At 40.4% G+C, this 144,179-nt stretch overlaps 1 protein-coding gene across 1 annotated transcript; it reads right to left on the reverse strand.

The window, feature by feature from the left end:
• Positions 1–11,328: 11,328 nt before the first annotated feature.
• On the reverse strand, positions 11,329–98,412 carry NCK2 (NCK adaptor protein 2). Its single transcript, XM_051641328.1, has 5 exons — positions 98,247–98,412; positions 67,838–67,909; positions 44,482–44,723; positions 22,237–22,958; positions 11,329–12,706 (listed from the first exon to the last, which is right to left on the reverse strand). The coding sequence occupies exons 3-5, from the start codon at positions 44,705–44,707 to the stop codon at positions 12,512–12,514; spliced, it is 1,143 nt and encodes a 380-aa protein (XP_051497288.1). The 5' UTR covers positions 44,708–44,723; positions 67,838–67,909; positions 98,247–98,412; the 3' UTR covers positions 11,329–12,511.
• Between the last annotated feature and the right edge of the window lie 45,767 nt (positions 98,413–144,179).

Raw genomic sequence — 144,179 nt, forward strand, 5'->3', positions numbered from 1 at the left:
ACCCTTTGAACTCATTCACATATTGATGAAGTTTTCATACAATGAGATGAGTGACTAGATCAAAAACAAGTCCTGAAACTGGGAATAGGCTGGGGGACTCTGCTCTGTTATTCTAGAAGACTGAGGTGAAGTATGTTTCTATATCCAAAGTTTATTTTTTAGTGCTGGCTTATTATTGTTGAACAAAATGTGCAAAATCCCTATGGGATGGGAATGTAAGGTTCAAGAGCACAGACACAGCAATACCACAGAATTCCCTGGAGAGCTGCAGCATTATTTGAAAGGTGAAATAAAACAAATAAAACTAGAAAGCAACGGCATCCTTTTCTTCTCCAACCTGAGGTTTGTAAGTCTGGAAGAAGTATATTATTATTTATATTCTTAATAGGATGAAGGTTTTGTCCATTAAAAATATACCTATCACTTAAACCACTTTCCTCTAGTTAGGATAAAATAACATTAGGAAAGGGAGCTCTGGATTTGGAGGGCTGAATTTTAATAACCAGAAAATCTAGGAAAAGCCATATCAATTCTCTAGCAGAAAACCTAGGAAGTGAGGTTCAGTTAAAGAGCAGTGCAATAGTTGATACCAAAGTAAGCATGAAATCCTCTTTCATATGATATTTTCTTTGTAGATTTGGCACCATCTCCACTTCTTATCCTTTTTGCAAGATTGGTAAAGTAAATATGCTTTGCCTATGATAGCTTAGAAAACACAGATGTATAGTTCAGTCAGCTGCTCTGGAACAGAAGTTAACAATTCTCATCCCCTCTATCCTCTAAAATTAGGCCTCTTAAAATCATAAGAGTAAGTGCCTTAATACTTTCTGATATCAAACAAAAGTCACGAAGAAATGAATTGCATTCGAGTTTGATCCAAAGCCAAGTCTAGTCACTTTGATCTTTCCATTAAATTTGTCTGCCCTGGTATAAGCCCTTAGAAAACATGCAAAGTAAAGTTGATACTCTTCGTGGTTATAGCTTAACGTTGCAAGGCTCTTTGCATATTATTTTCTCTTTCTGCCTCTCAGCTCATGGCCGCTGCCCATTAGAAACTGAAGCATGACCAAAGTGACAACCAGGGTGCCAGATAAAGGATATGAATCTGCATGTCCTATCTAGTTATGGAAAGCAGCCATGTACACAAAGGACCAGCTAGAAGTCTACAAAAGTATGTAAAAAATTAAGTAAACCTATCATGTTCTAATACCTAAATGAAAAATGTTTTTTTTAAAAAAAACAAAAACAAACAAACAAACAAAAACAGAGGTGCATGTGTACTTAACAGTACAGGCAGCATCACTGAGGGTCAGCAATTTTGAATCTGTGCTTACATAACTACACAAGAATCTTGCTGAAGAGCATTACCAAGTCTGTATATTCAACACATGTGGGGAGTGTGAGCATTTACCAGAAGACAGTACCAAGACTGGCCAGTTTTCTGAGTTCTAGGGCAAGAAGTTAGGAGGGAAGGGCACACTGTCAAATTCCCCTATGGGCTGGAAAGGCCAAGATTTACAGGAAGGGTGAATGACATTTCAAGAAAGAATCATCTTTATTAACTCTTCCAATTTTTACAGGACCTGGCTATCTGTCATCTTAGACAAGCATGAAAATCTCTAGCTGTCTAGATCACAATTTATCATAGCTTAATTTCAAAAGACTGTTCTTCCTAATTGCTGCTGACACAGATCCAAGCTTTCCGGAAAACATCTCTGCTTTCTTTTTCAGGCCAGTAAATGATGGATGTGGTTTTCATCACTGGGAAGCACAGCAGTCCAAAGCCCAGGGAAGGATTAGTTCAGAAATACATAACTCACTTCTGACCACGCTGCCTGGGAGGAGATGGGTCCCATCAAGAAGTCAGAAGGTCCCACAAGAATTGATAGGGAACCAGTAAAGAGACTGGATCACTCAATACCACTAACATGAAAGGTGTATTTTAGCCCAGATTCACTGCTTTTGCAAGAATTACATTCTTCCACTTTAGAAATAGAAGCACCACAGTGAATTTTAGTGCTCTTCAGGGCTTGCATCACCCTAACATATGTATACTGATAAGTCTACTATTACAACTGTACAGTTATAGGAGGGCCAGTTCAGCCAGTAAGGTATCTGCATTGAAAAGAGCCAATTCTGAACTAACACGTACCCTATTTTACCTCTCCTCATGACGTTTTACACGTCATCAGCTCCCAATCCAACTTGTATCCACGTGGATGTTGGATGACATAGGTTCAAGAGAGCCTCATACTGCTCTTTCACTGGTGATGGAGCAATCCTTCATTTTCTGGGTGCTGATGGCAGGTAACATGTGCCAGGGGAGGTTCAGATTGGATATTTCGAAGAATTGCTTCACTGAAAGGCTTGTCAAGCACTGGAACAGGCTGCCCAGGCAAGTGATGAAGTCACCATCCCTGGAGGTATTTAAAGGATGTGTAGATGTGGTGCTTAGGGACATGGCTTAGTGGTGGACTTGGCAGTGCTAGGTTAACAGTTGGACTCGATGGTCATACAGGTCTTTTCCAACCAAAACAATTTTATGATTTTATGTTCATCTGGTTATAGCATTGGACAGCCAGGTTCCGTGGCTGGCATCTGTACAACTACACAACTGTTCATATTCAATGAGCAAGGCTAGTGATGAGAAGCAAGATCCAGGGTTTTTTTACAAGTATCAGACTTCAAATTGGAATAAATTTGAAAAAGTATCAGGGCTGCAAAATAGATCACAGTAGCCAAAGGGATATGTGTCCCCAGGTAATCAGTGTGATGTGGAAGGTGGAAGAGTAGAGGACTTTTAATGCAATCATGGGCACAACTAAAATTATTCAAACATTGGCTCTCCCTTCAGAGAGTACTGAGCTCATCAAGGATTAGTCACTCATGTGCAGTCTAGGACAAGTTTGCACTCATGTTCAATGTAATCAAAACTTTCCCAAACATCAGTCTGCTACGGAAAGGCATCCATCGATTCTGAAAGGATGAGTTCGTTCTGGAACAAATACAATTTGAAGAAATCTTTTTAAATTAAGGGAAAGCGAACATGTGCACACACATCTATTTGGGACAAAGGGAATTTCTTGGATGTCTTCATTTCCTGCTGCAGAAGCAGGGGCTGACCGCTTTTTCAAGCCTACTGCTATTTATACCCTGCCTCTGTATCTCAAGAGAAAAAGCAAGAACTGCTTCAGAATGAAACTGAAGTTCTTCCAGCACGGCCCTGCCAGGTTCAGTCCCTCAGCAAATGCCTTGTGCAATCATTCTGAACTTCCCTCCTGCTCTCTGGTGCCAACATATGTATCATTGCATTCACGTGGGTGAGCGTGCTCCTAATAGTGTCATCTGTCACCAGCCCTTTTATGATGCTTCATTTCCATGGCTCCTCGTGTATGCTCTTTGTCTGTTCTCCATCATCACTGTATGGTACAGAGTGATTATTTTGGCTGCTGTCTTCAGTTTGAGCTGTTCCTTCCTTTTGTACATGGACTGGAGGGTATTTTTTTTTTTTTTTTCAGTTTTTAATTAAAGGGTTTTATTTACAGCATAAGGTTTTTGAATGAAGATTTATAGCAGACGCCATAACAGTTCCAATGAACAGTACAAACTACAGCAAACTTTACAGCTGTTATAGTTGATTATAGTTAAAAATAGTTAAACATAGTGTTATAGTTAATTGCCAGCATAACATCTCCACTATGTCAGCCTAACTATGCATTGATGTACTCCAAGCAAATCAGATCTCACAAAAACGGCTACTGCTGAACTGCAACTCTCTTGGAGGAATCCTTGGTATTTTCTCTCTTCAGTACAGGAAAATACCATCCAGTAGGTCAGGCAAAAGAAACTCAAGCAAGCAGGAAAGGAGGAGTAGGCACTAAATTGCCTTCTCCACAACAAAGCCATGTATAGTTGCACTCCCTCAGCCCTAAAATATCAGCATAATGTAAGAAGTTCACTGCCCCTATTTTGCAACATTTAGTGTAAATGTGCAGAACTACTGACCATGTCATTTCCCCTCCCTGTTTCAGAGTTTCAGCTGTGGCCTGTTTGAGCACCAAGACTTCAACACTGAGAATACACACCCTGAAATCCAAAAGTCAAGCTGCTTATTTCAGCTGGGATTACATCATCCAACAAATCACCTCTGTGAATGGTAAGAATAGGTTTGCTCAAGCAATACAGTCGATTGACAGCCTGTTCATTGTCCCCTCAGCACAATACAGCTCTACCTGGGGAAGTGGGCCTGCTTCTCTGCAACCTGGATATGTAAGGGAGAAGTGGGGCATACAGGTATTTTTTCCTGTCCATTAGGTAGGCTCTAAATATTAAAGGCTGAAAATGGAGGGAGTAGAAACAACTGAAGAAAGGAAGAAGGAGATGAAAAACTGCAGAAGCTTTAGAGCACAAGAGACAGAAGAGAGGAAGAAAGAAGAAAAGGTGGAGTGGGAGAGCAAGTGCAAACAGGACAGGAAGGAGTGCAGAATAACAAAGCACAGGACGAGCAGGATTCCTGGAAACTCAACCAGCTCAAATGGAAGCAATGTCAACCCCACATGCAACTGCACTAGAAAACACACAAAAATTGTATTTATCTGAGTCATCATAAAAATACAACCATTACAGTTAACAGAAAAAGTACAAAAAATGAAGCTGGATGACTGGATGGTGCCCTATCCTAAAAGGTTCCAAACTGTACTAAGTATGCACAGCTTGGTTTTGAATATGTTTCTGAAAGTGGTGGGGTTTGTTTTCCAAAAACTCTGAGACTATTACAGAATGAATGTTCTCATAACGCTGAGGAAGAGTCTCTTCCTTCCATCAGTAACTGAAGTAGATTGCATTATGTAATGAACTTCTCCGTTCTCACAGTTGTAAAATTATTTGCAAGCACTTACAGAGTGATTTGATTTAAACTAGAACTGTAACCTTTTTTTGTTTCTTTTATGAAGAACGGCCAGAACTCATTCCATTAGCACTAAGTGCTTACAAGAACCAGCTTGAAGAAGGACAATACCTTTGGTTATTACTTCCCCCACCACAGGATAATGCAATCAATAAGAAGGGTATTCTTTCCCATTAAACCAACACTGGAAAGAAATACTGTTGCTCCAAAGGGTCCACAAACGGTCCATAAAGTTTCAAAATGGTGGCCAAGTAGGCTTTCCAGGAAGTAAAAGAATTGTCACAGACAGATGCATGTGCATTTTTGAGGACAAAGTGTCTGGGGGGTGGGGGGGAAGAGAAAGAAAAGAAAGCAAGAAAGCAAGAAAAAGGGGAAGGGAGGAAAGAAAAGGAACGGAGGAGACAAATCTGATGTTAGCTTAGGGAGAAGTCTCAAAGATCACTGTTAAAAAAGATGAGATATTGCCAGCAAGGGGCCCATGACTGGAGATCTAACACTCACCTCATGGCAAGAGACTGAGCTGAGACTGCTTACTTTTGAAACATGCTCAGACTTCTAATTTTTGCAGACGAGGTTACACCGAAGAGCATCAGAAAGCTGACAATTTAGGTGTGCTACTTACAGCATTAGAAATGCCAGCTAACAAGAAATGACAGTTTCTCTTATATGATCTTTAATTTCATCACACAATGATTTCACACAGACAAGACAGAGAAGTTGCACATCTGATCAAAGTTACCCGTTAGCACAAGCAACACGTCAGTGCCTTACTAACACACAGCATCAAACACTGATACTGTCAAGACCCATTGCTGAATTACTAAGGGCAAAGGACAAAAATAACTGGATTAAAAGAGTTCTCTTATGGTAACCATCCATTACTAGCGAACACTCATTCAACAACTGGCTCTTCTCTTCACCTTGAACCCTGTGCTTAGCCCAAGCCAGCTGACAAAAAGCCTTGACAAAAAGCCTTGTCTACGTTATGGAACTCTAATGTAATCACAGTTCTCTGTCTTCAGTGCAGACAGGTTATGCCCACATGAAGTCGGGCTAATGCCAGTAGCCAAGTAACACAGGGGAGTGTCCCACCTTTGACTGGATGAATTTTCAGTAGGAAAGCTGCTGCAAACACCAGTATCCTTCACTTTTCTTAGGGCCTCAACATCCACTTTTCCTCCTGCAGTGCTAATTCCTGAAATCTACTGTTGAATAAACTGTCTGTACACCAAAAAAAGGGTTAAGTTTGACTTTTACAACTTAGCTATGCATATTCAAATGAAAACAAACATCGTAATTCCCCAAAGAGAAACCATCAGATACTTGCTGCATGATCCTAGGAGTCTGTTCGCTCTGCCTTCTGCTGGTGCTCTTACCCACCATTCTTTCTGGCTGTATTATCACCACCATCATCTATTGACTTAGTATTCCAAGCATACCAGCCACCCACAACTGAAGGGCTTCTTTGCATTACAAATTATAATTGCACTGAATGCACTACTGGTTCTGTGACATAAAAAGGAACAAAAAAAAAATCATTAAGCTTATTTTAAGTTGATAGAGTTGAACCCAGGTGAAAAGCTAAGTCAGTAACCCATGGAACCCACTAATTAATTACCATATAGATGTATGTATCCAATCTAATGGAGATCAAAATTAACAAAAAAGTAAGTAACCCATTATTCACCACCACAGTTTCAATTATAGCTGGGAGAACAATTCCATTTAACATATTCTCTGTGGCCTGGCTCACACCCAAAGAGATGCTTCTTGGGATGAAGCTCAGAAGCAAACTTTGGCTTGAAAACTGGAGCAAAACACCTTTTGAAGTCTTCCCTCAAAAATCAAAATAAAAAAAAGTCCATAACCAACAAACACGTCCCTTAGATTCACAGCTCTCCCTTTTTCAAGATTATTACTGTTTTCTAGAGAAGGACATTAACAGTTTTATCCATCCATTCCTTCATTAAGATGGTCCAAGTCAGCATTTATTTGTTAACCTTTTTAATACTTCATGCACTAGTGGCACATTATGTCAAGCTAAATCCCAAACTAAATTCACTTAAGAAAACAGAAAAAGAGATTTCTTACCGGTTACTTTTTCCTCATAACTGTGGACTCCCACTGCTGAAGATAATCTGTCAAGTTAAGAGAGTTTTCTTTTTTTCTTTTCTTTTCTTTTTTTTTCTGTTTAATTAACCTCCCACTCCTAAAACATCTAATATTACCACATATGAAAGAAAATGCAAGGAAAAACTTGTTTAATCTGCCAATGGTTACATGCCACTTCTGTTAGTCAGCTTCCATATGAGCTTGTGTAGGTATTTCAAGTAAGAGCCAGGGAGACAATCTCTTTTATAACAAGAAAAGAAGCACCAAGAATATGCCAGGAAAACTTGCATTTTAAAATACAAAAGTGATATAGGACTCCAGAGGCATGCAAGGGGCCAGAAAATATTAATAGTTTTAAGAATATTATATATAGGTTATATTTCACATTAAGTCAATTTATGTCATTCTGCGCTGGGTTTTCCAAAAAAGCGGTAACTATATCGAACAGCTATAGATATGAATATCCACCTGAAATAGCAAAAAAGACAATAAATATTGCTTTTGCAAGACATCAGCACAGGAACATACACAAATTCAGGCACTGTTGACATATACTAAAACTGGTGAATGTTTCAATTGCAGTATACTTTCTAGAATAGTATTGCACAATGGGTCGACTTGTTACTTAAAAGCCTATTCCACCTAGGAGGAACTGGCGAATGAACAGTGGCATTTAGCTGCATCCTCCTTTTACTCTGGCACTTTTCATTCACATGGTCCAGGTGATCTAGAACACCATTCAGGACTGGGCAACTTGCACCCTTGCTGGTTTACACTTTTCCACTTCTTAAAAAAGGCACTGAATTTTGTATGGACTGAAGAGAAAGGAATAGAAAGGTTCACAGTTCCTAGTGCATTTTGAGAGCTGAGAGGTACTTTAGCAACACACCTTTCACAACTTATCAGTGTAAATATGTTAACAAGTTTCCATTTAAAAATGAGTCACCCCGTCCCACTAGAGTAGGAAAACATAACTCATCAGATGCAGATTCTGGAGATTGCACGGGTTTCATTTAACTCTAAATCACTGTATTACTAGTTTAAGAACAAGAAGGAACAAAAGCCCTCACAGTTATTTAGTAGCTTTTGCAAAGTAAATTGCCAGACTTAATACAAAAAGAAGCGTGATCCCTTTTCTAGCTTTCGATTTATAATTTAGGTAAGATGACTCATTTTTACAAGTAAGACTGTGTAGCGGTATTTTAAAAGTACTTCAACTTGATAAGAACAGTTAGCATTTTAAGTGTGGAAGATCTCTGTTTCCCCATCGTGAAACCATTAAACCAGGCAGCAAACTTTACAGTTTAGAAAAGCCACAATAAAGGCTTGGAAGAACCGCTGTAAACTTTAAGGATTTCATATGAATTTGTAACAGAAAAATATCTGAATTGACAACATTAAACAGAATCATTCAAGAGTGGGACTTTACAGTCCATAATCATATTAATTACCCAACTGCACATCTTTGTTGCCTTTTCTCTCCTCTCCTCAAAAGCAAAGACTAAGCAAGCCCTTCAATTTTATAATACAGTAGATCCATGCCTGTTTAGCTGGCATGCCCTCTGTTCACTCTTGGATTAATTCTTAATAATTTGTCCCCACCTAATCCATGACTACCCTCAATACTACATCAGGCCAGCCCTGGCTACTTGGTACCCAACTGTGCATTATTTTGCTATTAGACACTCCAAGCCAGCTGAGCCCTGCACAGCTGGACGGAATGCTTCTGCCGTACTTCTCTGCAACACTCCCTGCCGAGACTGAGCACCATGCCATGGGTTCCTGCTTCTTCCAATTTGGATCTGCCGAGCAGCTGCCTGGCTTGGGGCCCGTGCCAAAGCTTGTGTGCACATTTATCTGCCAACCAGTGTAAACCCTGAAGCGCTCCAATGTTTTTGGCCAAATGTCACCACCAGTACCAGCAGAGTGGCAGTGCAGGCACTTGTGCAAAAAGCAGCAGCTCCCAGTAGGCGCAGGGCTACACACCAGTTGAGTGGCTGGCCTAACACGAGTCTCCTCACCTTTTGGAACATGTCTCATACACACATACTTCCATAAGACTGAATAACATAAAAGCTGGGACCAAGTTCTACACCATAGGTATTTATGAAGAACAGCTACCACAGCATCCTTTAAATAAAGCATCCTCAGAAGAGGAGCACTACAGAATAGATGGGCTATAATGTGTAAGTTCAGAAGTGACAGAATTTTTACCATCTTTTTGTGCCTACTCAAGATAGGACTATTCAGTGGCACCACAAACAGTTGAGATAACTGGAAGAGGGAACTTACCAACAAGCTCCCAGAGCTAAAAGTGAAAACATGGATCTCAAATTTTTGCCATCAAATAGTAACTGCTATGGATTTAGACAACTCATTCACATTCATAGGTAAACACCAGTAAAGCAAGAAAACATTAACATCTGTGCAGGAATAATACTTCAAAATACAACTTACACACCTATACCAACCAAGTATGATAAGAAAACTGAATACCAACCATAAAGAAAAATCACCACTTCTACTCCATCAGAAATTATTTGAGCCTTTAATGAAAACTGCAGGTGAAGCAACTTTGGTCACCACATTTCCCCTCATCTTAAAAAACCACACACACCCTCAGTTCCAAGCTTTGACAAGGAAGCTTTGAGTAGTAAAAAAAAAGGATGAGGTTTTGCCAAATTATAGAAAGGTAAATATAAAATAGGAAAATAAAAATTAAATCTGTGTCTATTCCCCCGTTATTAAGCAGTTGGTACTGAAGAATATTAATGCTTAGGCCGAATCCAGCAAATGAGATCAAAAAGGCAAAAAAACTTGCAGAAAATTATCTCAATTAGTGGAAACGGGAAAAACTGAACTATTAATGAGGCTGTTGAATGGAGAGCATGTTGATTAAATACAGTGTGGGCAAAAACAAGATCAGGTTTGTTTCAAAAAAAAGAAACTCAAGACAGTCATTCACACTGCTGGGTTGTAAATTAACAAACTGCTTCCAAAACAAAATACTTTAACAATTCACACCTCAACACACAGAAGCTGTTCACACAGGTTGAGGTAACAAAAAAATATTTGAGAATTCCATTAAAATATGAAGTGTATGGTAAAAACTTCACTTATATGCCATTTGACTTACTTCTAAGCTACTAAGACAAGAAAGGGGTTAGGAACTAACAGAGCTTGTAAAAGGAGAATATTTTAAACAAGTGGAAAAAAAGGATTTTAAGAGGCATATGAAAGCTCCTGGAACAGGAAACATGGGGAATATTTCAGAAAAATGAACAAGGGGCATGAAAGAGTAATTGCAGTAATCAGTTTACTGAAAAGGAAAACCATTCCCATATATCATTTTTCCAAATGGTACAAAGAGTCAATGAGACTGAAAATCAATTCACTCAAACCTGAAAATGCTCATACAATATATAGTTGACTTTCTTAACATCATTTCCGTACTTGGTACATGCTTAGATTCACCTAAAGAAAGAACTGGGTATTAGAAGGCAAAAACCTACATTCTCTGCAGAATTTACTTATGAAGTTTCAGAAGCAGCCCACTGTGGAGTCCTTCTGTAGGTAAACTGCAAATAACTGGCACTTTTCACCAGCTTTCTAAGGAAAGCTTCCATGTTCTTAGAAGAAAGTCATGCGTAGGTGCTTTTCAGGATAAAGCATGGCCATTCTGGATTGCTCAGGATCACTGCTTTCCTTCATTAAGCTGGACCAAGAAGTGCCACTGCCCAATTTTTAGTTAATGCATGTACAGAAAAATACAGTTGTCAATTCAAATACAGCTGTCAATTCAGATCACTATAGAAAAAAGATTTCAAGAGTGGTAAGAAAAATAGTATGTGTGAAGAACTTTAAAAATTGTACTTGCCTCTCAGGTCTGAGCAAGACTGCAATTCATTTGCAGACATACCAGTGCAGTCTCCTGGCAGTGGCATGATTTCAACTGAAGACAGTGCTGGTGTCTGCTTAACCTACACTGGAGTTCTGCACAGAGGTAGCTGTACTACCACTTGCTGAAACACAGAATAGGTAAGAAATCTGTTTTAAAGGCAAAAAGGTACCAAGGAAACAGCTCCATATCGCAGTTTTCCTTGAAGCTATGAATGGACTTACTTATCACCGAAACAAGTAACATGGAGTTCATTAGACATTGCCTCATATCAAACTGTCCTCTGCAGTCACAGAAGTTTCCTTTTAGGTCACACAAATTCGAAGACAAAATAAATTCATTATTCGCTCTATTTCACCTTGCTAAAGCAACACCAGGACTACCACCCAAGGATAAATCCAGTACTCCATCATGACATAATACCTTTTTTATTACAATATCCAAAAAACTGAGTATGCAAGATTTTGAGATCTCACGATCCCTTCTTCAATCTCAGGAATGTGCCATCTAAAGACTGTATATTTAAACCATAAAGGAGTTTAAATGTAAAGAAAAGAGAAAAAATGCATTTTCTTCATTAACATTCTGTGTGTCTCTTCCTACCAACCACGCCATCCTCTGTAAAACCTGAAGATTTCTTTCCTTAAAGCAAATATATATATAGTGTTGGTAGCCCACCCCACCCCGTCCCAAGATCAGTTTTTATTAATCTTTTGTATTAGTGTCAACAATCAGCTACAGATACATATTACTTTGAGAATTAAATACATAATCATTTAATTCAAACAAGCAGAAGGGCAAGAGGAAAAAGCATTATGTGGATGGCACATTTGGTTGTAGATTACCAAAACATTCAGCCTTTACAATTCAATGATTCTTTCTCTAGTAATCAACTTTCAAATAAATTTTCTCTTTGTTGCAATTACAGACCAAAATACACTAGATAGTTTTCTTTTACTACAATCTTACCATAGTAGTTTAAGAAGTACTATTACAAAATGCTTTTTAATTAGTGTACTCTTTACAAAGAGTCAGAGAGGCAATGTAATAGCAGAGTACAGTGTAAAGAGTGCTTCTAGGAACTAGGAGTTTTTGTAATATACTACCTCGGTAAGCGATATAGCTACAGAACTCACAGCCACAACTGTCACGTCTACTCTCTCACTTCAGTAGCTGCAGCTTCAGTGCATTCAACTTGTGCCCGATGTCTCTGAACAGAGAGTTCTGCCTGTGTGAGCAATCTGAACAGATTAACACTGGTTTGAATTGAAAACGCCCCTCCTTGATCTGAGCGAACTATGTAAACGTACACAGGAGAGGGGAGTTTTGAACTCAGCTGGGAAGGTGAGTGCTTGCCATGGCCACCCAAGGGAAGCTCTCAACCTGAAGAGAGGTGGTCTGAGATTAACAGAACTGGAACACAAAAAGAGGCAAACAAAAAAAGAAAGGACAAACAGCAACCGACAGAGCAAACACTTTAGAAAGAGCCTATTCCTTAAGCCTGCTTCAGATATTGCTCTGCTCTATAAAAGTGAATTTAGGACCTAAGGCTTGTAAGTTATAAGAGGCCCAGGTGGCCAAGTCCATCTTCAATGTCACTGAAGTGCTTTCACAAGATATAGCTTTTCCCCGTGTTCACTGGTGAAGATGGGAGCCTTTTTGTAGTGTTCCACCAACTCATCCATAGTATTAAAGCGACGCTGCCCAATACAATAGACATTGTCCACGAGCTGCACCTTGAAATGTTTGTTCTTCCCCGATGCCTTTAGAGATACTGAGAAGTCACTTGGCTGTTGAGAAGAATTCAAAAAAAAAAAAAAAAAAAAAAGAATTACATAAAAGTGAACAAAATGAAGGCATAATTTTGTGGTTTCAGGAACAAACTATGGCATACAGTTGATGGTAATTTATGCTAGTCTTTGTTGCACAGCTCAGTGCTTTAGCTATTTAAGAAACCCAATAGTCTATTATTCAATAAATAATTGCCATCATTATTAGAGTGCACAGTTAAGTCAGCTTAGTGAAAGCTCCCCAAATGAACAGTCTGAAGTTGCCAATTACATGACTAAATTGCAAATATTATCTTAGTTACTCAATCTAGAAGCATAAGAACGTCAAGGAGATGGGAAAAAATTTCATCCTGTATGGTTTCCTTGCTAGAGAGTCCTGGAGAAAGCAATTACTGTAATATGCCTTGGGTAAGATGAAGAAAATTCCCCATGTTGTTTTTTTTAGAGCCATGACCACTAGAGGGCCATTCTTTGCACTGCAAAAGAAAAACATTCACCTTTTATCTTCATTACCACATGTATGAGGAATAATTTCTCCTATTGAGTACACCTTTTTTGTAAAAAAAAGGATGAAGCTATAGAATAAAGACACAGTACAAATCTCACCATCAAGCCAACACCCACAAAAGACAAAATGTAAGCACTAATTAAGTTATTCAGGTTAGATCAATTTCACATGATAAATCTCTTCGTCTTGGCAGTTGGTTGCTTTAACAAAGAGAGCACTCTCATCCCAACAGCCAGGATGAGACCATTCTGCTCTCTGCACCCCATGTTGCTGTAGGATGGTAGAAAGGACACACTGTCCCTTGCTGCCAGCCGGACTCCCATCTCTAGCCATCGACTGCAGCTGGCTGGCCATAGAAACAGGAGCACAGGCTTTGTCCCAGGAGAGCTGGCTGGAGGTGGGTGTCACTAGCTAGCAGAAAAACAGAAAAACAAAAAATAAAAAGTACACACCAGAGTTTGTAGCAAGCACTTAAAGGCCATATGCAATGCCTGAAGAGACTACAGAGGTGCAGCTGCAGGGTCTCTGCCTGCTGAAGACGGCTTCAGTCAGAAACTGCTGAAGGCACGTGCCAGACATGAGATGCAGCCTTCCTGCCCTCCCTTGGTCCTCCTCCCCACCATGATGCTGCTTTCACTGGGCCAGTGCTGCGAACCTGAACTAGTCCAGGCTAAACAAAACCTAGAAGGGACTATCTGGTTCATGGCAGCGCTTTATGGACAACCCTGAGTGCAGCTGCAGCACAGCACAGGATCGGGCTGAGGGGAATTACTGCTGTCACCAGACTCTAGTTCATGAAACCACAACCTCCAGACTTCTCTACACTGCATCTGGGGGGTCAGATGCACACTGACTACCAGCCCAAGTAAGAAGGACAGCACTTTCTGCTGTCTTTTGTTCCTGCAATGATGCAGGTCTCTGCCCCACACATGTTCTGCCTATCCCAAAATCTTGTCCCTTGCATCTCCGTTGTTTTAGCACTGATGCCTTCTCTGCCTTCCCTTCTGACTCCACCTGCCCTGCCCAAAGCAAACAATGCTCCTGCCATGGCTATTGATCTGGCCCAGCTCCCCAGGCCAGCACCTCAGCTTCAGGCAGCAGCTCCTCCCCTCCCACACAGCTCAAGCCAGCAGCTGGCTCTCCTCTGGTCTCCTCTGTCTCCTCTGGACTAACCCTCTTCTACCACTACATTTCAGATCCGCAAGCGACACTTCTTTGAAAATTTTACATAACACTTACAGGATAATTACTTCTTCCATTTATAACCCAGTGTCACTAGGCCTTGCCCAGGTCAGCGCAGGCTCCATCAGGAAGTCTGCCTTGGGCATCAAGCAGCTCCAGCTGAGTGCTTGAGCCACCAGCTCAAAATACATGTAACATCCCTGTGACTGTCAAGAAGAGAGGACTGGGAAGGATAGGGAAAAGGGATGGAAAGAAATGTGCATAAGAGTGCATCTTTGGTGTTTCCAATGCTCCACACAAGATACGTTCCATGGCCTGTCTGTCATTCATCCCTAGCTCCAAGTTTAAGCCAGCTAGCTCTGATACTAAACTTCTTGCCTCGGGAAATTTAGGGCATGGGCTCTGGGCAGCGTGCTGACTGCTGTGTTACAAACACAGGCTACCAGGCAGGTGCACAGGGTCTCTCCAAGGACAACACTGAAGACAGCACTTACAGACTAGCTGCTTGTGACTCAAAAAAACAAGATGAAGTTTTCCTGACTAAGTTCTGCTGCTTCCATGGGCGATGCTCACACCAAACAAAAAGCAGTAACCAAGAAGCCCTAATTTAGAAGAACTTACAAAAGGGAAGTTCATAATCTGAACAAAACACATTTTTTTTTTATTAGGAACAGGAAAAGAAGTTACGACAAAGGTTTAAAAGTGAAATAATCATTTTGTGCTCAACAACGTTTTAGTATTTTCTGACAAAGCACAGTTGTTTTTAGCATGACAAAACTGAAAGTTTTCAAAGCTCCCTGTATCTGCTAAGGCCCATTATCTATAGACCAGAAAGGATGTGCTAATGACACACTCAGAGGTGCTGGAACATATCTTAGAGCTCTGGTCTACTGTCCAATGCCTCAGGCACTGGCCAGAATTAGAACTTTGTGAGGTGATCCTACACAATACCTTAAAATACTTTTCCTGCTATTTTACTTATAACTTTAATGAATTAACATGCTCTTGAACTACTATCCATTCTTTCCAGCCTCAGACCTGCTAATAAGATTAATGCATAACTATAAGACATTATGATAACTTATTTTCTCTTAAAATATGTTACAAAGATTATTCTTTTCATGATCTAATTAAAAAAAAAAAAAAGAAAGAAAAAAACTGAAAGACTGATCTCACTCTTTCAAAAGCCATCATCCCGTGCAAAGAGATGGAAGAGCTCAAACAGCTGTTGCAAAAATCCTGAAACCCTTTATTGGCCTCAGCGTAACAACTTCTACAGGATTCAAGAACAAATAGCAAAAGCAACTGGACTTGCATTTGTTTTTATTTTGGTTCCTTCCCTCTCTAACAAACATGCATCACGGTTAAAAAGACTATTTAAAAATATCTCTAGATGAACTACTGCTCTTAACATTACCAATTCAAAGTATGATGGTTCAATGCATCTTGAATTGGTTCCCTGCTGTCCTCCCTGGATTTGCTCCAATTCTGTTTATTTTATTTACTGTTTAAGCTACTCTGTTTCAACTGCTGGCCAATTTTTCTCTCTTCTCCCTCTTAAATTATTTGCTACATTTGGATGCTTGCACACCAACTTTTTCAGGAATACAGGCCTCACATTCACCACATAAAGGCACATCAGAAGGCAGCTTCTATCACTGAAATCTAAAGAGGAGTTGATTTTGTAACAGAATTACAGAGCATAGCTTCATGGCAGGGAACCTGTGAATATTTCTGTACTGTCATAACTCGGAAGACCTAGACCTGCAGTTAAGCAAGTTCCTAAAACAGAAAATGGAAATTAGCTGTTATGTATCTGCAGCTTTTCAGTCCAGGTGTAGTACTTTTGAATTGTTTCAGATTCCTTAACTCTTGCTTATGACTAAGATGACCATAGGCTAGCTGGTGCCTACAGTATGTGGAGGACGAGATAGAAAAACGTTCCTTTATTTTTACTATTACGTCAGGAACTTTACTGTCATTTCATGAAGACAAGTTACAAATCAATTTAAGGGAAAACAAGTGAAACCAGGGAAGAAGGTTTTTGAGAATGAAACTAGACAATTTTATCATGAATGGTAATGCTGGGAAAAATAACTCCCTCTGAAAGCCTTTTTCTGATCCTGTAACTTCTTTTTCCCTTCAATCCAGTTCCACTTGGCAATGACCTTCCTCCATAGAAGATATTCTCATGTACTCCTTCTTTAGACTATTCTAGAGCCTTCGAATTCCCACCTGTGAGTCTGCCCTGGAGCTCTCAAACTCCTTCCACTTCCATAACCAGGTTTTCCCTCACTCTTCCTGCCACTCAGTCAGGCAGACAAAAAACCCACGTCTTAGCTCAAAGATCCAAGGTCAGGCTGGACAGAACCATCTGGGAGGGTTAAAAATTCCTTTCCCTACTCCTTCCACCTCATTTAGATATATAAACAAATACCCCTTCTCTCTACATAATATTCAACATGTTCTGAAATCAGTTACACAGGTCACAAACTAGAAATGGTTCCATTGATCTTCAAATACATCTCTAATAATATTTCGATTCTTCCATTTAAAATACACCACTAGGATATTTCCTTAAGCATGTTTTTGAAGATAAACTTTCTCCTCCTCTCCACTGTACTACTCATCAATCACAGCATGTCACAGAACATGAGAAATACTTCAGTTTTTGAACAGTTGCCATATTTTCTTGATTCTATCCAACATTTTGCATTATTTAAACCCCAGGAAAATATGTAACACCCTTAATAAGACAGAATTAGCATCTCAAAAAGCACAGAAACCCTCAACCTGTACTTTCTCCCCTCTGCTACCAGTATTGCTGGACAATGAGCACAGAAGCTAAATGCTATCTCAAAGGACTGACACAAATCCAGTTGCACCTACAATCCTCAGTATTATCTTAAGATGTCTATAATAATCAGTGTAATCTTCAACTATATTCTGCAACCTGATTTAGGATTGGTTACTGTAATTTGATAACTGTGACACTATTGGCAGAAGGTAGACAGTACTTCCTACAGAATAATTGCTCCTGAAATTGTCAAAAAAAATTGCATAGCTCATTCAAGCTAATAAACAGAACTGGTCTGAGAAAAACAGTCTTCTCTGCTTCATGGGAAGACATCAGAGGGCTATGAAGCAGTGGTGTTTGTCTAACCACCAGTTTTGCAGCCACTCACAGCAGAGTGCAAGGGGACTGCAAGTCCTGACAGAAGCTCCCTTTGAAGTCTAAAGATGTCTGCAGCAGAGGACCTGCTCAGAAGCTAGAGGTGTGGTGCGGTTGCCCGCCCTCTCTCCCTCATCACCCCAGCCACCACCTATTACTGCTTCCTGTTAGCTACAGCACTAGCAAGCACATTTGTTTTCCAGGGTGAATCTGAACAAAAAAAGCCCTCTTCCTTCCAAATTTGCTTCTTTCTCCAGTGGAATCTTAGATCTTCAAAGCTTAACAATCACCTACCCAACCCAGGCCAACGGTGTCAGCCAAGACTTGTTTGTCTTGTGGTAAGTACTACACAGAAAGAACAAAAATCTGACTGCTGAAGAGCCTGCAGTTCAAAAAAAGGGTAAGAAGTGGCTGTACAGAGGCTGCATAGATTAAATCTGCATTATTTGTTCCGGAGCGCTACTTATATGAGACAACAAACTTCTGTTTTTATCAACCAAGCAGCCACCAGAAAAAACAAATTAAGCATTATTGTTAACTAGCTATTTTCCACTCTTCCTTTACATGTCCAAAACTAAGGTGACATTACCTAAGTAAAGCAGAGTTGGTAAAATGTTACCAGTAGGTAACTGTCCTGTTACATAAACTGTGGGCTTAAATGGTTCAAACAAGTTTATGGTTCTAATAATAGTATTATGTAATTAATGAAGATAATCAGGCTCCTAGCTACCTGACAGAGTTAATCTCAGGATATTCTTCATTAAGGCAGCATCCCTTCGATCTAAGTGTAACTGAGGAGAACATTTTTGGCTAAAGGAATCTAGCTGTAAGACAAACATTTGGTAAATTAAGTCTAAAAAAACCCACTGTAAAATCTTTCAACTACTAACATTTGAAATGGAAAAGAATGACAGCCTGATCAAGTGAACACAGAATAACACAAACCTCTATCTACACAAGGAGAGCTCTTCATAGCTCAGTAACAAGACCAAAACTCAAAGAAATCTAAGAAAAACTTTTATACAGAGGACTCTTCATAACTATGGTGATGGAAGGCTATAGAAAACCCTAAAACAGGCCAAAAATCAGGCACAGGATTAGCAGAGTGACTCACATTCACCAATGGGCTTTTTTACAAAGGAATAACCCCTGCATTCACAGCTTTAATACGTGGGTTCAAGACACAATGTAATGGGAAGTGTTGGTCTTGTGGAAAGATGAGCCAACTAGAGATATGACAACGGCTCTGTTCAGTCTGGTCCCTCTAAAAAGATCTTTCGTTCTGATCATGCAGGTGCTACTCGTGATTTTTAGCCACAACATAAACAACCTCTGTAGTCACACGTGAAATATGGCAACCATCAAGAATTTAAGAGTTATTTCTAAAAATGTTCCATACATAACAAGCTTGAAATAGATCTTCTATGATCTCTTTCAAAATGCTATCAAGTATGCACGTTCACTTTTTATGTCACTTCTGGCATTTCAGGGGGAAAAAAGCAACAACAAAACAACACAAAAAAACCAGCAATCCTCAATGCTTTTATGAATCATATACATAAACAAATTATATGATGGTATGATACATAAAGATTAGGGCAGACAAAAGTCTGAGATGTAGTAAAATATTTCTCTAAACCTAATAAAAACTAAAAAACTCTCAAGTAGTACTAAGACAAAGGAGGCATTCACATGCATCATTACAGCTTTTCTCATTGCTCAAAAAAAACCCCAAATTCAGGATCATCAAGACCAGATCAAGATCAAAAAAAAAAAAAAAAAAAAAAAAAGGGTAAGTTCCCATATTCAGCATATTTTATTTGCACATGTGCAAAAAAGTTACTGTAATATGCACTGAGTAAACTTTCTGGGATTCCAGTATGTATTAGATGCTGGAAAAACCTAAAGTCCACATTCTGAATTATTTTTTTTGTGCTCCAGCTCCACAATTTCTCCAGCAATGATGCAGGCAGCAAATTTTAAACTGCTCTGAATACAAGTGTGTTTAATGTTATGAAGTCCCATTAAATTAAAAGTTTATGGTGTTCTTTCAAGGAAATTTATTTATTGTAGAGGTAGACTCTTAAAAGCAAATAAATGAGCCATATACCACAGTGGTCACTGTGACATGGCTGCACATTTCTGGGTTTTAAGTAATACACTAATTTTCATACTGTCCTCTGGCACTTTCCCAAAAGACAGAAGAAAATTGATAGCTACAGTCTCAGGATAACCCAAAATGGCAGCATCCAGATCTGAAAGTGAGGTTGCTGGATGGACACATCAAGGGTACACCACCCCCAGTACACCTGCCTGTCCCTGTCAGACAGGACGTTACCTTGAAGAGACAGCTGAAATACTGTAATTTAATTATTACCATAATCCTCCAGTGGCTTTCTACATTTTAGAAGACTGTTTACCTCATCCCTCAGTCTTTTCTTCTGTTGACTAAACAAACTTGATTCCTCTCAGCCTCTGTAAGTCAGTCATGTTTCCCAAATTTCTATTTTTCTTCCTGTTCTCCTCTGGTTTCTTTTTATTTAGTCTCTTACATTTCTTCCTGTTCTCTTTTTGTTTGCGTTTGCCTTTTTTTACGGATTGCAGTTAACTAAGAGGACCTCAATGACACAGAGCTTCAAAGAAAGGGTAGTTTAACAGCTATCATGTCCTTTGCAAGGCAAATTCATCAAGAAAGATGCCTGAAATTTAACAGAACAACCCTCTACCCAGAAAAAAAATACTGAAACTATTACAGAATTGTGTTTTGTCAATACCGTTACACATGATGCAAAAAATAATAATTAATAGTTATAATAATAATAATCTACTATTTTCTAAATAATAATTTTCCTAAAAAATCTATTTCTTCCCCAAAAATTAGAATACATAGTTTTCTTTGGATTTAGAAAATCCTACTGAAGTAACAACTTCCTTGTTTTTCAGATGTTTTTCTGCTGTCACCAGAAGCTTCTGTTGACCTCTGTGGCCAAGAGCTAATATGGCAGCCAATCCCAAACTTCAGTCTCACATATGAAGAACACAGGAGAATTCAAACTGAAGCCTGAAATACTTCACTGCTTGTCCCCTGAAGAGTACCCTTTAGTATATACTACCTAATATGAATGTGCCTCAATACTACTTCAGATTTTTACTTCATTCTGGGACTTCTGAAGAGCTGAAATTGTAATTTAGGAAGAACAGAATCAGCAAACTAAATGTGAAACATGCTTCTAAAAAACTATCAGGAGCTAAAAGGATCTTCACTTCCAGATTTGAGCTCAAACTTAATTTTACCCCTTACTTAAAGCAAATTCTTTGTTTTACAGCATGCAGTCATGCCAACACCTACTTCTGACTAGTTACTGAAATAATTTACATGAGTAATAGTATATGTGAACAGTTTTCCGCCAATTTATAGACAATGATGATAACTAATATTACAGGTTCTAACCAGAAGTGATATATGCCATTGATACAGCCTTTGAATACATTAGTTAACAGTAGAGATTTCTTTAAAAAACTGTATTATTATGCTCAAACTATATGCTGTTGACACTGCTTGAGTCAACTTGCAACCTACATTATCATCTAAATAGCCCACAACATAGGCACAGTGAAACTTGATATATATATGGCACAGAGATAGATGTCCTTAGCTGTATAAGTTGGACTAATTTTAGTAATACCATATGCTCAAATTAGAAGACTGAACTAATATGTCGATTTTGAATTTTTGTATATGAAGCAACAAAATATTTAGATAGAGACATCTACTAAACAACAACTTATTTCAATGGAATAGTCCTACAATTGAAACAATAAATACAGAAAAGCCCTAATCACAAATTCATATCGTGGGGAGGTTTTTGGTAGCTTTTGAAAGATTCATTTGGGAATTATTAAAATCTGTCACCTTTTCAAAATCACAGTCAAGGGATAATTAAATGTTGAGTGCTTTACCTAAGAATTCTTTGGCGTTAGTATACATGAAAGGCCTTTCAGCAGAATCTTAAATTTGAACTTTCAGAATTACCATGATCCCTAATCAGCATTACTCATATTCCTCTAATGTCATCAAGGCTCAATTTACAAGGCATACAAGCTGCTGACTTGACCCTCACTGTTGTATATCATAATCTTAACACTCAGATACAATAATAACTTTACCTTATTACAACCTAAATAATCTAAGTAGAGCAGAAATGTATTAAAATGGGATTAAGCAATAAAGAATTGGGATTAACCTATGTTACTACTCAATTAAAATCAGAACAGAACGCATCAATGCAAGGATCCCATTTCAAATTAGCTTTAAAATCCAATTAATGACGAAATTTGCAATTCACAGGAATTATTTTATCTTGTAGCCCTGTAAACTGGAGGAGCACTTCATATAAGAAACTCAGGAAAAGTTAAACTGAAACCTGAAACTTTTACTTGCTTGTCCACTAATTAAACCCACGGATAACACAGACCACAGCTGCTAAGTTTCAGTGTAAATGTCACTGCATTTCAGCAATGACCGACTCGCAGAAGCAGCAAGCCTATTTGCTGCTTGCTTCTTGAAGGGTGAAAAGCCCTTTACTACAGATAGAGCAGCTATTAACTGTCATGCTGGCTAACCCAAGCACCAGGTGCAACAAACCTGCTGGGCACAGTCCCACTTACCGAAGATTCACTGTCTCTAACAAGGAAGTCTCCTTCCACTCCCCTTTCGTTCAGGGCACATTCTGCTTGGTGTCGGGTAACATTCCCATAATACCACTCTCTTCCAGCAAACCGTCCGGTAGAAGATGGTCCCGTGTAGCTTATCTGAGGTGGATGGGAAGTGTTAATGGTAGGACCATCGCTAATGATTACTACATAGTTTTTAGGAACAAGACCAATTTGCCCTCTGGAATTTTTACATTTCCACCATTCTGGGTCATTCTCTGGCTTTTCAATGACTTCCATCGTTTCCCCTTTTTCAAAATTGAGCTCTTCTTCTGTGACTGAGCTGAATGGATACAGTGTCTGAACAATGTGGAGTACTTTGGTGCCCTGGCCGTTACTCATGGAAGCGCCTTTCCTTAAGCTGAGAAAGCTGGGTGAATCAGCAGTTGCCTCCTCAACCTCCTCTACCACATAGTTCGAAGGAAACCAGCCAATCTGTCCATTGAAGCTACCTCTCCACCAGCCGTCGCTGCATTTCTCCATGACAATCACTCGGGAACCTTTAACAAGGGACAGTTCATCCTCCCTCTCAGCGACATAGGCAAATTTCACGTAGGCTGGAATGTTAAGATCGTAAATCCGGTCGGCGCTGCTGCCGTTGGATGGGTATTCTGCGTCTGTGCTAGGAGTCGGCGAGGCGTCTCTTGTGCTCGTCTTTCTCTTGGTTTTTCCCAAACCTGTTAAAGAGAGAAACACAAAGCGGTCACTTGGAATGCTTGTCCCCTGACTGCAAGCGCTGGATTTAGCGACATGCTCCTCTGTCACTTCAACAACATTGCTAAATGGAGATCTCTTCTGTAACACTACACAGTCAGGAAACAGTAACACCTTCAAGAGCTTATCTTTAACATCCAGCTGATGCATCACTAGGTAAGGAGTAATCTGCATTATAATGGCTCTCTTCCCAGGAGTACCAAAGTTTTAACACACTTAAAAACAGGTTTCTTCACTACAGGAACAGCTCATCACTGGAACAGCTGCACAGCTTTCTGTTACGTGTCTTAAAAATCCAGCCAAATGATCATGGCTTTTAATTTTAGTGATGAATTTAATTTGGCTCAAACAACATATGAAAGAAAAATCTCCAAAAATAAACTAGCACAGCAATAAAAGCTTAAGTTTCTCTGCAGTTTACGTTTTATTCTCTTCATTCTTCGTCAGTCCCCAGGCAGCTACAGCTGCAACTCCTTCCAACTTCAAGCCCCCTATTGAAATCCACACCTCTTTCATCAACATTTCGTCACGTACTATAAAAGCATAAACCTGACAGTGAGGAGGATAATTTGCATACGGTCCCCTGTAATCTGTAAATTCTGACATACTGTCGTACTTTAATTATAGCATGAAATATAAAGTACAGAAGAAACAATAACAACATTAAATACTCTTTTTTCTCCCCCTAAATTACAGGAATCATGCTAATGTCTTTAAATACAGAAGAAAAAACTGCACAACACACTTGGATGTACTTTTCAAACTTGAGCAGCAAGGTCATCTTAAGCTTACATATAAACAAAAAGATAAAGTGAGCAAGTATTCCTCTCATGAAATTCACTTCTAAAAGTTCTGAAGAGAAAACAAAAGACGAAGTCTCGATATAGCCCAAACCAAGCCACACACAAAATGTCATGCTGGGGACAGAAAGCAAAAACAAATATGGAAATAGGAGCTTCCAAGCTTCCATGCTTCTAGATCCCTGCTGGCAGGTGAGATTCACGTGAGACACATTGAGTACACATCAATTATGGCAGATTGAAGGGAAAAAAAGTAAATAAAAAGGACTTTGCTTTTTATTTCTTCAAAAATCTGATAGAGGCTCCTTTTAACAATTCAGGACGATTTAACCTGGCCACTCCACCACTGAAAAGCGTGTTCATATTTAAAAGATATACACACACACGTACATGCATATACAATGAAAATCTTCAGCAAAGCTGTTTGTTCAGTGCAAAACTACCTGGTATATTTCAGAGGGTTAGCGGTACAGCACAAACAAACAGCACACATGCAACCACACAAGGACTGCCAACTACAAGGGTTAAATACATTAATTAATACAGTCTGAAAGTCTCAGAAGACGGCAGAAAACTCCAGTGATTCTAAAGTGTTTCCTGACCTTTCCCAGCAGCTCCTTGCTTCCTGCTGGAGCCTGCTTACATCCTAATTTCATTCTAACTACATCATTTCAGCCGAGAGCCGGCGGCTGCATTTCGAGGCAAAACGAGGGAGAGCAGCTTATTGTACTAGGGGAGACAATTGCAGGAAAAGAGTGTCCAAGCAAGCACTAATTGGAAGCTTGCCAGGCTCTGATCTCTGCCAAGACTGGAAATTTTCATCAGTTTAGAGATCAGTTTCAACCAAAAGACAAGGGTGTATCAGATCTAAGGAGCATTAAATTAGAGTGATATAAACAAACACAGCTTAAGGGTCAATTTGTTAGGGAAGGGGGGAAATTAATTGTTATAACTTCATGAAAAACAAGCACCTGTATTTCAATAGAATCACTCTACATAAAGCCCTACACTAAGACCGAACCTTCCAGATTAAAAGCTTAAGTTTTTATGTGCTCTGTATATGCAGCACTGCTTCTTAGAATTATAGTAGAAGAACTAATAAAATGAAAAAAAGAAAAAAAAACAGCAGATGATTAAGTAGGTGGCCAGGAGAAACCTAGCCGAAAATCAGAGCACAGAGATAACCGTGAAATACGGGGATGCAGTGTGACAGGAGAATGCCACAAACTGAAGTATCTAGAGACAAAAAACAGGAGAAATAAATACATTTCTCAAAAAAAACCCCAACACCGCAAACAAGAAAAAACACCCACTCTGATGTCTGATAAAGGTGTCTAAACCTTTAGCAAAAAGGTTATAATCCAGGAATTTTCTTTCACCTGGAGTTTCATAAATTGCATATTTTCCTGAAAAACCTTCCAGTGCCGCTTCTGATGTTTTCCTTCACTTTTTTTTTTTTCCTTTATCAATAAAGGCAGTAGGAGCTCTTCACGTTAAGCTTAAACACTTAATGTAATCAAACTTTTTAAGGCTGATAGCATGTTAATGATTAGCCTTGAGCAACAGCAGTGATGTGCATCAAAGATTGTGTTTCCAGCAGGTTTGACCACAGTAAGTAACTATGCAGAGACCCATCTGCAGCCAAGCACTGCGAAGGGCACGCACAACATTAGCTAACACTCATTTTATTCTGTGAGGTTGCAACATTCATAACTGCATTTATGACAGAAGAGGAAACAAGTTGTTCCACGAACAGAATGAAGGAAATCTGTTCCTGTTTTTCTCCTTACACCTCCTGCTGCAGTGTTCCTGCTGCAGTATTCCTATGCCTCTCTCATCTCCTGCAGGATCCACAATAAGCCCCCTTACCATCTGACTGCCTTCACATCCCCAGGTCCTTCTCATACTTCCAACTCCCCACTGCAGTCTCCAAACTGCCCTCAAAACACACTCCATCTTTCCTGCTGTTGCCCTCCCTACCTTTTTTCTTGGGCTGGCCAGCCAAGCACGGTGCCCGGTGCCCCACTGCCTTTCAGCCCTGCCTGGACTGAGGAAAGAGCTGGGACTGCTCTGGCTTCTCCAGTGAGGGACACCAGCAATGACCCTCCAAAGCACCGAGTTGGATTAAGCCAGTTACTTCATCTCTGCCAGTCTGTCAAGTTTGTTTAAAATTGGCTGAGTTATCAGGGGTGGACAGATGGACGGACAATGACAGCTGACTGTGACAGCATGACTAGGGAAAGCTTCATTTCCTTAGGAAACAAGTCTAAAAATATATTTTAGTAGGATGGCTCATCATAGCTAAGCAAGAATAAAGTTAGAAGGATTATAAACTTTGTATACATTTGCAACAAAAATCACAATTAAAAGTACAATTGACATGAGCCATCTCTGGAAGAGTAAATACTGCCATGGCTCACTACTAACATAAATGTTCACTTACTACTATTTGTAAGGGTATCCCTGTTATGTTCAAATTAAATTAAACCCATTCAAACCCAATGTACAAACGAAGGAATTTAATGGAAAATAAAACATTCAAGCACTTTGGTAGTCATATTTGGAAAAGTCAAATATACTTGAGATCTCAGTAATAATTTTGGCATTTTTACTGTCTTTGTTTTAATTAACACTTATCTACCATTGAAATGCAAGCCTATTTTCCCATTCTGACTCATTGGTTACAGTTGACCTGAAGCCTTAATCCTTTGTAATGCAACTAGTTGTCCTAAGGAGAAACATAAAGCAATAGATTAGCTTTCAAGTGAGGGGAAAAGTGGGAGGAGAAGTGTTGCGAAGCAGTAGAAAGCCTGTTTTATGTTATGGCGTCTCATAGGAAATAACGCTGTTCAGAATCCGCAGCTGACACAAAACTAGTTTGTTTTCAATCTTACAAACAAGTCGCCAAGTGATGTAAGTATGCTTAATTCGTAGGTGTATATATCGCTGAGATTAAAAATAAATGGTTCGTATCATTTCCAAAAGAAGGGATCCACTGCAAATCCTCCTTCTCCCGGCAGTGACAGAAATCCTGTAGCCCTGAAGTTAATCCTAGGGAGACTCAGAAACGTGCCTCCCACATTAGTTCATGCCCTCTTCCTTTCCTCACTCAGTTGCAGCTTTAAATAATAGCTTGTTTTGCAAGCAGCAGGCTGAAGGAAGACCAGCTTCCTATGAATTTGCATCCTGTCTCATAAGTCGCCATTGTGCAAACCCCAGCTTTGCACCCTTTCATTATCAGCTCGTCTGTGTGATGGCCTTCCCATCACACCCACAGGTCTACCACCTTGCACCTCCAACACCCTCTCCCTGCAGCACTTGCAGCCTTCCCACCTCGTGCTCCTTAAGCTCCCCCAGGAAATCTCTTGAGCTTCCCCCAAACCTCAAAGTGGTGGAATTTCCTTCTGATCAGTGCCTTTCACTTGACGCTGTGGGAGCGCTGGTCCCCCTACTCTGACCTGTGCCTTCTGCCATGCTGGACACGCTCCAGACTCAAAGCTTGGCTGCCTCTCAGACAGCACAGATGCCCCAACTGCCCAGCCTTCAGGCTAAAAGGACTTCTCTCTCCTTCTGCCTTTAGCAAAGGCACTGAAACAAGGCTGTGAGCTACAAACTTTATGAAAACTGGTGCTTAAAATAAACAAGTTTAACTATCTTTTAAACTTTATCCTGACACACACTTTATCAAATGGAACATTACTGCAAGTCAAAATTCATATCCCCTTTGCCAATTACAGTTTATAATACATACTACCTTTACCAGAAAAAGCCCATTTACAAAAGAGGTATTTTTTCCTATCTTTAGGAAGACTTAATTGATGAGTCTTTCCATGCTCCTGCCAGCTGGTGTCCTTGCCTGAAACTGATGAGCGACCACATTTTGTATTTTAACTGCTTTTGCTAACACCCAGAGGTGACAGAACAGATTCTGACATGGCTGCACAATGCATCTCCACAGGATTATTCATATTCATATTTATTTTATTAAGATCTATTTAAGAATAACATGCATTAAATACTGAAGATGTTTGCAGTCAAATCGCCTAGCATCCCCTTCCGAAGACTGCTCCCTAAATTTTTTACATCTCCTGTTGCTTAACTTTAAATAGAATAAATACAGCTGCATTTCTTTTCCAAAGGAATTTTAAGTTTATTTGATACCTCAAATTACTGACTTTTCTAGTCTCTCATATTTTGTATATAAAAAATAGGTTAGTTGATATCTAAAGCCAATTTCTGAAAAACAGCTGGCAAGTGGAACTAGTGTCATCTTAAGTCTCCAAGCCTGTTTTTTCTAAAATCTTCTCTGATTTTAATATATAAATCACAAGCAAAAATATTTTCTGTAGCTTATCTGCACATCAAATCAAATACACAGGACAAAAAAAAAAAGAGGCCCTTCAGAAAAAAGGTGCAATACAAGAAAACTGTATTGCTTTCAGAAATCATAAAGACAACATTACAGAATTTACAAAACAGAATTTCTCAATCCAGAACTCAATGAAGGAGACTGGATCACTAAATATGCCAGATACAAATGCTTAAGAAGCCTCCAACAACTTTTAAAAATCAAGAGCAATAAGGGAAGGACATGCCCTGTCTTCCCAACTTCCCCCCCCCCCCAAGTAGGCGACTATGAAAACTACTGCAAAACCAACGAAAAAAGTGTCTCAATACAATTGAGTTCTTGGAAACGACTTCCTCTTTAAGGGACTAGATTTCTACTAAACAGTGTCAAACACCCTGTACCACTACTGGGGTAGCTAGTTTTAAGTCTAAATGCACAGCTAAAATATAACAACATATGCTGCTGAGTAAAGCTGCTACCTTCCCTCTTTCTGTGGTAATTAGAAAATCAACTTTTTATGTATCTTCTTTTATTGCTATGTTTACATATCTTAATAGATTCATTTTAATAACAAGTCAGAACTGATTTTTGTATCATGTATTAAACCTTTTATGTTTTAAATTAGTTTTCCAGTAGTTATTACATACTATTACAAAGCTGTAGATCAGAAAAAAATAACTTAAGTATGATAAGGGTCATAAAATATATATCTTGAATTAACAGTGCAACAAATACTGCCAGATACTTTATTTCATAGTCTGCTTACAAATACAATAAGCTTTTTCTTAATTAAAAACCTAAATTATGCTCTATCACCTTGTCAAAACACAGAAACTGATACTAGAGCTGCATGAAAAGCACACTTATGTACAGAAAAAAAAAAAAGAAGGTATATTTCAATGTTATGCCTCAAATTTTGTAGCTATTTTTATTTTCTAATTTCTCTAGAAACAGAAACGTGATGCTCTGCCCACTTGGAAAGACAGGAAGGGCTAGCTAGCGTCCTTGCCTTCCCAGCTCCTGGCTCCCCACCAGACCCCAAGTTGCCCAAACCAGCTGAAAGAACCACCAGCCTGTGAAGTGACTCTAAACCCCAACCCTTGTCCCCCTGTGCCGCTGGGAGGAAGGAGGGAGAGAAACTGGGAACAAAGAGATTTGGGCCAGGGGAGAACGGAGGGGTGGGGTAACATATGCAAGCCCTGCTCTGTGTGTTGTCTGTGTCCTGTGTCCCTCTGACTGGTGTGAAATTACATTATTATTTTTCCCCAAGTTGAGTGTGTTTTGCCAGTGACCTTAATTGGTGAAGAACCCTCCTTGTCCTTTGTCTCGCCTCTGTCCTCCCCATCCCAGTGTGTGTAGGGGGGGGAACTGAATGAGTGGCCACATGGCTGGTTCTTTGTTGTCATCTTAGGCCCAAACCACGACAAAAATTCTGGGACACAGTTCCTTCAACTTCTGCCTTAAATCCTATCCATTCTGCCACAACTCTGCACAGGCTGTGCAAGCATGGGTTTTAGGCATAACATGAATGAGTGCTTGAAAATTTGCTTATGGGAAAAAATATTTCTGAAAAGGATCTTTCATTTACAAATTGCCCAGTAACTAAAATTTCTTAACATTACTGGCCATTCTTCCCTGATTTTTTTTAAAAAGTAGTTAACTGTAAATTTAATGCATCTCAATTTCTGTACCCTTTTTCTAGAGTAAAACAGTTTTAAACAGTATTATTTGCTTTATGGTTAAAAATCTTAAAGAAGCCACCACAAATAGAATAAGTATAGCATGTTTTTAATGAAAATATTTTCATTTTAATCAGATCTTTAAAATCTTGTTTTTCTTCCTTAAAAATAAACCATTATACTTTAAATTGAAAGAAGACATTCCAGAGCTGAAAAACTTATTATTATAATCTATTAAGACAATTTCCATTAAACCACTAAAACATTCAAGTAAAACAAATTGGAGGCTGATGAATTTAAGGAAGTCAAACAAATGAGCTAGGAGAACTCCCAGCATAAATACTAAGAGCAAAAGCTTGTTCAAATACTGAATAATAATAATAATAATAATAGTAAGCTCTGAAAGAATTTAAAAAATAATTTTTCTAGCAATTTCTGTTAAGTTTAGTGACTTACAGAAAACGTTAAGAAATCAATTTCAGCTGAGACTGAAATAGGTTTTATTTCCCCAAATATATACCCAAAATTTAAAGAACTCCCATATTTCTAAAAAAATTCAAAAATAACATAACCAGAAATTCTTGTTGAATTTACTAATAAAGTGTTTTGTGTTACAAAAGTTGAGCAAAACCCAAATTTTATTTATAGGTAAAATTTATTCAACATTTTATCCAATTTTTATTTAAAATACTAAAATAATTTAATAAATAATTTAATAAAATAATTTAAAATACTAAAAATAATTATTCTTGTGCATTTTAATAGAATTGCAGTTCCATTTGGCTTCACAAATATGCAGTTAAAAATATCCTTTTCTATTTACCAAATAAGGCATTTATCTCCTAATACTAAGGCTCTGAACTGCAACGAATGTATACAGTTCTTAAGTATACAAAGTGTACAGTGTTTCTTAAAACAAAAGTATATATTAAAGAAATTCATTCACTCAATACAGAGATAAACACGTAACTTCTTTATAGTTCGAATGTCCAGATCAGATATTCATTTAGCTTTACAGTTTTTTAAATTATTATTATTATTTTAAATTAACTTGCCTTCACTTCTTTATTATAAAGGAATTCAGCAGAGTGAACTTCCTTCTGCTACACAAAAAGAAAACCCAAACATCTCTGCATGTTTCCAGTTTTCAACCTCTCACCTCTTCTTCTCCCCCTCCATCTACACGTCCAGTTTCTGAGCAGACCTCCAAAAGCCAAGATTGATATGGGATCGTCAGTATTTCAGAAGCAATGTCTGCATCAATAGCAGTCTTTAAAGTACACTGATACAAATTCCAGAAATTTTCAACTGCATTTGTGATACAGAAATGAAGCCTTACAGCTCTATTAATGACTTTTTTTATTTTCTTCAAGAAGCTCAGTATCAAGAGAAGCTACACTAGAACAAATCAGAAAATGGAAACTCTTCTTTAAATGTTAAAGTGAAATTCTGACATTTCAACAACCTATCTGCTTTATCACTGTATTTTTCAAATACAGCAAAACTCAAAGTTTTCCACACACATTTAGCATGGAGGCTTGCATAAAGAAATCAACTCGACCATATTAAAAACTACTGCATTAACTCTTGTAATTTAGACTGTGTTAAACATGCCTGTCTGTTATCAGGAAAGGTACATTCAAATTCCAGTGTGACACAAGTTTCCTGTACCCAGAGCATGTTAGAGCAAGAGGTAAAAACAAAAGATGTACTACAGGGAAACATGTGGACTGAGTTTTCAAAAGGCAGAACAAACACATAATCTGAAGGCTGGATCTGAAGGCTTCCACCAGCCACCTCATAGATGTTTTTACCCCAATGGAAAAAAGGAAGTGGATTAAGTCTTACTAGGCAAATTTAAAATGGCCTTTGGGCTTTAAGTCCTAGGTGGAATAGGAAAACAGCTGTTTCAGTCTCAAATAGAAAGCATATAAAATGAACAGGATTTCTCAAGATCTATGATTCCAATTTTTGTCTACAAATTTAAATTGAAGACAGCCTGCTTTAAATACACAGCCTTTGCTTTCAAACAGAGATATTTTAAGGATATTTCTACCTCCTTTGTAATTTTATCAGTGATGCTTTCTTTATTTTATAGGACGCCCCAGTAGGAAAAAAAAAACAACAGGACTACCTTAAACCTAAGGCAGCCCTACCAATTTAAGAAAAGACAAGGTATGGGAAAGAAAGCACAATAGCCCTGTAGGACTTCCAGTTCTTTCTGTTCCCTTGATGCAGAGAAGGAAAACTACACTGTTACCCTTCCTTCACTAACAGAAAATTAACAAAGAGACCCCACCTGGAGTACCGTGTACAGTTCTGGTGCCCTCAGCACAAGAAAGATAAAGACCTCTTGGAAAGGGTCCAGAGCACGGCCACCAAGATGATCAAAGGCCTGGAGCATCTCTGCTGTGAAGACAGGCTGAGAGAATTGGGGCTGTTCAGCCTAGAGAAGAGAAGGCTCCAAGGAGACCTTATAGCAGCCTTCCACTACTTGAAAGGGGCCTACAGGAAAGCTGGGGAGGGGCTCTTCATCAGGGTGTGTAGTGGTAGGATGAGGGGTAATGGTTTTAAACTGAGAGGGGAGATTTAGGTTAGATATTAGGAAGAAATCCTTCACTATAAGGGTGGTGAGGAACTGGAATGGGTTGCCCAGGGAGGTGGTTGACGCCCCATCCCTGGAGGTTTTTAAGGCCAGGTTGGACGAGGTTTTGTGCAACCTGGTCTAGTGGTAGGGTTCCCTGCTCATGGCAGGGATGGAACTTGGTGATCTTTAAGGTTCCTTCCAACCTTAATGATTCTATGATTCTAAATCCCTACTATGCATGTGGTGCTCCAAGCTGCCTATCCCAATACATACCCCTGTCTCTCCATAAGCATACAACAGCTTATGTTCCCCCCTTCCCTTCCAGCATTTGATGGAAAGATGATTAATATTTAGCTATCTCGCATTTATACAAAGTGAAAGAGGTGCACAAGGCAGCTTGGGATACAAATCCTACTTGCTTACATGAACCGACTCAAGTTTTTATTTTTTAAAAAGAGAAATAATACAGCAAGTTCTAAACACTACCCTGAATATAAGATAAGTTTAAAGACTCTTCCAGATAACAGAGACAGAATATTTATATTTTGAATATGGGCAATTATAGTACTAACTTGGGTCTTCTCACTTCTTGTTTGCTCAAATTTGCTCCCAGTTCTGTACATGACAATGAAAGGCTTAATAGGAGTTACAAATATAGACTCAACTCAAAGAAATGCATTAAAAGAAAAGGACGCAAATAGTGACTAAGGGCAATCTCAACACCATCAAAAAGCTCAAGGCAGTCCCTCCTGAATGTAACATGGTCAGCTATTCTTTGAGGTTATAATGCTCTATTCCAGTTGGCCCATACAAACACTCAGCATTATGTAAAGCTTTAGTAATTCTACTCTAAGGTCAGAATGACAATGCTATACTATACTCATGTTTTCTAACATTAAATACCACATTACAAGAAAACCCAAGGTGTTTATTACCTTTTTCTCTGGAAACCTCAGAACAACTCAAAAGTCTGTTGTAGATACTGCAATTTTATTCCTAGGCCCTTTCAGGAAAGGAAAGCAAAGTAAATACCACATTTTCTTTACCACCTTCCTCTCTGATTTGCAAAGCCCATAGTTTCATTAATCCAGGGCTCTAAGGTTATTTGCAACTATATATGCAAAACCAGATCTCCCCATCACTGAAGGGGAAGTAACAGGGGAAAAGGGCTCACTTAAATCAGCCAATCTCCTCTGAGGCTTGGCTCTCACAGCCAGAACACAAAACCTCATGACTCACACAAAACCATTTCTTCTGTAGGTTACAAGTCAATAATGAATTAGTAAGTAATATCGCAATGAATTTAGCTCCTGTTCTGGAGAACAACCTCCTGAATTAACATTTTGAAAGTTTCTCAAGGTTTGTAAATTGCTAGGGCCCACGTACAAGAACAATGGCATTTTCACTATATCCAAATATATTTTCCCATGCTTTCTTTCACTTTCCATTTTCTTTCATTTACAAGGTTCCAAAGTCTGCTAAACAGGAAAGAGGGCAACGACTGTGTACAGTTCAGACAGTCTACAGCCAAAGCCCTAAATCAGATTTCTGGTGCAAAATACAGCCACAAACAGTGAACCAGTAGAAACAGTACCCCTGAATGTCCACCTGGCCAACCTCATCACCCATTCTCATCAAGAGCGGTGGCTGTCCAAATCTGTTTTCTGAGACCACAGAAACTAATTGACTCTCAGAGAAAGCCACTTCTGCCAATGGAATGCTCCCCTCCTTAAACACAACTTAGGTGGGCATTTTCTCTTACACAGCAGATTTATGCAAACATTGCATGCATCTCAGTTCAGTTCCTGCTTTACAAATACACTCCACAAAAAAAAAAAAAAAAAAAATTTAAGACACAGAAAAAGGAAGGAAATCTCTTGGACATTCTAAGACAAAGCTCTTTTTTTTCATGAATGCTAATTTAGAAATTTTGTTTCCATGGTATGAAAACATGTCACAGAATAGCCACCTATTGTTCAGGTCTTCAAAAATCCTGAGAAACTGAAAGCAATGGAACATGGGTGGGACTACTGACAGTAAAAGAAATAAATTAATACTCCAAAAGACTCTGGAAGATTAATATTATGATAGCCCAAGGCCTCAAAAAAAGATCCAGTAATACTGAAATAAATATTTAGGAATGCATATTGGAGCAAATACCCACATCTAAATAAGAAGAATTCCCCAATGATGCTGAGACAGTGGAAAGAGCAGTCACTGTTACTTCAATATAGAAAAATAGCTCATTCTTTGAGTCACTGGAATTCTCTGGAAAATAGTGTCCCTGAGAGTACATAAATGAGCTATTGATTTTTGCTGGCCTTCTTGTTTTGGTCTTCAGAAGGGTGACCCAGCTATACATACCAAACAAGGTATGTGCAAGACCTTAAAATCAGCTGCTGTTGACTGCTTCTTCTCTGCTACCACCTTCATGTACCAGGAAGTGAAGCTAAAGGAGAGGACAGTACACAGAGCACACAGGGATCACATTTTCTGAAAAGCTGTTGGTCACTGCATCCCCTTGTAAGCACATGATTATGGGAAGGGTCCAACCCAGGCACCAGGGTGCATTGTGGTGACCCACACAGTGACTCTTGTTCTGCTGCTTCAGCAGACTTTGATCCTCCCAGGAACCTGAGGGAAAGGAGGACATAAGGGAACACAACACAAGAAATCAAGTACAAGGCACTACTTGGAAAAAAGTATTCTATTTTCAATGCCTCAAAAGACGAGGCATAACTAGTAGATTGCTTAAAGGATTTTATTCTATGGAAAAAATGAAGAGTCGAGTTAAGATACAAACTTTTAATGCTAAGAGAGCAAAACTGTCTCTACAGCTGGATCAGGGTGTAGAAGGAACTACCAGCAATGGGGTGACTCTCTTTAATAGGGAATAATGAAACTACTTTGGGAGATAATTTTTGGGCTTACTCTAAGGCCAAACACAAGTACATATTGAAACTAAATGGGTCAGAGGGCCAAAGCCAAGAGTCCTCAAAGGTGACAGTTCGGGGAGTAATACCACCCAAGACAACAGCACATGCAGCAACACTGAGTTACGATGATCCATATATCTTTTAAAAACAGAATTATGACTAAAGTAAAGGCTCATTCTGCTATCTGTAAACATCAAATTGTACCTACAGGCACACACACACACTCTGCAAGGAAGGGGGGGGGGGTAGTACTTATTACACAAAACTTCTAATACAATACAAATTAAAATTTATTCATTCAATGTAGACTTAAACCAGCAAAATTTCTTTGTGCCATCAGCCTTGCAACATTTTACCGCAACCACCATCTTAGAAAAATCTGCTGAAAGTTATGACACATCATGGTTTCCATTATGTGTTTCAAACTCCTAAAGCAGCAAATCCTTTAAATAATCCACCCCAATAAATAATTCACAGAAGACAAACTTTCAGCAGCCTGTAGTACACGCAATTGTAAAGTGAAAAAAAGAGTGAACCACTTCTCCCAACCATAGCTAGCATTGGAGCTTGGGGCACTGCAACAAGCTGCAGGTTCTCTTTTTGCTGCAGGTTCTCTTTTTGCTGCTGCTTCTGGCTTTTCACCTTAGATCAGATAAAGGGCCTAATGCACACATCCAGCAGATAAAGTCTTTTTAGCACATGGTAAAAGAAGCATTACTCTGTACCTTGGGTTCTCCAGAGTATTTATCCATTTCATTTGCTTTCAAGTCTTTTTGCTGCAGGTAACAAAGCATGGAATTTGTGGTTTGTTCGGGGTGTTTTATTTCACATGGTTTGCTCCGTAATTTTAGACTTGTTTTCCTTCTTAAGCACATGTTCTTTTAGAAATTATAACATTATATTTTTTTATAAAGTCTGATTTTAGTTCTCCAAAGCAGACTTCAATTCCTTTAATGCTACTTTCACTGGACATAAAGTTACTTACATTTTTACAGGTGTACAGTAGATCCATAACCATAAATTTGTGAGGGTTTTTTTGCATCCTGGGTAACTATTTTAACATGCATAATAGTAATGCTAATTCAAAATTAATACATTCTTCTACCGTTATGTATATATAAAATTGTTTGCGAAATAGCAGACTCTAATGTGTGAACACTGTAAAATTTTCCATATGCAGAACTACTGCTATTGAACATGTCTCTAGATGTCCAAAGATCATCAATGAACTGTAAACAGCTGCCTAAGTTACGCCTAGGTTTTGATGATGGTGATCATGAGGCAGATATGGTTCCACAAAGTAGCAAAACATTTTAATTACTTATCACACAAATCACCTGCTACCACTCCATTAGTATCAGCCCTGCCAGCTCCTAACTCCACAGGCTGTTGATGGGAATGGAAGAAATGTCTTCCCTGTGTTTGAAAATAATGGAGAGCATCTCCCATTTCTCCTTTCTCAGCATCTAATGACAGTAATCCATGTAATCAGACTGATCCATTATTACTCTGAAGATAGAAGAAACACAATTGTCCCAACTTTTCCCCCCTCCCCCAAACCAGCAGACACCACACCCGAAGAGAGGTTCCCTCAGCTTCTCTCACTACCACAAAACCATGTTCCTCAATTTCATCCCTGGTGAAGTCACCACTGTTGCCACCCCACAACAAACATGCTTACTTTAAGCAACGCAACTGAAAAGCAGGATGAAGTGCAGCAGAGCAAGTGCTTTTGGCAGAACAAATTTCATCAACAAATAAGCTATTTTAATACACAGGTTCTAAGAAACGGAACAAAAGCTTGTGCTGTGTATAAAAACTTCAACTGCTTTCCCTCTGTGCAGAGGATCTTAAATTCCTCTATATTGACTGCTTAAAAGTGCCAATACAGATGACTTAGCTTCATCCAGCCCTCCAAGAGACATGACAGACATGCCACTACTGTCATGCTCACATTTTCTGACAAGCTAGAAAGCTTCAAAACAGTGACACAGGAAAAAAACTTTTGTGTTGAATTCCTACTAGGAGATTTTACTGCTAATTTCAACCAGAGGTGTTTGGCTAGACAAAAGACTTCCTATCATTCCTTCTTAGATACCTTTACTTATGATAATTTGACATATGCCTACATACTGTAGAAAGTTCTGAAGGTTCTTTATTTATTTTTTAAAAAAAGAATATTGCTCGAGTGGAAAGACTATCACTTCCTACAGGTCTCTTGACAAGGAAGCCAAACAACATGGGGAACTTGAAGTTCCAAAGAGATTAAATAACTTGTTTGTTAAGGCAGTTCTGTTTTTATTAATGAGCTCTACAAGGCTTAAGAGGATGTGTCATAAATGGTGTATTTGTTATACAGTGATACCGTATTTGTTTTGAACACCATTCTTGCATTCTGTAGTAAACTTTACACCCACATGGTGTCCAGAAAATGCTAAAATTGAAAACAAGTAGTTAAGAGCTAATACAAATATTTTCAAACCAGTATTTGGTCATATTACTGACTTAATGTGTTTTCTGTGATCTTCCAGCTAATATGGCTAAGGTAGCTTGCTGATAAACAAACACAAATTCATCGAGCAAAGAGTAGGGAAAACTCAGTTTATAGTTACAACTGTGCTAGAAATACTGGGTATGCTTCTCATGATTACACTTATAAAAACCAGTGCTAAAGAACCAGAAAAAGTTCAGTTAAAAACCACAACAATTAGAATCACAGTGGAAGACTTAAGTAGTAACCGAATTTCAGTACTCAAAACAAGGTTTAGAAACTATTTGATGAATGTCAAAATACTACTTTGTAAAATTAAATCTACTAGACACACCATGTCAGAACTGCTGAAATTGGGACAGTAAGATATCTTTCAAAAGAGAAATAACTCAAAGCCAAAATAAAAATTAAAGACCACTAACCCACACACAAGAAGTTAAAGGTTGATAACTTATTTGGAGAACGATATTTTGTGACCATGTTGTGAAGAACTATGATGGTAATCATTTAAAATTGCATTGAAATGATTGTATCAAAAAAGGAAGTACATCCAACCTCTTAATCAACAGTGTTTCCCAATCTTACAGAAAACATGGCATAAAAAAATGACCTGTTTCGTATTTCTGCTTGTTACTATGTGCTGTCTAAAGAAAAAAAAAAAAAAAGCTAACTTCTCCAGCAATTTCCAGAAAGCTCTCAAATGGGAAATATGAAAAAAAAACCACCTTTTCATATAAATAAATAATTAGAAAAATAACCAGGGGAGAAGGGGAAAGGTGTAAAACTGTTGACTCCTGGAAGGGACATTAAATGTAGCACTCAGGAACTCAGATTGACCCAGGTAGACACTGTGGAAGCTGACGAACACAGGAGAAACTCCCGGGCACTCACAACACTTCTGAAATAACATACTAAGAACAGCAATGCAAGTTAGGACTGGTTTCTCTACTTTACATCTCACTTGGCAATTCTTACTTTCCACAGGAAAATCTGACACACTAAATGTTACAGAATTTTTTTACTGACTTAGAGAAGCATAATAAAGAAATCATTTGAAGAGTCACTCATGCAACTTAAACATCTTTGCAGTGTTAGCGAGATTACTGTTACTTGCCACCATTGCCAACACTCATCTCTAGTGTTTCTATTGTTCCTACGCATTTTGCAAACACATCTCCTGTATTCTTGGTGTCCAATCTCTTTCAGTACCTTGTAATAAAAACTTCATTTCTTTTGCTGGGCATCTGTTCCAAAAAAACACACCAAGAACCAAGTGGAAGTGTTTCCAAGATTTCTTATGTGGTTGTTCACTAAAGGCAGCAAGACACCTTTAAGATAACTCTACTAAGCAGTGCTGGTTGTGAAGGAAAAGCCGTAACATTCCAAAACCCATGGATTCCCATGAAAATGGCACCCTGTTGCTGGCTCACACACATCAGCCACCCGTGGCAGGCTGCTGTCTGGGGAGTTGTGCTGTTGCCAGGAAAATTATTTGCAAAGAGATGGAAAAGATGCAAAAGCTTTCTTTTGCTTGCACAAACAACTGTCTTCTTATTTTTGCTTCCTTCAGATAAGGTTTCTGGCATGACAAAGATGAGGCAGCAAGCATAGAGATCATCTTTGCTGAAGAGGGGGAAACCCGTGGAGCCACACTCAGAGGCAGCTCCGGGGGCGGTGCTGGCAAACACCCGCTCCATCCAAATGAGTATGGGAATTCCTTCCCACCCACAGTGCATGGGACGAATTATATTACAGAAAATTACAGTTTGGAAGATACATGCTGTAAGTGTCTTGCTTAGTAAGACTTAATAGAAATGTATTAAAAAAAAATACACTTCTCACAAAAGAAATACTGTACAAGGAAACTATTTTAAACTTTATTATAATGAATGAAGATGAAATTTTAATTGCAGGCCTGGAAGCTGACTTTTGCCTTAAGAATAGTAATAATTACCAGTAATAGTAATAATTACCAGATTCCATTCAACATGGGCAAACAGAAGACAGTAATTTGAAATGGCTGAATTGCCATTAACTTTTTACTCACTTAGTTAAGACAAAAAAGAGAATTAGAAGATGAATCATTTAAAATCCTTACTAGGTGGCCCATACACTACAATTCCATAATTAAAACCAAGCTGCTGTAGCTATGTATCCATTAGAATTCATTCAAGAAAGACATTTAAGAACACAGAAATAATGCATATGAAACTGAAAAATAATTTTTTAAAAAGCAACAGACTGCCATCGACAGAAAAATTACAAGTCCCAAAAAGTCTTCCCTAAGTGTCCAAGTCACTTAGGGAAAACAAAAATTTTGGAAAAATTCCCTGATGACAGGATTATAAGATGATACAGTACAAAGGAGTAAGCCCTTAGAAAGGGAAAAACAAAGTGAATTGTTTTGTAAAAAGATGTAGGGTTATCTGAAAGTATCTAGTCAGAAAGTACAGAGGGTCATTTGAGATATGAGGTAAGCTATTTTTCAGTCTACAAGTAACTGATTTAATTAACATATGCTAAACAAGTGTTAACCAGCCTTTTAATATGCACCCAATGTTTTCGGTTTATTTGCTGATGTTCTTTTCAAAAAATGCTGAAATACAACGGAAATTCCTTAAGACATTGCTGAAAACAAGCTAATGTTTTAAACCATCAATCTGCATGTTCTAGGTACCCACATGCCCATTAACCTTCCACCAACCTCAAGCCAAACAACAGTAAAGCTGATGGGATTCTATTATTAAAGTATTCAATAGCTGAGATTCAATTAATGACAGTCAATAGAGTTCTGGGAAAATTAGTTTCCAACATCAAACAGGCATGACCTTTTCTCAGACAAGATTAAAAGTTTTCCTAATAAAGGCAACTTTGTAAAGGTTGTAAACTTTCATGGTGTATTTGGCTTTTTAAGTACAGCACACCGATGTATTAATTGCTGCCATAAACTTTCATTAGAACACAGACTACATGAATTAAGAACTATTTAGATGATGCATCTTCAACAGCCAACTATGGGGACTATTAATTAAATAGTAATAGCTCTTATGGGGTCTGCCACAATTTGAACTATGGTTGGCACTTTTCATATTTATTGAATATCTCAAAGCAAGCATAAATCAACCACTGGTAATTACTGTGGATAAGCCTAAGAGTGGCACATAGCTGTGGGCAATCACAGACAACATACTATATCATTTGTGCAATAACAATGCCTTCAGATGAAATATGTTTGAACACAAGGAAATGCAATTGATTAAGGAAGAGGCAGAGAAAAGTGCATCTCCATGAGAGCAACTGTTGGCTGGAGCACCACATGCATAATAGGTGGTGTCCTAGTTTGAGCCAGGACAAAGCCAAAGTTCTTGTTACCGATTTTTTTTCTTTAGTGAACTCTCTTTCAAGCAGCACACTTGCTGAAATTAACAGCAAGTTTTCCAGCTAGTGGACTGATAAAGACCAAATGTTTATAGTTACTGCTGAGACCAAGGCCACTTCAATCTGCTGCTTCAGACACTAAAGGAGCAGAAGAATTGTATCTACAACCCGCCTGTAGGGAGGCATGGACTAGACAGATGGCAGAATTTGGCCAAAGAGACTATTCCATCCTCATGTGTGTCACACTCAGTATAAATTCTGGGATCACAGAAGTCGAGTCCCTTCTTCCTTCTATTGTCAGTGACTGGCTTCCAGGGAAGATTGCATCTATCCATCCATCACCATTGATCCACAGGCTCGTGTGTTCCTGACCCTCACAACCTGAGCCTCAGCTCCTGTCTACTCTGCTGCTACCTCCTGCAGCAGTCCGGGACCTTCTTGAGGCTGCCCCAGCTCAGGGAAGTACACTGGGAGTTGCTGGGGGTGGGGGATGGCAAGAGGGGTTTTGAACATTCCTGCACATATTTCTATGTTTTTGTACCTATTTTATTTCTAGAATTTCATTAAAGCTGTTTAGCTTAATTTTCAACCCAAAAGTCTCTCTCCCTATTCTCCCTTTCTTTTCCCTATCTAGCTGGGAGGGGGAGGAGACTGAGAGCATTATTGTAATTCGCTTAATTGCCGATCCTAAGTTAAACTGTGACAGGTCGGTCCAGGTACGTCAGAGGGTCCCTCTCTTTAAAGCCTACCAACCTTGTCACTGGAAGAAGCTAAGGGTCTGCTGAGATTTCACGAGACTAATGATTAATTATTGTCTGATTATTAATTTATTATTTTTCTCCCCCAGTACCTGATATTTTGGTAATAGTTATAAGATCAAAGTTGAAAAGAGATTTGGTTTGAGGACTAATACTCATGACTGCTGTTCCCATCCGTGCTGGGTTAGCAGGTATTTTAATGTGAATTTTCTTGTGATGTTAGGAGAGGCATGTTTGATGAGACATTAGACATCCTTCTATAAAGAGAACTTAAGAACTTGTTTCACTGGGCACAGCAAAACTTTTAAAAGCTGTTTCACTACATCAAGCATCAGACTGGCAATTTGCAAGCCTTTGTTTAAAAAAATAATGCATTCTTGATCACTGCTCAAAACAAAGGATCCTCTAAGGAAGGACACATGCTCTCCTTGTTCTGAATGGGAAATTACTGTACAGCAAGACAAGCAAGGCTTTAAGTCTATAGTTTAGTCAAGGACTCCAATTCAGGAAAGGTAAAAAGAAAACTGCACAGATCCTTGGTGCACAGCACAGACATCAGGTTCATTATGCTAAGCAGTTCACAGCCATTAAACCATAAAAAAAGAATACTCTTAGGCACCAACGTTTTTGGGGAGTTATTAAGACTGTCTTCAGCCAATCTGTGGGTCAGGTACGGCTTAGGTAATTTCTTACCATCACAGGATGTAACAGCATAAAAGCACGAGAGGTGCAGGAACATGTGGCCACAGCAAAAAAAAAAATAGGTAGGCCCCACCATATGGTATTTTTTGCCTCCGCTCAACAAACAAGCTACAGAGAAAACTACTATAAAAGGTATAGAGGAATCAATATATTGTAAAAATGGTCCCTCAGAACTTAAAAGCCCACGTACACGAGTGCAAACAGTTGAAGTCTGGAAGATGCAACATAAGTAGAGGCTCAACCATGAAACCACCAGTCTTTGTTCTCACACCATTTCATCGGTTGCCACTATAGTAAAGTGCAGCACTCTGCAGCATGCAGCTTTTTTAAGATCGAGGAGTTAAACGTGTATATTCTAGGAGAACATTCTGTTCCTTCACTTAAACACGTTTCTGTTAGATATAAATAAAAATATGTTTATTTACATCAGGTAAATGCCGTCCACATTCTACATAAACATTTGATATATTATCATAACAGAAACAGAATCCTTTCATAAAGCAGCTTTTAGACAATATATATATATATTAAACAACATAAATCCACATAAAAAGGAGTTTAAAGTCACAACCGGGATTTTCATTTTAACTAGTTAATTATGTTGGAGCTTATTCTTTATACAAACATTTGAAAAGGAACTGTAATGAGTATATTCCAAGAGTGTCTGTAGAAAAGCCTATGGTTTTAAACACCACTGTGGGAAATCTTGTGATAAACTTGCTTGCCTTCCACCCATCCTGTAGTCAGTTTTCATGTACTTTATGGAAGCTTAGCTATGTAGGACATGGTAATGAAGAAGTCATCAAGAAATCTAACCTGTTAAGACACAACACTAGCACAGGACAACTGTGATAAACCTACACGAGCTATTGCCATGTTATTTTCAAGTGAACCTTCTTGCTTTTTAACAAATCCAGTCCCAAACGATAACATTTCTGTTGAAGAGTCAATATTTTCTACAGCAAACTGCAATGGAATACGTTTTCCCCATGTAAAACTCTGCAAAACACAGGCAAAAACCAAAACAAAAGCAAAATATTATGTCTAAACACCTCCAAGGGTTCATCTGTTTCTGTTTTATTCTTTGCATCCTAAAATACAACTAGTAGGTTTTTTGGTCTCTATATGTAAAATGATCACTTACCACCATGTTTAACCATTTCTAGCTTTATGCAAAGTACATTAAAAGTCATTAAAGATCATTGCAAAAATAAAGAAAAAAAAAGTACTTTGCCTGTCTTCCAAATACACTACTTCAAAATACACACATTTTTAAAAGGTATATTTTTTGTATGAGACACCGTTAGGAAGACTTTATGTGCAAGTATAAAACAGAGTACATACTAAGGACACGGAAGCATAAGAAACATCTCAGACCACAAAAACTTAACCCCTGAAACTGCACATAGCCACATCATATAATCCCATTTAGAAAGTGATTTAGCTTTGCTATGGTAGCTATGCCGAACAATCCAGTTTACATCCTTCTGTTTCTAAGTGAGGGGATTTGGCATGAGAGAAGAGGATTCAGCAGTTGATATCTCAATGAAAACACAGTTCTTCAGCCACTGAAAATACACAACCTCTGACGAATTGGAACAAAAATAATATTTTTCTCCTGGATGTGATGCAAGAAAACGTGTTCCAGATTTTTCTTTTACATCATTTTTTCCTCCGCTCCCTCCCTCAATCATCCACCATGTCAACTCAAACTAAGAATTAAGAAAACCCAAACAAGCATGTTAAAAAATATTTATAAGCATATTACATTCCTAATCTGAAAAACGTAAAATACAGAAGGACTTACCCAATGTGTCTTTTAGATTTTTAACCAGAGAACCTTTCTTCAAGCTGTTTTTTCGTTCCACATAATTTGATGGCACATATCCCGTTTTGTTGGCTGCGTTTCTTACCCTCCACCATGTCTTGGAATCATCTAATAGCCAAAGACGCTCATTTTTCTTGATGTCAAGTTCTTGGTCCTGCTGTGCAGTGTAATCCCACTTTGCAATAACTATAACTTCTTCTGTCATCTTTCATGGAGTCCTTCTGCAACAAAATATTAAAAAAAGCTTATCAGTACACTGTATCACATAATTATTACTCAGTTTTTTTAGTTCTTCTGAAATAAGCAAGAAAAGGGTACGGAAAAATGAGAAAGCCATACAGAGAAAGACCTCCTAGATTGGAACTCTTCTTTTAAAAATAAGGTAAGTCATATTGATCTTTCTTGCTTTTTCTGCCACTAAAATATGACAAAACCTTGATAATAAGTTCTAGTCATAATGTCCTACATCTGCTTTCCCTGACTGTATATAAAATACTATTCAGATACACATTAACAAAGGCTAATTTATGAAACCCATTTAATTTTTGCACATAGCATTATAAAACTATCCCATGTAAAGTTCTGATCTGAGGAATATAAATAATACAGCAGCATTCAAAAAATGTATTTTCCTTTTGCCCTAACTCCCCACCCTCATACTAATGTATTACCCGTAAGTTTTCTGTGTTTAAACAAAGTTAGCTATTTTTTCTTTTTTTTTGGCAGTATGTTAAAAATACTTCAAGAAGAACTCAGCAGGAAAATCTTCCCTCGAGAAGAGGAGTCTTTAGTAAGCCTTTGTGCAGAACAAGACTGCATTTTGGGAGAAGCCTTTGTTCTCTCTTCACTCCCAGGAAGGTCCCAGCTCACTGCAGTCCTGCACCAGGCACGAGTCAGTGGTGTGGAGAAGAGTAACCAGATCACTTCCCTGGACAACATCTCATTTCTTCCCTACCTGAAACTTACCCAGAGTTCTGTTAAGATTGAATGAGTCTTTTTTTTTTTTTTTTTTTAAATTTACCTGTAACAAGAACCATCATTTCCAAAGCTATTTGTCAGCTGCATAAAGACAGCTGCATGCCTCCACTTTCTCCTACGCATCCCAATAATTAGCAGGAACAACGTGAGGGAGCATAATGGCATGCAAGGAAAAGTCCCATGCCAGTGCCAGGGCCATTCAAACATATTATAATGCCAACCAAAACGTGTTGATTTTACTCTCTCAATTCTGAGAAGCTACCTAAAATTTTTTTATAACTACTGGGGATTTGTGGGGGAGAGGGAAATGGAGGACGACAGGAGAAAGTGGGAGGTGAGAATATATTTGAAGGTCAATGTAGCAGATTATTTTTATTTTTTTAAGTAAAAGCTGTAGATTTCCATTTTATTACAAATTAGTAGAAATGGGTCCCAGAAAATATTAATGTCCAAGGATCTTTTTAACATGATTTGACATTGTTGCCTAGTTCTTAGCAATCCACAACCCTATGATCTCTTATACCTAATAGTTTATGTGACAGAAAGGTAATTTTAAAAAAAAGCAAACCTCATTCAGAAATTCTGTTCAGCACACAAGTTATATCACCTATTTTCAGAAAGGGTTTCTTCTGCAGTCTGTGAACACACGCACACAGTTCCTCCATTTAGCTACGGAAGCTGTGAAAACTACATGCTAGACAGTGTGACAGTATACTTCTTCAGAGAAAAAGAATCATCAAGGTTGGAAAAGACCTTCAAGATATTCAAGTCCAACCGTCTGCCCTACAGCCTCTAAACCCCTAACCACTAAACCATCTCCCGAAACACCATGTCCACCCGTTTTTTGAATACCTCCAGGGTATTCAACCTCTATCACCCTCCTGGGCAGCCTGTTCCAGAAGAAGAGTTTTCCTTATTTAATCTGTAATCATAAGACACAATAGTGGACTATGGTATAATTTTATAGCCTCCTCTTATAATAATTTTTGTTTCCAGGACAGCATCATATAGGGTTGAGTTATGATTGCTAAACTATTAAGACAGCAAAGCTCTGGGAAGCACCAGCAACATCACCCCTCATGGCCAAGGTAGGATAACATTTTAAATCTGAAGCAGAAATCAACAAGCTTAAGTTCTCATTTTGCAATTAGAAAACACAAAGGAACATACAACAATTAACGTTATTCAAATGTGAGTTTGCACAGCTGAAAGCCATAAGATTAATTAAAAAACAAGTTTTGATGTTTTGAACAACTGAGAAGCAGCACAACCCTCACAGTTCAAACCAGGTGTGACTAATGCAAGTCGCATCAATGATTTCACAAGAAGTAAGTCACTGTGGCCTTCAAAATATTTTTTTTCCCCAAAAATAATAATCTTATCTCACAACGACATAGGAGAGCCTGAGCTTTGGACCACAGTCTCCAATAAACTGCCCTGATTTCTGACTCACATAAAATGGACAGATAGCCTACAGGTCAATAAGTTGATGTAGCCACAGGGGAACTGCAATCAAGCATGTTCTGGAGGCCGATGTTGTCAGTGTAATCTCTCTCTCCAATTTAGATCAGTTAATTTAATTCCAGCAATTGCAAAATGGTTAATTCTTACTATTCCTAGGTACAGGAAGAACATGAAGAAATAGGACACTGTGCTGGTTTGGCGGGTTTTTTGGTAGTGGGGGTGGGGCCCCACAGGTGGCTGCTGTAAGAAGCTGAAGAGCTCCCCCCAGAAGAGCTGTGCTGGAGAGGTGAAAGGCAGTGCCGGGGGGTGAAGATCCCATGGTTGGTGAGGAAGAAGGGGAAGAAGGTGTCCAAGCAGAAGTTTCCCTGCAACCCATGGCGAGATGGCAGCTGTCCCCCTGCACTCATGGAGGAACATGGTGGAACATTACCTGAAGACACCAGGAGGGGTGAACTTTGCCACTGGATTTGGATTTTGTGGCCAGTGGACTCTGATTATGCAGCTGTGGAAGACCCCAGTGCCAGGGGAGGTGGCTGTTCCTGAAGCAGCCCCTGACTCTGTGGGAAGCCCAGGCTGAAGCAGCTCCGGACCTCGTGGGAAGGACTCATGAAGGAGAGGTTCCTGGAGGACTCTCTCCCACGGGAGCGACCCTGTGGGGAAGCAGGGAAGGACTGTAAGGAATCCTTCTTCCTGAGGAGGAAGGAGCAGCAGGAACCACCAGCCTGTGAACTGACTCTAAACCCCATCCCCTGTCCCCCTGTGCCGCTGGGGGGGAGGAGGGAGAGAAACCGGGAACAAAGTGATTTGGGCCCGGGAAGAAGGGGGGAGTGGGGTAATACATGTAAGCACTGCTCTTTGTGTTGTCAGTGTCCCTCTGATTTGTGTAAAATTACATTATTATTTTTCCCCAAGCGGAGTCCGTTTTGCCCGTGACCTTAATTGGTGAAGAACCCTCCTTGTCCTTTGTCTCAACCCATGATCTTCTAGTTGGCCTCTGTCCTCCCCCTCCCAGTGTGCGTAGGGAGGGAACTGAGTGAGTGGCCACATGGCTGGTTCTTTGTTGTCGTCTTGGGCCCAAACCATGTCAGACACCATGAATGAAGTTGGCTGGTACTCCTACCACACAAGCTCCACTTTTAAATGAGGTTATTTTCACAACACAGGCAAGTTAGAAACTTCTACCAATATTACAGTATATTAATAATAACAATAAAAAATTAAGCGTAATATTTGACTAGTGACTGATGGAAAATTTAAACTCTCCCTAACCCTCTGGAGAAAAATAAAAAATTATTTGGTCCCCATTTTAAGAGTTAGTAAGTAGTCTCCACAGTATCGGGCAACGACAGAAGGAGGAGACCATGTGTCAGAGCTGGCAACATCAGCAATAAAGTCACAGAATCACAGAATGGTTTGGGTTGCAAGGGACTAACCATCCTGCATGGGCAGGGACATCTCCCGCTAGATCAGGTTGCTCAAGGCCCCATCCAACCTGGTTTTGAAGACCTCCAGGGAGGGGGCATCCACAACGTCCCTGGGCAACCTGTTCTGGCACCTCAACACTCTCAGAGGAAAGAACTTTTTCCTCATGTCCAACCTGAATCTTCCCTCTTTAAGCTTCAAACCATTGCCCCTTGGCCTCTCTCTACACACCCATGTAAAAAGCCCTACCCCAGTTTTCTTGTAGGTCCCCTTCAGATACTGGAAAGTTGCTCTAAGGTCACCATGGAGCCTCCTCTGAACAACCCCAACTTCCTCAGCCTATCTTCATCAGGGATGTGCTCCAGCCCTCTGATCATCATGACATTCTGGTCTCAAAACTGGGATTGGAACAATACAGTCCTCTGAAATTCACTCAGAGGGAGCCCTGAGCTACCCAATTTCTAAAATTCTAGTTATTGCCACAGAATCACAGAATGCTTTGGATTGGAAGGGACCTTAAACATCACCTAGTTCCAACTCCCTTGCCATGGGCAGGGACATTTTTCACTAGATGAGCTGGCTTACAGCCCCATCCAACCTGAACATTTGTAATACTGTCACTCTGCCAAAGAAACAATGTTGTTTCACAAGCAGTCCCCTTGCATGATGCAATTTTGGCAGAAGTGTAGGGAAGCCAAGTTTCTCAAGTGGCACACTCATTCAGAACCTAAGTCAGTAAACTGCTCTGGGTTTTGCAGAATGTTTTATGTCACAAGCATTCTTACCAACGGAGGGCAGTTTTTATAGAGTCAAAGTGCATCATGTAATCGCAGCTAAACATCTGTCCATTTAAAGCTGTGTATGTGTGTGTAGAGGAATTTGGTTGTGCTGGTTTTTTAGGGTTCTTTTTTTGGGGGTGGGTGGGCATGCACGTTTGACTTTGGTATGTTTTTTGTTTTGTTGGCATGTTTTTCTATTTATTTCATTTTAAAATGTGGAAGCTAGTATGAAAGTTCTTAAAATTACTTTCTTTTGGTTACATCATTAGAGTGGCTCCATCAAGGACAATAAAGGTTCTTCCTGTGACATTTGCAGAGCTAAGATTTCCTTGTATGTGAATAAGGACACATTTGTTCTTAAAGAGGGGCTGTAGAATTAATAGTTTTGACATGCTTCTGCAACACAGCAGTGTGCCAAAGATTAGAAGCAAATTACAACAAGATTTGGGGAAAAACAAAGAAAAAACAGTAACACAACATTCCAAAGCATCCCCGTGCCTCATAAAACTTGACATGGGCTCAAAACACAATTATTATAGACTGCACAACAAAAAATACCAGTCTCCATAGATTCTAATGTTAACACAAGGCTCCTTCACATCAAGAAAATTAAAATCCATTCCTGCTAAGAGAGTACAGTCTTCTGGAATGTTCCTCCTCAAAAAGCTCAAAAGTCTTAGCAGTGAAATACAGAATCTTCTTCTCATACTCTATAGGATAACACTCTCCATTTTTAAAAGCACCAGTGAAAACTTAAAAATATCTGTGCAAATAAGTGTAAATCTATGCAATGCAACACAGCCCTTTCTCAGTACAAGACTGTTTCACTTGGAAGCCTTGGGTTTTGGCTTACTGTAACAAGTGGTCATTTGCTTTACTTTTAATGGCAATCCAACTTCCAACTCTAGCTTTAAAAACAAAAAAACCCTCCCAAAAACAAAGACACCATGTGAAACAAGCAAAAAACCAAAACTTCACAACCCAGACCTTCAACAGGTTATTCGTATATTAACTATGTGACCAATGCACACTTCCAACCCCTTTTAAGCCAGCATTTCCTGCATTGCTAGCAGTGGCAACTGATTTACCTATATTGTATTTGCTGAAATGTTACAATTAGTTCAGACTAAGCTCAGGTAATATCAGCTTCTTTGTTTCTTCCCTCCAATTTAGGTTTTGTTAGGAGAGGAGTCCTGCCTTTAGTGGCAGCTGCACTACTGCAGAAGCACAAATGAAAACGTTCCAACACAAATGGGAAAAACTGAAAAATCTGTCAGGCAAGAAAGGCAGTGAACCTAGCCAAGGTAAAGTCAGTTGTAAAAAGGCTGTACTGAAAGGTTGCTTAGACAGGTGAAGAATATTAGCTAACTTTAAGACAGAACAAAGGCAGATATCAGTGGAATATCTAGTACAGTATAGACTTTATCAGAAGAAAGTTCACAAAGGAAACAATTATGTCCAATAAAATATCAGTGACTCAAGAATTTACCAAAGGCCGAAAAAACCCAAAGATTGAAAAACACCTATTCCATTTTGAGTCATGGCTTAAAACTGAATCATGCAAACAATTACAGATTTTGACATTACAGAAACTTAAATGCAGATGAACTTCAGAGAATTTGTTTCCACAAACTCATACATCTGCTAGTGGTTTTTCATGTAAAATACTGGTTCAGTTGTTGTTATTTGAAATATCAAACTATACATGGATCTCATTTTCTTCTACCAGGCCCTACAAGTGTTTCCCCTACAATGGTAAGAATGGATTAATTCCAGCATGCCACCTGAACTGAAACCTTCTCTGGTAGACTGACATAAATTAACACTCCGTTTAACACCCTGGCCCAACAGGCAGAAAAGCAGCATCTCTTCTTGCCTTCAGAAGGCAGACTCAGAGTTATGTGAGCAATACACTTACAAACAGGAAATACAGTTGAGCTTTGAAGACACAGTTAGAAAAGAAGCAGTTACTCTCTCAGTTCACAATTTCTTTTGCAAAACAGAAACATGGCTGAAAAGTGACTGACAGTAATGCTTGGCATTTAATCCATCACCAAGAGAACACAAAAATTCTATTAATACGAAACAACAATTGATATAACAGACTGTTCTGGAATTGGATGTTCTCCTAAGACACACTGAAAGAAAGCTACTAAATTAATAAAGAGGCTTTTATATGACACTGATGTGCATAAAACACTTAATTGCTCGATATTGCACAAAACGTAATTACTATACAATATTTAGTTAATTGAAATGATAATTAATGACATACCACAGTTTCCTCTACATTTTCAAGGCTGAACCTCTCCTTCTCCTGCCCCAAACTGAAAATCAAAATAGGTTTTGAAACCTGTAGCACATGTTGCTGATGGGCCAGCAATCTGGTGTCTGCTTGGTTAATCTTTCATGAACTACAGTAAATAGGCAAAAATACCATAGAATCATAGAATGGTTTGGGTTGCAAGGGACCTTAAAGATCATCTAGTTCTAACAATCCTGCATGGGCAGGGACACCTCCCGCTAGGTCAGGTTGCTCAAGGCCCCCATTCAACCTGGTCCTGAAGACCTGTCATCCACAACCTCCCTGGGCAATCTGTTCCAGCATCTCACCACCCTCACAGGAAAGAACTTGTTCCTAATGTCCAACCTGAGTCTCCTCTCTTTAAGCTTATTTTGGTCCTCTAGCATAATGCAGTAGTGGAAAAAAAAAAGTCTCCTTCCATCAAGGCCTCTTCTACAGTAAGTGGATGTGCTTACTGTTTCTGTAATTAATAAAATAACTTGAATTAGATCACTTCATCTGAAGTACAGTCTAAGTCTGAGGCTTTCTGATTTATGAAGATGCAATCTCTGGTTAGTCTGCCTACTGCTTCAGGAGGTTTGAAGCTTCGTTTTCACTTATAGGGGTGGGGTTTTTTTGCTGCCTGTGTGGGTGTGTGGTTACTTTTTTTTTTTTTAAGCCACCTGGATGAATAGTTTTGACATATACTAAAATTTCAAAAACATGGCTTTCTTTACATTTGAGATTATCTGGGTTGGCTCTTGGGGGTTGATAAAGCACCAAACTCAAAGACAGAACTCAGAAGGCATTAAAAAGAACAGAAATGTGAATTCAAATTATAACATGTGAAAAAATACACTTTTTTATAATACTTTTACCTATTTTCAGTAGAACACAGCATTTCTGAAACTATATGTAGTTTGGAAAAAAACAGGATAACAGCCTCCTTCATGCAAAGGCAAAGTCAACTTAAATCAAGCAAAACATTTTCTAATGACTGTAACAAGAAAACCTCAGAATGCAGAGGTGTTAAAAGGGTAAATAAGCTTATCCAAATTATGGCAAATTGTTGACCTTTGTTAAAACTAGTAAAAACCTTGCCACAGTTTGTTACATGGGCTATTACTTAGCCTAAATGGAGATGGATAACATAATGGCCACATTGTCTAACTGCTTCTAGTTTAACTCTTTAATATTGCATATAATGTGTGCCAACCCACTGCAAGGGACACATTTCTTCGGAGAGGTGATTGCACCAAAAATTATAGTAAGAATACTGGCCCCATCTTGTGAAGAAAATTAGCTAAATACCTGCAGTGACCAAACACTCATCATCTGGCTATGCAGTTCTGAGGTGTCAAACCAATACCTGAGCATTAAAAAAACCCACATCCGTGGGTGGCCAACTGTTCTAACAGAAGCTTGACAATTAATTTTGAGTATTTCACCATTAGGTCTCATTAAGATGCATTGACTACTGAACTAAAAGCGATAGCTGAGGAAGTGCAAGTGATTATCATCTAATTTACTTTGATGTGCAAACTGAAGACATAGTCACAATCGATAAAAGCTGCTGTAATTTAGGAGGGCTGGTTTTCCAAAGCTGAAGGCAAGGATGAGTGGAAGCTGTAAAGAAAACACATGAACAAAGATGGAAATAAATGGATCCACTGGTAAGAAGGACAGTTTTATTACATTTCCTAACTTACTCTCACAACTTAGCATTTATGATATGTTTAAAAAAATATTCCTATTTAAAAAGTGAAGTAAAAAGATCTAGAGGTTCTCCGTGTCCCCTCTCTCTGGTCCCTTCCTGAGGAAGAAAAAATGACAGCAACCGTCAGGGAAAGTAAACTGAAGGTATAAGAAGAAATGCAGTTCAGCTCATTAAGAGCTATACTAAAGTAATAAACTGCACCTGGAATAAATTAAGTATTAGCAATAGAAAAAGTACAGAATTAGTCAGAATATTAAGTTTCTTGCATGTGATGTATGAACAAAGTGTTTAATACTTATTTCTAAACTATGAGATTATTTTACAGTGACAACCATTTTCGTCTTTTATTAACTAGGGAATAGAAAGTGAAAAACTGAAAACTTTTAATCTTCAAATGCCCACCAAGATAGCAGAACTGTCCACAAAAAGCTTTTATAGTTTTAGCATCAACTCTGAGGAAAAATTGGGACAATGAATTACAGCTGTGACACTGATTTGAAATCATAAATTGGACATCCTTGGTAACATCACTAAGTAGTCAGATGAACTCTAATCCTAAAGAAAAATAAAGACACAAAGGACCCCCCCAAAAAAAACACACAGCATACTAGCAGATTATAGAAGTGTAATTAGCAGTTATTTAAAGGGTTTTAAGGAAGACAGGCATTAACAAGCTATTTTTTCTGTACATATTTAATTTCATTTGAGCACCTGATTTAGGTCTACCCACGTCCCCAAACCCACACCAGATTAACAACCAGCTGCCAGGCAGGCCCAGCCACAGACGTGACTTCAAAGGCAGGCTCAGACAACACAATGAGCCTTTCTGGCAGGCCCCAAGACATTTGTTCTTAGGTGCAAAACTGCTTGGTTTCCTTATTAGTCACTTAGGGGAAAAAAAAAACCAACCACAATAATTACAGATAAAACTGTGAGAGCAAGACAACCTGGTGAAACAGTTAATCACATTGAGGTGCCATGGCCCATGCATGACAGGCTGGCCTGCCCTGCCACTGCCCACTCCTATGGGATCTGCAAGCATGGGGTTTTTTTTTTTAGACAATACCTCTTGCTAAAATACAAGCAGGCTGTACAGCTTCAAAAATAGTGAAAGATCATTCTTAATTAACCAACAATTTTGAAATGTACTAGCTAAGCAACTTCATCTTGATGTTTCCCAACTGCCTGCCCCCGCACACTGCAAACCTTCCCCCCTCTCTCGCCTGCCATTGTTTCAGGGCAGAATGCTGGAAGGTTTGGGGGTTCATTTCTTCAACCGGATGCCTCTGACAGCTTCTAAGCAAATGATTGCTTCTCTCAGCCCCACAACATATCTGATCTCCCAATCTCTAATACAACTGCAGCTACACTCCATCTATCTAGCGTTGTATCTAGCGTTACAGAGCAATTGCAAACAGGAAACCTCAAGGCTAGTTTAGTGGTAACGAATTTCTGTGTAGCTCCACTAGAGCACCAAAGTTAAAGCTTCTTTTTTGTCTTGTGATTGGCTTAACAGTCTTTTTAAAAGACATACGAAGAAATAAACGAGAATACAGATTAGAAACACCCCTAAATGCTACGGAGTCAGTATAGCACTTTACAAAAAAATAATTATCACTTGATATGTATTTATATAACAACACATAAAAAGGAGGTTTGTGAAAAAAAATTCCACTCAATGTTTCATGACACCTACCACACAAACCAATCTGCTCAGATTAAACAAGCTGGGACTGCTTCAAATGATCTTTTAAAATGTAAAGGAATTTAAGGAATAGTTTTAATCACAAAGCGTATATCTCCTCAGCAAGACCCACCTATGTTTTTCCATTCAGCCCAGACTCTTCACAGTGACCACCATCTCTGCTGGTTGTAGGTGATGACATTGCAGGTCCCTCAAGCCCACTCCAGCAAGAAGGCTTTTCACCCATGTCTACCAGGCAACAGCAGCTTGGATGCCCTTGAAAGTAGAGACTGCCAATGAACATAGAGAGGGCAGTCCACCATCTCACATCTTCCTTCCTTTCTTGTAAGCCAAGGACACCTCACAGTCACAGCTGCTCATTATTCTGACTAATACAGCTTCATCGTTTTGAGGAACGCAGTCTCAGAAAAAGCTGAAGTTACAAGAAAAGGACACAATGCTGTCACAACAGCAAGACTCTGGAAAACATGAGTGGATGAGAATAACATCGCTAACATTTATTTGAGAAAGTAGCAGATACTTTAGCCTGCTCCCTCTCTACTGGTAGAAAGAGAAAGCCATCAGGGCTGTTAGTAGGTAGGCCACTGCGCACTAAAAGAACAAAATTGAATTTTGGCCTATTAATTCATGCAATACCACTGTAACTTAATACATTCATTCAAGTTTCATGTGTTGACCTTCAAAGAAGCTAAACTTCCCATTTGAGTATTTTTAAAATTTCATTAGTAATACTGCTATGCCACAAAATTTCCTGGTCTTAGGCAGTTCAAGATACAAATGCTTAATCAATGTGACAGTCTTTAAAACACACAATGCTAAGCACTGTCTCCTATTTATGTGATAAGCCCTCTCTGCCCTTTCAGGAAGCTAAGATTTAAAAAAATCTTTTGATGTCTTGCTTAAAAAGAAAAGGATATTTCTATACCATTTCTGGAACAGCATGCCTTTTATAAAGTAGGCAGTGTTCATTTTAGCTTCTGACAGATTATTTAAATTTAAAATTATATTTCAAAGGACTAAAAGCCGATATTCTACAGGAACAAGCTGATATTATATTAACATATGTTGAAGTTTAGCAGTACTAGTTAGGAACCTTCTAACTTACCTAAGCTTAAAGGATAGATAATGAGAACAAGTTAGCTTTCTGGCTAAGCTGAAACTGAGTATGGTCACCAATACACAGGGCACAGGGCTTATAAGAAAAACGTGGCTCAAGTCTTTCCATAAACATGGAACAACTATTAAGAAATTAGTAAAGCACAACCTTAAGGAGTTAAAAAACCAAGCAAACATATTTCAGTTTGTTTGGGGGGGTAGATGGTGAAGTTTTAAAGAAATCTGCATTTTTATTTCATTTGGAAAGCAGGAAAAAGATTCAGACAGTACTGACAATCTTCTAGAGACCAAGCACAAAAAAAGCTGAGAGGATTTTTGTAGTTAGATGATTTTATTAGTACTCCATCTAACCTAGATGGTATTTTTGGAAGAAGGTATTTCCTGAAGACTATACAAAATTGCATCCTTTTATGTCTTATGATTATATTCTTAGAAGAAAACACAAGAAGTGTGAATTATTAAGTTATCATTGCTGGCTTTAATGTGCTAAAAGGGGAAAAAAATAATGGCTAAATATAAAGCAACTTCAACTGCACACAGTGAGCTAACATCCCCCTTCCAACCAACCCCTTCCTCCAGCTTTTAGCCACCAGATGCTCATCAACCTGCCCTCAACCTCCTTTTCCTCCATCTGTTGCTGCGAGCTCCACCAGCAGGCAGGGCTCAGGCAGGTGCCGGCAGCAGCGGCAGGTTCTAGTTCTGTCTCTGTCAGCAGCCTATGCAGATGCAACTACTGTGGATGGCCTCATCTGCAGTGACTTCTGGCCATTATTAAAGAAAAAAAGGTGCTTCTTCTTTTATTTCGAAGGCACGGCCATCAAGAGTGATGGTTTTTCACATACTAGACAGCAATGGTAAAACCCAGCCTGTGCAGAGGGGACATCTTCAGACTCTTCAGCTGCAAAGAATGTGAGACAAAGCAGGAGGAAGCAGCTTTTTTGGCCTGTGTTTCTTGGCTGCAAGGCAAACACAACAGAACCCTACACACTGCCTCACATTTCGGTAAACACAGTGAGAGGGTTAGAAAAGAGCATCAGTTTACCTTTTTCTGAATGCCTTTCAAAGCAGTTTCAGCAGAGCCACACAGATACTAACAACTCAACTGCACTAAAGGAAACTTTTGGGAAAAGACATCACCTCACCTCTAAAACAGGAACAATGATTAATGGCCGCATCTCAGTGTTGGTTTATGGGTGTTTATACTAAGTCAGAGCAAGGGATAAACTTAATGCTTGTTGGTGTTGCACAGGACAGTTATCTCTCCATTCTTCCCTGCAGACAACATTTAAGCCTACCTATACATTTGGAAATAGATGGGGAAAAAAAACCAACCAACCAAAAATAACAAGATAGAAGAGAGAGGGAAGTACAGGAGGAATCCAATGTGCATTAATTGTCTAGATAAGACAAAATTACAAATAATTTTAGACCTACCAACCTCTCCACGGTCCCTTACAAAAAGGGGTATAGGAGGGATCCAAGCACACAAGATCACAGGAAAAAGCACCAGACATCATACTACCTATAGGTAAAAATATCTCTACGACAGACTGGTGAAACATGCTCTGCGGCAAACAAATTAAGTGTACTGCTCTTAATGAACTTGCATTCTTACTATCAAACCTTTCTTCTCACCTTTAAATTAAAACAGCCAGCCACTCAGGATATGGTGAACACACATGAAATTTTATAAAGCAGACATCACTGAATTTCTTTCAAGATTCAAAAAAGTGTCTGAATTATTTGCTTCCACTGCTGCTACTTTTCTGCTAACTCTAACATTCAATGGTCTGCAGGAACTAGCCTTCACTGGAAGTGATCGTGCATTTATGTACTGTATAAACAAAGAACAGTCCTCAGACATAAGCAGTTTAACCTTGATCTCACAGAGAAGGACAAAGCTCAGAATCATTGTGGATTGCTACATTTTACTGCTAATCCCTTGAAACACTCCTACCTACTTTTCAAGGAATTTCACTTTAAACTGTCTACAAAATGCTGAAAATAAAATTGAACTGCTGACCTTATGTTCCCCAATAGAAAAATCATCACTTTTTAACTAGAAAGAGGAAGAGATGTTTGTTCAGTTCAAAAAACACACGTTTATTCCAAACCAAAGCAGTTTAAGGAAAAAAAAAGAGCACATTGTCCATTTCTAGACAATGTTCACTTTATAGTCTTAAGCAATTTATCAATTGCTTTACAAAAAACCCCATTCAACATACCTCATGACAGTAGGAAAATGTGAAAAAAATGTATATTGAAAATTTTTAACTTTCTAGCTCACAGAGCACCAGTTATCTTAAGGGCTCTGTTCAGACTCTGTTCCTATGAGTTTTCCACTTTCTGTCATTTCAAAAGCTGAATGAATTCTTAGACTTCTGGATTTTTTTGTGAGTTTTTTGTTTGTTTGTTCTTTTGGGTTTTTTTACTAGGTCATCTGGGCCAGAATTTGTATCCAATATAAAAAGGCACATGTGACAATGGAAAAAAATAAAAATCAAGATACTTCTGAAGGTAACTCTGAAGTTCCACAGATTTTTACCTGAATTTAGGTTACTGAACATCTACTTCTCATCTCCAGTAGAGTTTCTCAGACAAAAAGCTCCTTTCTAGAAGCAAGGCTTTTGAATAGTACAGGTAAAAATAAACACTGGACACAAGATATCTTGATTCTGCGCCTGAGCATGTAACCAGAGAGGCAGCTTGAAATATATACAGTGTTAGATTTTATTATGAAACCACTAACACCATTAATTTTATTCCTATATAAATCTGCATGCCTTCCTGAAGAAGACAGGACCATGAGATGGTTACTCAGAAAGTCATCCTTTTAACTTCCTGATAGGTCATATGCCAAGAGAAAGCACAATTTAACTGCAGAGATACTCTTGGATCTTGTATGAAGTGAGTGAGTGAATATTGCAGCTTCCTAGGTTTCTTGTCAGTCAGATTGACTACTATGCTGATGGTACACAACCAGGAAAGTATCAGCCCAGGCAAGAAAAGGCCATCCCAGATCCCAGTCTCCCTGCAAGTTATCTGCTCCCCTTCCATCTAACAGCTCTTAGGAGTCAAGACAGCCATCCTCCCTTGCCACTCCGAAAACACAAATGCAAGGGGCACTCCCTCACACTTTTCCAAATAAAAGGTTTCAAAATAAGCCATCTTACAGCTCTCAAAAAGGCTTTAAGTCAAGACTGCACTGTTGGTCTAGAATGTTAGCAGCGTTCATTTGATTCTATCAAATTATTTCTTACATATCTTCCTCCAGTTCAAATGAGTTCCTCTTCGAAAAAAAAGTACTTGTGAGTGCTCTGCCAAATGATTACAGCAGCAAGCCATTGTTAATTCCTCAGTTCAAGGGGAGGGACATAAAACCAAGTTAGAACAAATGAGGAGAAGGATGAAAGGAGATTTACTGAAACCCTTCTGCCAGGCACGCTCCAAAAAACGCAGGCTGCTGTAAGCAAGTTAGGAGGATGCTCCTTATCCTGAACTCTCTTACCTTGCAGTTCAGGTGTCAGCTTTAAGAGAGCTCACACAGACAACCTCAAAAGTTGTTCCACTGCTACTACCAGAACTGCTGCTCAAAAACATAAGCTTCTGAAAGTAAACTTTTACCAGATAAAGACTACAAGTATCTAACTTTTTCCATACAAACAATTACCCAAAACCAAGAATAACCAATTAGAAAAGTCTACATTTCTGTAAGCAAAGTATACATTCAATAGAGACCAATATTGCCTGGCGATGCCAGACTTTTGTTCTCAGTTACTGCCCCTCTCTCAGCTCCAGTGCTTGAACAAAACTGATTTCCAAACTCCTCTACATCTCCTCCTACTGTCTTCTCTTCTGCCAGGAATTCCTCCACAGCTCACTTTTCTGAATAAAATCTCCCTGCAATAAACAAATCAGTTCAAAATTAAACATTTAGCTTTGGCTGCTACATCACATTCCCTTTCAGCCAGAAATGTTGTGTACTTTTACACTGATGGGACATTCTATCCTCACACGCTCATGGACACATTTTCTTCCTCACTCCCACCAGATAACAATAAAATGCATCAGCAAATGTGAAAGAGAAATATTAGTAGCCAAATAATTTCCAAACATGGAGAGACACTGTGGGGATTAATATCTGTACTAGAACCAAGATTAAATAAAAGAAAAACAGGTTCAAAACCCTAGGTCTGAAATGTGGAAGTTCAGTCAGAGTTTTCATTACTTCTAGATTGATACAAACTTTAAAAATCACATTGCTACTGCGTTTAAATAAAAGTGACTATGCCAGCACTTCATATAGAAGTTTAGTTGAGAGCCACTCACAGATTCTTGTAATATCTTAGTATTACTTGAAGTCAAAATTCAATAATGACATGCCACAACTCTCTTGTATTATTACAAGAGAAGTCGACAATTACTTCATTATCTAAATCAGACCTTACTGAGAGAAGACAATAGTGTTAACAAATCTCCATCAGGCCTCAACGAAAAAGGTTTCTTAAAGAAATCTCATATACAAGTATTGGGTGCTATGAAGCCGCGTATTAAAGGGGTGGCAAGTTACAATCCCTTGATTCATCAAAACTAGGAGCAAGTACATAAAATTCACAAATTACCTCCAGGTAGGGAAGAAAATACAGAGAACAGGGAAGAAACATGCATCCCCTCCCTCTACCCCTGGACCTCAGGGAGAACTTAAAAGAGATTACTTTTCCTTTCCTGTGTCACAGAACCTCTGAATGCTTCAAGTGAATAATACCAAGAATTTTTGTTCTATTTGTTCTTAAACTCTTTGTTGCAAATTAAACCTTGAGGTCTTGGACTAAAGTGTTATTTGATGCCTTGTTCCTGCTGCTCCTGTACAGTACCTCTAATTTCAAAAACTCAAACGTGAAACCAAGCTGTCATTCCAAAAAGGTAAGCAGTACTGTGTCATTGCATCAAACACTGCCCTCGGCTTTTGTTTCTCTTATTTTTAAGGATTCTATAGAATTAGGCAGGGAACTGACTCAGGATGCAGAGATGCCCAGCCACCACTTACAGGCCAGAATCCTTAGTCTGTCGAGTGGCCTGCTTTGTGCCTTCATTTTCCCTGGCTTCTCCTGAACCATAAACACGGAACAGGTCACAAAAACCTAGACCTCTCTGCTGCCACCTTTTTTCTGAACAATATACAGTACCAGCTACTCCACACACAACTGGACAAAAGGCCAGCATACACACAGGAAGCCTCCATTTTGACTACACGGCGATGTGTTTCCATTTACATGGTTACAGCTCACAGGTGAAGACTTGCTGAAGTTTCAGTAATTTACTGCAGTCAGAAAGGACCTTTTAGCAGCCATGCATCTGAACAGTCCCTGAAGAGCAAGTCAAGCAGTTCAGAATGCAAGATTCCATCGTCCCTCTGATGGCAAATTCAGTTTCTAAAGAGTGTAACTCTCAAAACTTTGCTTACAGCTAGTTTCACAACCAGTTTTATAAACATATGTACATTCACACCCCCACACCCATTTGTCTTTCCAGTCAAAACATTTAAGTAAACCCAAGGATGTCACACCCTTTTCTTTTGAAATAAATGTTTTGGCTTACCCAACATCCTGATCTTCATCATCATAAACCAGCACTCTCTCTATCAATAATGGAACAGAACTTTCCAGATCCTACACAAATCCAGAGGTAGTAGAAAATGCCATTCAACAATCTTAAGGGAAAACTAGGAATGGCAAACTAATACTCTGGTGTTTAATCTTGAAAGACAAGTTTAGCAATCAAATATAAAGAGAGGTCTAACCCTCATTCAACAGCATTCTTTGGGCTGGTATGTGATAACTTGAGAACTAATGGTATGAGACAACCCAGCTTATCAGGGAATGTGCCAAGCACTGAAAGACAAAAAAATACTGATTTTGCTGCAAGATAGAAAATTCAAAATCAGCCTCTTGGTAAAATCCAGATCCTCCACATGACCTGCTGCTTCAGGCAAAGGATCTCTCTGACATCACCTGTGATAGCTTGCTTGCATCAGAGGTAGAGACTTAACTTGCATATAGGCATAGGTCTATTAAGATGTCAGTATTTTATAATAAAAAACCAAACAACAAAAAACAGGATTCAGATTTTACAGGACAGTGAGAAGAGGTGGAACAAGTGGTCACAGAGAAAAGCAGAGCTAAACAAAAATGCAAGGACTCAAGACTAGCAAGGGAAAAGTGTAAGTAGCAATGACAGCGAGGGATTTGGTGGAAGGATTGCACATACAGCTGCTGAATCAAAAAACAGGAGTAGGCTCATTTGAAAGAAAGGGAAGGGGGAATGAGTGTGATAGAACAGGTAGAAAATAAGCTGCAGAGGTTTTATTATGGGGAACAAATAAGAGCAGTTGACACAGACAACAGCCTCTAAAATAAGGAGGGATGAGAGCTGCAGGGTATCCCTGAAACAAAAGGGTGTAAAGACAGAGCACAGAGGAAAGCAGGGGTTAAACCCAGGAGACTACAAGGAGCCTTTGATGTCTTACAAGGAGACTCTCAAACTTAACAGAAGGGAAACAAAAATAGCCTGTAAAAGGTTTCTATCTGTATGCATAGTTTTCCATGCTTTGTGTTACTTCTCACTCAAAAAATAAACAGGACAAGCTCATTCTCAGTCCTCTCTGCCTCGTACAATTCAAGCTTTGTTACCACAGTGCAAACACTAATCATAATCCAAGATTAATCGAATTTTCAGAAACAGAATTCCACAGTAAGTATACCACAAATTTAAATATTTTCTGGTCTGTGAAATCCACCAGCTTCCGTAGTTATCCAGAGTGCCTCTGGATAACATACACAAATCCATTTACCAGATATGAAATGAGATTACACTGCGTGCACAGTCTCTTCCCATTCATTAAAATGCAGTATTTCAGAATGCCAAACTGTTTCTTACTATCATAATACATTTGATGTAATACATACAGTTTGAGTATGATCTTACATCGAATATGTCAAGAGCACTACTACACACCAATTCTTATATGAACAATAAATCATGTAAAGTTCTCTTAAAGCCTCCACAACCAGAACTGCCTTCCAGCCATTATCAAACAGAGGAACAAGCCTTCAACTGATTTATAAGTGACCTACGCCAACACTGGCTGCACGCCTGCTCCTACAAAGCACCAGCTAAAGCAGTCAGCCCTAAAGAGTAAAAACCAGACAGAGCACCCCTCAGAAACCTGACAGGAGCAGATCTCCAGGAGGTGTTTGCAAGCAGGAGATGACAACAGCTCCTTTATGGGGCAGTTAAGATTTTGGGAGTAACAGGGTGCCGTTAACCTCAGCTGCAATTTGGTTCCTCCTGCAGGAAGGCTTGGGATCACTGACCCAATCCACCGACACAGCCCTACAGCACTGTATGGTGCTGGCACAAGGACTGCTCCCAGCCTCCACATCCCTCAAGCTGACTTTCCCTGAGGTATGCCTCTATGTACAACACTCACCTCAGTCACGAATGGTTTCAGCATCTCAGGATACCGACTCTTTGATGTACTTCAACTGTATAAGCCATCTTGAAGAGTTTCTCAGCATCATATTCTAAGCCACATCAGTTGTCCCTCCAAAGTGCAGTCTATATTTAAATCTCCTAACTGAAAGTTAGAACTGGTGTAAAACAACGATATGTTTATTTAGAAACCACAGAAATAGAAGCTCAGTAACCGGTTCTGCCAGTGACACTCCTCTGAACACTGGTCAAGATACTATTCTGTTCACAAATATATTTGGGCACAAGCTTAACCTTAGCTTACTCATATATACCTATTTTTAAATATAAATATTAACATAGAGCTTAACTCATAGCTACATTTGTGAGCAACATGCTAGATTACTTTCAGGATGCAAAGCTTTTTTTGGCTTAGAAAAAGTGACATGCTGGATGAGAAGACAGCCAAAATCCATACTGGTTTATCAAGCCAGAAAAGTACTTCCAACAAGGAAAAACATGGTTATCATATCAGTTTTACTGAACTGAATTTTCATGTATTGATGAAAACTGTAGAGTGTTCTCTGATGAGCAATCCATATGGATTGCAGCTAAAGTATACTGCAAAGGCCATTTTTGGGCCATAACAGATACCATTGATAACTACACACGAGTTGCACACGAAGCTAGCAAACCTGGAAAAAAAATAGGCAAGCGATTCTTAATAATATATTTTGATATTATTTGTAAATAAAAGCATGCCTGCATTTTCACGAAAAGAACTACAATTACTATGAAGAGAAACAGAAAAAATAGAAAAGAAAGTGCTGAAATTACTTAATTCAGGGAAGACCAATTTATCTGGGGGGTAGGGTTAGAAAGTATGTCACTCGCGTAATGTAACAGGCAGTATTCTGTGAATTCACTTATTACACTAAATGTCTGAAAATATTTTTATGCAATGTTAAAAGTTGCATTCAAAGGTTTAGAATCAATGCTTTAAGCACCTTGGATAATTGGCATAATTACATAAAATTGTGGGGGTTTTTTAAGGGAAAGAAATCCAGGTATCCACTCAGTACATACCTTTCATTCTCTTAGTTACTGTCAGAATCAAAATTTCCCATAAGTGACCCATAAGAAATGCTAAGAATAGGTATTGTTTTCCTTGGGTTTAAACTCTTCTAAAATCAACAACTACAAACATACTGATCCACAGAAAAAAAAAAAAAAGCCAAGAAATATGTGACAGAGAAATCTCAGTTCCCACAAAGCTGAACGTCTGTGATGCTTTTTCCTCTTTAAATGAGGAGGATCAGTCTTTCAGAAGCTGTGCATGAGCCCCCAGGAAGTGCATTTGCCTCACAATTGTACTTGTGAGGCAATTGTGAGGCTTTCCACCGAGAGTCCTGGTTCTCAAGCACTGTGGTTCTGTACCTATTGACATCTAATCACAGTTTGGCAAATCTGCTGAGTACTAAGCCACTGATAACTTCGCTTGTACCTGCTGGTTCTGATCTCATCAGTCTATCTCCCTCCTGTCTTACAGAGTTATCCCTCAAGAACCAAACGATGTATGAAGGTGTATGAAGTCCCAAAGACTTCCACTACTAAAGAACATTTCCCAGAAGATTTTATCTAATCACTAAAATACAAAAAAGAACTACTAAAGGCTCATATTAACATTGCAGTCACTTTTCAAAATACTCTATTGTGGAAACTCAAGATTATTTTTTGATGTAAAGACTGTAAAGTGAATGAGAAACAAGTTCAACAGTACAGAGCATCACTACATACAATATGATGATATAAAATAGGTTAAATGCATTTTGGATAGTTTCAGATGTGCAACAGGCGAGAGATTGCAAAAAATTGCCACAACACTAGACTTAATCTGTACCTTCATACTTAACTGCAGAAATAAGAGATTTTTAGGGCTTTAAGAGTGCTTTCCATATAGTTCTCTTCTTTAAGAGGGGGGGGGAGGGGGGAAAGAGAGAGAGAGAGAGAGAGAGAAACAAACAACTGACAAAAGCCAGCCTGCCCTGCTAAATAAAAAGACCAGCTGGCAGATCTTGACAACCACATACTAATCACACTGTAGTCCTGACTCAACAAAATCCTGTAAGGGCACATTATTGTCCACAGTTTGGTGAAGTTTAAGAACATTTTGAGTGTAATTTGTAAATATTTACTCTGTTGCCAATTGCATTTCCTTTTCAAAGGGGAAAAGGTTCACCATGTTCTGGTTCAACAAAGCATTCTGTGTGTAGGCTTTACTGAACTTACACCTGTGCATTCATTTCCTTTCAGGAAAGGCATTAGAATGCTCCACGTTTTGCAGAATCACACCTTCAACAAGGTGAACACAGTTCATCAGAAACATGCACACACAGGATGTAAGACATAAAACATAAATACAGAAGTTAATCTCACTAACAAATTTAGATTTAAGTGTTGCTTAATTGGACACAGCAAGTATTCTGGGTACCCACACTTAAAATAAATAAATAAGGAGACAACCCTACACCTGCAGCCAACTGAGATGTTTAAATAGTTATTCCTCTCTTCTATCAGTGAGCTATTACCTATTTATTGTCTTTTTGGGAAGAACATAAAATCTTCACCTATTGTAAACACCTTCACTCTGGGCATGTTTTGTTCCACTCCCTCCCTTCTTGTTTCAAAGGGTAGAAGAAAAAGTTAGTCTATAAGCCAAATACCAAAGGAATAAGTTCAACAAATAAAGATGACGCTAAATACACACCCCAGATTCCAAGAACCTATTTCCTTGAACAAAGCAGTGAATTTATTTTTAAATTATTTTCACAGAACATTTAACTGAATACTATTATAAAGCATGATAAGAAAGAGATTCCACAGATAAAATTCTAAGAGTTACATATGAAATTACACATATGAAAGAAATACAAAATTTGGGCCATAGTCCATAAAATACAAACGTAATTTTGAGTAGAAATTTTAATTTTACTATGATTAAGTCTACAGTTTGATGAATCATTTGCTTTAGGATTGCGTGTTTGGTTTGTTTTTATATTAACAGCCCTTTCAAGAATATTTTAATTTTGCTACCTACACAACACACAAAAAGGATAATAGAAGTTACTAGAATTTCTCCTCCAGAAAACTATTACAAAAGATTTCTCACTATTAGTCTTTAAACACTAACATAAGGCTCTACTCTGATCATTTGGAAAGGCCTGGGTTATAACTCCGTCCATTACATTTAAAGACATATATCAGATAATTGAAAATGTAATGCAAAACCCAAATGTAGCATCTCAGTTTCTACTCTAGCATTTCAGAATGTCCTATTCAGTTTGAACAAAACTGAATCTATTGCAAAAACATATGTAGATATTATGCTTAAGACTGGATTGTATTTTTAATTCTAGCTGGTTCACCTGCATTTTAATAAACAAATTAAGTCTAATTTCAACATCTGATAACACTTCATTGAACAAGTATTTAACAGAGCGCACAAGTATCAAGGCACATGATGGCTTCATACATTGCTTTCCATTTGAAGGCTCCAAAATGTCAGTAATTAGCTTTCAGAACTTCCTTCTGAAGAAGGTAACATCATTTTTATTTTATAAACAGAGAATTTCAGTTAAAAATTATAAATCCACCTGGTAAAATAATGAATTAAAGTTTTCCACTCTGTGCTTCAGTGTTCTGCCTTTTTGCTTTTATTTTTCAGTAAAGTTGTACTGAGATTTCATTTTGTTAAAAGTTTCTGTTAATCTCTGCTACAGAGATCAATGATGTTTACTAGAAACAGACAACAAGGTACGTGAATTAACAGAAAGATGATAGTCAGTCTCTACCTCAAAATGAATCCTATGGAAAATATCAGCTTCTTCAGGTTACCTCAGGTCTTCTGAGACAGCCCAGCATGATCCTGTTCTACTCTCACAGAAAATCCACAAACCTTTCCTCTCAATACTTTCTAAGTTATTACTTGTTTTTTAGAATTCAATCAAAGAATAATATTAAGCCTGCTCCACCACAGGCTATGGATGGGTGCTACTCCTCCATACCTGCCACACCACCATGTCCTGCCTACAGCACCTTCAGGGGAAAATGTCAGAGCAGTTAAGTAAAAGGAGACATGAGCCAAAAACCAGTGGTAGCCAGATCTAGGGCTTAACTAATAAACTGAGCCTATGCTTTTTTTTTGTCTTCTTTTGCAACTAAGAGCTAAAACTGATTTGTCTCAGATCTCTGAAGGAAAAAAGCTTGCTAGTTAATCAGCCATCCAACAGTTTAAAAAAAAAAAAAAAGTACTACACTACCTAAAAGCAAAACGAAGCAATACCTCCAGTCCACTTGCTATCTTTGCTTACAAAAACAGCCACTGAACTTGAACCACTCACCTTTGGCACGCTGTTGTAAGGATCCAGGCAGTGAAAGGCAGGACTCTTCAACAACGTTATGTATACCACTATCTGAAATAACAAAAAACACATATTTTAGTTTAAGCACTAAACTCAGAAGACGTTTAGCTAGATAATTTAGTTTTCATGTGATCAAAATATTTTAGGAGACACTGAAGAGCAGGCAGAATAGCCCAACTTGATCCACTTCTTCAGCATAAATAGAATCCATTTTAATTTTTAACTTTTCTCGAGAATACAAGGTCTATTTAACCAGAAACAATCCAAACCACCCAGCAAAGAAAGCAACTACAAACTCGGCCATCACAATACAAAAATCAGTCTAGAAATTAAACATTCAATCCAATTTTAGAAATATTACATTTTTAAAAGCACAATTAATTACTGCTCCCTTCACTTTTATACTTCTCAGTTTACCTTGCCCATACTTCCTAAGAAAAGAAAAATGCTTACACACATGGAAAACTGAGGTAGCCCAGTAAAAGCATAGCCAGCAGTTTTGTGGGACATGACTGTTTCCACCCAGAAGGCATTCACACACATTTGGATGTGTAATCCAGCTGGGTTAATGTATGTGGTGTGTGGGGCCCTCTGGCACAAGAGATACTGACCCGATGAGACAAACTCTGATATAGGAAGTAAATTTGGTCAGTGCTGGAGAACTCGGCTAATGGAAGTCCTGTGTGGATGTAAAAAAGTAAGGTTTCACCACGAGGGTGGCTAAGCATGGCCACGTGTCCCCTGAGAAGTGATGAACCTTCTTCCTGGGATAGTCCCACATTCTCCAAGATATGGACCCAGCTGCAGCCTTAATCCTGCCAGAAGCTGGATGACAAGCCTCCAGAGGTCCCTCCTGGTCTCCATTGCTCTGTTCTAGCCACAACAGTAACCTTTCAGAAGGTTATTCCAAATATTTAAGAATTTGTTTATTTTTTGTAACTACGCTTCTAACTCCACAGGATGTCTAACAAATTTAGGCAGTTTTAAACACAGTTAAGATCCAATTCAAAGAGAAGGAAAAAATTCTGAGCATCTTCCTGCGCTGCAACCCCAAACTTCTAAGGACAACAGATTACTAACTCATACTCAACTGAGGCCATTCATGCACAAATGTTCAAAATCTTCTCTGAACAGATTTCAATCAGTTGCCACTCTACAAAAGCATCCTACAAAGAAATTCTAGTAAAAAGAGCAATTAATCCAATGATCCTGTGCATCATAACGAAGAACCGCGTGAAGTATTGACAAAGGTATTATAAATACCTTACACAGATGTTTGTAAGTGAGATTTAAGTCTTTCACCCATTAGTAAATGGTGTGACAAGCATTTAAGAATAAATGTACAGTTAGAGGGTAATGCACAGAGAGTCACTGCCCCTCAGCAGCTCACCCCCTGCTTCCCAGCAGCTGCAAGGGGAGCCAGTGCATTGCAAGCCCTCCCAAAACACACAAAGAAAAAAACTGGAGGAGGGCAAATTGTGAGGAAGCATTATTCCAACAGAATGCTCTCTCGATTCTCTCAATCCAGTTCAGTGTATGAATAAAGATGAACCCTGTGACAGCAGAGAGCAGACAGGGCAGGATGGGACCTAACCTATCCCATTCTCCTCTGCAGGGTGGCTGCCCCAATGCTGGCTGCCCCACCACCCAGTCAGGGTTTCCAGCTTCCCTCAGACACAGACCACAGGCACCCCCACCCTGCTTATCAATTTGCCTACAGCGTTAATGACCTTAACTGTGTTCTCACTGAAAACTGCTCTATATTTGAAATTACAGGACAGATGTCCAGTAAATGGGAAAGATTTTTAATAAACAAAACAAGCTTAAAACATGGAGGCAGGGCAGATCTATTTGCCTTCCAGGCTGAATGTTTTGTAGTACATGTTTTTCTCCTGTCAGTAATGCAAGAACATTTTTAATATAAAGGGGAAAAAGTGAGAAGGTAAGTAATTTTCGGGTTTTGTTACAAAACGGTCTGAAGAGTACTGTCTTTCCCCTTTCTACTGCCCACTACCGTCCACCACTGAAGTACTGTAACAAACTTCTGACTTTGAGGAGGTTTTTTTCGGTTTTGTCCTTTAAAAAAAATGACCAATATCTCTCACAATTATTGCTCCCACCTTTGCAAGTATATGTTCATGTGTAAAATTTGCATTTGAAAGTGAGCTGAAAAACAATACTGTTAATCATCAATATCTGAAAATCTAACCTTGTATGTATTAGCCTACTGAACAGGAAGTACAGTTAGGGAAAATAAGAGTCCATCTAAACACATAAGAAAAGAATGAGTCATGTGTTTATTTCAGTATAACAATGCTAATTTCCTTCAGTACAGCAAGAATGGTTTTGTCTTTGCAGCTCAATTAACATACATTAAAAGTAGCTCAGAAAGCTAACGGTGATAATGCAAAGAGTTGAAGGAAGAAGATGCACAAAAAATCCTCATTCCTACCAACACTGATTAAAATAAAGTTCTGTTAAGCTAACAGATACATGAGTGCAAGATGCAGACTCATTCGACTCTGATCTCTCTGAGCAATTACACTGCATTTCAACCTTTGTTTGCTTTTTTTTCTCTTTCCTGTTAAAAAAAATCTTTACTTTGCTATGGAAGAGCCAGAGGAATCTTTCTGGTACAGGTCACACCAAGAGTCACTTCCCCAGAATTTCCCCATTTTCCATCACACACCCCTATAGCAGATCAAAGCTCTGCCTGCAATGCTGTGACTTGCAGGGTGACTCAACCTCAGGACGGAAACCTGGACAGCAAACAGTTCACTTATACTTCAAGTATATTTCTTGAAACAGTCTTCCAGTTATAGAAGCTCAAGATCTTTCTTCTCAAAGGGCAATAAATGGAAACAGTGATTAGGGTTTGGGACCATCTGCCCCCAGGCAGAGGGTCTGTACTGTAGGTAAAGTGTTCTGTTTCTGCTGCTTCATCCTACCAGCCAGGACTCTAGACAGCTGTTATCTGACAGCCAAGTCAGGATGGGGAATTAATAGTTAAATTTAGAGAGTACAAAGTAATCTCCATCAACTTCCAAAAGCCTTGGAGCACATGAGGCAAACGCTGTAGACCCAAAACGGCACAACACTAGAAAACCTGGGAAATGAAAACAAACACCTTTTTGAAAGGCAGCAGTCAACAGAGGCACCGAGTTGGACAGTTGTGTCCCGTGCTATCACCAATGCCCAAAATTTCTTCTGTACCATCTAGGGGGATGTCCACTTGCATCTCAGTCCTAGTATCAACAACACCGCTGCAGTAATGTCAGCCCTGCTGCATGCAAAATGCCATGGTTCCTTACCTGGGAACCTGGGCATGGCTGCCCTTTCATATCCTACGCTTACCATGAGGCCCGGAGCAGAGAAACAGAAGACAACAAGGAACAGAAATGAAATGGCAGAGCATGGGAATTGGATGAACATGTGATTACAAACATGCAAGTTAGAAAGACAAATCTGTCTGTGTTTGAACAGCAACTTCAGTCACACTGTTTTGTAGACCAAGCTCTTCCAAACAGAAGAATTATACAAGTCCCACAGTAAAATGCACTTTTGAGAAGCTGAAATAAAAGTTTGGAACTTGATGCTTCCAAACAGGCACCAGAATATAAATATCAGAAATATCTAATATAGTAAGATTCTTATATTTAACTGTGTAATTTTTTAAGATTACAACCTCAAGAATAAATCAATGCTCTTGTAATGATTATTTTACAAGTAACATTCAAAGTTATTAACCACCTTTCCTTTCACTAATAGTTCTAATGTGCCCTTTTTTCAGCCTTACAATGACTATTTCAATTACAATTTTCTCAGGCTCTCTTCCCAGTACCCTACTACCTCCTATTTAAATTCTGACATGAAATAGCTAAAATAATCTCGTTGATACTTCATATGCTAATACACAAGAATGACCCGACCATAAACCTGTACTGCACAGAGTGCAAATTTTAACTCCAATGGTAAGGCATTCAAGTGGCTGTGGTAATGATGATAAAATTCAACAACTGATGTATTGCTGGTGACCTTCTGGAGAACAAATGAAAAGCATCACATTAATACAAATTCTCCCGTGGAGAAGATCAAGCTGGCAATCTGCCAGTTCATTACACCATCTAGCTTCACTCCAACATTAAATATTGCCATCCTTTATAATTGACTGAAATACACTGGAGCAATTGCAGGTAACCACTTTGGGCTATTAAAGTATTCCATTAAGGCTTCTCCATTAGGCAGATATTTCGAATGAAGTTACATCAAAATAGGCTATGTTCAAAATATCTTAACTATGCAGACAACTGGGCAGGCAGAACCCAGATCCATGAAGCAGGAGACAGATCAGCTTAAGCACTCAAAGCCTCAGTGCCTCAATTTGCTTAAAAGGAGAAGAAACCCACCACATTTATGCAAGACTCTAGTATATGCTTTGCATTTTCACTTCCTAGTCATGTATACCCTCACAAAACTCCCTTTGTATTACCTTCTTCTAAAGCTAAGAAAAATTTGGTAATAAAACATGCAACTATTCTTTAACTCAAGGCATTAAAGTCAATAAGGCATTTATTAAATACCACATTTTAAAATTAAGTACGGAACACAGAGAACACAGAGGAAAGACTGGATTTAAGGTTTCAAAAAGGTAGCAAAATGCAATGCTGCATTACAATATGCATAACATCCTGAAAACACACAAAATAAAATCCGTTCATAATATATACTCTACACAACTAAGCTTTTTCTCCTTTAAGATTGTGGCTCCTCAAGAGCAAGGAAGAAAGTAAAATGGGGCACAAGAACAGGTTTGTTGCCTTGCCTGCAGAAAAGCCTGCCAGATACTTAAAATACTGAAAAAGATTTAAGTCTGTATGCCAGCTGTGAAAACGACACTAGGCCTTGAAGCAAAGACCAAGTTCTGTGTTTAAATGGGCTTTTTAAAGTGGTCCAGGTTTGAAGACATCATGTAAGGGTTAGCCAAAGAAATTCATGCTTCTTCTGAACAGAGCATGTGCAGGAAGTTATGTATCTTCTCTGTGCAGCTATCTGGCATGAAAGAGCTGTAGTATACTTCCCACTGTCTGTATCAAAGAGGAAGCAATTAGACATGTAGATATCATTGGTCACTCAAACAAATATTTATTTTTATTTTAAGTAAATATTTCCTGGGGGTGGAGGGTAGGAAGAGGAATACAGCTAGAGAAAGCGAGCAGTGGCTCACACTTCAACCACATGCAATCAAAAGAGGCTGCACTGACCTATATTCTCATTTAGCTGCTGCAGTCAAATGCATATGTTGTGCACGCTCTGGTGTATGTGGTACATTTTCAAAAAACAAGAACATTTTTTACACCTATGTGCACCACCACCAGCTCTCAATCTACTCATGAAGCACAAACAGTTAATTTTCTAAATAACATCAATGTTCAAAATAAAGACTGTATTACAAAAACCAACTTCTATTGCCAGCTTCCTCTGTAGCTGCAACCCAAATACATGGATGACCAGCATATTTTTAAATCAGAAAGAAATGAGGAGGGTTACATCTGTTAGTGACTGCATCTGCAAAGAATTCTACAATGTATATTGTACAGATTCCCATTATTTTATTAAAAGGAATCACATGCTTCTTACATTCTCTCAGCTAGAAGTTTTCCCCCAAAAGTCAGAGCTATTGAAAAAAATAATACTGATACCAAAGTACTACCTCAACTCACTGTAATATGCAGATTTTTTTAATTCCTGGTGTAAGACGGATTTTCCGTCTTGATACTTAACTGATATTGACCTAATTCAAATTTTATTATGCTGAGCTGCAAACTTCCAGGGCAGTCTCCCATGTCCAGTCACTCTATAAGCTGAAGGAGGCACAGAAGAAAGATACTGTGCTACCAAAATAGCCCATCTTTTTAGGCATTCCTTATTCAAGAGCAATTTGTGAAAAGCAAAGTATTCAAACTCCATTTTATCACAATTCCCTTTTTTTCCTCTTTTATTTACGTTAAGGAGAGTAATGTTTAGGACAGCTCTAAGCATCTCAGCAACCCTCAAAAATGTATGCTGAAAGACCTGACCTACTTACCAATTACAATTGCAGATAGATAAGCAGAAAGGGAACTTCACCTATCAAAGCTGTTCTTAAACTCTGTATCACAGTATCTTTAAGGAAAAAAGAGGATTAGACTTCAATCTTTGGTAGGCTTAACTGCCTTTTTCTGACTGATACAAAAAAAAAAAAAAAAAGTAAAAACTGGACAATGACAGTCTTTTCCACTAAATAAAATCAGCTCAGAGTCTTTCAGGACCCGCACTGTTAACAACTCATCAGCCCAAGCAGCTCCTCGATAGATCTATTTTTCCTTTTGCATCTTTGCCATTAAAATGTTTTACATAAAGACATATACGATCCACTGAATCATATCAGTGCTTCCAAACCTCTCTATAGTAGAGTCACAGCTTTTAATTTAATACTTGTGGATTTCAGGGCTTGTGAAAGATTATTAGAAACAGCATATTAATATACTCTTTACAGTAACCCAGTAATCTGCACGTGTAAATTACTGAAAATGCACACCTCCACTGGAAAAAGGCATTCACAGATGCCTTTTGGAGAAGCGAAAACCACAAGATTCTGATGAATTGGCTACCACAGAAGGATGTAACACTAACTATCAGAGAAACACTAAGCAGAGGTGCCTAGTCACCGCTCTTGGCTAGGGGGACAAATGTGTAAAATAAGCAAATAAATCTCACATCTACACAGTTAGAGAAGATTTGCTTTGGGGTGAGATGTAACAGAAAATGGATTGTAGCAGGGGCTACACAGAAACTGCAGATCACCAATACAGTAAACTCAAGTGAGGCAGACTTAGCCCACTGGCAATTCAAAGTCAAAGGCTGACTGCAACCCTTATTAGAGCTCCTGTTCTGGTAAATTATTCATTCTTTCTTAGTCTAAAGAAAATCTTTCCTATGTGTACATTCAACACGGCACTGTCTGAATTTGAAACAACAGTGCCACTACTGTCTTGGTGCTAAAATATATGCATACAGTGATGTTAAGAGGGACAGGTCAAGGTCAGTGGTTGTCTTTGAAATCACGAGGCAGATACAGGGAACTGGAGGAAAGGCACAGAGCAGATGCTGACTGACATCCTCAAGGAAAACATTGTCAGAAACTTCTTGATAACTCTCAAACTGCACGGTGGCAGCTTGGTACATTATGCTGATGGAAGGAGATGTGTTCTGGGCACTCCCCATCTGTTCCCAAAAGCCATTATCACCAGCAGCTGCAATAATAATTACCTGTGCCTCAGCGGGTTTGCTGAGGGTGTTTGGGTTTTACTCTTCCTCCAGGTGCACAGTCACCCAGTATACAATGATGCATTACTGTCCAAGTACAGTATCTTTTCCTGAAAAGTATGCAAGCTGTGCCCTAATCTGTTAAGGCAAACTGCATCTGAAGTACTGTCAGCATAAATGAGAGCCACAGCACTTTGAAGGGATGGCAGAAACAAGTCTATGTGCCTTGGCCCTTGGGTGAAGAAATCTATAATGACTTAAGATGAGGGAGCAAGTTGAAGAAATCTCTCTCAATGACCACCAGCAGAAAGAGCAGAAAGATTAAGAGTTTATGCAAACTTGGCATTTATAATGTTGAAAAGCACAGTGCTGCAGAACTCATCTAAGCAGATGGTAAAATGGAACCCGTTAGTAAAACTGAGAGAAAGGAAAAAAAAAAAAGACCACAACACAAAATCCCTTACTGAAACCAGAATAGGCTCCAATAGTACCTGGTGTCAGAGTTCAGTAATAAACTTATGAAAATATCTTCCTTGGAAGGACCAAGACATTTATTGTCCCAATAAATTAGCATATTAAAGGCTGGAAAAAAACTGCCATTTCCAGATGTTAAGTTTTTCTGAGTCTCCGCTGATGGCCTACCTGAATTAAAAAAAAAACACAAAACTTTATGTAGTTCAAGTACTAAACTCTCATAACTTGGAGCTCACAACAAAGAGCCCAAGGTAAGTGGAAGACAAACACTTGCAACTTAGAAGTTGCTTTCATTCCTACATGATTTGGTAGATGTTAAATGCTAGTCAGTAGTGTCTGGTACCATGACTGTCTTCTTTTGACATGGTAGAACAGTAGTCCCCAAAGCCAGCACCTTTAATGTGCAGATCAAAACAAAACTGCTAGGTTCCTCAGATCCATGAAAAGGAACAAACACCTGAGTTGCTAGGATCACTAGTTCCCAAAAACACAGGGTCCCCCATAACACCTGCTTTTTCTCCCAATTTAATAAGCAGAATCTGTTGAAGCAGGTTTTGGCTGAACTTCCCCTGGAAACTTTGCTTTAGGTTGACAGCAAGAGAAACATTAACACAGCTTTGGTTCCACTGCAGCGTACAGCAGCCCTAGCCGCAGGCACTGCTATTATTGCTATTCGAAAGATAACTAGATATTCCAAAATCTCATAATACCCAAATAAAATTTGGCAACAGCCCACCTTCTGAGGTTTTCAGCACTGATGCTCTCTCTTTCATGTTTTATACGCATTTGATGGTGTCTTATTCTACTCATGTTAATCATGCCAATTCAGTGGCAGACTACAAATGAAAATGCAATAGAAACATTGCAGGCCCTGTAACAATAGTCAAAACAAAGATTTCCTATGACAGCTGTCGAATTAATGACATCTCCAAAGCTATCTAAATACAGAATCTGGGCAGAAATCCAATTATGTCAATTCTGTCTGAATACCCCAAAAGAGAGTCCTACTGGGGTTAGAAGTGGAAATAATTTTAAAAGCAGATTAGCTACATAAGCAGCTCCACACTTGAAACCAGAACAAGGGAACAAAAACCTAAAGGCATGACATTTATCTGGACACAAGGGAGAGAGGAAAGAGAACTGTTATACATCTGGCAAAAGGTCAAAGCCAATTACCTTGTCCAAATTTGTCCCCCAAGATAATAGCTTCCAGGCTCAGTTCTTAGAAATAAGATGTAGTGAGTCCAGTAATTTAAAAGATTTCTACTTACCTCGACATCTTCCACTACCACTTCAGTTTTTCCAGAACTTTTTCCCAACCAAATATCAAGAGCAGTATTGGAATATGCCAACTTCTCAGAAGCACATACCAGATTTATCTAAGACCTGCATAAAATAGTAAGCTCCCTCACTTAAGTACTAAGCAGCAGTGACAAATAGTATTAAGGGCTTTTAATTTAAGAGTATGATTTCTTGCTGCTTTCGTTGCTTTCCTTAAACCATTGTAACTGCTGATTCCCCTTTTGCCTTGGAAGTGTCTGTGTTACTGCTTTATTATATGGCAATTTCAGTTTGCTGAGCCTTGCCACAGGATTCTGTTTATTTGTGGTTTTAAAACAGACAACAATCAAGGTTGGGGAAAATTAGCTTTTTCATTCAACTATGAAAAAAAAAAAATTTTTGTTTTCTTCATTGCAGGCATATAAAAACTGCTTTTGAAACTACAGATAAACACAAGTTTACAAGTTTTTTTTTTACATTAAACTACTCAAGAGAAATATATATTGGTTAGTAACTACATTTTAACTAGAAACCTTTACCTCTATTATGAAGAGATAAGTAAACCAGGGTTTCTAATCCTGATCCATCTGTATACTAGAAAGAACGCTTGCAAAGATAAGGACAGAAATCACTGTCCATATATTGCAAGTGCTTCTGCTATCAACACAGTATCAAATTCAGAAGACAGTAAAACATTCATTATGAATGGGCCTATATTTAGTATTGCACATCCTGGACTCTGCTTCTTACACCACTTCTTACATCAGACTCACACAGTTAAAAGTGTATTTTTTGTTGTTGCTGTTCAGTTGTTTTTTTTCACTCGAGTACAGTCATTAGGGATGGTCAGAAAAGTCTGAAAAAAAGCAGCTTTTTGGTCAAAATCTGCAAAGTTCTAGAATGTACAGCTAATTTAGAAAGAAATTCAAGGAAATGGGTAATACACCAAAGCAGTGCTGCACTCCACAACTCGAGACAGCCTTAATTCAGAGCAGTGCCAATGAAGACTAACTACCACCATGACCCACCCAGTGTATTTAATCTCAAAATCATTTTTAGAGGTATGCAGAGAGATCCCTTTGCAAGCCAGCAATTTTGGTTATTACCAGTTTGGACCAAATTCAAATCAGTAACCCGCCACATTTTCTGATGTTAAATTATAACTTAGAATACACAGTAATTTTAAATAAACTTTTTAATAATAATTCACTTTAGTGTATATATATATACTTCAGTATATTACTGAATGAAATGAGCATCAGCACCTTTTTCAACCATCTTTACAGTACGACATAGATGGTAATCAGAGCTTAGTAAAATCTCATTTACGGGGAAGGTAGCTCTGTATTTCCTCTTTCTCTGCCAAGCCTTTCTGGGAGACTCGGGAAACACCACTTATTCCCACCCTCCCTTGAAGAAGCCAGCTGCCCATCTCTGTTTCATGCTTCTTAAACACCTGAGCCTTCTGCTTGCAGCACAGAAGTTTGTCATGGTGCTCAGTGCTTAAAAAACATGCACACCCTCCCATTTACCTTCTAGTGAATTCAACATTTGCTCTAAAGGTATCATGGTTTCTTTTTTTGTTTGTGATTTTTTTTTTGTTAAAAAACAAACAAATAAAAAAACCACACACACACACACAAAAACAACAACAACAAAACCAAACAAAAAAACAACAACAAACAAAAACACCCTTTGACACAAGGTAATGTTAGGTTGGGAAGCAGGGAGAGGAGAGAAAAACAAAATTCACCAATCTGAAGGGTACTGAAAAGATCATAGCATTTTTAAGTAAGCTCTTGTCCTATCTGGATGTAAAAAACTATCACTGCCTAATGTTGCAAAGTAAATATGCACGACTTTAAGAAGCTCTAAATATTTCACCACTTCAGTGCAGTTAATTTATGAATATATTACAATCATGTGCACCTCTAGGTTCATCACAGTATTTCTCAAGCATGTCTCACTACCCAGTGACTACTGTTTATAGATGTCCAGGTCTGCCCTTTCTTCTAGGAACACAAAAAGTCCAAAGAAAACAAACAAAAAAAATTCCCTCATTTGTAGTAAACAGTCATCACAGTCAAAGCTCTCTGAAGAACATGTAAGAACCTTGCTGAATAGTTGTTCCTTAATAGCTGACCTGACTAAATCATCTTCCTTGTGCAGGCTAGAAATCAAAATGTCATGCTAACATTTAATAAACACATGAGCTGTTCGTAAAAAACAAAAGCCAGGAAAACATATGCTGTCCACTTTCAAACATTCATCAAGACTCTTTGTTGCTAGGACAGAAAGCTTGAAAGTTTCAAGAACAGACTTTTAAATACTTCAGTCATTCCATTTAACAATTTTAGTTGTAATTTTATTACATTTTGACATTTACAATTCCATCACCAATAGTAAAACCACGAGAAACAAGTAAGTTCCAGGTTGATGGAGAGAGGATGCTGATAGGGGGAAGGAGGGTAATTAAGTTATTTCAAGGTTTGTGTTCTAATTCTGCAATTAGAATAGGAAAATCTGGGCCAGAGCTTTCGTTGTGTGGAGATTATAAAGACATAATTGGTGGTTTTTTTTAGTTTTTGCTAGAAAAGGAAACAAAAGGCGGAGGCATTTTTCCATGTATATTACTCAATCACACGGTCTTTCCTAGTGTACTTCTACGGGGTTTTTCTGCATGCTTTTTAAAATGCCTTCACTCCTGCTTTGCCTGTACTTTGCTTCAATTTAAAGCCCTCCCATTTATCTTCATCTTGTACCTACAACTATGGGCAGCCCACACTGGGGAAAAAGAAAGAAAGACCACTGACGCTTAACTAACTCGGCTTGTAACTTCGAGCAATATAACAGACCTGAAGGAGGATAAGCTTCACTCAACAAAAATATGAAGATGCCAGCTTCATGATACAAATGTCTTTGCCTGAAAATTAAGCTAAGAGTATAATCTCTTAGTTTTTAAATCTAATAAAGAAAACACTAATATATACTTGCATACTTGAATAACTTTGAAAACTCTGATTTACTCTCAAGGAGGCAGAATGATTTCCCTTCCTTTCTACGTGATTTTAATTATATTTGCTTTCACTGTATTTACCAGTCCTTTCAGCAGGCTATGATGGCAAACACAGATAAATGTAAAAAGAACTTACTCTCTTGGGAAGTTACGCCTCTTGAGCTGCAAAAAGAGTACAATATCTCACATGCTTCAGAACACAAAGCCTATTGCCATGAAACCTAAGTGTAACAGTTTCAGAAACCCACTGTCAACTGCTAAAGCATAAACACATTTTTGTTTGAAAAATCAGCTGTAACAACCTTCCATTTAAATAAACGATATCATAGATGCCACAAATGCTTTCTGCTTGACAAAAGCAGAAAAAGCAAAGCATCAGCTCCTAGTATCAGCATCAGACAAAGCATCAGCTCCTAGTAAAAATCAAGAATTTTCAAAGCTAGAGCCTAAATACAGACTACAAATATATCATGTGCCTAAATTATAGCTTCTATATTTTTAGAAGCACTATGTACCTTAAGGAAGCAGTGCAACAAGCTTCAAATTCTTAACACATTTGACATACAGTAGGACAAAAAAATACAAACACACAAATACATACATACATACATATATATATATATATATAAAAATCAGTCCAGGAACAGACATCCTGTGGAAAGAAGAATTCAAAATTCTAGTGATAGTCTGGTCCAACATTAAGAAATAAACATACCACAGTGAAGCAATACCAAGGACAAAAAGCATGATGTATCATCTAGTACTGGTTTTGCCCCTTTATGGAGTACGCCATTAAATAATCCATTCCTATGCCAAAAACAACTCTCACCTTACATTTTACTAACTTACAGTAACTTTACATGTGCAAGCTTATTTGTTCAACTAAAATTACCTTGCCCTTCCTGCGAATGACATGCATTAATGATCTCAAGAAAGGTCAATCAATATTCAACATTTCAAAATATACATTAAACAAAGCAACTCAGACATACTTATTTTTATTACAGGCAATATTACTGTCTTGTTTGGTGAGATGCAAAGGATATAGAGAAGAGGGCAAAAAGCAACCCTTCAGAGCACATACCCACCAAAATTCCCTATCAGGGGTTTCTATGCCTATTACTGATCAGTAATGAAGTTTCAAAGCAGACAGTGCTACGTTTAAAAACTGTAAAGCTAAGTGCTACATGCTCTGCATAACTTGTGTTTCTGAACCCAGTTTCAGCTTTGCAACCTAAAAAAGCTGGCTGGCTTCACTACAGAAACATGACTTCTCTATTCTGCAGAGTGCAACCTGATGGGATCTTCAAATGAGCACATTGGATCTCAGAACCAGACCCAAAGCTGTCACTGAGCAAAAACATCTCCCATTTGCATGGAAGTTCAGACTCTTGAAGGAACGATCACCTCAGAGGAGGACAATTGCTTTTTCTTCCATCTTTTCAATACACCCCTAAGTAAACACTTCTCCTTCCTATCAGTGCTCTCCCAAGAGTTGAGGCAAGTGGACTGCCCAGACCTGCTACCCGAAGAAGTTACGCAGGCAAGCAGAAGAGTAAGTAATCTGCTATAAACACCAACTTTAAAAAGTTCTTGACACGTTACTCAGTTGAATTTATTATGTCAAATTAAAAAATGAGCCATAAGACTAATATATACATATCTGCAAACTCTGAAGGCATCTTTCATACCTATGCAAAAGCTTTACGGAAAAATGGAATGAGATTGTAGGGTCCCCAAAAATCAACCACAGGACTTCTGTAATTCTCAGCAGGGCAGGATTTCCCCCACAACTCGGAAGACTGACTCAAGCTAATTATCACAAATTGTTACAAAATAATTCTTCACTAGAAAAACCCAAAACAAAAACCCACACATGTATGGTTTCAAAGAAAACTTGCAGAACTGTAAGTATCTGTAAATCAGTGTCCTGAGGGCAGCATGAGTTCTGTTTCAGGTCTACAAACAGCTTCTCCAAACAGTACCGATATGTAAATGAGAGTACAAATCTACCAGAGATATATCCCAGTGGCTAGACCATGCTATCACATCTGTATTACTGCCATTACTTGCAATATCTAGATTCTGCACTAAAAGTTTGCTTAAATTTTAAAAATAAAAAATCCTTCTTTCCAGAAAGAAGATACTTCCCAGACAGATTTCACACACATGAAAAAAAGCCCATTCAGAGAGGAAAGAAGAATATACAGTTTTCCTCTCCTAGACATCTTACTGAATTTTCAGTCAGTTACCCACTGTCCCCTACAAAAGGACATGCTTGCAGCATTAGGAATCTCCCACACTTTCTGTTCGTGCTCCTGACCATGACCTCTGATGGGGGAGAGCTGCCCCATGGCCCAGAGCAGGAACACGCACACCAAGATCCCAGGAGCAGGTCATGGCCCTCCTGCCTGACACAGGACAACTGCAGTTTCCTGCTTCTTAACTCTCAAGAGAGAATCCATCCTCATCAAACTGATTTACTAATCAACATCGGCTTAATGAATCCGTATTTTCCAAGAGGAAGGAAAACATTTTTCCACCAGAAGGCTGTGTGACTAAGAACATCAGAATTGTTGGTAATTATAAACACATGTAGAACTGCAATACCCTCCTTTCGCCATCACATTTTTATTGTAAGTGGAGAGCACAACACCCGCTTTCATTCAAGGTCAGAAACAGCAATTAACTGGCACATGGCAAGTTGAAACTGAAGCACGGAGATGATCTAACATACAGGAAACTCACAACCTCGCCAAAAGCCTTGAAGTTTCATACAAATGAAAGAGGGTAAGGGCTGTGGAAGCAGTTATGAACAATTACTGTATCAAGGTATAACACTTATTAAAAGAAAAACTTGGGGAAAGGATTTAGTAGAGTAACATTATTTCCCTTGTGAACTCTCTTATTGAACAGGAAAACAGAATTAATTTTAACTAATTCTACCAGCTAAGCAGCTACTGTGGCAAAATATTAATCATTAAAATTATGTATGTCACCAGTTCTTCTTTACACAGAGAGAAAATTTCAAAATTTATGATCTTTGATTATCAAGAAAATTAATATAATTTGTGTAAGCTCATATGAACACAACTCATCTTAATAAGGAATTACCTTATTAGTTTGCCATTTGGAAGATGCTTTTTCTAACCAAAACCTGACACAAATTCCCCAAACATCTTTTCTGCCTTTAACAAGTTTTCACAGACTCTCCAGGATTAAAAATAACCTTGGTACAAATATCTCCAGTAATGCTTTCTCAGCTTTTACTAACCAACAAAAGCTTAGGAAATCTACTCATGAAGTACAATGAATATAGGACCTTTTAGAGACACAGCATATATAAAAATAACAGTTGAACAATACGTAAGAATTAAGTCCAAGCATTACAGCCTGAAAAGAGAGGTTTATAGACAAAAGCATTTGAAAATGAAGTATTGGAAATGGTAACAGAGTTGCCAGTAGCAAAAGGATTCACAGTATTTCTTAGCATCTCCCAGATTAAACACTGTGGCATGTAAACGGACAGTCATGCTGAAATTAGTGTGTTTTTAAAAAGATAAATTACATCTACACCTTGCTGTATTAGGATAGCAGCTCAGAAATAAGCATGCAATCCCTCCAGCAGAATTTACTTCAAAGCCTTCCCCCTCCTCTGCTTACAGAGCTCATCAACAGATAAAATTGAGAAAGTGGTTTTCATTCATTTCTTCCAGACATACTAAAATTCACACACGCACCTCAGAGTGGCTTGAAATCTGGTGTGCCATATGGCAGTACATTTGTCATTTCCAGAAATATGTTGAATATGGTTTCCAGAGATGTAAACCTCAAATAATAAGAAATCAAAAAACTCCTGAAGGCAACAGATTCTTCTCAGACACCACCAACTTTACACTACGGGCAACCGGAGAGCCTGGGCTTTGATCAGGCTTCAAAGAACCCCTTCATTTGCCCCAAAAAATTAAACTGATGCCTTAGTCTGTGGAGGCTCATTTCCCCACTGTTTTGCAACTCTGTAACGTTATCTACACACGCCTTAAGTGAAACTGAAGTAGAAATAATACATCAACATCAATACTAGAATTATGCAAACATGTTGCACTAGAAGCACAATGTGAATGATTTACAAGCTGCAAAGTAGGGAGGAAGATCAGGAGTTTTATGGCTATTTCAGTGTAAACCAACTGAAGAAGAAATAATGACTTCTTATTCCTGCATACAAAGTTTAATGGTGCACGTTATGAAGCAACATTTAAAAATAACAGAACAATTAGTAAACAGATATTTCTTTTCTAAACCTGAAAAAGAAACAAGGGTCTCCTGCTGGCAGAAATAATTGCAGTCTCCAAACTCAGTAAATTAGAGTCAGATTAAAAAATAAATAAATAAAAAAAATTGGCGGAGCTGAGTTAAACATCTTGCTGTCACCAAAATGAACAAGTCCGGTGCTGTAGGTAGAAAGCAACTAATTCACCCTTCTACTAAAATTTTTGCTTTCCAAGGACATCTACTTTCCACTGCTTGCAATCTGTGATGAAATGATCCTTCTTGTAAGAAAGAAAATGCAGATTAGTAAGCAGCAATCAAATGACATTACACAACTGGAACAGCTTTCCTTGTTTTTTTTCTTTCCAGGCTGGAATCACAGATCATGATATTTTCCAACACAGATACAGAGAAACAGAGAATCATTCAACTTTTTGCTGGCATACTTAGTTTTGCTTTCCTTTCTTCTCTTGTTATCTTGACTCTTGATACTAAACTATCTTAGCACACATCTTTTTACCTCAAGCAGGAAAACTAACACCAATACTCAGTTGACAAGAACTGTTTTGGGGGTGGTGCTTTGTTTTGAAACACAGAGAAATCAAGAAAAATCTTACTCCAGAAGGGTGGATCCTAGAGTCTCTGAGGAGCTCCCCGTGTGTCTATTCCATAGCAAAATTTGTTTTGGAGACAGCGCAGGCAAACAATTGATCCAGAATAGGGAGGTGACCAGAAAGACAGCAAGAAAGTACAGGTGATTCTGTAATCAAGAGTCTAATCCAGGCCTACTACACGGTTTCTACACATGAAGAAGAAAATCAAGAGTATTTCCACCCTATATGGGAGACAATACTTGCAAGCACCTAAAACAACTTGTGGCAGCAGCAACTGGGATATTTAACACAGCACTGCTCCGCTACACTAATCAATCATGTTCATTCAAAACCAGTATCCATTCAGCTGCTCCAGCTGATGGGTGTTTCAGCTATCCAGAGACACAACTACCACATATCTGCCACTCACATCTCCTAACAATGACAGCACATCTGCTCCTGCTAGAAGGCAGTGGGCTTTCAGAAAGCCAGGATTCTTTCCCCAGGCGTAACAAGCACACAGCTGCCAGCCCCTGGTGTTGTCATCTAGGGAAACTATTCCTAGAAAAGCAAGAAAAACATGTAGGCTGAGCTGGAAAGACAAGGTAGAAACTAAAGCAAGTGGAAGACTCCTCTGTAACAAAAGTGGTGAAGAAAATCCCTATGTCTGCTAAGATTTAGATTGACGAGCAGATCTCTGCCTTCCAGAGGACTTTTCAGGTATACTGAGCTTGTGGGTGGGATGAAAAGCTGCTTTCAGATGCTACAGCAGGATTTTTCCAGTGCCCAGCATAAATATGAAGTACGCTAAACTTCCTGAACATTTTAACGTACATTGAAAGGCAGAATAAAAACAAAAACTCTAGAAAATCTGTTGTCTGCAGAACTTTCTATATGTTTTGCAGGTTGCATGGAAACCACCTGCTGATGCTGCCAGAACAATTCAAGAAGAATCCGAGCCCATGCTTGACAGATACAGACCAAATGTAAAGAAAGGACAATCCCAAACGGGAAGCCTAAAAGAGAGAATGACTTTACCATGATATATAAAGGTGTTCCTGGACAATATAGAAGAAATTTCTTCTTTGATTATTCTTACAATAAAATAAGTTCGAAATTCAACTTTTACCATATTCTTAACTGTAGGTCTAGAAAACAGAAAAGTTGCCAGCTATTGAAGTTGCACACACTCTGTAACATCCTCCCACGGCTATTACTACACTACTAACAAACTGTGCCAGACAGACAAAGTACCTAGAACAGCACTACTCACGTTGTCATAACTAAAATGCTAAAGAGACAGAACTGATTCTCAACTGTGCATATACTTCTTTTAATCACAGGGTTTTTTACTTCTCATATGTGCTCTTCTTGCCAAAGTCCCAATTCTAAGCCTCGGAAAAGTTAACTAAAACATAGTGCTAAGTCGCTTGAGTATCATAACTCAGTTGATTAAATATTTGGAAGAGTTTACCTGTGGCTCTGAACCAGAGCAGAGAACTTCAGGTACTATTACTTGATCTATCATTAAAATGCTAACAACCCTTCAGGTGAAGCAAAGCCAAAAGATGTGAAATGGGAAATGAAGCTATAAAAAGGAAAAACGTAAAATTTTAGTTTCTGCATCCAAGGTTAGAAAACTATTGCTACTTCAAGGCACATGCCAGTAAAGCTCTTTTCCTTTCTTACTTACAGATTTAGCCTTTAAGGAGTTGTATGTACTTTTTCAAGCTCTTGCTGCATATTTTAATTTTCTACTTAAAGATCTTCCTGCATTCTGAGACAATTCTTATTATTTTGCTTTGATGCTTTTTTCCTTGGATGTTTTCCAGATGAAGCTCTAAATTGAAGTTCAGCAGAAAAACGATCAGAGCACTACATTTCAATAACAGAAGCATTGAAAATGTGGCCTTCAGTGTATTAAACTCATTGCTGGAAGCTACATATGAAAACATATTACCCACCTCAGAAAACTCTCCATTGTTATAATTTGGTCATTTCACACACCAGTGATCAATCTCAGCTAAGCACATTCTGTAAGTCCACACATAATAAAAAATTAGACATACCAGAGAAAAATTAAAGCTCTTCCTTCACGAACAAGTTTATTCACCTGGTGATTTTACATAAGAATCACTTTTTTTACTGCTTTTTTGATATGAAGCTAAACAAGCTGAAGATACATAAGTTGTTGCTTACAAGGGTCAATGACTCAGCAACCCGCATTATGACCACTTGCAGCGAAAGCTGCTAGGCACAAAGAATCAACTTTAAAAAGGGTTAGAAGTATGGCCAAATTAAACTTCTTCTTTTAAAAAAGCTATATACACATTCAACACTACTAACTGTAAATCATGCATTCCTTCTCTAACTCTCCTTAAACTCAGGATTTCTGTTCTCCAACTCACTTTCCTTTACCTACCCTCAGAAATGTAGAAGTTTCAGATGGCTGTTGCATATAAAAAAGCCTCAGAAGCAGCAATTGTCACAGAGTATAATACAGCACATCTACAAGCGAAAAACCCCAGGCTAAATTTCAATACAGAAGAACAGAGATTTTTCCTAACAGCAAAACTCTGGAGAAATATTACTAAAAAGAGAATATCCAGTTACAGAAAAAACCTAAGAAAGATTGCTCCTGCTGTTCCCCGAACTCTCTGCTGCACCAAGATCTAGCACTGGACGTCAGACACATTTTGCAGTACAGCAGCTCCTCCTCTCCCATGATAAAGAGTGGACAAGCAGGAGAAGGATGCTGCATATGGAAGGAAGGTATGGAGTTATTTTTAAACAATTCATTTTAACCTAAAGCCAGTTCACACTTGGTAAACCCAGCTCCAGTTTGGACCACGGTGATATTAATAATTTCAGTTCAGATTTAACAAATCATTTCTAAATACCAGGTTGCAGGCATACACATAAGCTGGAAATGAAAACACGATATTCAACAGAATAACCTGTAAGGCACCATGTACCTACTCCCAGTAAAGCAAACAGACCACCTCATTTCTGCAACTGGTGTGCAACTACATGCTTAGAACAGTGAGCCAAAAAAACAAGAACCAAAATCTCTTCATCCAAATCCTATTCGCAGCTCTTAATATAATGGAAAGACCCTTTCAGCATGAATACATGAGTAATAGCCTCCACTGCAACTTTTTTTTAACAGCAGACCTGTAGACAGAGGGCTTCATAACACAGCAGTTGGATGCCATTCAGCTACCTGACAGCCTCTAAGTCACTTGGAAAAATTTAAGCAGGTGTACTTCTAACACAATGAGCAGTGTCCCCCTGGTGCTGCAAAGGGAGCAGAAGGAAGATGGTGGGGATAAGGTCAATTTGGAAGCTTTGGAAGAGGATTAGAGCAAGGGGCTGCATGTTTTAAGACAACACATGAGGATGAGTCTCACAGAACAGGTTTTGACTGCTGTTGGGTTTTTTGGGGCTGGGCTTGTTGGGTTTTTCTTACATCTACCAAATACCACAACTTAAGAATGACAGTGCCAACAATTAGAACAACCCATTCAAATCTGGCTGCTTAACACCAGGGCATGGCATCCTGCAAGCTGGGCACATCCCTTACGTTCAAAAAGCTGGTCCCAGGAAAAAGGGGCAGAAGAGAGAGCGAAGGGCTGCTGGCAGGCAGCGGGCAGGGGGAGGTCACAGCTTTCAGCTGCCAGCACTGCTCAGGCAAACAAGCATGGGCTCAACAGCAGGCAGCATGGCAGTGCCCAAGGGTCGGGAACTGAAAGGCGACACTTGATTTTTTGCCCCCACCTGGCCTGGTTGAGAGGTGAACAGTAGACACAACTGAAGATGTCTGATACTGCATTTCTTTTTCTTGGGTTTTGAGCTGCTTGCTATTTACAAGCCCTGCCCTGTCCCACCCTGCATTTATACCAACACCTCTCCATGTGGCTGCAGAGCACAGGCAACCTGGGGGACACACACCTCACTGCTCATCCTTACCAGCTCCTTTGCCAAACACATTCAGTCCATGTACTGAAAAACAATTTCTGAACTGCCAGATGCATCTGGAATTAGCAATGCCACACTGTTCTCTTCTACACAGTCAAGAAAAAGGCTTATGATCACAAGTTAGTTGATAATTATCTTGCTGCTCTAGAATCTGGATACACATAGACTCCTCCTAGGTTTTCCTGTAACTAAAATAACTTGGTAATACAGCAACAACCTCAACCACCAGAAAAACGATCTACTCTTTAGTGTAACTCCACCTTGAGTCACCTGCATTCATGATTTGCTGACATCAGACTCGGGATTGTGATCTTTGAAGGATGAAACATCTAAAATTTTACTATCTGCTTAGCAAGCACAGTATAATCTACTGAATACCAAGCTGTTTCTAATGTCATGTACATATAGGAATGGTATGTATGCCATTGCTGCTGAAGATTAAGGCAACATCCATTCATTCAGACTGTAGTTATGTACAGTATCCTCTTTTAACTGATAAAATTATCCATCTGGAAAGAAGAAAAAAAAAAAAACACATAAATCACAAAGACAAGCTAAAAATACTTCTATCATAGAAGAGCGAAGTTCAGCCTAGTTGCTCTGTTAAACAAAGTATTACAGTTAAAACACGGAAAGAATTTAAAATTTGTTTATTTCAATGATCTGCATTAATATACTTACCTTCAAACCTCAATTCCTCCAAATAGACACTGTAGCTGTCATTGCATTGAAGGGCTTTTCTTGCATCATGTTTTAATGCTTTTTTTTTTTTTTTCTGCTTTCATACAGCTTGGTTTTCTGTTTCAAATTCTAGGTGTACATAATTTAAAATCAAATACCAAACTAAATCATTCCTCATTCTCCCCACGAGGAACTAACTTCCTTTTTCCATTAACGTAAGCAGGCATTATATCAAGCACTGCCTGATCCACTCCTGTTTTTTAACATCTCAGTATTATCATTCATTAAACAACACTGAACTACTAGCAGTCACACTGACTTTATGGGACTGCTGATAGAGTAATGTAATATACAACACACAGGTGTCAAGTCCATCCGTAAAAGTAAGCTGGCTGTGTGACATTACAGGCAGAGAATTTCAACATATAATTTAACATACATGTCATGACAAATTAAAAAATGTGTAACTGAAAAAGAGTTGACCTGCAACGTGGTTCTTGTCTTGAAAAAGATGTACTTACAGCTCAGCTTTCTGTTTTGTAAATATGAGACATTAATTCCAACAGAACCACTACAAGTATTAAGCACATGCATTTTCACAGAGCCACAGTTGGGAAAAGTTGGAACATAAAACAAAGAATGACCATTTTGTCAAAGCCAAGGTGTTAAATCTTCCTGACATTCCAGAAAGGAGTATCTGAGCAAAATAAACATGCAGGATCTCTCATCAGCAAAACCAGAAAAGATCCTAAAGGAATACAACCTTCAGTATTACAAGACAGAACTAATGGCACGAGACACACATTGCTGCAGTAACAACATTACATAGACTTTAATAGTTTTCAGTCATAGGAGGTCTATAACATTCCAGTTCATTACAATTCCCCATGCATACTCTAAGAGTCTCAGAGCTCATAATAAATGATGTGTCATATTTTGATACTTGTGCTAAACACGGGTAATAATAAAGCTTGTGTTTAAACCCAATGCAATCCACACAGTTCTTACTGAGATATTTGATTAAATTTCTAATATTCATGAACTGTAACTTTAATAACGGAATGCTCAAAATGATTTAAGTCTTTTGATGTGATGGAACATAAGTCATTCAGTGTCAAGTGGAAGGCAGATCCTTTATTATAGCATTAATTATTTGGGATATTAGCATTAATTTCTTTCTCTATTTAAATTAAATGGAATTCAAAACAGTGTGAATTTATGAATAGTCCACAATATAATTATTTCCATATTATCCCTGCAGCACTGGCAGAAAGTCTACCTGAAAATGTAAAGGAAGGAGATTGATCAACAATTTTTCTTTAAATCTTTTTTCTGAAAGACAGGAAAGGTAAAGCTCAGTGCTCAACCCTAAATGGCTTACACGCTTTTTTGATGTTAAAATATGCATTTGTACCTATAAATACCATCTACATATTTTTGTATTCAACGTGCAATGATTAAAGGAGAAAACATTTAAACAAGATAAGTCGTAGCCAATTTCTTTTACAACTGGAACAAAAACATTCTTAATTAAAACCACAAAGCTGTAAAAATAGCAGGGACTTTTACAAAATTTTAATACTTGCTGGGAAAAATGCTATGTCTTAACATTTCCAAAGTTGCTACATCCCAGAGATTTCAAGGAGTAGGAAGGACTAATTAAAGAGATAAACATGGCACTTTTTTCCCCAGCAGCTAAATGGTACCAAATTTTAATTCACTTATGTTACAGGCATAGCCAAAGTATACTGCTAGCAAAAATAATTCACAACTCTAAATAAATACAACACCACGCATGTAAAACTGCTGCATGCAGATCATTTGAATCAGATTTAGCAGAGCACTAAATACTGAAGGACCATAACTAAGGGTAACATTCCCATACTATAGACACACAAAAACTGGTATTCAAAGGTTTTTTATACAACCTTGCAAAACTTCTGCAGTCTGGTTAAACCAAAAACAGCTGTCCAACTGAAATTGCAACTTTATAAAATAAACAACAGCCAAAGCTAAAAATAAGCCAAATAAACCATCTGTGCCACCGCCCTTGTTCGCAGCCCATCTGTACAGGTGTCAGCTCCTGTCCCTGCCCTCCATGACAGAACTAACATGGAGAGTTTGTACCATCACTGACTGATAGCACTAATCCAAAATAAAAAAAATCAGTTAATAAAGTGCTCCTTTCAACCTAAAAAAACCCCACACAAACTCAACACTTGTCCTTCTGGTTTTGTTCTTACTTAAAATACTGAAATCATCTGAAACACACACATCTTTAGAAGTGACTGGATGAAGTCCAGCTACCTTTTTTTTCTTTCTGCTAATCTAGCAAACAAACTTCCAATCTTAAATTACCCATTAATATTTTTAACAAGCACTAGATCTATTTAAAACAAAACAAAACCCCAAAGAGCGCTTGTTTTTCCACATGAACTCAAAACAACAAAAAAAGCATACAGTGAGTTTTGCTAAACCAGGTGACAGAGTGCATTTGCAGCAGCCCAAGTCTCCTGTGGTGGAATCTAGAATCCTTGACATGTCACCATTCACGATCTGTCAAATTTGATAACACTGTGTGCGTCTGGAGGGACATCATCCATTCAGGGAAATGAACATGTGACTTGCTGTCATGACAGCTATAAAAATTCAGCCTGAAAACATACCATACAGCCATGTATCTCTCCTTCTGCATTAAAAGGTTGAAAAATACTTTCCCTGTCACCATCCAAAACATCATAGAATCATACTGTAGAATGGTTTGGGTTGGAAAGGACCTTAAAGATCACCTAGTTCCAACCCCCCTGCATGGGCAGGGACACCTTCCACTAGGCCAGGTTGCTCAGAGCCCCATCCAACCTGGCCTGGACTCTTCCAAGGAGGGGGCAGCCACAACTTCTCTGGGAAACCTGTGCCAGTGTCTCACCACTCTCACAGTAAAGAATTTCTTCTTAATGTCTAATCTAAATCTACTCTCTTTCAGTTTGAAACTATTTCCACTCCTCATCACCAAATGTCCTTGTAAAAAGTCCCTCCCCATCTTTCCTGTAGGCCCCTTCAGATACTGGAAGACCACTATAAAGTCTCTCTGGAGCCTTCTCTTCTCCAGGCTGAAGAACCCCAACTCTCTCAGCCTGTCTTCATCATTAGGATGTCAACAAAGAAGCCAACTCCCTTGGAACACCGGTGGCCCACGATGGCACTGGGAGGGAGCCAAGTCAAAACACAATGGATGTGGGAAAAAACAAGTGTGATGAATACACTGCTACTATAAGAACAGGAAGGAAAAAACTTGCAGCCATGCTATGCTCAGGGTGTTCCTACTGCATTAAAACCAAGAGGTCAGTCCGATCGATGCTTGGAATTCCTCTGCTCCGGTATCAGTGCCAGAGTTTGCTAAACAGGAGACTTCATTTATTGCTGTTCCTTGAAATGTTTTATTAGTCCAGAATGCCCTAAAGAAATTCAGAGTAATACACCAATTTAACTTTCCATATTTTAAGTAAGTTTTTACAGGGTTTAGTGTTCCTCTTCTCTCCTAAACCTCTGAAGGGACTACTCATGAACTGCTTTTATTTTACTATGTAGTTAAATATAAACTTAATTGCTATACAAAAGGATTATTTCAGCCAACTTAAATTTGACAGGAAGTACAAGTTAAAAAATCGTGATATATTTAACTTATAGTTTGTATGCTGAATGAATACGACCATTACTTTCTAAATCCTCCCATCCTCAAGGATCTCTTTGCATTTTTAAGAAATTCTGAAGTGTTTAGTGACTTTTAAAAAATCATATAAATAAGGACAGTATAGTTAATCAGAAGAGAAACTGACTGATTTTTTTAAACAGCTTACTTTCATTTTCTTAAAAATAAAAAGCTTTTTTTTTTTAAATGCTGCACTGCTAGCAGAAGCCAGAATCCCACCCCAGCATGAGCAGAAATCACCAGCTTTTGCTATCCCTCCTCCCATTCTCCTGGAGTGTCTGACAGCTCCCTGGTATTTGCATGGAGCTGATCCAGTGTAACCTGTAGGGAAAGACAGCCTAGAGGCAACACTCAGCTAAAAGCAATTTTTTACAAGGTAAGAGGACATGACCCAGTTCACCTGTACCAGGAAGAGCATCCACCACCTCACATTAAACTTTGTTATTTGCTTCCACACCCCCACATCATGTTTTCTTATGAAGCCCCCCCACAAATACTCTGATCATTTCTTGAACTTGGAAACTTTAAATGGCTCAGAAGGCTAAAATCTGCCTTTCTACAAAAGCAGTAATAACCTGAAGGCCTCCTCATTTATTTTTTGTTATTAATCCATTTTGGCTAAACAGCCCAGCCCTGGCACAGCAAACACTATCCACACCACATCCAAGGACCACCCATCAGATACCTGCTGAAGCAACAGAAGCGCCCTACATAGAAGAACAGCACAATTTGCTGAAAAGCAACAGCAGCGAGTTACCATCTAGTTATACTTTATTTTAATTAAAAATCTTCTTGGAAACAAATTTATATTTAATTTTATGTAAAACAGGAAGACAAAAAAAAAAGGAGGTTGTCTGAGAAGGTTAATACCCAACTTTGTAAACGTACTAAGTTTCAGCTATTTTGCATGGTATATCTCACTACTTGTTTTTGCATCTGTTTCTACAGTTGTGTGTACTCTGCAGACAGTAACTCAGACAAGTTGAGGAAAACTAGATCAAGTTTAATCAGCCTAGATTAAAAACACACCTGTACTGCATTTTATTTTGCACCTGTATTCTGTCATGATTGTGAGAGAGAAGCAGCATTTTTGAGAATTCCAGTATCTACCAAGAGTCCCAGAATATTCACTCCACTGTCTGCTTCACAGAATAATCAGTACATTACATATCACCATATTAATACTTGTTAATGACATCAGGACCAAAACCAGCACAACAAACCTAGAGAAGACAAAAGCCTCTATCCCACAAAGTTTGTTTCTGTGACGTTGAACAAATTCTACCACTGCATCTGAGCTTTCATGCTAACAGACATTTTTCTCAGCCAAAGTCTTTCTAAAACTTGACTCACATCAGATTACTGTGCATAGCTGCGATAATTTAAAATGTATCGGGTTGCTATTCTCTAATCAAGATCTATTCCTCTGTACCTGAATTATTAGAATTTAAAGTACTCTACTAAAGCTTAAAAACATACACTACCTGCACGATGTTTTTCATGCTGGGTTTAAAATATGAACTCACTTCATTAATGGTGAGAAACAATTAATTTGTTGTGTCACATATGTTTATTGCAATACAGAAATATATATATTTCATATTTCAATGCACTTCTGATTTACTCATTTCGTTAGCATTTATGAAACAATTAAGAATCCTTATGATGGGGAAAAAAGATTAGTCTAAGGAAAAAAAGCAAAAATTGAAAGAATTATTTTACCCACCAGTGAACAGAGCAACAGTTTAATTGGGCAGAAACCAACGACGACATTATTATGAGAAAATTAATAGGCCTAATTGAATCTGCAAGAAAAATGTAAATGGAACTACCTAAAGCAGAAATTAGCTTAGGATTCCTGGGCTGACATTCATAAATTTGCAAGGCAAAACAAAGAGAAAAGTAGTTTTTCAAAAGGTGCAAGTCACCAGGATTTCACATACTATCTTATTTGGAAGACTGGACAATGATGGTTCATGGGTTAAGTGAATAGTGCAAGCCTCAATTCTGTGCTTTAGAAGGGAGGAACAATGCTATTTTTCACACTACAAACACCACCCCAGGTCTCTCTGAAAGTCTTCCACTCCAGGCACTAATAAAGATTCCTGACATTCACTCTGAGTAAACTATTGCTCTGCAACATTTCTGTATATCTAGTAAATACAAGGATAAAACATATTGCCTTTAAGTTTATTATTTAAGTAGAAGTAGAAAGCAGGTTTCCTGCAGAGCTCCTCAACTCTCTGCCTCTTCAACACACCAGATGACCTACTTCAGGGGAGCAGGGCATACAGCAATGAGCACCCAGCACCTTACCCTGGGGCTGACCCAACTCAATAAAACACGGTAGTGTCTGGTTTCACAGTTTTCAGCTACCTGAAAACTCCTTCAACATGTCTGATAAAACCCCACCAGCAATCCCTCTTCCTCAAAAGACAGAGCAGGAGGCCAGGGCGGGGAGGGGGGGAATACCCACGACTTAGAAACCATTGGTTCCTCAATGCGAACAAGAAATATTTTCTAGGACATAAGCTTAGGATTCAAAGATGCCTCGGTTTTGATTTCAAACCTGCAGTGAGTAAACTGATACAGTGCCTGTCTCCATGAATCTGGAGGCAGCTTTTATGCTCAAGCAGCACACAAAACTCAGATACTCCAGGTAGTTTTCACTGCTGCTCAAGCCCATGACCAGCAAAGAAAGATATCTAGGCATCACTTTCTGAGTTGCTACTGTTACAGATTCTAGAAGAAAGCCATTAGCACCGAAAAGGAGTAACATACCAACAGCAACACAAGTTACAAAAAACAAAGGCTCAAAAAGAAGCAGACACAGCTGACCTTGTCCCATTTCTTTAGCTGACAATAGATGTGATGTGACACACTACAGAGTAAATACCTTTCCTTATGCTCCCACACAGCTAGCCATGAAACTACATAAGAAAAGAGAGGAAGATTAATAAGTTCCTCTTCCACTGCAGTAACAAGCCAAAGACTGAAGTTTTTAATTTATCATATATTCCCTAGCAAGGATATAATAAAAAGGATCATCCAGACAATCAAGAACTAACTCTGCTGTTGGTTATGGAAAAATGCAGTAAAAAAATAATTAAATTTGTGTATCATTATATCACAACAGCAATCGGAAATGTCATCCGGTAGAAGGCCAATATAACAGCTAATATTGCAATGACAGATCAGCAGCAATGAGAGCTAACACCATAATGAGTCTGTATCTGTTACACAGCCTATATAAAAATATTTGCTAATTACAGTCTTGATCTTTGTAGTGCACTTGCCTTGTAACTCTACATTTATTCACTGTTCCCGAAAATTACATTTGTCGAAGTCTCAAGAAGCAAGTCAGCTACAAAAACAAAGCGATCTGCTTAAACTGACTTGGGTCAAACAGAGGATTTCCATTTCCAGAGTTGTGAAATCAGTAAGTATTTCTAAGAAGCAACATTATTTTACTTCAGAAGTCATAGTCCTAAAACTGAAAACACAGCACCATTAATAACATCATCTACATGGTGCTGACTGCTTCAGATTCCTAAAAAGCAGTGGCAAAACAATTACTTTCAGATAGAAATTCTTCTTAAGCTCCTACCCAGTGAGCCCTTTCAAATTCCTCCATATTAAGTTACCAGTTCCAACTCCTGATGATACAAACCACGCATGGTTAGGCCATGAAAATCTGTTTTTACAAAGGCCACTACCGTGTTTCACCAAACAGAAATCTAAGTCTCCTACACTGAGCTGCTGCAACAGTAGCAGTATGTTCCTCAGAGACAAATACCGCTTCACAGCAAGAGGAAGAAACACGGTTCAGCTGAAGAACACTTCAAATTCTTGCCGAGGTTCAGTCAGCATTCAAGTTTTAAAGTAACAGAAGAACAGGACAGTTCTGAGTGAAACGCGACATGTCATTCACGGAACAACCCCGATAAACGCAGAGAGCCTCATGCACTGAAAAGAAACAGCCGTGGGAGATGTTAGCATAGGAACTAGAGTCGAGAAGCACTCAAGAGTCGCAGGTCAGACCTGAATTACGAACCAGAATCCCGATCTGACAACTTTATCTGAGGCAGGCGACGGTGCCCAGCCTACCAGCAAGGGGTACTTGGGAGCGTAGGCATCCTTTCAACTACAAACAGCATGAAAAGACTCACAAACTGAAGCGATTTTCCTCCCAAAATACCTAGGGATGCGCTTTCCTGAGCAGTCAGTGCACGAGGTATAGTTTAACCTTATTCTATTATTATTATTATTATTATTATTATTATTATTATTATTATTATTATTATTTTCAGCTTTACGTCCTTTCCCTACACTGGCGCCGACCGGGGGTATCTCGCCCCACGCTCTTCCAAGAAACACCCCCCAGGCTTCGGCTCTCCTGAAGCCGAACGCCGGGAACAAGCAGCAGGCAGCCGAGGGGCAGGAGGGGGGTGCTGTGGATGGAGGCCATGCCCCCAGCCCGTCGCTCCCGCCCGGGAAACTTTCCGGTTGCGCCGCGCTCGGGCCGGGCCGGGCCGGGCCGGGCGGCGCTGCCCGCCTCCCGCCTCCCTCCCCCCTCCACCCCGGGCAGCCCCCGCCGGATACGCCGTCTTCATTCCCCCGCCGGGCAGGGCGCGGAGTCCCGGGGGGGCGGGGGGGGGTGTTTTGGGAAGGGGGTGGGCGTCCCGGCCCGCCGCTGCCCCCCGGCAGGACGGCGGGCGGCACAAAGCCGCGGCTGTCACACACACACACACACACACACACACACACACTCACACTCACAGGCAGCAACTCTGGAGGGCAAGGAGCCGAGCCCCCCCCCACCCCCACCCCCCGCAGCTGGACGTGGCACACGAACACCTCCCCCCGCCCACCCCCGGCAGGTACCGTCCCCCCCCGGGGCGGCGACGGGGCCTCCCCCGCCCAGGTGACACCCGCCCCTCCCCCCCCGCTCCCGCCGGGCTTCCCCCCCCCCCCCCCCCGCCCCGCACACACACGCACCGCTCCCTGCGGCCGCCACAAGTTTACGGCGGGCCCCGACCCCCGCCCTGGCCCCATCCTCGCCCCGCCCGCGGCCGCGCTTACCTCCGGCCGGCCTGCCGGCGGGGAGCGGGGCGGGGAGGCTCCCAGCTCAGGCGGGCTCCGCTTCTTTGTCTCCTCGGCGGAGGCGCCCGCTCGCTCCCCCCTTCTGCTTCCCTCTGCCCTTCCCCAGGCGGATGCGGGCCGTGTCCTCCGAGCGGGGCCGACTGGCTCCCCCCCTTCCCTTTCCCTTTCCTCCTCCTCCCTCCTCCGCGCCGCGCCGGACGCGTCCAAGGCCCCGGCCCTCAGCGGCGGCGGCTCCGCTCCCTGCCTCCGCTCAGCCTGCAGCGCCCGGCGGCAGCGGCGGCCCCTCCCCCGCCAGCCGCCCGCCTCCCCCGGCACAGCCCCCGCCCCCGCCCCCGCCCTGCCCTTCCTGCCGCTGCCGCTGCCGGGATCGCGCGGGAGGACCTCCCCGGACTCCCCCCTGCGCCCGCCGGCAGCGCCGCCGCTGCCTCCGCCCCGGGCGGCTCCCTCTCCTCGGCGGGCCGGGACCGGCGGGCGGGGCAAGGGGGAACCTTGCCCAGGCGGCAGCGCCCTGACAAGCCCTCCCCACACACACACACACACAGAGCCCCGTCCCCTTCAAACCCCGGGAGTCCCGACGAAGCTCCCGCGCTGGGAGCGGAAGCGCCCGGGGGAAGTCCTGGCGAGCACGTAAAGAAACGGGAATGGGGCGGGCGGGGGGCGCGCCCCGGGGCCCGGCCGGGCTGGGGGGAGCGGCGGGCCGGGCAGGGCCGGGCCGGGGGGAGCCAGCCCCGGGGAGCCCTGACCTCCCCTGCCGCCGCGGGTCAGTTTCAGCCTCAGGGCTCCGCGTATTGACCTGGTCATTTTCACTGTCGGGGTTCGGTACGTCCCTGCCCCGGTGCTGCTCCCTCAGGAGAGGACGGCCGGCGCGGCAGCCGTCCCTAGCCGCCCGTTCAGAATTGCCCGTCCCTGGGTGCGTGGCTGGTCGCGGCTTTCCCCCGAGTCCCTCTGCTGCCTCGCCGCAAATGGTTGAAGAGGACAGGCAGGAGCCCCCGCGGAGGCTGCGGGCTGTCACGGGAAGGGCCAACCCGCCGACCCCACCACCGGCTTCGGGCGGTCGCGGTGCTGCCAGCTCCGCTGCTGGACGAGTGCGGCTGTCCCTGGGCTGCGGGGTTGCAGAGAAATCGTCCCCCTGGCGTCACCCGGGGGGCTGAGAGAAAAGCAGCGCTGCGAGTTGGAAGGCGCTCTGGAACTTTGTAAAACCGTGGCCCCTTCCCAGCGTGGCGCCTTGCACGGGCGGGCAGCCGGCGCGCTTCCCGTGCTGGGTCCGTCTCTCCTCAGGACATGTGTCCTGGCTTGGGAGGCAAGGCTGCACAAGACCACCTTGTCCAAATCCAGAATGAAGTCAGCAGCCCCGCTGCCTTTTTTTCTCTGAGCTAAAACTCGTGGGGAGAACTTTATGCAAAGATTTTCAGCTCTTTAAAGGAGACCCGCTAAAAAATGCATACTTGAAGATCTTTCTTGTACTCCCACTTAAAATAGTTTAGGAATCCTCAAACAACTCCCTCTTCCCCTTGTTATCTTTCACTAATTCTCACAGCATTTAATTGAGGGTTTGGGAAGTCCCAAGCGCCTTTCACATGCCTGTGAGATAAACCCGAAAGGAAAACGTGGCCTGTTCTGTCTTCCAAGAAAGGCTTTGCTTGCACCTCAGGGAGGAACAGAAAGCTCTTTTCCTTTCAAGGCTTTCTGTGCACGCCTTTGACTTCGATTCAGAGAGGTGTTAATCTTCCTTTTGAAACAATAATCTGACCATGCTTTGTCAGAGCTGGAAAATATTTGGGGTCCCTGCTGCCTAGGCTGGGCTGTGCAGTCAGGCCTCCCTCCAGCCTGCAGAGGCTTAGGCTGAATTTAAATGGGATTGGTTGTCCAAGGACATTCAGATGTAAGTCTCTGTTGTTTCTGGAACAAAATGCACCCTGGGAGTGATAATGGAGAGATGAATTATCCCTCCTCTCCTTTGCATTTTAATACACAGTTAGGTTTCAACCTCAGTTTTGTCCCTTCTTACCACACCCTTGCTAATGCCATGCTGCAGAAACCTTCCACTTTGTTGTGTTCCCTACAGTGCTGTTGAGCTGAGGATGTCCAGGGGAAGGTGACACCACCCCGCAGGGTTTCCAGACTATGTTAGACCTCCAAAAGTGTTCAGCATCATAGGATGCCATGTGAGCAGCAGATCTCAAAGCTTTCTAGGTATCTGAAAATAATGATAAAGCACACCTAACCTTAGCAGATTAATGCTAATAGGATTTATGGAAGAAAAATGTTTTAAGGAGTGATTTGGCTGAATACATTGTCTTCAGGCAAAGGAGTAATTTAAGGACTCTGAAGCATAGTGTTGTTAAATATATTTAATTACATTAAGAAACGATCCATTAACGCTGTTTTTTTCAAACTGTCTTACGACAAACAGAAGACATTGCAGAAAGGGTTTGCAAGGGTATATGGAAGGGTGTTCTAACTTCCTGTCTGCCGAATGGATGCTTATGTTTCACAAGCAAAAAAGACCAAGATGTTGCCCTAAGAAGTATTCCAAAACATTGAGCCTACTGAAATATTAATGTACGCTTTTTGAAATGTCATAATTAGCTGTTATCTCTGGAATAACTGTTATTACGAAGTACTGGCTGCTTGTGATTTGAGTGAGGATTACATTCTGTATATGAAACGATGATAAAATTGGGGGTATCTGCACAGAAGTGAAAGCAGTACATGATGTGGCGGGCACGGCATTTTGTATAAAGTAAGTAAATATGCAAAACATCCACTTTTGCATATGCATGAGTTGTGCAATCCTTGGAAAATACAGACACAGGAGACAAGAGCATGAATATTTCTCCCACCCTAAGGCTGTAACTGAATAGTAAAAATAACAATAAAAAAAAAGGTTAAGCAATAGAAAGATGCCTCTTCGTCTCTGGTAAAGAAACAGCCTGCCTCATGCTGCTGATTCAGGCAGAGTTACATGCAAGCTACAAACCCAGAGGTTGTGTGATGGAGTTATTTTGCAATTACGTAGTGGCAGACAGTTCATCTTGACATTCCTGTCTTGCACAAGAGGCTAAAAAACTGTATTTCTTTATTTCTCTTAATCTTCCTTTTTTTATAACTATCCATTTTCTGTCCCCTGTACGATGCTGCTGGTGCTTTACCACTCACCCAGCAGAGCAGTGGCCTCCTAAGGACAGGCACGTGGCCATAACCTCTGCCGTGGATCCCAGACCCAAACCGTGCTAATTTATTTACACCTCGTTGTGGTGAGGTGACTGCCACCTCCCTGATAGGGCTTCTTCCACCTTCTGCATAAATACCTGATCCTTCTTCCAGGTGCATCAGGTTTCCTCACTCTCTAGAGTATGAGCTTATACCGGCTCCCATAGGCCGCTGGCAGACATTTTAGTGGGGATGTAGGAAGGAGGGACTGCAAAGTTGTTTGGAAATCTGGAAAACAGCATTGTCCACTTCAGAGGTGGACAGCAAAGGTGTTTGGTCACTCTGCGTTAGTCCACTGAGGAGAAAATATACCTAAATCTAAATAAACCTGTTTTAAAAATCGCTACTGCTTTTCAAAGCTGCCTTTTAAAGGCATCAATATTGTAATAAACCCAATTTATACACATGTTGTTGTAAGACTCTGTCATTAACAGATGGAGAAGCAAAGAAACACTGGGTACTCTGGAAAAAACAAGGTGTATTTTAATTTTCTCCAATCTGAAAAAGATGTTCACTTTAATAACACTTTTCAGAAAACTTTCCAGCTTATGATTCATTTAATTTTAAAATATTGAAAGCAGTGTCAGTGTCTTTTCTCTTAAAAAAAAAAAAAAATCTTCTTGAAGTGTTTACATCACTACAGATCATCTACTTTCTGCTTAAAGCATATGCTCAGTTCCCATGTCGATGAAGGGGAATTACATGACTGCTACCAGGGGAGAATAGATCCCAAATACTCAATTAGTTACTGCTGAGTCACTTAAGTATATTTGCACAATGATTCTAATTCAGCCTGACGGTATCACAGCTGCTTTTTTCACTTGCTGTATGGCTGCTGCATCTTCAATGACATTTACGAAAAACGTTGAGGTGGAAGAATGTGTCCTTAGAGCTCCAAATACATCCAAATTCTTCTCTTCAATGGACCAAAGCTACCCAAAGGTGCTGTAAAACGGCAAGCTAAATCTATCAGCAGATCACATTTTATTATGACAAATTCCATCGTTATCTTTTGCAGACAGTTGCTAAGATTCAAAGTATTTATGTAAGAAAAACAAAACGGTGTTTTGGGCTTTGGAAATGTCACAGCCCTCGATTCTCCTGTTTATTCAAAAATGAAAGTGTGCTGAGGGACATCTTTTGAACTCTATTCAAAGGTTAAAACTGTTCTTTCATGCAGTTTTGAAATTCAAAATATTACTGCTGAATGGTTTGACTCAGCAGCGGAATCTCCATTTTGCATTTAAATCTCAAATTCTGACCAGAGCTGGTGGTTCTGCACACTGCAGAGACCGAGGTGTTGCGTCTTCCAGCCATGGGGTGCATCTGTCTCAAGGAAGGAGTGTAACCCCCTGACACGTGGTAGGACTGTGCAACAGTTCAGAGCAAGTGGCATAGGATATAGCATCCCGCTGCCTAAGTAGGTTATGTTAGTAAAATGTAATTACCCACATTGGACTTTGCTCAGGACTGCAAGCTGACACTCCCCCTCTTATGGGGAAAAAAAACACAGGGGGAGGCAAAAGAAGAGAAACAGAGGAGGTTAACTCTTAGTTGGAGATCCAGTAGGCTGCATGACCAGGTTGAACAAGCCCACAGACCAATGCATTCTTTGCTTGGAAGGAGCACTTTTCAAGTGTATGTAGTTGTTTATCTCCACTGAGTTGAGGAAGCACAACTCAGTGGGCCCTCAACCTGATCAAGCTCCATGGCAGTTTCCCTGGGGACCCGCCAGCTGCAACCTTGCAGCGTCTGTGTGCATGGGCAGGACTTTTTCTCTGGCCCATCCCAGCTTGGCATGGCAGCCACAGTCTGGGGAGGTGAGTAAAGGGACTTGCCGCATATCCATAGTTATGTTGGTGGATCCTGTCAACCCAAGACTCTGGGTAACCAAAACAGAGGGATGGTGGCACTGATTTTGGCCAAGAGGTTGGAAAAGCAGCTGCAGTTTTTGAGTGAGGGCAACAGAACAATCCTGTAATGTGATGCTGACTTGGGTTAAGTTCCTACTCAGCTCTGTTCTATGTGTCTACAACCTTAGTCACCAACCTTACAGCAAGAGGTGGCTTCACCCTTAAGAGCTCTAGCTGGTGTTCAGAGTTTCACAAGCTAGAAATACTGTGGTTGACTGCAGAAAAGGAAACAAATGCTCCTTATTAGCCTTCCAATTTATTTTATAATAACTGATGACTAATCATAGGCCCTGCCTTTGAAACCTGGTTTGCCAATTATTGTAGTATTATCATTCTTACACAAAATATTAGGTAATGTAAGCCTATGTATGAAGCTGAACCTTCAGACAATGTTTCCATCCTTCATTACTGCCAGGGAAAATTTGAAAGCCTGATCCCTGTGAACTTAGAAACCTGTAGGTAAAAGAAAAATCAATGTGCTTTTTTAAATCAAGATTTTACATTAGTTTCATGATTGGTGTTCTGATTGAATTTTTGAATGTTTGAGGTTGACAATTCTGAATTAGGACAGATACTGTAGGTAGTTTTCTGATATTATATGCTGGCATGAATGCCAGCATACCACCACCTCCATGCAACATTTCCTGTTTGAATAGGTAGTACCAACTGTAACCGATCAGTACTCAAGGTTTTAGTCTGCAGTTTAGTTTATACAGATGTATAATCCACACAGATCAAACATCAATATGGGACAGGATATACGGATATATCTATACAATCTATACAGGTCATAGCCAAGCCTGCTTTGCCTGGTTCAAAAAATAGGAGTGTAGTCTGTGTTTTGCCTTTCAATCTGGAATTAAAAGAGAAAGCAGAGTGATCATTAGATTATTTTCCCTGCATCTACATGATCTACAATAATAGGGAGAAAAACACAGTGGACATAGAATAACGAACCAAGACTCCACCTGCTTCTGATGAAAACCTGAACTTCAAAATGTTTTGTATTGTCAGTTTTTAAAATTCCTTCTTAATGTTATATAGCTTATGATTTTTACACTTAACGAGTGAAGTAAATCTTGTTTTCTAATGAGAAATATGTTAGAAATATATAAATTGGTGTGACTTTAAAAATCAGTATTTGGATATACAAGATGGTGGACCAATTTTTTTAGTAGAACTGGTACATAATTGTTGTAAAATAAGTTGTGCTCTGGTATTTTGCTGTCACTCAGCAAATAACCTCAGTCACCTCCGTGGAATTAATTGAATAGTACATCAGTACAATCAATTGCTGCTCTAACTAATTTAAATTAGAAGTAACTGAAAGAAAAATAGTATCAAGAGCTAACATGATGAAAAGAGAGATTGTTCTGTGACTCCATCAGTTCTAATTGAAATTGCCGAACGATTATACAGAATTGAAAAACTGAATACAAGACAGCAAAATTAAAATCACTAATCAAGTACAAATATTACATAAAAGAAACTGGAAACACTGAATTGTTAAATCAGAGATGGAGAAAAATTTAACTATACAAAATTACAAATTTTAACTAAGATCAAGAGAAAGTAAACTATTTTGAGTATTGATTGTGTTTTAAACAGAACTAATATTCTGTACAGGTAATAATTTTAAGGAACAAACTTTCTTGTTGTGACAAAAGCTGAAACAAAAGAAAATACTCAGACTGCAAAATACAGTTACAGGTTTCTTGACTTGGGTGGATTTTTTTTAGCTTGGCAATAGCAAATGGCTGAGCATATCTAACCTCAGATCTACTCCACTACTATTCTTTTAGCCGATTCCTAGCGCACACAAGTATTGTCTAGAGACAAGAGAAATAATTCAGAAATCAGTGTTCCCAGCTTTGTTTTCTATCTGTCACTGCCACCCAAGTGCTATATAGCTTTAGCTTAGTCGGTAGAGCTTTGGCAGTTTAGCATTCCTGTCTTTTATAAGATTATATAGTAATAGCTCACTGGGATGATGTAGGGCTAATTTGTAGATGTAAAGCACGGAGAGCATTGTATATGGGTGGTGTATTTTAGTGTTATGACATGCAGCAGCGAAATCAATTCTGATTTAGCTCAAAAATCCAGCACTCAGCTGAAACATCCTGGGAGCTGCTTTTCCTTCAACAAATTTTGGGTGGATCTGTTGTATTTACAGTTTTGACACTCATTAGCCAAACATTTTTGTCACACTAATGTGAGTCAAGGTGTGTTTATCTGTAGTCTGTGAACATACATGGGTATATGAAGCAGAAGAGCCTGGACCGGCATCTGAGCTGTTGCCTTCAGACAAAAGCAGGAGCAATTTCTACTCTTGGCAAGAAACAGGCTATTCTGGGCCAAGGGTCTGCACAGTTCCCCAGATTCCTGAAGTACCACAGCTCTTTCAATGCCAGACCTCCCTTGAGTGGAGATTCCTCGCCGTAGCCACAAAGGCACGCTCTGCCACCAGGCAAGAGACATGGGGAGTGGGCAGCCACGTGCAGCTCAGCTGTTGTACAAAAATGCAGTGGTCAGGAGTTATTTGACTTAACAGTAATAACCAGTTCTGTTCTCGGTTTTAAATTACCTATCCATTGATGTTTAAATGTGTATGAAATCAGTTACTTCTTACAAACTTTAACGTGGTGTTTTCCTCCTTGTCTCCTGGAGGATTTTCTGCAGAGCTCACCACTGCGGTATCCTGCAGCTCTCCTGGGATTTCAGATTTGCTTGGTGAGGTCCCTAGCTGACAAGGCAAATTGTGTAAGCAATCTTAATTGCAGCTCATTTACTTTGTGTTGATACTGGTAGGTCTTGATGGTCCTCTCAGGGATTAACCACAGAAAAGACCATTTTCTCTGCCACCACCCAGCAAAACAGGTTCATCTACTGTAGGATTTTCCCAGCAGACCACAAGGAACCCTGCAGAGGGTCAAGGCTTGAGGTCCATTGCCTCTGCAGCCACTCTCAAAGCCCTCACCAGCACAGCTGTAGCTGGCTCTCCTCCTTTTTCCAGCTACTGGCTTCAGAGCTCCTGTGAAAGCTTTTGGGCAGGAGAAAAGCTCTGCTCCGTAGGAGGGCAGGTGGGAAAAATGATAATGGGGAGTGGTTGCATTCTCCCCATTCCTGTCCCAAACCTCCTAATCACTGGGCCCTCTCCACCAAAATAACCCTGGGAGGGGAATTCCTGGGAAGTATCCAAGCTAGAGGTAATTAGTTGTGCCTTTAGGTCGAGATGTTATTGTTCATGTAGGTCTGAAGATGTTGTGAACTGGGCTTTAGGCTAATCTCCCCACACTGTTCTTTGCCTGGTGCAGCGTATCACATCCCAGTAAGGTGTGTTTTAATGGTCTCCTCCCCTAACGGATGCCTAACACTGCACTGCCCTGTGCTTTGGTGTCTGCAACTTTGAAATTGTTTACAGAAGAGCTCATGGCTCTTACTGATTTCATCTGCCTTTGCAATTTCACCATGAGTCATCCAATATGGTCTGTACTTTGTTTGGCTTACAGACCAAACTACCCCAATTGCATCTTTGCTTAGGTAGCCTACTCTCAGCTTTCTTTAGGCAAAAAAAAAAAAAAGCAAAAAAAAAGCAAGCAAATAAAGATTCTTGCTCTCAAAGCTGTGGAGGCACACTTGAAAATGTGTACTCCTAAGATATTTTTTACTAGGAGGTAAATAAAAATAAGCCTGCTGTTGCCATTTTAGCAGTGCTTATTTGGGATCATCAGTTACACATACCAGTGGCTGTCAGTTCTGGCTGTTTGATATCTCTACATATCTGCATGTGGGTGCCCAGAAATGGCATTACCCACCCTTGGGAAAGTAGCAATGTTATAACACCTTGCAGGGCAGTGGTGAAGCTGGATGAATGTTCATACAGTTCTTTGAGATCCACAAAGGGAAGGCATTGAAAAGATAGTAGTCCTGTGTTTTTTCAAGTGCTTCTACATAACCTAGGTCTACTTGCAACTGCATTTGGAGGATTTTTCTTGTCGGGGCTTGCACTCCACTGCTTTGTCTGTCAATCTTTGTAACGGAGGTAGTTTGACCACTACAGCACTGCAGCATCTAGCCATTTATATTTCAGTCTTAGACCTGACTTTGTCTTTCAAGGGCAGTTGGTGCGAAGCAGCAACACATGACAGAGCCCAAAAGGACTGTAGAGGGACTCTGCTGAGATGGGTACAAATGCCTAGTCCTATTCCAGCCCAGAGCTTTGGACATAGTCTGTTTCAGACTTCTAGCAAACCTGAGCCTATTGTGAGCACTGATTACTGTGAAAATCCTTAAACCACACGTGGGAAGTACCCTTTCACTTTTGTGATTTGCTGAAACCAGTAAGTCACTAGGTGAGTGCAGCCCTCTCTTAGCGGGAATACTGATAAAAAACAACATCAGTGTTGGTTTTAAGAATAACACATTCAGGTGCACTGGCTGGGCGAACGGAACGGAAAGTTACTTTACTCACAATTCGGCTAAAAGTGGCATAATTATGTCCATTAGTTTATCAGAGTAGTTATCTTTGCAGTTGTAAACAAGAAAGACTTGCCAATTTTCCACTCAATGGAAAAATTTTGTATGTTTTGATGGCAATACACCAGAGACTGTACATAATGGAAATGCTGTCATGGAGTGCCAGCTCAAAAAGGGAAGAAAATGTCTGAAGAACTGACTTTCAAAAGACGTTTTTCTCTTTCTTTTTTTCCCTTTTCCTTTTTTTTTTTTCCCCTTCCCTTCCCTTCCCTTCCCTTCCCTTCCCTTCCCTTCCCTTCCCTTCCCTTCCCTTCCCTTCCCTTCCCTTCCCTTCCCTTCCCTTCCCTTCCCTTCCCTTCCCTTCCCTTCCCTTCCCTTCCCTTCCCTTCCCCTTCCCTTTCCCCTTCCCCTTCCCCTTCCCTTTCCCCTTCCCCTTCCCCTTCCCCTTCCCCTTCCCCTTCCCCTTCCTATCTCTCTTTTTCATTCTCTTTCTTTCCCCTTCTTTTTCTTTCTGTTTAATAGAGAAATACACAAAGAAAAGAATTTCTAACTTGAATAGCCCTCTGTGTCATTTTTGCTGTAATTTAAGATTTAGACCAATAGCAAATTCACTTGACTTTTCAGTTGTAATTTCCCAGGCTCTTCCTGCATATGTCTTTTATCAGTGCTGGTTAAATATTGGAAAAATAGACTTATGGACATGGAGATATAATGGAATTAAAGATAACATTCAGAATAAACAGAATAAAGCCATTTAGGGAATATATCTGCCAATGTTGAATGCTGTACTCTTTTTATATATCTCTGGGTCAAATTATGACCTGCTTATGTTCCCTCACCTGGCAGTTCTTTGCCTTCTGAGGGACAGGAGGGACAGAAAGGTGTTGGTAAGTTGTAAATATGCTTGATCTCTTCTGCCTACATACATCAGCTGAGCTAACTCTGGGAAGGAAGCAATCTGTCCCATTCAGAGCTATATTTTGGACTCAGTTATTTTCCTGCAGTAGTGCAGAAGTGTGTGTATGTTTGACCTGTCCTCTTTAATGCAGATTAATTATTTGTGGACCAACAACAATTGCTTATCTGAAACAAAGTAAATACTAATCTAGACATTTGTGGTTTCCCTAAGGCTAATGCCTAGACTAAATCATAAACGTTTATATTCTTTGAGAAAACATTTATTCAAACCTAGGAGAGCATGTATCTAGTATGAACATAGCCCAAGCAGCTACTGTTTAGGCCCTATGTGACTATTTGGGCAGCTGCCTGTGTTCATACTGATTAATCTTTTTCTAAGGAAGGTCTACCAGTTGCTTTCATTCCTCAGATCTTTGCTAATAGTTTCACCAGCAGAGGTGTTCATTACATGCAAGCAGGACCCACGCCCAGAGCTGAGCACGGTGTTGTCTGGAGAGTGTGCAAAGAGCCAGCAGATGCAGCCACCAAAATACTCACCTGGGGAGGAAGGGGAGAGAGCGTGTCTCTCTCCTTTCCTAGTCCTGTGTCCCGCATACACACACCTGCATACACCTGATTGGACCCACCCCTTTGACTCACTAGTGTGGCATAAAGCTATGTAGGCTTTGCTGTTGGTTTTGTTTTCTTCTGGATTGTTGAATTAAGGTGGTTCAAGTACAAAGCCAACACGTGACTGCCAGTGTAACCATGAGATATAGAGTGGGATTGTGGAGGCAAGGGCATGTGAGGTAGTCGGGACCTCCAGCCTTGGGGGTCACAAAGTCGTTATTTGCCTCCCTAGGACTTGTGAAAACAAACCCTTGGGGCAAAAGGGGTCAGAAAAACAGTACCTTCAACTGGCACCTTCTGCAGCAAGCTCCTGAAGCCAGACACTAGGAGACATGGGGTGCAGGGATCTCTTAGAGATCCCACCCATGCTCCTCTGCCCAGAACAAAGTAAGCCTGAACTTGGTTTGCTGGGTTGTGCAGTCTGGTTTCGTATACATATTAGTTGCTCCTCCTTTTCCTTGTGAGTGTCTGACACAATGGACAGTGACAGTGCACACCCTTTCTCTAGCCTCATAAATCTTGCCTTTGCCTTCAACACAGGGATGGGTTGAAGGTGGAGGGAATTTATAGTCAAAGCTGCAGCATAGCCATTGTTGTCCATCCTCCAGTTGTGTGCCTGCAATAAGGAAACCCATTGTGGCAGGCCCTCAAGGAAAACTAGCACTGTATTTCTGGGCTGTGATCAAGCCCAGACATAACAAGAGCATCAGGGATGGTCCCAGACACGTGTAGGTGCAGAGTTGTTGGGTGTTTAGAGTCTTTGAGGTCGAACAGGATGGTATGGATTTGCGATGTTGAGTGCAGGCATCTTAATTATACATAAGTTTTTTGTTAGTCACTTAAACCTTTCATTGGGTCAAGCCCTAAGCAGCTCATTAAATTGCACTTATATAGTCGGGAAGCCAAAGAGATGTCACATAGAGCCACTGCCCCCACATTGTCCCTGCTGAACAACTGCAGGAGTGTAGGGAGCCATCTTGGCCACATAAAAATGATTCCTGCAAACTATTTCCTGTCTACTCAAACGTAAGCTGTACATTTGTGATTTACAAGTGACTGGAGAATCAAGCCTTCCAATTATTCCTAATTTTCTTGAACATTTGGTTTACTGTTTGAGCAGCTGTCTGATTTCTTCAAATTAAATAGGTAGTTGTATATAGACAAGAACAAATTAATACATTTGGCTTTTTTTTTTTTTTTTTCCAGATTTTTACATTTTAGGAAAAAATTGTACATACTTTAGGTAGAAGTGGATTTCACGAAGAAATAAAAGTCTCTGAGCATTAGCCTTTGGCAATAGCATTTTGTTATTAAAAATAACAATAACAAGCAGCTGCAGAGAGGGAGGTAGAGTCTATATTGGGAAATTATTGGAAAAGGGAGGCTGCTTGTGGGATTAGCAAATGAATTCCCCTAACTCCTCTCCCACAAATAAATCAGTGGAACTTGGATGACCCTAATTCTGGCAGCACGCAGTAACCCAACCCCCTCTGCCTGGCTCCCTTTGCTCCCAGTAACTACCCTCCAGCCCCAGGGAGCAGAAGCCCTGACTTGTCCTGTCTCACAGCCACTGCCAGCTCAGGCAATGCTGGGCTGCAGGAGCATCACCTCTGCCTTCAGCTCCCAGTCTAACCTGCTTCCTCCTAAGTTTATGTGTTTGCTGTTATTCCTTCATGCACTTCTGAGTGTTCATTTTTCAAGGAAGTGGTTTGTATTCCAATCCAAATGCTTTGGTGTAAGACAGAATTTTAGTAACATTTCAATTCATTTACTGCTAGCTAAATGAACAGCATTATCAGTATGTCCAACAAAGGAACATGTCCAAAGGGGATATTAGCACTAGGACAGACTTAGAAGAAATAGTATGTATACAGGAAGCAATTCACTTGGGCACGTTTTTAGGTATTTTTGCCTCCAATTACAAACGATGCAATGATACCATTTAGAATTTAAATTACTAATAAAATATGATTACTGATTTCTTCTTTTTCATGAAGCCTGAGAAAATTAAATATACTGTCTATAAAACAGAACCATGACCTGCAAATACATCTCATACTGCTCAGGCAGGTAAAGAGAGAAGGCACCTTTACAATTAGTAGATATACTGCAAGCCTGCATCTCCTATGCAGACACAGGAAAAGTTTGCTTCAGATTTCAGTGCTCACTAGTTCAGGTATTAGGATGATGAACTAGATTGATTAGAATAAACATGTACATGTTGCAAATGTAGGCACTGGTCAGAAGATCAGTTGGACTAGACTGGTGCTGTAGTGCTACAGAGGTGAGGGTGTGAGCATGGGTCAGGTTGTCTGGATAATTTGAATTACAGCCTCACTCAAAGCAATAGCCTTGTCTTCATGATTTCTTGGAAAACATCATCTATATCCATAGCACTATGCAATAATAAGACAATTACTAATGCAGCACAAATTAATTTCTGAACAACTGTCTTCTCATACAAAAATCTTCTTGGAGGGAAGATGTAGATCAATAGGCAACAACAACCTGCATTTGCATGAGGCCAGGACGCTTGGGCTGCCCGTGCAGCTGGAGAGTTGTAATCCAAATCCTTTCCACATGTGACCCGAGCAAGCTCGGGGTTGCTTTTCCAGGGTCTTAAGTATAGTCTTTCCCAGAGAATGAGCAAGCAAAAGGCTGCTGGACTCGTTGCAGCCAGACTGCAAATAGGTTTCCCGGGGCACTGAGCCGTGCGACCTGGCCCCTCTCAGCCCTCCATGGGTGAGCAGGCATCCTGGCACTGGGGCTGCAGGAGGTGGGGTGCCGGGCTGCAAGTCCTGGAGGTGGAAGCTGTGAAGGCTCAGGCGTCGTGACTGTCCTTCTGAAAAAATATTTTATCCAAGTGTCTGGATGCTGGTGACAAGTAGTTGTCCCCTTCCTCAGCAGGACGGCAGCATAGCCAGGGATCGCGGCTGAAGCAGCGTGGGAGTCCTCAGGGAACAGCAGTGCATCCCAGCTGAGCTGAAGAGGTGATGAGGGGCTCATGCAGGTCCTCTGCACCACGAGTGAGGACAGGGTGACTGCAAGGACAGCCCCTGTTGACCTTGCCAACAGTCAGTCCTCTGACTCAGTCTGTGTAGCACAATTAATGCAAAATCTCAGTGCGGTCACCCCTGCCTTGCCTCTGGCTAAATTGCACAGAGCTTGTGAGGGACACAGCAGTGAGTCCCTGTGAGATCTGCCTTTCCCTGCTGCACTGAACCCTCTGCACAGGGGTCTCTGGCCCTGCTCCTAGCTCCACATTTCCCTCAACAATAGATCAGCTGGGGAAATCACGTGTGTGTGTGTGTGTGTGTGTGCTCTGAGGCACCTGTGCATCCTCCCACTCTGGCACCGCTCCCCTGCACAGCCAGATGCTTATAGTGCAGATGGAGTTTGAAAACACACAGGTAAAAAGACCAAAATAAACCCTCCTCCTTAGTGTCAATGTAGCTTTTCAGTTTAGTCTAAACCACTCAGCCAAACCACAATATTTTGAGAAAGAGAGTAAATGTAAGTATTCATATCCTCATGGCCAGTAAAACAAAATAAAATAAATGCAGCAGACAGCCAGTTATAGTGGACAGTCCTTTGGGGAAGACTTTCCTAAGCCAGCCATTAAATTCAATAATGTTTTCCCTGCTCACTCTGGGCTTCTAAAGAAAGGGTAAAGCTTGGGCGATGACAGGGGAACTGAGGAAATGAGATAAAAAAGCTACAGAAATTGAATTTCCTCACAAAGTAGTTCTTCCATAAGCTGCCTAAACTTTCCTTACCTAAATAAATACTCTGGGGCACACAAGTTTTTTACAATTCTAGTGTAAGCCTGCTGAAAACTTTTGCCTGTATCGGTACTGTCAAGAATCTCAGAAAACAGCTGGTGTTATATACTGTCTTAAGCTAGACAACAGTTGGGAACCACAAAGCCCTTCCAAACAGTTGAAAATACCTGAGTCTTTAAAAAAAGAAAGGTAAAACCAAAAGAAAGCAAAAAAAAACCCGAAAGCCCTACATTATCCCTCCACCTCCCCTGAGCTCTGGCTGCAAATTATTTTAGTTATGTAAAGAAAAAGATCTTCAGTCTTTTTGGTGACTTGACCATAAACACTGCTGTCTCTTTCCTTGTCACTGCTTCATTGATTCTGCCTGCACAGGCCACATATAAGCAGAAAAGAAAATAATGAGGTAATGAGGAAAGTGTTTCAGACACTTAGGCTGTAAAATACCATCCTAAATATCAGCTACAATTGCATTATGTAGTAACTTCAATATATATGGTTCTATTCACTGTTAGAGTGAATATCCCATGAGGCAGATATACCTTACATACAGTTACATTTAGGACAAAGAAATTACAGCATGCAGCAGTTAGGAGACTTGCCTTTGATCAAAAAGCAGTTCATTATCAGAGATGAAATTCGACACAAAGCTCCTGATTCCACTGGTCCCACCCACTGTCTCAATAGGAAGATAAATGTTATTGCATTCATAAAATAAAAATTAAAATTATTTTGCTTCAAGTACTTTTAAAATCTCAAAAGTTTTAAAAAAACCCCACAAAACCCAAACCTCCGTTTTTTTCCTTACCTATAACCTAAATGAATAAAAAAATCCATTCCTTAACCACTAACCTTATATATATATGCTATACAGTAGCATAGGGAATAATAGCATCAGCTCTTGACAGGTGGAGATGTGTAAAGTCTTACCTTCTTGCTCAACCAGAGCTGGCCTTTGTAGAGTTTGTTTTTAATCTCACTTTTCTCCCTGTTAAATGAACAGCTCAAATCAGATGGATCGCCTTGAAAGGAAGGAACTTATTTTTTTTTCCCCTGAGACTCTCCTAAAGATCTACTTTCCATCCTTGAAAGAAAAAAACCCATCTAAATGGAAGCAAAAAACAAATAGGAGAGTCCAAGCTGTGATTTATTCAGTCTAGTGTCAGAGAATCAGTTCTTCATTCTAAAACTGAAGATGAAGAATTTAGAACCAAATGTTCTCATTTCATTCAAAGACAAGACCATGAATCAATACTTGTTTACGTACAGTCTGTCTTACTAAACTTTGTGCAGAGGAAGTGCTTTCACCCACATGTTGCTCCACCTGACTTGTTCTTGTTCACATTTCATGTTGAGATGTCCTTGTCATCAACAATAACAGGAAGTAAGTACGGTTTTGTATTATTTGCATTGTTTCATCAAGATTTTCAATTAAAAAAAGATACCTTAAAGTTATCCTGCTCAGAAGAAAGAGGATAAAATCCATCACCCATATAGATTTTTTTTTTTCACTCTTCAGAGTGGCCTTCAATCCTGCAACCCCGGAGTTAATTACCTTTAACAGAATTTTACTATCCCCTCACTTTTATTATTAAAAATAAAATCTTCCATTGTAAATTAAGACCACAATAAACTGAATCACAGACCTCACCTTATGATTAATTCTTCCACTGATAATGAAAAAGTTCTCTGCCATACTGGAACAGCCTTTTAAGTTGCCTGCATGAATAACCTGGGAAGCCCCTATTTTAAATCTTTGCTAGCTCTGTCTCCAAGTTTTGAGTCTTGAGAATTTGACAGGGCAGCTTCAATTTATTGCAGCCTAAAGATCTTTGCGAGACCAGGAAGAAGAAGACTCCTTGTCTGAGTGGCAAAGACAGCCCCAGGCCCCCTTGCAAAACCCTGCAGCAGCTGATGGTGCATACAAAGGGCAAAAGCCTCTTCCACACTGCTTTTCTCCCTCTCCTCCCCTCACGCATCATCTCTGCTGGGTGACTAAAGACAATAGTCTCAATAAAATGTTGTCATTGAAGATACGGGAAATACAGCAGAAGAAAAGGTCAAAGTACATTTTTCATCCACTGACCTGAACATTTAAATCAAATCAAACTGATTCCTTTAGAGTATGAAGAGATTCTATTGCTGATGCTGGCTGCATGCGTACTTCTGCAGTCCTCCTGACCAAGAAAATGCCACCACCTTCATAGCTTGGAATAGCAGAGTTGAATTTCACAATTGGAAAAGACTGTAGTCAGGGGAAATATGCTTTTAAAAAATATTATTTTAAAATAAATAATTTCCTCCATTGAAAACACTGAAGAGTGTTCCAGAGAAGGTGCTTGTACCATCTACCTAAATTCTTTCAATCTCACATAATAAGGGTCAAAACCAATGGGAAAAGAGTTTTGGGAAATGTATGAATAAATATAATATTTAAATAATTCCATTCTCTGGTGTGGTCTCTGAAGTCCTTTTCCCATTTTAGTGAAAAACATAGCATCCACTTGTGTGGCATATAGATGAGGACTGTATTAAGAGACATTTAAATCAAGGTGTGATCCCAACAGTTTCTGACATCCTCAACGTTGGAGAGCACTGTTTTGTCATGGACTGAGGTTATAGGAGTTGTAATAAATAACAGTTTTGAAACACCTAATTTTTAGACTACTTACTGTGAATTAGCAGAGTGGAGCCTTTGAAAGAACTGAAATTAAGGAGTGATACACAGCTCTCCTGCAAGATTTCCATCTCTGCAGGGTCTGAGGAAAACAAAGTATCTTGCTTTAACTGCCCTAAGATGCAAATGTAATGGAAAGGATTGGAGCAGAGGCGTGTTTATATGAAGATATCCCTGGAGAGCAATGGTTTTCTGGACCACAGTATTCTGGCATCAGTGCTTGAGGTCAGGGGCCACCAGCCTCCAAAGCTCTTCTTATGGATGACATCTGTAAAACAGATAAAGTGTAAAGCACCCCCATTTGGGGTAGGGGGCTGAGCAAGAGACATCCGTGTGGTAAAAGCTCCTTTCCTGGGTTGAGTGACAAGTGCCACATGCAAGACCTGCAGCACCATGAGGACAGAGAGGGTTACAGCTCTGTTCCTTCCTCCGTAACTACTTCCCTGGACACAAATGTCAAAAAATACAGGTTGTGTCTTCAAATGCGGTCTAACACAAGAACTACATTTTGAAAACTGTATTTCCAAGTGAACCCTATTAGATTTTGTTTCCCTAAAGTACAAGGGCAACAGTGTTACAAAAATAAAGAAGATGAATTGGAATAAAACATTTGGATGGAAACACTGAGTTGTTGCCATGACTAAAGGGAACTAATTTATTTACTTATACATCCTTTGCAATCTCATTTTCTCTCATGTGACAATCAATGATTCATCATTTGTTTACTGATGAGGAAAACATACTTTCTGAAATCTGTACATGGAGGGATCTTCTCTGGACAGTCTGCATTCCTCCCACGCCCAAAGGCAGGCTGAGCCTCCTCCGCAGTGCCCATCCTGTACTCCCCCTCAGCCCCACTGATGGCAACCCTCAGGATCTCAGGGCTGGCAGGGCAGGGAGAGGTGGAGGAGAGGCACCTGCACTTTGCTGTCCATAGGGACCACTTGGGGCAGATAACATGGCTTGGGCTTTCTTGGCTTTTCCTGAAGGTTTTTCCAGCCCTGGTGGTTTGGGGACTTTCTGAACAAGAGATATGTAATGCTGGCAGTGCTGCTGGAAGAGCTGTAAGGCCAATAGAATCAGAGAATCACAGAATCTTAGGGGTTGGAAGGGACCTCAAAAGATCATCCAGTCCAACCCCCCTGCCAGAGCAGGATCAGCTAGAGCACATCACACAGGAACACGTCCAGGTGGGTTTTGAATGTCTCCAGCAAAGGACACTCCACAACCTCTCTGGGAAGCCCGTTCCAGGGCTCTGTCGCTCTCACAGTAAAGAAGTTTTTTCTGATGTTTATGTGGAACTTCCTATGCTCCAGTTTGCACCCATTGCCCCTTGTCCTATCACTAGCCAGCACTGAAAAAAGCCTGGCTCCATCCTTCAGACACTCACCCTTAACATATTTGTAAACATTGATGAGATCACCCCTCAGTCTTCTCTTCTCCAAGCTAAAGAAACCCAGCTCCCTCAGCCTTTCCTCATAAGGGAGATGTTCCCCTCCCTTAATCATCTTTGTGGCTCTGCACTGCACTCTTACAAGCAGTTCCCTGTCCTTCTTGAACTGTGGGGCCCAGAACTGGACACAATATTCCAGATGTAACCTCACCAAGGCAGAATAGAGGGGGAGGAGAACCTCTCTTGACCTACTAACCACACCCTTTCTAATGCACCCCAGGATGCATTTGGCCTTCTTGGCCACAAGGGCACATTGCTGGCTCATGGTCATCCTCCTGTCCACCAGGATCCTCAGGTCCCTTTCTCCTACACTGCTCTCCAGCAGGTCAGCCCCCAACCTGTACTGGTACATGGGATTGTTTGTCCCCAGACGAAAGACTCTACACTTGCCCTTGTTGAATTTTATCAAGTTTCTCTCCACCCAACTCTCCAGCTTGTCCAGGTCTTGCTGAATGGCAGCACAGCCTTCTGGTGTGTCAGCCACTCCTCCCAATTTAGTGTCATCAGCAAACTTGCTGAGGGCACACTCTGTTCCCTCATCCAGGTCGTTGATGAAAATATTGAATATTACCGGTCCCTGTACTGACCCCTGAGGGACTCCACTAGTCACAGACCTCCAACTAGGTTCTGTCCCATTGACCACAGCTCTCCGACTTCTTCCTCTCAACTAGTTCATGATCCACCTCACTACCTGACCATCAAGACCACACTTCCTCAGTTTATCTCGAGGATAATGTGGGAGACAGTGTCAAATGCTTTGCTGAAATCAAGATAAATCACATCGACTGCCCTACCATCATCTATCCACCTAGTTACTTCCTCATAGTTTTGACCCAGCCCTGGTATGCTCTGTCTTCTCTATTTTTGGGCTTGATATGTACTAGGTCAGGCAACACTACTGGGGAAATGCACATGCCTTATCTTTTCCTTCTTCTCCCCTCGCTTGCATTCCCATCCTGATAAAAATGAGCAGAAACTGAAGTGTTTCTGGGATGCTTCTTCAAGTCAGCAGACAAAAGAAAAATATCTCCATTGAAGAAAAGAGGAGAAATGCATAATTTTTTACCAAACAAGACAGCTGCAAGAATCACTGTGGTAATCTGCCAGCATCTCAGGAATGAGGACTACTCACTTGTAGGTGTGTCATGTAGAAGGCTGCTACTTTATTGTTGTTGGTTTGCTTTTCTTCTTCCATTGCCTGTCCTTCAGAGAGACTTGCTGGATTTCTCAGAGCGGTTGTTAGCTGGCATTGTGCACCATCCACCACATGGAAGAACATGTCCCAAACAGCGGGACTTTCCCCAGACCTCAGACCTCTACCATTTGAGGTGACGGACAGCTGCTGTTGTCTGATGAGGTGCCTTTGTGTCATTCCAGGCCTCCAGTTACTAAAAAGCAACAAAACTGCTAACAGATAAACATATGAGATCATCAACCCTCCCATTAATTAAAAGGGAGTGTTCCAATAAGAGCAATAATTATCTTAAGTGGGTGTGGGATACGAGCCTTATTGTAGATCTGAGTACAACAGGGAAGCCTTTAATGCCAGGAGGTAACGTTAGTCACATGGGAAATCCTGAGAGCACTCCCAAACAGTGAGACCAAGCTACCTGTCTGCAGCTGAAAAACAAATGATGTCCCTCAGTCTAAGCCAGTGCCTGTTCCCAATTTCACAAATTCTGCTTGTGGCATAGCCATAGGGTTGCCCTTGACATTCCACTTCACAAGCCTGTTGCTCAGTTTCTGTAATTATAACAAACCTTAAAAAAAATGAAAGCACCCCAGATTCACAAATTAAAATGTTTCAGCAAGGTGGCTTCAGGAGGGAAGAGTGGTGGCTCATCAATGCTCTTGCTGGAGCTGTGTTCTCAGCAAGGAGGAGGTGAAGTCATCGAGAGGATATGGAGTTTGGCTGTGCTGGGATGAGGACAGCTGAGTGGAGTAGATGTTGCTGCTGGCTCCCACGTGGCCAGTGCATTTTTGGTTTGAGATAAAGAGTCAAGGCTTCAAACTGCCCCTGCTCAGGGAGCCCTGTGGGCTGCACTGACCTGGTGCTGCTGAGGGACAGTAAAACCCCCTAAAGCTCCTGAGCCTGGCAGTGAACCCTCCCCACCATGGCTGACTGCAACAGGGCTGGGTATCCCCCTGTTCCCGTCACTCCAGAGGTTTAGCTTGTCGAGTACTTGTATCACTGTTAACATTTGCTATACTGCAGCAATGGATTAGATTATTAGAGGTATTTTTAGGTATCAGACTCTAGTAGTAACCTTATTGCTGTTTTTGTGTCACAGAACTCAACTGCAGAAGCACAGAGCTCTGCCTAGCACAGCCCTGCAGGAAGGACACCCAGAATGCCCGCAGACCTCACTGTAATTGAAAGATTTTATGCATATTTCTCTCTGAAGCTTTGCTTATATGAAAATTGGGATAGACATATAACGTATCTATTGCTAACATAAAATACTCCAGGGTGATTATTGAGCTTGTAAAATATTTAGATGCACACACCCACACGTGGCCCAATTTTTTAAATTAGGTTTGTATAGCTGTATGCCTAATTTGTTTGTGCAACTTCTGTGATTGAATGTTCAGCTAGCAAATGGACATGCAAATGCTTAGGTCTATAGATACCAAACTCACTGTTTCATCATTTTTAGCTGTAAACAAGATAAACATTAAATACAATTTCCTGTCAGACCCCAAGGAGACAGCAGTTCATGCTGCTTTTTAAAAGGAAAGTGGGTTCAGGAAGAAAATATTCCAGTTACCCTGCCACTAAATGCATTAAGCCTAAAATAAGTAGTTCTATAAATACATGTACTGAAGCTGTAAGTGGGAACTATTCATAGTGGATGGTCACATTCTTAACCCTAGTCTGTGTTGCTTGTCAGATAACTACTGGAATTCCCAAGTTGTATTTACAAGTACTGCATTGTATTCCACAAACACTTGAAAATAAAGTTATGCTTACATTAAAAAGGTATTCTTTAATGTAATTTACTTTTAATGCAAATAAATAAATAAATAAATAAGTAATTAGCACATTCCTCAAGCACTAATTAAGTTAAACTTCATAAGGGTTTTACCAGGTACAGTACATAACTCCTAGGGACTAGCCCAGAGAAGTTTTAAACTTGCAGTATAGGAATAGATGAAGATAATGTCTTAAACAAGATGTATATATATATATAGCCTATATAAAATCCTATGGTATTTATGCATCAGTCAGTGCTGTGACTTATGTTAAACTATAGCATGAACACCACAGCACTGTAACACAGCAATTACCTAGAAGAGATCCTGTGCCTTACAATGCACTGTTGTTCCTCTCCGTGCTTAAGAAGCATAGTTTTCCAGATTCCTTTCTGTAATTTCGTAGACGTCATCCGTGTGGAATTTCTGCTCTAATGTTCACCTTAATCTCTGCAAATTGAATCTCTTCCAGTTGCACTGGGTATATCTCTTGGAGGAATCCCCTCCCTCTCCTTGGCATTTTATCTGCCCTCCACAGTGGTGGGAGTGGTAGAGATGCGATGCAGTATTTTGTCCAGGCGTAGAACAGTCAGCAGGGAATAGTCTCCACTCCCCCTTCAAAAAATCACCCCGCATTTTCCCACCTCACCCGCCAATCCGACTGTGTTGCTGCAGGCATGTTTCCTGCAGCCCTCACTGTGAGCTATGCTTTGCTTCACCCCAAGAAGACAGCAAACAGAGGAAGCCACAGGCCAGGGCTGCAGTGCCGTGGTTTTAAGTGATGATGCATTTACAGACCGACACGGGGTTTGTTTTTAAACAAAATTACCTCCACCTAACAAGCCTGGTGCAGGCCACAGAGGACGAAGGCAAGTGATTGACTCATTTCCTGAGCCCAGTCCCTGATACTCTGACTCAGGGTGGTGAGTCTTGTCACATCCTGGCCTGGGACCCACACAGTATGCCGTGGGGTGCAGGTGCCTCTCCCCACTGGACCCCAGATCTGAGGGGGAGCTGGACCTGAGGCAGGCACGGGGGAGATGCAGCTCTGCAAAGAGGGGAGCTGAGATCTCTGCTCTCCCCACCACGTGGCCAGCAACACACTGGGGAGGAAACTGGAGCACTTTACGTATCTTCTTTCATTTTGCCATATATAATAAGCCCTCCTAGCATTTCTTCAGGAGAAATCACTTCCAAAGCCTGGAGAAAACAAACAAAAAAAGGACCTGCTTTTCTTTTGCATGCACCAGCAGAAAGCTGGCTTTCTCTCTCTAAATGCTGCAAAAAAAAAAATCACTCTCTGCAGGAGTAACAGGCATTTGAGAAAGGGAATCCCACTTATTTTAGCGGTCTGCTTTCACAGAATCACAGAATGTTTGGGGTTGGAAGGGACTTCTGGAGATTGTCTTGTCCAACACCCCTGCCAGAGCAGGTTCACCTAGAGCAGGTTGCACAGGAGGGCATCCAGGCAGGGTTTGAACATCTCCAGAGACAGAGACCACAACTGCTCTGGGAAGCCTGTTCCAGTACTCTGCCATGCTTAAAGTAAAGAATTCCTCCTCATGTCTAGATGGAACTTCCTATGTTCAACTTTGTGCCTGTTACCTGGGCATACTGCTTCCTGCCACTGGGCATACTGAAAAACCATCTTCATAGCCCTTTGCTGTACCCTCTCCACCCTGTCCTTCTTGAACTGGGGAGCACACAGTCCTCCAGATGAGGCCTCATTAGGACAGAGTAGAGGGGGACGATGACCTTCCTTGACCTGCCAACCACATTCTTCTTGATGCACCCCAGGATGTCATTTGCCCTCTTGAACACAAGTGCACGTTGTTGGCTCATGGTCATTCTGTCGTCCACCAGGACCCCGAGGTCTTTCTCCCCAGAGCTGTTCTCCAGCAGGTCAGCCCTCAATCTGTACTGATACACAGGATTATTCCTCCCTAGGTGCGGTACCCTACACTTGTCCATGTTGACTTTCATAACATTCCTCTCTGCCCAACTCTCCAGCCTGTCCAGGTCACAGTGGATGGCAGCACAGCCTTCTGGTGTGTCATCCACCCCTTGCTTTGGAGCAAGAGAGATTCCATCTCGGTGCCTCTCTTCATCAGCTGTCGAGGCAGTAACTTGCTCTGGTGTAAGCCTCTCTAAAGATGTCTGTAGTTCGATCAGGGTAATGGAGATAAGTGGGAGGAAGCCTCCCTGTGCCTCATGCAGCACAGCTGCTGGGCTGAAGCTGCTGCACCTTTTACTCTAAGTGCCATAGATGCCCATAACTTAGATTAACTGACATGATATTTAGGCAATCCCAATCACTGAACTATTTCTTCACTGGAGAAATACAGTAGGAGCTCTAACATCTAGCTTATCTGTGGAGAGTGGAATCTAGAGACTTAATTTGGAAGTATGTCCCTCTCCCAGCTCCCAATTCAGTTAGTTAACCACAGGTGCCTGGTACATTTTGAGATGCCTGAGGCCTGTCCTGTCCTGCCTGGCCTCCAGCCCTATGCTCCAGAGGGACGTGGGTTTCCTGTAGTTCCTGTGATATATCTGTCAGTCTCCAGTGCATGTCTGCTGTCCCCTGGGACCATCAGGCCAGGCCTATGTGGGAGCAACTAAATTGTCACTGATTATAATAGGACATTTTATACCTTCATCATGTGTAGACACCTCCCTGTTTATGGGTGTCTTAAATCAGCAATCTGAGCCTTCCCCTACATTCCTTCCACTGTCTTAATGCATTGCCTCTGAGACATAAGAAATAATATGCAAACCAGTAATAATCCTTTCAATATTATTGATGAATTTAGTAAGGGCAGTTAATTGACCAAATATTTTCTCACATGATTTTTTATCAACAGCTGAAGTGTTGTCAATACTTCTGAACTGCCAGCACTCTGTCTTCATACATCTTTCTATAAAACAATGTTGGAAAATAGTTCTGCATCATTCCCATTTCATAACAGTTTATTGCACTTCCCTCTTTAAAAGGGGGCCCGCTTCCTCTTTCCCGCAGCACTCCTCTTTTCTGATGCCCTTTTGCTTACCCTTCACTCTCTTCTGTTGTCTTGCTGATTTTATCTTTTTCCAGGGACTTGAGTGGAGCCTGGCAAGCAGGTTTTCTAAAGCCACACTGCCTGCTTCTTCCTCCATTTCATGTTCTCTTATTTCTGGGGGGAGAGGGTGTAGACAGACATGCTGCAACTGTGGTTTCTTTTACAGTTCTTCAACTTTCTTAGAAATTCCTGTTGGGTTGTTTGTTGGCATTTGCTGTGCATCATAGTGACTGGCTTTCTTAACACCTTCCACATTTTCTTCCACACCTCTTACCTTCTGTACTAAACACCTAAACCAAAACTTCTGGTTATGAGTGGCGGTCTCCTGAACAACTGCTTTTTGGGGTTTGCTTGCTTGAACTTGGATCATTGTGAGTAACACCATCCAACTTTCCTGTTACTCTCACATGCCTCATTCCCTCCTATAATTAACAGAAAAAACTCCAGGCTAACATCTTCTTTGACAGAATTCAGCTGTGCCAAACCCCCAAAAATCAGAAATTGCAGATCAGCCTTCCTGTTTACAACTGTGTGATACCGATTTAAAAAAAAAAAAAAAAAAGAAACATAGTAGGCCAGGAAAACATGGAAGGAAGTGTGGGGGAGGTGGTGGGGTAGTTGGGGCAGGGTGGGGTTGGGTCTGGAAGGCAGGCAGGCAGGCAGGAAGGCAAGAGAATAGAAAGGAAGGTGGGAAGACAGGAAGGAAGGTGGGAAGGAAGTCAGGAAGGCAAGAAGGCAGGCAGGCAGGAAGGCAGGAGAATAGGAAGGAAGGCAGGAAGGCAGGCAGGAAGGCGGGAAGGCAGGCAGGAAGGCGGGAATGCAGACTGGAAGGCGGGAAGGAAGGCAGGCAGGAAGGCGGGAATGCAGACTGGAAGGCGGGAAGGAAGGCAGGCAGGAAGGCAAGGAAGGAAGGCAAGAAGGCAGGAAGGAAGGAAGGCAGGCAGGAAAGAAGGCAGGCAGGAAGGCAGGAAGGAAGCAGGAGAATAGGAAGGAAGGTGGGAAGGCAGGAAGGAAGGCAAGGCAGGAAGGCAAGAAGGCAGGAAGGCAGGCGGGAAGGAAGGCAGGCGAGAAGGAAGGCAGGCGGGAAGGAAGGCAGGAAGGAAGGCAGGCAGGAAGGCAGGAAGGCAGGCAGGAAGGCAGGCAGGAAGGCAGGCGGGAAGGAAGGCAGGCGAGAAGGAAGGCAGGCGGGAAGGAAGGCAGGCAGGAAGGCAGGCAGGAAGGCAGGAAGGCAGGCAGGAAGGCAGGCAGGAAGGCAGGCGGGAAGGAAGGCAGGCGAGAAGGCAGGCAGGCAGGCAGGCAGGCAGGCAGGCAGGCAGGCAGGAAGGAAGGAAGGAAGGAAGGAAGGAAGGAAGGAAGGAAGGAAGGAAGGAAGGAAGGAAGGAAGGTCATGCTTCAGGCAGCCTGGTGCAAGTGCCTCACATGCTGTAAAGGAAAAAAAAATAGGAGATGGGGAGCTATCAAAATGAATAGAGGGTTTATTCTGGAAGTGCTGGACAGAAGAGGAATGAAGACAGAAAGATATGAAAACAAGAGCTTCCCAAAGTAGATCGATATTGTTAATGTAACTAAGACCTTCTCAAAAGACAAGGGCATGAAGTTCCTACATGAGCTGTTGTGGTAGAAAGTTGTTCCTACTGTTCGCATTTAAAATTTGACCTTTTCATCTTTCATTACTGCCACAGAGGTCAATAATCTGATGCATAAGGAGAGATGCTGATGCAGGTTGTCTGGAGGATAAAAAATAAGGTTGTGGTGCTCACTCCATTGCCTAAATACCTCTCTGTGAATGTCCTGAAACATCCTGTTTAAATTTCTTTTACAGTGAGGAGATGGAAGATAAGGCGAGAACTCATCATCATTCATTCTACATAATTAATCAGCTATGATAAGTGCTTGATGAAGCAACATTTGCAGTAATGCAGACTTTAAAAATAGCTTGTATAATTCCCTCCATATTTTCAATTTCAGTCTACATTCATGCAGGATGTTATGCAAATCCATAATCACATCCTTTCCTCCCACACACGTGCTCTTAGGGAGGCTGGCTGATACCTACAGAAACAAAACACACATATCCATGCAACAACATGCTTGTGTCGAGGTGCGTGCATTAATTTTAAATTTGCTAACAAATATTTAAATTATTTTCAGCATTCTTTGCAACTGCATGTTTCTATGTGTGCTTATATACCATGCTGCCATGATATGTGCTCTAAGCACAGTGGTATCCATATGTTAAGCTGCAGAGACATGGGATGAACATTACCGGTGAGAGACACAGAGCAGATACTCAGGTGCACCTCCATTACATACAAACATCCAAAACCTGTTGTCCTCCCTAAGTATATCTCACAAAACCATTGCTGCAAAGGAATTTTTAGTCTCTTTATTATTCAATGCATTTGAACAGGAAAGGGAAAAAATAAGAGAGAAAAAGAAGAAACAAAACACAAAGAGAAATCAAGCGAGAGATTAGAGAAGGCAAAAAAGCAGTGAAATGTGCTTTCAGTTAGACTCTCTGTAATAAAGATTATAATGTGTATGATCATTTTTACTGCAGGAATCTAAGATAATTATAGGTACACTGTCCTACATCTGAAACATGTTATATACATATATATATATATATATATACACACACATAGATATATAGGTATGTAGCCATATTTTCATGCATACTTGTATCTATACACATGTATCTGTGGATATATATGCAGCATATAAATACCACCCCAGCCCCAAAACTTTCACAAGGCAAAGAGATCAGCAAAGCAGATTCCTGACCGTCTGACAGAGCTGGCGAGACAGTTTGTGTAATTTCTATCTCCAGCTCTCTCGAAATACAAAGGACAAATTTCTGCTTTATGTGCTGCTTCTGCAAGAAGTGCCTTATGGGCAGCTTTACAGCACCAACAGCATCAACAACAGCAAAGCGGGGATAAAGTCACCAAAATTGCTGACACAATTCCTTAGCTAAAGAGAGTACTGTGGTCCAACCCCCCACAAAAAACCAACCAACCAAACAAAACACACACAAAAAAAACAAACACAAAAAAAACCTGACCACCCCAGCCAATTTCTTTCCTCATTATGTCGTAATATACACTGCTGTCATGTCTTGGAAAAAATTCAGGGCTTTCTACTGCAAGAAACAGCAAAAAGGAGGATAAATTGCTTTATCTTTGGCAGAAGTGGAACAGGCCTTCTGTCACATCCCCAAAGCTGCTCCGGGGAGAGGATTTCCTCACGTGGATTCAGGCAATTATTTCACATTGAATGAAGAGCAGAAATGTTTCTGTTTCTGTGACTGAACCTCCCTGGGGGTCCTCTGCTGCCAATATCCAGAATTTTCAACTCCTGGGAGAGAAGTCCAAGGGCTGATGTGGTTTCTGCAGCTGGTGCCTGGCCTGGGGTGCTGCCTCCTCCAGGTTCACTCCGTGGATATGTCCTTCCCCAGGGTGGAAAGGCAGCAAGCTACCCTTTATCCACATCACAGCCCCAGGATGGCAGAAACTGGGGCATCAGTAGCTGTATTTTGGACCCTGAACCCAGCCTGGCCACCTTCTCCCTCCCATGGGATCCAGTTGCTGAGCTGCTGGGCCAGCCACTCCCAAAGCTGTTGAAAATCACAAGGGCGTTACCAGGGTATGCAGAGATGCAGTTAGGAAAGCAAAAGATGAGCTTGACCTGAAATTGGCCAGAGATGTCAAAAACTTCCATAAAGGATTCTTCAGACACATTAACATACTTGCTGGGCAAGAGGAGGCTGAAAGGTGATTTGTTGCAATTGTTACAATAAATTAAACAGGTAGTTGCAGTAAAGAGTTCTGCATTTCTGCTTCGTTTATTGGCATCTGTTTCTATAAATGCAATGGGATGACCAACAGTTATTCCCTCCACTGAATGGCCATTGCATTGCTCAGCTCCATGCAGACTTCTTGTAAACTCAGTGTTGTAATTAGTGGCCCAGCACATCCCTTGGTATCACTGATGACATCATTAAGTGTAAGACACCTAAACTTTTGTTACCAATCCAGTTTTAATTTAGGACATAGAAGAAATGTTTTCCAAACTATTTGCTTAGACTTATGGGCATCAGATTTTCAAATTTACTTGTGCACACGTGCTGTGAATACTGTTTTTTGCAGCTTACTGTTCTGGAGAATGAGTTGGTGCACAATGTGAGAAAAATAAAATTAGACATAAACCTTATGGCCTTAATCCACCCACCTGTAATTGAAATAAATACTTGAGTGATTAAGTTCTACTTAATTGAAACACAAACTGATTGTGAGTGTGAGAAATAAAATTTATAATATTTAACATCTCCAAATAGATATGATCTTCATCTAAGTTTTCACACTTATTTGTAGCTTTGAAAGTGGGAACATTTTAATTTTTGCTATGTTCCCGTGCAGTGGATGAGTCTCAAGAGGGACTTTTACCTAAAGTACAGTATCTGACTGACTGCCACCTTACATTTAAGTGTGATGATTAGTCTCATGGTGAACTGAGAGCATTTGGGGCATAGCTCAGGGAGGGAAGAGGGGGTTACTCTACTTAGATGCAGTAGAAGCAAAACAGATTTGGCAAGCTCTGCAAAGTTGGCAGTATTACCGCAAGTAATTTGTGTGTGAGAGAGTCCTGCTCAGCACTTTGCTTTTTCTGAACACATTTTGTGCACACCTACACAGGCTAATCCCACCAGGAAACCAAATTTTTGGTATGTAGTAGTGAAGAGACTGAGAACTTTTTAGGGAGATTTACATGTAAAATGAGGTGCCTCTTTCTCAAGACATAAGGTTTGCTGAGGAGGGATTGTGACCAGCACTGCTAGCAGCAACTATTAGAAAAAGTTAGGAGAAACCATTCCTAAAGCTGAAAGAGGTGGAAACAGCTTCCCAAGGAGCAGGGTGCTTCAGTGACAGGGACATGTTTGTGACAGCCACTCCAGGCTTGTCCAACACAGAGGTGTTCTGGGACATCTGTAGTACCTGGGACTCTGGAAAAAAAAAATTCTATACGGTGAATGCTTAAAACTCATATTAAGACTGGGAACAGCAGAGACCTTGGCTGGATGAGATGCACCTGTGTGACACAGCTGTAGGTATGAAGTTCCCCTTGCACTGTGTGCATGGGCATTTTTGGTTGTTTGTCACTAAGATGAGTCATTGTGACTCAGTGAGCTGTTGGCACCCAACTCCATCCCAGGGTGTCCCCCTGACCACCTGCACTTCTGCTGGTCCAAGGCACGGCACCCGGGGGGCAGCAAGAGCTACTGGAGTTTGAGCTGAACAGCACAAATCATGGCATGTTTGACAATACAAAATCAACTGAAAAGGAAAAAGCTGAGGCTTCAGAGACAATTAAGCCAGTTAAAAGCTGTGTGAGATTTGTGCAGGGGGGAAATAATAATAAGAATAAAAAACGAGTTCTCACAGTCATCAGCAGGGGAGTTGAGGGAGGTTGGTGCTGCTCCTTATTATGCTGCTGCTCCACTGACATGTTGCAGACATGAGCTCACCTTTGTTTAAGGTCAGCTTTCCAGGCTTGAAATTGCTAATCCTGCTGAATGGTCAGGTCCCGAATGAGCTGCCTCCGAAGGGAGCTGTCAAGCAATACTTGCTCACTTAACTGATTAAGACCTGTTCCTAGTTTTTTGCTGGCAATTGATAGATCTAGTAGTTGTCTTCCCCTCTGCAAGATAGATCAATTGACAAGGAAACTATTTAATGACAAAGCTTCTAAATGCTTGTCTAAGTTCTTTCAGCATTTTAATAGCAGAGACAAGTTGTTCAATCAAGCATGGCACTTAGTGCCGCAGAGCCTAGTTGAAATGTATCAGCCTCTCTAAAGAAAATGCTTCTGGTCATGCTCTGGACAGAACATCCAAAGACACATTAAATGTGACAGGATTTAGCATCCAGTATCTATGAGGTTTGGTTGTAAGCAAGCTTGCAGAGGTACTCTGAAAGACCAGCTGGGCTCTCAAGCACATAGTCATATTTGTTGATTTAACCCCCAACGGAGCTGCTGTGATTCAAGAAGTAGTGTGAGGGTGCAGATGGACAGTGGGTGCTTTGTAATAGCCCTGTATTGGTCTTCCAGTTTCTGGCTCCAGGCTTTTGGCTTTGTTTCATATCTACACGAACATTTCTCTGGTCATAGTTGTGTTAGGCAATGTTTTCTCACAAGGTTTCTGTGTTTTCCCTACCTTTACTAATTGGAAGCACAGTAGATTGCACTCTTGCTGAATAGACTAATTTATTTCTAAATCTCTGCTCTTACACATTTATTAATTTGGCAAAGAGGAGATATTACATGAGCCCGGAAAGTTTTCAACCACAGTCTGCTAAATTAACAATCCCATTCATAATGAAATTTGTCTGATTTTATACTTTTCATACCTTCCAGTACGGTAACAAACTTCCCAGCATTCATAGGGGATGTGTAAACTCTGCACATTTTGCTGACACTGAGAAGTAAGCTCAGGTCAAGAAGAGCCCACCTGACTCCTTGCAGTGGTGGCTCACTGAGAGAGGAGGTGGCAGAACCTGGTCTACTTTTAGGTAGAAAAAACACTCAGAAACAGAGTGAGATAATAAGGAACTATTTTCTCTGGGTTAAATCCTTCTTGTCTTGTTCAAGCCAAGTGCTCATTTCAAAACTGAACTTTTCAAGCCAAGGAAGCTGCCATCTGCGTAGGGTTAGAGAAGTGGGAGAACCCAGTGTTCCGTGCACTGAGTTATTTGTCCAAGTGTTGTGTTACATGCACTGAGTTATGAGTTCACTAACAGCAGAATCACATTGCAGTACCCTGCTCTTCTTTCAGAGAAATGGCAAAGTAAAAGCATGCCAGGAGCAAATTCATTCATGGTCCTTGGGATTTTCACCACTTCTCATCATACCTGCTATTTAAGGCATGTAATGCTTTTTAGCCTCTTATATTTATGGGTAGTCCAAGGTGAAGACCCCAAAATACAGCCTGCTCCAAAGATGCAAGCTGTTAGAAAACATAATCTATTGCAGTGGTCTCAAATGTGACAGTCACTTGCCTTTATCCATCTTTCTTTCCTCTTGGTCACTGAAGTTTGTTAATACAGGCTGTCTTGCCTTTTAAGCATTAACATGAAATTTCTTTGCCTGAAACGTAAGTTAAGCATAGTTAGTGTATGATACTGCACTTCTCATCTGTATCTAATTGAAAAGAATCATAATTCCCTGCAAATTTAGCTGACCAAGGAAACCAAATAGTTCCTTTCTTGTTCCCCCAGCTGTACTACTTATGTGATACAGGACAATAACTGGTTCAGAGAGGGTCCTCTGTCACCACTGATGGGAGGCTCCTGCTCCAGCTGCGCCTGCTGCCGTTCTTCAGCCACCATCAAGATTAGAATTACTGTGAATATCACTTAGTCTGCTTTCTTACACTGAAGATTTGTCAGCCACAGACTCCCCACAGTGCACCAGCTGTCTCAGTATTTACTTCATTTTACAACAAAAAAGTTAAGGCTGCCAAAAAATTGCCAGACAACTTCCCGTTTTTGCACATCACACACACCTGCAGCTATATTTCCTTTAAGGCATGAGAATTCATCTGAAAATTAATTTTGTTTTTTGAGGAGTCCTTAGGAAAAAAAGCCAAAAACCAAAACCAAACAAAAAACCAATTCTGCTATTTTTGAGGTAAAAGAAGGTGAAATAGTAAATAAACTGAACAAACTACTTCCTTAGCATTGAGCATGTGGTTTTCTCAGCCTTCTTTGGAGGTGAAAGGAACATGGCAATGGTTTGAACACATCTAAGAACACGTAGCTCAGCTGGGTGCAGGCAGGTGTGCTCCTTTTCCACCTGCGTTTGATAATATGCAAAGCAAGTGCACTCATCCGCACCTGTTTGTGTAGACACATCCTGACTTTTGAAGCTTGAAATTTGGTGTAAAAAATAATCCCTTCTGTGCAGAGCAGGTGTTTGTGAAGTTGCATACAGCTCATTTGTAAAAGCGGATTCTGAAAGATGGGATTCTGAAAGTGCCAGCCCCACAGAACAGGCTGCAGACTTCTGGCTGCTGTTTGAGTGCACACAGAAACAGCGTGTCTGTGGCTCACCAGTCTCGTTACTCATCCTATGGTCATGATCTGGCAAGCCAACTTGTGATGTTTCAGGGGAAGTCAAAATTACAGGAATGCTGATGGTAATGCATGAATTAACCACTGTCTACTGGGACTCCCAGTGAACTTCTGAAGTGTGAGATTTTGTTAGAATTACTGTTTGTGTGTAGAGCTGCAGATGCCCAGCCAAGGCACAGATGGGTCACAAACAACCTTCTTCAAGTCATGGTCATATTCTCTTCCTCCCCTTGTTGACTATAATTTTGTGCAAGAACTTCTTTTGATGGCTTGAGTGATTTCAGCTTTCTATCAAGACTGCTATGGATAAAGTAGGATCTAAGTAATTGTGTTTACTAAATCAAGAGATCTTTCTAATGACACATCTACACCACAATGAGACAAAGGAACAGCAACACTCCTAAGAAATTGTCATCTTCTTTCAGGCTGAGTTTGTGCAACCACACTGTTCCAAATCTTTTATTTGCAATATTGAGTCCCTTCCTGATGAGGTACCTTTTCCATCCATAAGTATGTATGCAAGCTGGCCAAGATGTTGCTGAAACCCTCAATGATTAGCTGGCAGAGGATGAAATACGTCTCCAGAGCCAAGCACTGTTCTCTTTGCTGGTCCTCATTTCTACTGGTTCGCAATCTTGGGTCAATTCGTGTCCTTGCTTTGACATCCTTCAACATCTCCACTACAAATATTAGTGACAACCTGCACATAGCCAGAGGTTTGCTAATGTGGCATTCACATTAAGCTCCTTCTCCTACCTCCCTCCTCAACATGACTCTAGTTTGTTAACTCATGTAAACATGTTTTTTTCTGCTCTTGTATATTATCTGGCCTTACTCAGAATGCTTGTCCCCCCACTTGGGAACACCTTGCTTTTCTAGTTGAGCTGATCCTTCACAACCCCTAGCAGTTAGCATGGATGAGTAATATGAATCCTAAAGGCTTTCTCTGCAGTTACTTGCAAGGTGCCGAAATGTTTGGTGCCTTTAATTATCCCCAAAGTGAATGTTGCAACATGACCGCACCACCTGCACGGCTTGGGATCTAGAGCTGTGTTGGCTGCCTGATTGGCACTGGCAAGGCTTTGCTGCACAGCAGCATCTATTATACATGCATACATATGCATTTCTGCAAGACAGGGATTGCTCTGTGTAATGCACGCCATGCCACGCTGGGGCTCTCCAGGCTATGAGCTGGTATGTCTCAGTGGTGCAACGCAGCTTTGATCCCAGAATCACTGTAATTATGTTCCCCTGTTGCTCCCTGCGAACTGCTTAGCTAAGCCAGGAAGCCATCTGCAAGATGGTTTGTGTTGGATGACATCTTGCTCCCACGTCGCCGCCATGCATCAGGTGGTAGCCCAGGCTGGCTCCCAGCCAGCCCTCGACCTGTCAAGCTTCACTCAGCTGGCCTCAGTCTGTAGCTCCCCAGCTGTGGCTGCTGCACCACCTTCATTTATTTGCACCACAACACAGGCGCTACTTGGCTTGTCAACCAGAACCAGGTCCTTTGCTCTGCTGCTGGCTGCTCATCACTGCCTGGGCTGCGGCTCACCGAGCAGAGTGAGACTGAAGGGGTGAGCAGAGCTGGGAATATTCCTCCCGTGTTGGACAGTGTGTTTCCCCCACCACCCATGGTGCCAGCTGCTTTTCCTGTCCCAGTGATGGACATTTAAGTTGGATTCAAGAAAGCATGAAGTCTCAAAAAGGCATGACTTTCCATGGTGAGGACTTGCATGCTGTGTAACGGGAGTCTACCCAGTTCCTACTTACATCTGCAATGATAGTATTTGTTTACTAGCTCAGGTAGAGAAACAGAGCCAAGTAAATTGTCACTGTCTCATACTTGCTTTGAAGAGCTCACTGTGATAATTATCATTAGGACAGTGCCTGAAAATAAACCTGTTTGAACACAGGCAAACTGCCTGAGGTTGAGCCCAGATGAAGAGGGGATTTTTTGGCTTCAAAATCCCAGAATAGGAAACAATAGAAGGAATTTGGGGAAGTGCAGATGTGCAGTCAAAACATTTTCTGTCTTAAAAAGAGAGGAAAAGAAAAAAAGAGAGATGTACAGAGTGGGAAGGATTGCCTTGTGGTTGAGGGTCTCGGGAGCTCTGGCCTCATTTCCCGGCTCTGCTCAGGCTTCTCGTATAACCTTGGCCAAAGTCATTCATCTCTCTGTGTCACCACTCCTCCACTATTACATGGATTTCCCTTTTACAGCACTACCCCTTTCTTTCTCTCTCCTCTGCTTGCCTCACCTGCCAAGACTGTAAACACAGGACAGACCGCCTCTGATTTCTCTCTGTCTGGATTTTACTTGTTTCTGTTTGTACTGTAGCCAGCAAACTCAAGCAGAGCCTATGGGTGATGCCATAACACAAACAAAATACACAACTGTGTTTTCTAAAGCTTCAGTGTTAACAAAAACAAATTCTGAAACGCTTTGCTTCTTATGAGGCAGTAGTAAGTTTTAAGAAAGATTGTCTTAGTAACAGTGTAATGGCTTTGCTGCAATGCAAACACTGACTGGCAGATTCCTATGGCTTCACTATGCAGATTTTTACATAATGTTTTAGAAGTTGCAAGCTCTATCTGCTGCATTTAAATATTTGAGCAAAGTCCTATGCTCAGGAACTGTAAACTTGATTTTGCTAATAGTCAGCAGAGCTGTCCACAGGTGAAATTCTGGTGTAAGCAGTAATCCCTGACAGATGGCTGTTATCTCCATGAACTTGGTGCCAGTTGCCTCACTGGTGATAGCCTTCTTGGCAAGATGCACATTTCCATAAAGTCACAACGTATCAGTCAGAAGATTCTTATGTTTACTGTATTAGAACTGTAATTTTGGATAGCTGGTGTTCACCTTAGAAGCAAGTAAAAATTATTTCAGAACATAATGTGAGTTGGTAAACAAGGAAGACAAAAATTAGAAAAACTTATTTCCTTCATTTTCATCTGTAGTGTTTGTTTTCCATTATCAACAAGCTCACTAGCAATAAAACTTGATGATGTTCCATTAGGTAAAGAGAAGGTGTAAATCAGAGTGAACGGGTACATACGGTTGTCGTTGAGATTTTATACACTATTGTTCTGACACACCAGCAACATTTTCCAGGCAGTAGCAACTTTATTTAAGGTGAATATTATAGCGATCTTTGCAAATCAGTAGAGCTGTCACATTGCCCAGAGGTGTATACAGGGCTGTTGCTGTAGCCTGTACTCCCCAGCCAGACCCTTCTGGTGCCTGTGGTCCCCCCCAGGCTTCCCCAGGAAGATGCTGGAAACTCCTCCACACTCCTTGACCCTCACCCAGGCAGTGATGGCTTCCTGCTGGGTGAATGGGTCAGGCCCAGGCCCCAACCTGACGTTTCAAGCCACTTCCCAGCTGACAGGCAGCAAGGACTTTCAGGTTTACTGCCATCAGGATTAGAAACAGTGTCTTGAGATTCTGATCTCCAAGGGATTAACCCAGAGTCTTATTTCTCTTACTCTTTATTTATCCTTGTTTAGATCTCTTCCTACTTTCCTTAGGTACACGGACAGGTGAAGAGCAGAGTATAAAGCCTCATGTTTACATTCACTCTCCATTTTCAGCTGGGGAAATAGTTTCACAGTGGAGGAATGACCAGATCAGCCCCAGAGAGGGTGGGCTTGAAACTCTGAGCAGAAATCCCAGGAGCACAGCCTAAGGGTAACTCCAGAGACTCTGCTATTCAACTTTTCTCTGACCGATAAGAGGAGAGGGCTGGCTCTATGGTTTACAGTGTTTTATTACTTCTATCAAGTGGGAAAGAGATATAGGGGCTTCTGTAGCTTTCCAGTTTTGGAGAGATAACGATACTATTCAGAGGCCTCCTGAGCCACTGGCAAGCGCATCATCACCGAAGCCACTTTAGAGTACCTGTTTGAACACAAACCTTGCATGAACAACTTAAAATGAAGTGAGATAAACCAGTCCCTTTTATGTGCTTTATTTACTTATCTATAGATCCAAGATAAGCACTTGGCCAAACCAAGATCTCACATGGCCCAAATTCAGCATCTCAAAACAGGAACAGGTGAGAATCCGCCAATTACCAATGCTGGAGTCTCCTTGCCAGGTTCATAATTAAGTGTAGATAGATACATGGCAGATGAAAGCATGCTACAGAGCTGAGGCAGTTTGCTGTCATGGCACTGAGACATGAGAAGCAGCAGCTAGTGCAAATCTTACCATAAGGAGTGAGTGAAGCTCATTTGCAAGGGAAATGCAAATACAGAGCTGATTGCATTCCCTTAAATGGGAAAGTGTGTTAAATCTGATAAGCGGGCTCTGGGTGTCTCCTCAGTGTGGGCTTGTCTCAGCTTAGTTTCTGTTCTTCAGTGGCTGAGGGAGTGAATGCTGTTCTGAAACACTGCACAGGTAAGACACAGCAATTATTTCCCTCTACGTCTTCCACTAGCTGCATAAATTAACATCTAGATAGCCTTTGTATCTCCAAAGCACTCCACGTATCTTAACTAATTAATGCTCACCATATCCCTCTAATATTCAAGAAAAAACTATCCTCATTTTGCTAATGTTGAAAATCGAGCAGGAAGATTAAATACCTAGGAGTGAATCCAGCTAAGCAGTTCAGCCACTGAAGTCAAAGGGACTAAAAATTAATCATATATTTAAGAGCTTCAGTGGACTGGGACGTGGGTCTTGCACAGTGCTGAGCACCTTGCAGGATCAGGCACACCCAAAGCCACAGAGGCATCAGATGGGAGAATCTGACATGAAATTGCTCACCTGGAGCTCAGATTTCAGTGCAGTATGTAAAGCTATCATACCACCTCTGAAAGACTGAAAATGAGCTGTGTTGGGAAATGCATGCTTGTATAAGGAAGATATCAGAAAGCTCTCCTGGAATGCAAAGTTATTGCTCACATGTAAATGTTTTCTTCACTGCCACATTTCCAAGAATGTAATACAAGAGTCTGGCACTTTCCAAAATGTCACTTCTCTCTGTCAATACCTACAGTGCCTATGGCAGAAAACATGAATTGTCACCTGCCCTTTTTGTACAGCTTGCAATGAAAATCACTGCATTTCCCCACACTTATAAAAATGAAGAGTCTGTTCTCCTGGAATTTTGAAATCAGATTCCCTGGCTTCACAGCTGCAACATTACCAGCCTACAGATCTAGAAGTCTCTCAGGAAGAAATTTATTGTAAAATAAAGGATTTAAAGGAGGCCTGCAGACAGCAGGTTTGATTACCATCATTTGCATATGTGCAGTAGAAGGTTTTTAGAGACAAAGAGAGCAGAGCTGTACCTGAATCTTTAGTAAGTGCCAGTTTCATCAAGTTCAAGTTCAGGACTAAGCCCAGATCAGATACCCAACAAAATTTACATACAATATTTCCAGGGCTGCTTGGATATGTCTTTTCCTTACAGATTTGCTGCACTTTACTGTTACTGCTCAAGATTGCAAGGTGCTCTTGTAAGCAGCCCTCAAATGCTCACATTAAACATTATTTTGATAAGGAGGGGCCTTATTTAGAGGTAATTACTCCTCAGCACCTGAATATGCTGAGTGAGGCATTGGGGCACTTTCCTTTTCTCAAAAAACAGCTCTTTTGTTGACAAAGAAAATAAACCGTAAGCTCCAGAACGGGCTGGTCTATTGTAGAGTTCCCAAAATTAGGCTAAACAGCTGGTGACTCATTGTTGGGATATTAATCAGAGCAAGATAAATGTGTGTGCAAAGCAAGGGACAGGGCTTATCTGATCGGGTTATTGATTGATTTTGGATTAATTTATGGAAGAGACAGGTGTTGATGGGGGTGCGAGCGCAGAGACAGAAAAGAGTCAGGGCTCAGCGCAGCTGGCCCTTCCTGTTGTTGATAAGCTAAAATGAAAAAAATGCCCGCAAAGGCAGAGGAGGGATAAAGGGAACAGCAGGGCAGGGCAGCTTGTGCAAGCCTGTTGCTCTCAGGAGGCAGCCTTTGTGTGAGCAGACAATAAAAGGGCATGTGTGTGAGAGGTGCAAGGGTCAGTGATACGAAAACCTGGGACTGGGCAAGCCTTGTCTAAGAAACCTTTTTTTCCCCCTACAACTACTCCATGCCAGCTGTGCTGTTGTAACTGCTGGCAAAAGAATCAAGTATTGCTGTTAAACAATCAAATCCCAGATAATCAGATGCAGCGGATCAGAATTAATTTGCCTCATTTTGCCCATGCTGCACAACTGTCCAGCTCAAGGGCTATGAGTAAAATGCAGCAAAAACAGGGCAAGCAGTGATGTGTGAGAGAGGAAGCCACCATGGGTCACAGGGGAAGGAAGCAGCAACAGAGGGAAGGGCTGGTCCCAGTGGAGACAACATCAGTGCTGCTCTCCTCAGGCATAGTGAGGCCACCCGCTACCAAGATGAGGGCTGTAGGAGATGCCAAGGCAGAGAGAGCACTGAGATAACAGCAACTTTTAGTGGCTCCTGATAAAGTTTGGAAGAAAACGAAGAGAAAGCCTAAATATTCTCCTTTAAAAAAGATTGTTTCACTTGAGCATTTTGGGGGACTATAGAATTTCTCTGTGTAATACAGATGCCCTAGATAGACATGGCATGAAGACAATCTTTGTTATTTAGCACACATCTCCACAGTACAGCTATTGATGTGTTCTCCCTCTCTGAACTATGTAGCACTTATTTTTCACATGAGTAAACTAGCTTTAATATTGGCTTTGAATGTAGATAAATACAGTGAGTGTATAGATTTCTCTCCATGTCTGTAATACTGCACGCATCTCTGGCCTGGATCTCTGGCTTTTCACACTGGTAGCCCATATCTAATATTGATTTGAAACACAGATAGATAGTACACACACTATGGATTTATTTAAGTTGAATCTCTATTGGTTTGGAAAGCAGATAATCTGCAAGAATTAATTTCTCCCATAACACCACATTTTGCTCATACAGAGTGACAAAATAGTTTAACTACTATCTTCTAGGATGCTAAGTAACTTCCCTTTTGCTGACTGTAGCTCCTCTTCCTCAGCATCTGATGTCTGTGGCTGTCTCAGTGAAATGGCTGTGCACTGTCATAGCAGGACACTTTCACAGTGAGACATCCCATCTGTCTTCCTTTCCCACGGCATTGCAAGTGTCCCTTTGCTTGAATACCAGTGGCTGAGCCTGCCTTTCATCAGCAGGCTCTTAAGTGGGGATGTTGTAAAAATGCCAGGCTACTGGGCTTTGGGTTCGCTTTTTTCTCTCATGGCTTGGAGGTGGCATTTGCTTTTTACTCAGGGGTGGGATATAGGTTGTTACAGATGGTGTCTGTAAAGCTTGTGAGAGCATGGTACCACCAAGCAAACCAGTGTCCTCTCACTGTGCTGCACTGCCCTGGGCAGTGGCACAAGTTCGGGTCCTCAGCACATGGCAGCTGGTGGCACTGCACCTCAGTGAGGATGGTTTCCCCACAACAAGGTGAAATATGATGGTCACGATAGCACACCAAACCACAGCTGTGTGTGCATGGCCTGAGCTCCTTGGGTCAATACAGGTTCAGTGAACTCTTCAGCAGACCTGCTTGCCCAAAATAAGCAGGTAATGACCTCCATGTTTTATTAAATGCCCTTTTTATCATAAAGGTTGAATTCTCCAGCTGCATTTTTACAGTCCACCAAACAGAGTTTGGTGGTTTTCAGTGTAAGGTTACCAAGTTGTGCCATATGACTATGCTGGGTGGCTGCTACCTTAGCAGGACACCTGGTCTACCTGCCAGAGGGAAACAGGGACTCATAGAGCCTCTCATCCCACCCTGAGGGGAATATCTCAAGCAAGTGAGGGGACTTATGTCCTTGATTTTTCTGTTCATAACATAGAGTGATCAGATCACACACAGATGTCTGCAGTATGGACGTTTGATGAGTCCTGCCTTTGGCGACTAATGGGCTGGCTCCTGCCATTGCAAAGCAAATGGGGCATGTACAAGGTCTAGTCACTTTATCTGCCTTGTCATTTCTCCAGTATGATCATGTATAGTACCAGCCACTACCATAACCAAGCTGAACTATTAATAAGCCTTAACACTCATCCTGTGTTAAGACTTGTTCTATACTCACTTGTTTTTGGCCTACAAAACATTTTCCACATGCCCATTTCATTATCTGCCATGCTGTTTCTAATCCACCTGCTTATTTTAATAGGATTTAGTTGTCAAATAGGATTACCTTTGATTTATAACCAGTATTAGCTTCCTTAAAACCTTCCTGTTCTTTGTTAGCTTCATCAAAATTTCATAAGGGTTGGTGTATGTAGATTTGGACTCTTGTAGCGCACACCTACATTTTCAGGTCTCCGTGTAGGTGTCTGGCTATATGCAGGCACCATTGCATTCAGTGTAGTCGAAGCCTCTGCAGAAGTGTATTACTAAATACAACCGTCTAATGCTGTTGGAAGTATGTGGATGGAGAGGAAATGTGGGGCTGGGAGATATCACACAGGGCTGCTGAAGAGCTGTGCTCTTTTGGAAATGCTGCTGGAGATGCTGGGGGACTCCAGGGCTTCTCAAATGGCTTGAGACCCTGATGTGCACATCAGAATAGTGATTCCCTAATAGCCAGTTGTTCATGCCCTGGGTATGGTCTTAGCCAACTGGGCATCAGAGAACACCACTTTCATCAGTGACAGGCTTCTAGGCAGCACCATGGCCCCCTCATCCAGCTCTTCATCTTCTGCTGTTTTGGGTTTTTTTTTCCTGTTTTCTTAGAGCATTTAGAGGATGGTATTCAGAGTCTTTATTTGTCAGTGGGATTAAAAGCATAATCACATCACATCTTTCTTTTACATACACACCCCCCGCATTATGCAAATAGTTGCCAATGAGGTTTGGAAGGTTTTTTTTTTGCTTCATATCTAGATGTATTTATTTTATTAATCCATATAAGGCTCACTTTTCATTCCAGGTCACCAGACTTCACAAGGCTTGTCATAACTTTAGCCCAGTGTCGTCAAACCTTCATTTCCTGCCTATAGCCACACTTACACTAAAGTTTAATAGGGGCTTTTATGAAATTTTTTAGCACAATACAGATAAAAATAGGCAAAGCACAGGATGTTCATCAGGACTTCTTTGCAGAAGAGCCTGAAGCTGCTACCTCTCTCTGGATCCCCATTGTTTCCTAACTTCACCCCTTCAGGGGGAGATGTACCCTTAGCCAATTGACGAGAGGGAAAGCATGCTGCTAGAGGAAGTCCCTTACTGTGATTTCTCTGCATGAAAAATATGTTTCCTTGACTCTGATCCTTAGCTTTTATGGAGTGGAGTAAGAATAGGATTATAAAATCCACCTGTCTTCAACTGTGTTTTGCTAGAGGAATGAGATAGAGGAAGCCTCTCTGCTATCTATATATGAATGCCAAGAATATCTAGGTCATATTAAGCTCACAGTTGCATCTCTATCAATTGTTTGAGAGTTAAAATGTATCTTCTATTACCAAGTTTTTGTCTGAGATAGTTATTTGATAAATTTAAGCAAAATTATCTTAAATAATACTGGAGTTGAACTCATTTTGCTTAATTAGCACTTTTTTAACATCAGGGAATAAGAGCTGAATGCAGAGAGACTGCTTTAATAGATTGGAAATTATTTTATACTGTGTAATAGGACTTTGTGCAACTACAACTAGCAGGCTCAACAGCTCAAACTCTTCTGGCTTTGAACACTGAAAATGCTGTTAAATTATTAAACTTAGTCCCAACTGGCAAGGACATTCAGTGTCTGAAACCTTAGCAAACCTCAAGGCAATTGACAGCAGAGAGTATAATGAACAGAACAAAGAGAAATTAGGATTTTGTTTTTAAAAAATGATTCTTCAGTTCATCTCTCAAACTAAAAAAATTAAAAAACATCAGCTATAAAATATGAGTCAAAATTAAAACTTTTAAAATTTCTCCTTTGAAGCAAATGATAACAATGATCACTTCAGGCTGAAGGAAAACATATCAAATCTATTTCAAGCATTTTAATCCCTCATGAAATGAAGTGCGAAGTGCAGACAGCATTGAAAATGCAGGGAAGGAAGTAAAGAATGTATTGCTTGTTTTCTACAAAGGCTCAGTGGTTAAATATAAATTGAGCCAGAGGCAGACAAGGGGAGAAAGATGGATGGAGCGGAGGTCAGGGCATTCATCTGGGACTTGTAATACCAGGACACCAGCTCCTACCCCAGTAACCTTTTAGGTATGAAGAGGAGTGGCATTGACAGGAGCATGCTTATATTACATAGCCTGGTGTTAAGGCACTCTGCAGAATTAAGAAGTGTAGGTTCAGATCCACTCTGGTTATGATGGGAATAAGAACTGGATTTCACATATCCTAGGGATTGCTTTAATCTCCGGACATTGGGCAAAACATAGGAACATGAGCAGCAATACTTTCTTCTCTGTCATGGTTTCATGCATGCAAACCACCCATTTTTCAGTATAACCTGTTCTGCTGGTTCAAAAGCCTGGATATTAACATTTACTAAAATGTTAACTTTATGCATGATCTTTCCAAAATGGAAAATATTTCTGGGTGTTGTAAGTAGAAGTAGTGAAACACTCAGGCTGTGATAATGAGGAAACCTTGATGGTATGCTATGCACACCAGCTTCTAAGAGCTGGCTAAAATGATGTAAGTAGGGGAAGATCATTGTAGTTTAATGTGGGCCTACTTTTAAAATACTAGATTTCTGCAAAATCAAGTAAGAAAGTGTTTCATTCACACAGTAGAAAAAATATGTTTTACCTAATTTTCTGTGTATTAGATGGAGACTTCATATCCTATCACATTATGTCTCTGACCCTGCTGAGAGATTGCCCCCTCTTGGCATCCTATTCCTGCTGTGGACCTCATCGGGTCTTTGAGAGCTGCTGCCTTTCCTCTTGGCTCTTAGCACTCACGACTGGGAATAATTTGGAGTAGCAGCTTAAAACACTGCCACCCTACTGCCAAGGAGTAGCCTGGGAATCTCAGCCTTGTTGCATTTTCTGCATTCACAGCTAGTCAAGGTCAAGATGTCCTAAATGTTTACAGGAGATCACTGATGAATGGAGAGCTGCTCAGACATGCTGAATTGCAGATAGCTACTTTAACTGACTTAATTAGTACATGCTCAGTATAAATGCTGCGTGAAGATGAATTTTGCTTCTGCTAGCAGCTAAGTGGTCTTTATCTAGAGGCTAAATAGGTTGGAAAAAAATTGAAGTATGGACCAGCTTCAAATAAATCAGCAAAGGAAGGTGAATAAATGGAGACCTGAGCGCAAGACTGAAATGCACACGGTATTTCGACCGTATGCATATATACTGTGTGCTCCTGTGGTAGTGTCAGTTTTCCAGGTCAAGCGGAAAGAGTTATGAGAGAGTTTGACCCAGTTATTGCTGAGACCCTCTGAGGCAATTCAATATTGGATTACTGCGAGTAAAGGGCATGCAGAACAGAATACAATCTTTCTGCTAATTGCTGTGAGCCTGCAAAAGCAATTTTTTTACCATAATAAAGAAAGCCAAGTGTTATTCCGGACTTTTGGATCCTACTCAAGAGCTGTCACCAATAGCAGATGCCAGTAATAAATACAGACATATTTCCAGAAATGCAATAAATATAAAGGTGTGCTCTGTTTTTCCCATCAGATCAATTTTAGAATAGAATATATACTGTAAACCAAAGGAAAAGGAGTATTTTCATATTCTTCAAAGACACATCTGGAATTTATAATCTGTTTTATATGTTTTGTTGTTTCTTTTCCTCCCTCCCACTCAGATAACACCAATCCCTGGCAATACCCCACTTGCCCCACAAATAAGCAGAGTGCTGAGAAGGTTATGGAGGGTCTTTGTTCTGAATGGTGCTGCAATGGTTTCCTTTCAGTTATCCCTGGAATCCAGAGAGAAGAATCGTTAGAGCAGCAGGGTGCAATTTCACCACATCCCTACATTTTAATGGAGAACACTTCTGTCTTTTATGTTTTTCACTGCAGGAGAAGCTGCCCTATTTCAGTTCTTCCTTCCAGAAAGAAAGAGATTGTGACCTGTAGCAAACTATTACATGGGAAGATCCTGTTTTGAATGCAGACTTCCTCTTTTATGACAAGTTATTCCTGTCTGCTCTACCAAGGACACAGAAACACTAGAGACACTTGATAGCATTCATCTCTCCTAACCTGAGGCATCTGCCATGTTGATGGCTCCACCTGAGCTAGACTAGGGTTCCCTTCCTAGACTAATGGATAGAAACATGCATTTCTAGTTCGTGAGTCATCTGATCTGGTTTAGGTTATTACCTTAGGACAAGATGAATCACAAGGGAGAAGGGCTCATTTCTTTCTGCTGATAAGAAAAAAGTGGCTGAGAGTATCTCTGATGAAGACATGTCCTTTGTAGATGCCTACATTCAGGTAAAGTGAATTGCACCCTCTGAATCAGAAAGATCAGGAATTAGTGTCTGGCACAAATTCCATAAAATATCAAGGACAACCCACTTTTCTGAGACCACTGAGGTAGTTTAACAGTGGTTACTGGGGGTCTGTAAAAAAAATCTGGTAAGACTCTGCTTTCTTATGTGTATTGCTTCAAACAGGGTAAGAGTTAGCCTACTAAACAAGCTTCCAGGAAAAAAAAAGGGTTACTTCTTTAGTGCTGAGATTAATTTATAATTTTGTGATTTTAAGGAAATCTTGAAGCTTAACTGCTATAATG

The sequence above is a fragment of the Apus apus genome, chromosome 1 (genome assembly GCF_020740795.1).
Source record: "Apus apus isolate bApuApu2 chromosome 1, bApuApu2.pri.cur, whole genome shotgun sequence".
In the NCBI taxonomy this organism is placed as follows: Eukaryota; Metazoa; Chordata; class Aves; order Apodiformes; family Apodidae; genus Apus; species Apus apus.

Coding starts and splice junctions, on each gene's coding strand:
- NCK2 (XM_051641328.1), bottom strand. CDS start 44,707: ATGACAGAAGAAGTTATAGTTATTGCAAAGTGGGATTACACTGCACAG. Junction 22,959..44,481: donor AAATCTAAAAGACACATTGG/GTAAGTCCTTCT, acceptor TCTCTTTAACAG/GTTTGGGAAAAACCAAGAGA. Junction 12,707..22,236: donor TTAGAGACAGTGAATCTTCG/GTAAGTGGGACT, acceptor TCTTCTCAACAG/CCAAGTGACTTCTCAGTATC.